Source organism: Spermophilus citellus (assembly GCF_964194105.1).
Source record: "Spermophilus citellus genome assembly, chromosome: 8".
Taxonomy (NCBI): domain Eukaryota; kingdom Metazoa; phylum Chordata; class Mammalia; order Rodentia; family Sciuridae; genus Spermophilus; species Spermophilus citellus.
Genome location: NC_138189.1, coordinates 54,316,363 through 54,460,541, shown reverse-complemented (window position 1 = coordinate 54,460,541; position 144,179 = coordinate 54,316,363). Strand labels below are relative to the sequence as shown.

At 35.9% G+C, this 144,179-nt stretch overlaps 3 protein-coding genes across 4 annotated transcripts in view; all 3 read left to right on the top strand.

Annotated features, from left to right (window-relative positions):
• Positions 1-41,582: 41,582 nt before the first annotated feature.
• On the top strand, positions 41,583-58,513 carry LOC308654670 (UDP-glucuronosyltransferase 2B4-like; the record flags this gene model as incomplete). The annotated part of the gene is made up of 6 exons (XM_081304351.1): positions 41,583-41,812; positions 42,005-42,102; positions 44,726-44,874; positions 52,376-52,435; positions 57,334-57,421; positions 58,449-58,513. The coding sequence occupies 6 exons, from the start codon at positions 41,583-41,585 to the stop codon at positions 58,511-58,513; spliced, it is 690 nt and encodes a 229-aa protein (XP_081160477.1).
• A 4,360-nt stretch (positions 58,514-62,873) lies between these two features.
• LOC308654101 (UDP-glucuronosyltransferase 2B31-like) lies at positions 62,874-84,014 on the top strand (the record flags this gene model as incomplete). 2 transcript variants are annotated; one of them, XM_081303073.1, is made up of 6 exons in its annotated part: positions 62,874-63,612; positions 64,925-65,073; positions 75,585-75,716; positions 77,560-77,647; positions 78,546-78,765; positions 83,735-84,014. In XM_081303073.1, the coding sequence occupies exons 1-6, from the start codon at positions 62,889-62,891 to the stop codon at positions 84,012-84,014; spliced, it is 1,593 nt and encodes a 530-aa protein (XP_081159199.1). In that variant the 5' UTR covers positions 62,874-62,888. The 2 variants fall into 2 exon arrangements, with proteins under 2 accessions (XP_081159199.1, XP_081159200.1); XM_081303074.1 differs by having other exon boundaries at positions 63,285-63,360.
• A 55,271-nt stretch (positions 84,015-139,285) lies between these two features.
• Positions 139,286-144,179, top strand: part of LOC308654668 (UDP-glucuronosyltransferase 2B4-like) — a gene marked incomplete at both ends in the record, with an annotated part of 24,013 nt that continues 19,119 nt past the window's right edge. The window contains 2 exons of the mRNA XM_081304348.1: positions 139,286-139,469; positions 139,700-139,804. Coding sequence (XP_081160474.1) covers positions 139,286-139,469; positions 139,700-139,804 — 289 coding nt within the window. The remainder of the gene's footprint in view (positions 139,470-139,699; positions 139,805-144,179) is intronic.

Below are 144,179 nucleotides of genomic sequence, written 5' to 3'. Positions count from 1 at the left end.
AAATCTCCATTGCAATGTTTAAAAACTCTATAGTCAAAAAATAGAACTGATCAGCAAAACATTAATCTAGGTCTGTATGAGCTCAAAAAACAAAATAGAACTTCATGATATGGGAAAGGGCAATAATAAAATAGATATTGAAAAAAGCATCTTGGTTATGTTGCAGTTGTAAGAATAGCCAAACTGGAGTTTTGGATATCAGCTGTTATGGATTTGAGCCAAATCATCTTCTTTTTGGTCTGTAGAAATCGCTTTAGCTAATCTCACTGGAACCCAAATCGGCTGCTGTTCTTCCTGTGGAAACACACAAACAGACCCCCGACTCCATACAATTACTGGGTCAGGACCTTTCCATTGTCCTGTTAGAATATCTTTCCAAAGTACCTTGGGCTTATGTACATTTTTTGGACACATATGCCTTTCCGCAGCACTAATACCTGGTGAATCCAAATTTAAAAAGTTTAGAGTAAAAAGGGTTATTTTAAGTTTAACTTTGGGGAATATATACCCCTTCCCAATTCCGTCTTTTTGCTTTAATAAGTACATTTTAATTGTTTGATGAGCTCTTGCAACTATGCTTTGTCCCTGTTGATTGTATGGGATTCCTGTTATATGAGTAATGCCAAATGATGAGCAAAATTGTTTAAAAGAGGTAGAAGAATAACCAGGGGCATTATCTGTTTTTAACTGTTTTGCAATGCCCACAGTGGCAAAATTTTGTAAGCAATGAGCTATAACATCTTTAGTTTTTTCTCTGGCATGAAAGGAGCCCATCAAAAATCCAGACGAAGTATCAACTGTAACATGCAAATATTTTAATTTTCCAAATTCTGGCAAGTGTGTGATGTCCATCTGCCAAATATGGTTAGGTATCAATCCTCTCGGATTGATTCAAAGATTAACTTCTGGTAAAAAGGTCACACAATTTTGACATTGTTTTATTATTTGCCTAACTTGTTCCTTGGTTATTTTAAAATGCTTTTGTAAAGTATTAGCATTCACATGGAACCTTTTATGAAAATTTATAGCTTCTTCTAGTGTAGAGAAAATATGTATGTCATGTGTAGTTTTATCTGCTAAATCATTGCCCAAATTAAGGGCTCCAGGCAATCCTGTATGTGCCCTGATATGTCCTAAAAGAATGTATCTTTTCTGTCCCAGATTAGACTTTGTATAGTGGAAAACAAAGAGAAAACAGTAGAAGAAGGGGAAATCCTACCAGCATCTTCAAGGGATACTATAGCATTAACTATATACTGACTGTCGGAAAATAAATTAAATACAGAATCTTTAAACATCACAAAAGCTTGTAATACTGCATTAAGCTCTACCTTCTGAGCTGATTGTTTGGGTACTAAAAATGTAAAAGTTTGATCAGGTGTAACTATTGCTGCTGTACCATTATTTGACCCATCAGTGAATATATTTGGAGCATTCATGATAGGTGTTTTTCTTGTCATTTTTGGAAAAATTACAGGATGCGATGACCAAAAAGACAATAAAGGATTAGATGGTAAGTGGTTATCAAATGAAGCATTAGATTTGCACATGATTATTGCCCAAGTATTTAACTCATTATCTAACTCATCAATTTGATTCATAGTATATGGAGTAATAATTTTATTGGGAGAAATTCCAAACACTCCCTTTGTTGCTTTTATTCCTTTGAGTATTAATTGTCCTACAGCCTCAGGATACCTAGTAAGAATAGTGTTAGGAGAATAAGATAAATGTATCCATAATAATGGACCTTCTTGCCAAAATACCCCTGTAGGAATATTTTTTGTTGGTATTACAATAAATAATAAAGGCAAACTTATATCAATTCTAGCAAATGCATATTTTCCATATATGTTTCAATGATTTTTAATGCCTTTCTTGTTTCAGGCGTTAACATTCGGAGTGAATTTGGATCTGATGGGCCTTTTAAGATATCAAATAAAGGTCCCAACTCTCCTGTTGGTATACCTAGATAAGGCCTTATCCAATTTATGTCTCCTAATAACTTTTGAAAGTCGTTAAGTGATTTGAGTTGATCTACTCGTATTTGAATTTTTGGTTGGATGGACCATGGTTGAGGATAATAGAACTCCTAAATAATTAATTGGAAAATTTAATTGTACTTTATCTATTGCTATCTCTAGATTATAATTTTTTAATAAGTGTGTAAGTGTGGCATAACATTCTAGCAATGTGTTTTTAGCCTTGTGTGCTAATAACACATCATCCATATAGTGAAACCTTTGTAGTTCAGGATTTTGATTTCTAAGTGGCTGGATTACTTTGTTAACATAAATTTGACACATAGTTGGGCTGTTAGCCATCCCTTGAGGGAATACTTTCCATTCATATCTCTGATCAGGACCTTCATGATTCAGTGCAGGGATAGTAAATGCAAAACGTGGACTATCCTCAGGATGAATTGGAATTGAAAAAAAAAAACAATCTTTAATATCTATAACTAAAACATACCAAGTTTTTGGCAAAGCAGACAATTGAGGAATCCCTGATTGAGCAGGTCCCATAATAACCATCTCATTATTAATGGCTCTTAAATCTTGCAATAATCTCCATTTACCAGATTTCTTTTTGATGACAAAAATGGGAGTATTATGGGGAGATACAGAAGGTTGTATATGTCCTTCCACTAATTGTTGTTTGACCAGATCATGGGCTGCTTGTGTCTTTTCTTATTCAGGGGCCACTGAGGAACCCACACTGGTCTTTCTTATTTCCAAGTAATTTTTATTGTCTCAGTGGCCCTTTCTGAAAATCCAACCCATGTCTGTCTGTTCCTTGATCTATTTGTATTGGTGCTGCTATACCTTGTTCTTGTTTTTCTAATCTTTTTCCTTTCCTAAAACCTTGTCTAGCCATAATAGTGGGTGCATTTTGATTGATGTTATTTGTTAATGTCAAACCTAATTGATCTAGGACATCTCGTCCCCATATATTTACAGGAAGATGATCCTATACATACGGTTGTATAGTTCCTTCACATCCTTCAGGATCCTTCCAATCTAATACCATTGCACTTCTATGGGTATTAGTTGCCACTCCTAGGCCTCGAAGCATTTGAGTGGCTTGTTGTAACAGCCAATGTTTTAGTCATTCTTGACGAGAGATGATGCTAAGGTCTGCACCTGTATCCAGTAGCCCATTAAATTCATGTCCTTGAATATTTAGTTTTAACATGGGGTGAGAGTCTAAATTTAAAGAAAGCATAGCCCAATCTGTACCTGTGGAGCCTAATCCCTTGGACCTCTTTCTACAGCACAACTGGAAAATTTTTCATGTAGGATTAGTACTATTAGTAACTGTGCTATTCTATCTCCTGGTGAAATTACTGATATACCCTTTGGAGAACTGGCTATAATTTTTATTTCACCTTCATAATCGGGATCAATTACCCCAGGACTTATCATAAGTCCATTTAGAGTAGAAGAGCTGCATCCCAATAATAAGCCTACTGTTCCTTTGGGAAGAGGTCCTTTTACCCCTGTGGGAATGATTTGAACTCCCATCTCTGGAGTTAGTACTGATCTGGCAGAGGCGCAGATGTCCAACCCTGTGCTCCCTCTGGTTTGTCTGATGAGGTATCTGATGGACAATGTTTCCTGGGCACTACCCTGATGGGGTTGCTGGGTTCCTCCAGTGCTCTGTATATTTGTGGTTTTGGGCCCCGGAGCATTGGGCCCCCCTGTCCATTTTTTGGCAATGGAGCCCGATGCCTTTCTCCATGATATTGTGGATAAACACCTGGTCCTTGTTCATTTTTTGATAATGGATTACCCTCTATGGTGGTTTGAGAACAGCATTCATTAGCCCAATGTCTCCCTCTACGGCATCGTGGGCAAATACCCGGTATTCTACTCCTTTGATACCTAGTTTTGTTAAACCCTCCTCCTATGGGGCAATTCCTTTTAAAATGTTCTGTTTGTTCACAATTGTAGCATGTTCTTGGCCTGGCATCTAAAGCCTGTTTTACTGCAGCTGCCACAATTTGCCCTTGTTCATTATTGTCTCTGGCATCTAAAGCCTGTTTTACTGCAGCTACCACTACTTGCTCTTGTTCATTAATGTCTCTACATAATTTAATATATGTGTTTAAATCTTCATGTTTCCATGGTCTAATGATATCTCTGCACCAACGATTCGCTTGGTCATAAGCCAGTTTTTTTATTAATGGCATTGCTTGTTCTGTATTCCCCAAAACACTGGTAGCTGTTTGAATAAGCCTATCTACAAATTCAGCATAAGTTTCATTAGCTCCTTGTATTACCTTAGATAATTGACCTTGTAAACCTCTATGTCCTTGTAAAGTCTCCCATGCCCTAATCACTTCTACAGCAATTTGTGAGTATATGCCAGGATCATATGCAATTTGTTGCTGCTGATCCTCATAAGGTCCCTTTCCTAAAAACATATCTAGATTTCTCTGAGGATAACCAGCTGCTGCATTTTGCCTAGCCATCTCCTTGCAAAATTCCTCATTGGCAACCTTCCATAACAGGTATTGACCTCCATTTAGCACAGCTTTACACATATTAGCCCTATCTGCTGGCATCATGTTCAAGTTGTTAATGGATTTGACCAAGCTTACAGTGAAGGGTGCTTGAGGACCATAGGTTGTTACAGCCTCTTTTAGCTGCTTCACTGTTTTGAAATTTAAAGCATGGTAAATTCACTGCCCTCCTACCTCAAATACAGGGCATGTTAATACTTGAGATCCTGTCTCAGGATCCCAACTATCAACTGCGGGGGTTGGGAGCCTCCCAGCATATGGAGGTGGTGCTGTTGATTGGACACTTATGCCCTCTGGTGATAGAATGGTGTTAGTAGCAGTCTCCTGTAGAGGTGGGGCTGTTGGTTGGACACTTACACCCTCTGATAGAAAGGTGTTAGTAGCAGTCTCCTGTTGTAACTTTTCCCCTGATGGCTTTTTCTGCTGTAAACTTCCTTCCTCTGTCTAACTAGCTCAAAAGACCTTCTCTTTACTTGAATATTTTCCTCTTTCTGACTAACTTGAGAGACCTTCTCTTTTACTTGAATCAATATGTCTCCTCCTTCCTCTACCTTTGTCTGAATTGAAGGCTTTGGACTAAGCAAACCAGATACGAACGTCCACAATGGCAATGTGCCAACTGGCAGAGTCCCTGGGTGGTTCTTTTCTATTCTTTTTAAATCTTCACCATGATGGTTCCATTTTGATATATTTAACAACTCCTCCTTAAAAAGCCAGGTGCTATATTTTTGTATTGTATCAACATATGCCCTGACTGTTCTTGATTTTACTGAGGTTCCTCCTTCCTATAATAATTTACTTAACAGTCTTTTGGTTTGTTTTTTACTAATTTATGATCCCACATTTCTACTATAATACAACCCAACAAGATGACGCCAAACAAAACTGAGACAGAATGAGATAAAAATGGAACAACACAAAATCATTATATTCTTTCTATCCTCCTGACATGTGCATCTGTCCTTTCTCCCTATCTGTTCCTCAGACGTAAATAGTTTTTCCTCAGATGTGAGCAGTTTTTCTTCCATCTCACTCATCTCCAGGGACAGGCAAATTAAAACAAAAATGAAGCAAAACAAAAGAGGAATCTTAGAATGGCTACCCATCCTCTCACCCTGCCCTCAGGGGTGAGCAGTTTACTTACCCTCAGTCGCTCCCCGTGGGAGCCACCAAATGCCGCAGTCTAGCTGGGCACAATTCAGGAGCCACTTGTCAAAAGAAATGAACTTTATTTTTAGAACCACACAGGCCAAACAAAACAGCTCCTCAGGAAAAACCCTCAGAGCCCAACTGCCACCACTGGCTTCCCACAAGCCTCTCACACAAACACACAAGCCTCTCACACTCCCACAATCCTCCGGCTCTTGAGGCCAATTGGCTGGGTCATGTGGGCAGAGCCAAAGAAGTCCCCGAATGAGCAGCTCCATGGTCTGAAAGGGCAAGGAAACAGCCCAATGAGTATCACCACAGAGGAGCCAATCAGCTAGATGCTGGAGCCGCTGTGAGCCAATCATCAGCTGGCAGTCTGAAAGGGTGGGGAAACAGCTCAATGAGCATCTCCAATGAGCATCACCACAGAGGAGCCAATCAGCTAGATGTTGCTGGGGCAGCTGTGAGCCAATCATCAGCCGGCAGGTGGAAGTTTGCTAGCAGCTGGAAGTTTGCTGGGGCCCCTTCAGCTGTGGCTCTCTACAGGTACTTCTTGCTCTGAGATTTAAAGGCAAGAGCAGAGGCTAAGCTTTCACCCCACAGAATGTCATGCTTGCTACAAGTAAGTCTTGAGTATAGCAGAAAATCTTCTAGAACTCTGGAAACCCATTCTGGAACACAGACCAACATGAATCATCTCAGAGGACGCAGAGCAGACTTGTCAGGTGCAGGCACAGGAAGAGCCCATAACATGACTGGGGTACAGTGTTAGAGTCTGTAAACAAGTCAGGATGGCACCTGGCATTTTGCAAGGGGGAGTGGTTTGTGAGGTGGTAACAGCAAGCCATTAAGTGTGGAGATTCCTTATTGGTTGACTGCTGTTTCTAGTTTATGTTAATTAAGATAAGCTGTGTGGAATATATATATATATATATATATATATATATATATATATATCACTCCTGTCCTACAATAAACAGCTCCCACTCCTGCTGTATCAATGTACACAAGTTGTTCGTCACCCCCCCCCCCCCAGTTATTTTGCTGCAGCTGGACTGCGGCAGATGGTGGCCCATACCGGGAGCCCCGGGACACTCGGGGGTAAATGACAAAAAAAAAAAAAGCTGCCCGTCCCTAGATAGGATGGGAGCAAATCTGCTTGACCCTAGACAGATAGGGCGAGAGGAAAAATGGCCATTTTGAGAAAATGGAGAAGATTGATACAGTATGTTTGTGTCTTGTTTTGTCTAAGTGTATTATATTGTCTTTGTGACAAAAATATGGAAGGGGTGAGAAGTAAATTGATAAGGGAAAGAGGCACCCCAGTGGAATCAAGAATACTTAGGACATGTGTTGATAAGAGCCCAGGAACTCTAGTCAGAAAGAAGAAGATAGTTCAGAGGAGGAAGGATTATCAGGAAAAAAGTTGCAGCAAAAGGCTATTACTGAATACTTTTCCTTACCAGAGGGTGTGTGAATTGGCGCAGCGGCTGCCAAGTGTGCGAACCAGTCATGGTGCAGCAAGGATTTTCCAAGCGGCGGCAGCTGGCTCTTCCCTGCCCCCTGCCCAGGGAGTGGGATGCCACTGCGGAGAGCCCAAATCCAAACCTGACCTGGAGGGAAAGTCTCGCAGGCTCTTGCTCCCGGTGCCCGGTGGCAGTTTGAGTCCAGAACACTCCCCAGACTCTCCCCAGGGCCATCTGGGGCTGCCCGGGATGCTGCAGGTGGAAGATGGCCCGTGTCCCTGAAGTTTGATCATTTCCAAGGCCAGTAACTACAATGGTTCTCCCACACCTGGAAGATAATGAGTAATGAGCACCATTAAGGCTTATTTCAAATGTAAAAAACCTTGAGATAATGTACTAAATTGTTCAGAAGGTTGTTTTCTTAGTGCCTGAAATACTACAGGATTTTCTTTAGCCATCCGGAGTACCTACCTTCATCCCAGTGCCGATGAAGATGAAGGTGGAAGAATTTCTAGTGTTGCTGAAAACCGGATGAGACTTCAGATCAAGCTAGCTGCCTGCAGAACTTACCTGGACTGTGATTTAAGCTAGCTGCCTGCAGACCTTACCTGGACTGTGATTTACCTGGACTGTGAGTTAATCTATTGAGACACTGCTTTACCTGGACTGAGACAACAAACTGTAATCTACAACAAATTGTAAATTCGGTATCTTTCAAACGGTGTCATTGCTGGTATAATTTTTCCAAGGGCTTCTTGCATGGAGCCATCAATTGGCTTGGTAGTGTGGCATTTTGTATCCTCCCCTTCTGCTTGTAGCAGATTATTTATGGTGTATGTGTAAAAGCCAATATGGTTGCTATTTAAATTAAACAAAAGGGGGAAATGTTAGAGTCTGTAAACAAGTCAGGATGGTGCCTGACATTTTGCCAGGGGGAGTGGTTTGTGAGGTGGTGCCAGTGAGCCATTAAGTGTGGAGATTCCTTATTGGTTGACTGCTGTATCTAGTTTATGTTAATTAAGATAAGCTGTGTGGAATGTATATATACCACTCCTGTCCTACAATAAATGGCTCCCACCCCTGCTGTATCAATGTACACAAGTTGTTCGTCACCCCCCCCCCCCCCCGTTATTTTGCTGCAGCCAGACTGTGGCAGTACAGGTACCAGAGACAGACCATGTGGCCTTTTCCAGCTGTGTACAACTGCTCTAGTTACTTCTCTGCACCTCATGTTCTTTATTTCTAAAGTCAAGTCACCATAGTATCAATCTTTTATGGTCATTGTGGAGTTCAAAGAATAAATTCTGTTTAAATATTCTAAAAAAAATAAAAATAAAAGCAATTTTAGTGCAGTTTTCATGGTTATAACACTCTGCTATCTCAAAATAATTATTTTTCCATGGTTTATGTTCTCATCTTATTTCTGACTTATAATTGATAGTTTGCCTTAATTTATTCTAATCCTAGGTCATCCCAAAACCAAAGTTTTATAACTCATGGTGGAACTAATGACATCTCTGAGGCGATCTATCAAGGGATCCCTATGGTTGGTATTCCATTGTTTGGGGATCAAACTGATCATATTTCTCATATGAAGATCAAAGCAGCAGCTGTTACATTGGATTTTCACACAATAACAAGTACTGATTTGTTTAAAGCATTAAATACAGTCATCAAAGACCATCGTGATTATACCAAATTTTTTCATTTAGGTGTATCGTATAGATAGACTCCCTTGATAGTGAAAATATTTTTTTCTTATTTTCAGTCCATTTTTCAATAATTAAAATAATTTAGACAATGTGATATGTGCTTTTGCTAAATCAGTTCTTTTAAATTTGAAAATCAAACTGATAACATTGAATGTAAGACTAGTTATCATAAAATCCATGTGATGCTAAAAAATATTTCCTGTGTAGCTAAATGTAAACAATTTTTTTTCAGTAACACAACAAATACATAGAAAAGCTAAATAAATTTAAGGGAATTTTAAATAATATTTCAAAACCTCGATTTTTGAAATTAATAATCTTTTATATATTGTATACACTATTATGAAGTATGAAATGATTTGATAATATATGTAATAGCCAATCCAGTTAATTTTTATTTCTATCCTTTAAATAGTAACACTTTCTATTTCAATGAAACTTTAAACTCCTCTTTTCTACTTCTTTGTAAGATATATATGAAGAGTTGTACCCTATACTCACCTGACTGAGCACTTCCAGAACTTATTCCTTCTATCTAACTGCGATTTGATACCTGTTGTCCATCATCACTAAATGCTGTCTGTTTTGTTGCCATAAGTTTTCTAAAACAGGAAAGAAGAAAAAAGGGGAGAAGTTTATTAGATCTGACCTGGGAGTCCTGAATATGGGCTTCTTCCAGTTTACTCTGGCAATAAGTGGATACAATAGTAGATTCCATGTTGTCTATGAGAAAGGAAATTTTTGAAAAATAATTGAATATTAAACTTTATTTTCCACAGGTTTAATTCCTGAAAAAGGGGTATAAACATTTTAGGTTAAAGAAAAAATCAAACATTGTTGAAGATTAAACTATGAGTCTATGTAGAATTTTAACATATTGATTTATTAATCATACCAAAAAAAACTTGATTAGATTAATTTTGATTATGCATTGAGATAAAATCAGTCATGATATCAATATGGTTTCTCAAATTCTCAGCCTTCTTAAACTTCATTTTGGTGCATAATTTTGTACATTTAACTTTCTTGAAGAAAGCACTCAATAATTACAATTGTGTAAAAAGTCTACTCTTCCCTTTGGGCTTGACAGACTAGTATTGTTGGTGTCTTTTATTATAATCCAGTCTCACCATCAATTCTCTCCTGAAGTATGTGGAAAGTCATTTCCATTCTTCCACTTAAATCACTTCCCCAAAATTAAAAACATAATGATTCCTATCTGCTTTCCACAGTACAATTGAGCTATTGAAGAAAATATTTGGTTTCATGAGCTCATTATTTTTTAACCTTAGTCCTTCAAATAAAATGTCCTGGTTGCCCACTCTCATAATCATACTTTGGAAATAAATGCTAGTTTTCAATTTTAGGTTTGGTAATATGGAACAGAAACAGAAAGAAACTTGCTGAATTTGGCTCTCTCCTCAAATAGGACACAATGTTATCTATATTTGTTTCAGTTATGTAGTAAACTGTAATGAATTTTTGTAGATAGTTTCCAATTGTGTTTACTGTTCTATAATTTGTAATTATGAAGAGCTTGTATAATTTTTCTCTTTCCTCAGTAATTTATTGTCTCATCCCACCCATACACTAGAAGAGACCTAAATCATTTGAAATGGCTTAAAGTAAAATCATCGTATTTTTCCTTCAAAACTCAGCATGTTGTCTATTATAACAAACAGTAACAGTGAAGGCAATACAAATTATATAAATTGTGTGGAAAATAGGTAAATCAAATTATAATTACTACAAAGCTTGTCCTTAAAGAAAACATCAAAGAAATTTTTCATGCTCAATGTGGCCCAAATTGAGAAATAGTTTATGTTTTAGTCTGCTTTTTGGCTGCTGTGATTAAAGACCCACCAGAACAATTGTGGAAGGTGAAAAGTTTATTTGAGGGTCTAGAGCTTCAGAAACTTTAGTCAATAGAAGGCCTGCTCATTTCCTTGGGTGTCCAGGTGAGATAGAACATTATGGTGGGAGAGTGTGGTGGAGAGAAGCAGCTCATATGATGATCAGAAAGCAGAGAGAGAGACTCCACTTGCCAGATACAAAATATATCCCCCAAAGCCATGCTCCCAATTACCTGCCTTCTCCAGCCACACCCTACCTCCCTCCAATTACTACTCAATTTATTATATCAGGTCATTAATTCACTGATTGGTTTTGGGTTCCCATAATCTTATCATTTCCCCTCTAAACCACCTCACATTGTTCCACATGTGAGCTTTTCAAGGACACCTCACATCCAAACTCTAACAGTTAATTAACAGTTTTTATTATCCAAGCCTGACAAGAGACATTATTCAACTCAACGTATCACTTCAAAATAAATATTATTTTTTTTTCATATTTTTCCACTTCTTTATTGGTGTATTATAGTCATACAAACTGATTGGATTTGGTGTGTTATATTTGTACATGTGCACAAACATACAATGTAACAATATAATTTGGCCAATATCACTCACCAGCACTTTCCCTCTCCCTCCCAACCTCCCATCCTTTGGTCCCTTTCCTATCCTAATCTCCCACTGATTTTCATAATATTCACACTCATCTTTCCTTTTCCTCATATGGGAGACAGCATAAAACCCTTGGTCTTCTGAGATTGAAATATTTTGTTTAACGTGATTATCCCAGTTCCATCCCGTTTCATGCAAATGACAAAATTTTATTTTTCTTTATGGCTGAATAAAACATTGTATGTAATGTTTTATTTTTTATATATATTTTTGTTGGACATTTGTATCTTTTCTTTTGAGAAGAATCTGTTTAATTCATTTGCTTATTTAATAATTTGGCTTGTTATTTGATATAAGGTTTTTTAATTCTTTATATACTCTAGATATTAATCCTTTTTGAGAAGATAGCTAGCAAAGATTTTCTTCTATTCCATATATATATATATATATATATATATATATATATAAAATATATATATAATCATATATTTTCTATTCCATATTATATATAATATAATCATATATCTTCTATTCCATATTTTATATATATATATATATATATATATAATCATATATAGTTTATCCATTGATCCATTGGTAGACATCAAAGCCGCTTCCATATTTTCGGCTATTTCGAATTTTGCTGCTATTAACATGAGAACGCAGTTATCATTGTAATAAGATGACTTTAATTCTTCATGGTAAACACTGAGAAGTGGTATATCTGGGTCATTTGATGTTTCCATTCCTAGAATTTTGAGGAACATCCATACTGATATCCATCATGGTTATACTAATTGACAACACCACCAACAGTGTAAGATTTTTCATTTTTCTCCACATTATCTTCTGCATTTATTATTCTTTTTATTCTTGGTGACTACCATTCTGACTAGTATGAGATAAAATCTCACTGTAATTTTGATTTGCATTTCCATGAAGGTTAAAGATGTGCACTTTTTTCCCATATTTTTGTTGGCCATTTGTATGTCTTTTTTGAGAATTAGCTGCTTAATTCATTTGATTATTTAATAATTTGATTGGTTGGTTGGTTGGTTGGTTGGTATAAAGTGTTTTTTTAATTCTTTATGTATCCTAGATATTAATCCTCTTTCAGAAGATAGCCAGCAAAGATTTTCTCCTATTCCACAGGTTCTTTCTTTATAATTCTAATTGTTAACTTTGTATGCAAAAGCTATTTAATTTGATGCCTTCCAATTTTTGTTTTACTCTTGGGATTATTTCCTAACCTTTAGGGGTTCTGTTGAGAAAGTCTTTGCCTGTGCCAATATGTAGGATTGTTGACCCTTTCTTTTCTTCTAGGAGTTGCATGCTTCTTGTTTAATTCCTAGGTGTTTGATCTACTTTGGGTGGATTTTTTTTTTTTTTGGTAGGGTGAGAGATAGGGGTCTAGTTTTATTCTTCTACACATGGATAACCAGTTTTCCCAGAACCATTTCCTAAAATCAATCTTTCTTCAATGTATATTTTTGGCACCTTTGTTAAGGATCAGGTGACTATAGATATGTGGGATTTTCTCTGTATCTTCTATTCCATACCAATAGTGTATGTGTCTATTTTACACCAGTGCCATGCAGTTTTTGTTGCTATAGTTCTATAGTATAATTTGAAGTACAATTAGAAGGAGCATACCTCAACACAATTAAAGCCATGTAAGTGAGACTCACAGGTAACATGATATTGAATAGGGAAAAGTTGTAATATTTTCTTTAAGTTTGGGATCCAAAGAAGGATGTTCACTTTTAACATTCTTATTCAATATAATATTGAAGGTCCAATCCAGAAAAATTAACCAAAGAAAGAAAGAAAGTTCATCAGATTTGGAAAGGAAGAAGTCAAACTGTGTTTTGATTCCACATCATTTTATATACAGAAAACCCTACTTACTTCACCAGAGAGCTTTTGCATGAAAAATAACAGATGCAGCATTCTTGCTAATGATTCTAGATACAAGATCAATTAACAAAAATGACTAGTCCATCTAAACAGCAATAAGAAAGTACCTGAAAAATACAGACTCAATCCAACTTACAATAGTTATAAAACATAGTAAGCTAGGAATAAATTAAACATGAAAGGTAAAATAATTATAAATTACAAATTTTGAAACACTGATGAAATAATTTGAAGGACACACACAAACAAACAAATCAAAAGAGAGCAAGAGCCATGAAAGACACAAGGAGAGAGTACTTCTGAACAAAAACAACACAGTGAGAGATATTATAATATTTTTTCTCTATACTTAGAGAGTATTATATCTCTCACTGTGTTGTTTTTGTTATAAAACTGAAACAGAAAAGGATTAGCGTAACATCTGAAACATGGACCAATGTAACAAAATAAACCAAAAAATCAATCCTCCAATTTAAACTCAACTGAATTTCAATTAGGACTGTAGGCATTCTATGTTTGGGATTGGGTTCTTGATAGCTTCATGACTATGGCATGATTGGTGACTAGGAAGTTTCTGTGCAAAGACACAGAATGCCTGGATGCTGGGAAAACTTGTATCAGCCTTGACCTTGATCTCAGGCACACAGCTCCTGGTAATAAAGGAACTCTCTTGTTAGAAAACCACAATGTTTCACTGAGCCTAACCCTGTCCACATAACAGTAACTATACAATGAAATTTCTTGAAAGCTATACAAAGCTCCTAACATTGAACATTGCAACTAAGCATGTAACTGAGGAATAAACTGCATTATGTTGTTAAGTGTATATCCTGCCTAGTAATACAATGAACAATATGTACTTATACTGCCTATGATCTAAAGTAACCTATTGATATAAATAAAGCTAGCAGCTTAGATGAGCAGCTTTTGCTTTTGTCTCTGCACTGTGTTTTTGTCTCCATTTATTTTATTTTTTACAGGGGATCAAGAAGATATGTTAAAGAATGAAGAGTTTCTTCAATAAAGAGTGATAGGAAGATTGAATTTCCCTATGTTGAAGAGTAAAACTCTACCTCTTCCATTCTACAAATAGTTAATCAATTCAAAAATAGAATAAAAATATAAATGTAAGCAACCAAAGAATAAAACTATTGGAAGAAAAGTCTCAGAACTTTGGTTTGGGCAAATGGTTATTGACTCTAACCCAAAACTGAAAGAGAAAATTGAAAATTGGATTGTTGGGACCTCTGCTGACCACGGAAGTGCAATCACTGGGGAAAGAGGAAGAAAAATCACTGTTGGGAAATCCCGTCTTGTGATTCTGGCCTTGTGATTCTCCATGTATGTGACAGTTAGAGCTTGATAAATGGCTTCCATATACGTGCCTGAACGGCCCCAAGATATGGCTTCTGCAAACACAAAGAATAACTCCCCAGTAACAGGGGCACACATATCTAATGGGGTATTGTTGCTGTAACTGGGGTAACGGGGCTCTGTTTGTGTAACTGAGGTGCCTAGGCTACCCCAACCTGGGGGATTCTGATTGGCCCCTGCTTTTGCCCCCCCCTTCTCCTCTCTCTATATAAGTCCTCTCCCTCCACAATAAACTGAGTTGCTGCACCATCTCAGCTGACTCAACTCCCGACTAGGTGTGATTTTTTCCAGGCTGGGTGGTGGGCCGGGTCATGACACTTAGCCTCTCGCTCAGCCTGGAGACACTCACTAGCTGGTCTAGTGATTCTCCTCAACCTCTGTTGGAGGGCAGGCCCTACACCTGGTGCCCCATGTGAGGAAGGGAACTTTGCTGACGAGCAGTCAGGCAACGGGTGAGTGTACCCCCACAAAAATGGGGCAGGCTTCTTCAAAAAAAGATCCCTCCCTTCATTCCCTCGGAGTCCTCCTTAAGAGTAGAGGTCTCGAAATTTCTGACACTCAGGCATGCAAGACCTGGGAGACTCTAATTAAACTGCTCCCTGGTTACCAGAGAGTAATTTATTTGACTAGGAGACCTGGGACAGAATTGAACAACTGATCCAAAAAGCCCAGGTTAATCAGGGTGAAATTCCTCCTCTTGGAGTTTATCCCACCCTGTCTGCTCTCAAGGGTTGTTTCCCTCCACGGCCCATTAGGGCACGTCCGGAACTGGAGGCAAAGAGCCCCATACAAGGGGAGGAACCAGGAACAACATCTCCTCCCCTTGAGGGACCTAACTGTACACTTTCAGCTGGAGCCAGTCCGGAAAGCAAAAAGGAAAATAAGGAGCCCAAAGGGAGCCAAAGCACAGGGCCCCTAAACCCCTTTGATGCCGCTCCATGGCCCCTAGACAGAAAAATCCTCTTTAGCCTCTATTGCCTAGTTCTGAGTTTTCTCAGAATCCCTTCAAGTCATCCACCTGTACCCCTGGTGATTTACATTCCACTTTTCCTCCCCCGTACACTGACTCCAGGAGGGTGGTGCCTAATACACCACCTGGCCTACAGCCATGTCAGTTATTTCCTGGTAATATTAACCTGGGAGGCAATCGCCCTGCAGCTTGGTACCCATGGGAACCAGGGGATCTTAAGGAGTTAAAAAAGGCTGTCCTTGAGGATGGCCCCAATGCCCCATGGACAGAGACCATATTACAAGGCCTTGCACATCACCCGTGCATTGCCGCTGACTGGAGGGCCATGGCCTGAGCAGTTCTTCCAGGACCTCTTTACATTAAATGGTGTGCTTATTATAAAGAGCAATGTCAACAGCAGGCTGAAAGAAACCAACATGCCAACCCTGCTATACCCATTACTATGGGGATGCTTGCTGGGACCCAGAACAATACGTGTCTGGGCTCCAGCAAGCTGCCATTCCCCCTTCTTATCAGGATCAGATCCGAGCCCTTGGCCTGGCAGCCTGAAGGAAGCATGAGGATGGTCCTTCTGAATCCCCTCTTGCTGGGGTTAATCAAAAGCCTAGCAAGGACCTCTCATCCTTCATTAGTAGGGTTGAGGAAAATATTTTTAAAAAATTCCCACCAGGGGAAATTAGAGATCACTTTATTAAAATGATGGTATGGGAAGGAATGAACCAGGAACATAAACTAGCTTGTGCAGGGTTGAAGGATCGGTCTATGGAAAGGTGGGTCATAGCCACCCAGGATATAGGGACCCATTCTCACCAAACCAAAACTATGGCAGCTATACTACAGGCCTCCCGTAAGGAAGACACAGAGGTTCTAGTCTGCGCCCTACAAGAAGCATTTCCTGGAAAAGGCCGCACCTGTTTTGGGTGTGGTCAAGAGCGACATTTTAAGCGAGAATGCCCAAACAAGACCAGGAGACCTGCGCGATTTGACAGGCCTCCGCCTTTCTCTACCCCCACCACTCCTTGCCCTAAATGCCGCAAGGGCCTTCACTGGGCTAAAGATTGTAAATCTAGAACAGACAACCAGGGTAGACCTTTAAACTCCAAATGGGGCATCCCCCAGCCCCATTAAACAAGGGGAAACACCCCGCAGAAGCTCACTGGACTGTCCCTCTTGTCCTCGGGGTGCGACCAAAAATGACACTCACTATTGGGGAAAAGCCTTTAAATGCCTTATTGACACTGGAGCGGATGGAACGGTCCTTAGGAAAGAGGAAGTTCCCCCACAATGGAAACTTGTGCCTGGCCCGCCTTTACTGGACGTTGGAGGGAACTACCCACTCCCAACAAACTGCTGGCTGGGTACCATGGGTGGACCCTAACGGAAATACGGGTGAGGTACGCCCCCTTGTGGCTCCAGGGTTAACTGCCAATCTTTTGGGCCAAGATGTCCTAGGAGAAGCAGAAGCCTATATTACTACTGATCATAGGGCTTTTTATGATGATGTGTTGCAGGAAGAGGAATACCAGCAACAGTTCCAACAAGGTCAAAATTGCCGTCCTAATTATAGGGATGACCTAACTTTTGAGAGGATTAGACAGGGTCTACCAAATGTTCGGCCCTACCCCCAATCCTAAAGGCCACTGCTCATCCTTGGGCCCTTAAAATAAATTGGATTCAGGGGCCCCCTGTATGGGTTGAGCAGTGGCCACTTCCTTCCCTAAAACTCCAACAGTTACATCATCTAGTTGAACAGCAACTTCAATTAGGACATCTCCAGCAGTGGGTGAGCCCATAGAACTCTCCTGTATTTGTGATAAAAAAGGCTAATGGTAAATGGAGGTTTCTTCACGATCTCAGGATAATCAAAAAGAGAATGCTACCCTTTAGGACCCCTCAACGGGGAATGCCCTGGGTGCCTGCTATCCCGAATAAATACCACTTGATGATCATAGATACTAAAGATTGTTTCTTTTCTATACCCTTACATCCTGAGGACACTGAAAAATTTGCCTTTTCCATTCCCTCCCTTAATTATAAGGGACCTGACTTACGCTATGAATGGACTGTATTGCCTCAAGGTATGGCCAATAGCCCCCCCCATTTGTCAAGACTACATGTCCAAAATTCTGTCCCCCCATATAAAAGCAGTTGATTCATATATATACATACATACATACACATACATACATACATATGACATTACACTTGGGAGTACTAATACCCAACGACTGGAGCACTTTTATCAAAAGTGCATACATCTCTTAAAGGACCACAAATTTCAAATTGCCCCTGATAAGGTACAAAAGGTAGCCCCTTTTAAAAATTTAGACACATGCCTGACCCTTGATGTTGCCTCTCCTACAAAACCACAACTATACATCCAAGATACCTATTCCCTTCCCTAACTACAAAAATTACTTGTAGAGATCAGCTGGATGAGACCTTGGATCCCTATTACTACCGCCACACTTTCAACCCTCTTTGACCTATTAAAAGGCCTTGATATGTCCACAGTGGTGACCTTGACCTCTAAACATAAGGAAGTTCTTGCCAAAATCCAACTAGCTATTGATGAGGCTATTTTAAAAAGATATGACCCCTCCCTACCCCTGGTCCTCTATATTCTTGCAGGAGAACCACTTCTCACTGCTTTTTTAGCCCAGAAGGGAGACTCTATTCATTGGATCCATCTTTCAGTGGGAGGGGCACCTCGAGTGTATTCTATTGTATACCAAATGGCCGATTGTGTCATCAAGGGGCGAGATCTCTCTGTCTGGCTCTTTGGATGTGAACCCCATTCTCTCATTGTTCCCTTTAGAATTAATGACTTCTTTTGGCTACAAAGAAACAATGCTAGGTTGGCATTAGCCATGGAAGGTTTCCCCAGGACGATAGACTGTCACTATGGCCCCCACAAATGGATGAGTTCCTTCTGCCAAATAGTGTGGCAACCGCCAAAGATTTTTCTTTCTGAGGCTGATCCTACCTTTCCTTCAGTTTTCACTGATGGAGGCAACAAAGGCGCCTCCATGGTTCTGTTCCCCCCAGGAAATTGTGAAGCTCCTTCCACCCTTGCCCTCACACATGAGATACAGGGGTCCGCCCAATTTAAGGAGCTCTACACTGTTGTTTGACTCTATCTGAGGTCCAGGGTCCTTTCAATTTGTTTTCCCGTAGCCTCTATGTAGTTAATCTACTACCTAACCTTATAGATGCCATATTAAGCTCAATAGTAATCCCATTACCCCCCTCCCCCCAATGATTCAGGCCAGAAACTTTCTAAAACAAAGAACAAAACCTATTTTTGTCCAACACTTAAGGGAACATCAGTGTCTACCTGGCTTTTTAACTAGGGGAAATGCCCTTGCTGATTCATTGGCTTCCACCTCCAACTGTTATTCTTTCCAGGAAGCCACTTCTTTTTATCAGCTTACTTACCTTAACTGGAGGGGATTACATCATCGGTTCCCTCAAATTCCCATCAAAAATTTAAAGAAAATTATTAGGACCTGCAAATCATGTCATCCCTTCTTGTAGGTCCCCCCACTCCAGACCAGCGGGGTAAGTCCCCGAGGTCAAAGACCCAATTATCTCTGGAAAACTGATGTCACACATTTTCCCTCTTTTGAAAAACTAAAGTATATCTTCTTAACAGTGGACACTTTCTCTCATGCATGTTGGGCCACTGCCCATGCAGGAGAAAAAGCTAAACATGCCATAAGTCATTTCTTACAATGTTTTGCAACTCTTGGCCTTCCTAATCAAGTAAAAACTGATAATGCTCCATGCTTCATTAACAAAAGCTTCAAGAAGTTCCTTCAACAATGGCACATTGCCCACATCACTGGAATCCCTCATAATCCTCAGGGACAAGCAATTGTGGAAAGACATAATCATCTTCTAAAGTCTCAACTAATAAAACAAAAAGGGGGAACACTCCCACCACATGATCAGCTGAAGATGGCCCTGTTTACTCTCAATATTTTAAATTTGGCCAAAAGTGAACATTTCTTACCTTTCCAAAAACATTGGACAACAACTGTCCCATATCGAATGATCCAAGTCCGATGGAGGGATCCCCTTACAAGGGAATGGAGGGGCCCAGATCCCCTTATTACAGCTGGATGAGGTTTCTGCTGTGTTTTTCCCACTACTGAACAAAAGCCTATTTGGGTCTCTGCAAGGGACCTCAAATATTGTCCCCCCGTAGCAGGGGACCCCAATGAGACTAATGAAAACCCAGAAAGCCCTTTGCTTTCTGAGGATATTCTTCTCTCTTCTCTTTTTCAGGACCCAAGATGAATTTTACAATATTAATTTTGCTGCTCCTGAGAAGTGTTCTGCTGATCCACGCTGGATTCCGTGATCCACATCAAGCTAAAGCCCTTTTACAAAGCATCCAGGGCGACCCCTGTACAGCTTGTGCTATCCTACCATCTGTTCCCCCCTCTAATTGCTACTCTACTCTTAAGACATGTTCAAATGGAAGAATAGCAGTTACCCTCATACAGGAAAAACAGGCAGGATGTCCCCTAGAGGCCTTATCCAATGTTTGCTGGCAGGCCCCAAAGGTTACCTCTGTTACTCCAGCTACAAAGGATCCCCCAAATTGCCCACCAGATTGCTCACCCTCAGGGGTCTTCAAGGCCTATAGCTATGTCTCTGCCTCTTGCTATGATCAGGCAAGCTTATGCCAATGAAACTCACCCAGATACTGGTCAGGCTGGCCAAACTCCAACACAAGAGCCATTCCATGTCCCTGGCTAACAGACTCCCCTTCCAAGACCTATTGCTGGACTTTCCAAACGCACATAGGAATGTCAGATGGCAGTGGGGTACAAGACCTAGCCCGAGATTACGTGGTGAAGAAAACTATGGAAAAAATAATTAAAATCCAGGGTCCCCCTGTTTACCACCCTCTAGTTCTCCCAGCAATTCAGGGAGAGTTACTTCTTGACCCTGAAACACAATCTATCTTACAAGCCACCCTCTCGCTGCTTAACTCAACAAATCCCAATTTAGCAGAGGACTGCTGGCTTTGCTTAAAACCAGGTCCATTACAGGCCAATGCTATTCTTATTAACTCCTCACAGACTGGGACCTACTGCCTATTCCTGTCCTCCAGGTCTGGAGTCTATTTATCTCCTTTTTCTCCTCCGGTCACATGTTTTAGATCTGATCCTTTTCCTGATAATTCCAGTAACATAGATGTTGGCCAGATACATTACTCCTTCTGCCAACACAATAATACCATCAATGGTACCCAACTCTGCCCTCCTAATGGTACCGTTTTCATGTGTGGTGAAGAAGCTCTAAGCTTTCTCCGGCAAAGTTGGACTGGCCTCTGCGCTCCCGCCATCGTGTTGCCTGGCATTACAATTGTTCCTAATAAGCAGAGCCTTCCTGTACCTACATTAGAACACATTGGGGGAAAAACTAAGAGAGCTACCCAAGCTTTTCCACTGATCTTGAGCCTCGGAGTAGTAACTGGGGCTGGAACTGGCATAGCAGGGTTAGGGACCTCTTTCCACTTTTATAAGATTTTATCCCAACAACTGATTGATGACTTACAAGCTGTAGCAAGTACTATCTTGGACCTCCAAGCACAATTAGACTCCCTAGCTTCAGTGTTTTTACAAAATTGCAGGGGACTTGACCTCTTCACTGCCAAATAGGGAGGATTATGTCTTTTCTTACAGGAAGAATGCTGCTTTTATGCCAACCTATTGGGAATAGTCCAAGATAAAGTAAAACGGATACAAGAAGACCTCGAGAAGTGGAAAAAAGAATTACAAGCCAACTTCCTCTGGAAGGGGCTACATGGGTGGTTGCCCTACCTCTTACTTTTTCTTGGGCCCATTCTCTTGCTGCTTCTACTCTTTACCTTTGGGCCCTGCATTGCTAATAAGGCCATTCAAAGTAGGATAGAATCAATTCAACTCATGACTGTTCAGGTACAATACCAGAAACTCAGACAAACAAAAGACCCATAGCCTTCTAGGGGTCCAGCAAGTCCCTCCCCTCAATCATCTCCTGAGGCCAATGACGGGTAAGATCCAATTGCAACGGTACCAACCTAAGATAGGAGGCTGACGCCTTGAGGTCAGCTTATCCGATGACGGGTAAGAACCACATGCGGTATTGGACAACCTAACAGGCCAAAGGAAAAGTTTTTCTAGTCGCCAGGTGAGCTGTAAGGTACTCAATGATGGGTAAGATCTAATTGCAGTGGAACCAACCTAAGATAGGAGGTTGCCATCTGAAGGGCAGCTCATCCTATGATGGGTAAGGACCATGTGCAGTATCAGACAACCTAAGACAGGGGCCTTACCCACTGGTGCTTTAAAACAAATAAAAAAGGGGGAATTGTTGGGACCTCTTCTGACCACGGAAGTGCAATCACTGGGGAAAGTGGAAGAAAAATCACTGTTTGGAAATCCCGTCTTGTGATTCTGGCCTTGTGATTCTCCATGTATGTGACAGTTAGAGCTTGATAAATGGCTTCCATATACGTGCCTGAACGGCCCCAAGATATGGCTTCCGCAAACACAAAGAATAACTCCCCAGCAACAGGGGCACACATATCTAATGGGGTATTGTTTCTGTAACTGGGGTAACAGGACTCTGTTTCTGTAACTGGGATGCCTAGGCTACCCCAACCTGGGGGATTCTGATTGGCCCCTGCCTTTGCCCCCCCCTCCTTCTCCTCTCTCTATATAAGTCCTCTCCCTCCACAATAAACTGAGTTGCTGCACCATCTCAGCTGACTCAACTCCTGACTAGGTGTGATTTTTTCCAGGCTGGGTGGTGGGCCGGGTCATGACACTTAGCCTCTCGCTCAGCCTGGAGACACTCACTAGCTGGTCTAGTGATTCTCCTCAACCTCTGTCAGAGGATGGGTCTGACATTGGATCAGCAAATGAAAGAATCTGGAGAGTTAAGAGAAAAATGTATGGAATGAGAGAAAATATTTGCAACCATTTATCCAAAATATATACATATATATGTGTGTGTGTATATATGTGTGTGTATAATATATATATATTTGAATATATTTATACCATATATAAATATATATTATATATTATATTATTATAACATATATATAATATATTATTATATACACACACACACTATATATATATATTAACCTTAGTTCTTCATATGCTGATTCCATAGCTTTGCTATTGTGCTTAGTACTATACTACCAACAGTTATTTGGGAATCTCTTTTATGTAATGACTTCAAATTCTTTTGATGCATTCCTAGAAGGGGAATACCTGAAGAATATGATAGTTTTATTTTTAGTTTTTGGATGAAACTCCATCCAGTTTTCCATAGAGGCTGTTGAATGTTTAATTCCACCAAAAGCCCTTGAGGGTTTTTTCTTCTTCACACACTTTTAGGCTTTTGTTATTTTGTTGTTCTTGTTGTCTTGATAGCTGCCATTCTGACAGGGAGATGTAGAGTCTCAATGTAGTATTTATTTGCATGTTCTTTTGACAAAATTTGTTTAGACCATTTGTTGTTGATTTGAACTTCTTTTTAGAAGCATCTGTTCAGATCTTTTGCACATTTGTTGTTTCTATGACCTGTTCTTTTGTTGAACATTTTTTGACTTGTTTATATATTCTGTATATTAATTTCTCATCAGATGAATAGCTAAAACAGATTTTGTACTATTTAAAGGTGGCTCTTTTACTGTCAATTGTTTCAGTCGTTGTGCAGAAGCTTTCAAATTTGATGTAATCCAATTTGCCATTTCTTACATTTACTTCCGAAGCTTTGTAGTTCTATTCAGAAAATTGTTGCATGTATTCCTATATTATGAAATGTTTCCACAATGTTTTCCTCTAAGCTCCAAATTTTCATGTCAAACATTAAATCACTTGATCAAATTTTTGATCATGTTCTACAAAGTGAGAGAAGGAAATCTATAATTAATTGTCTACAAGTAGATATTCAGTTTTCCCAGTTTCCCAATTTTTGAATCTGTCTTTTCTCCAATGTGTATTTTTGGAACCTTTGCCAGGAATCTGTTGATTTTAGATGTGAAAGTTCATTTCTGCATTTTCAATTATATTCCATTGCCTACAGTCTGTTCTATACCAATATTATGCTATTTTGTTAATATGGCTCTCTAGTACATTTTTTATAAATTCAGCTTGCCTTATCTACTTCTGTGAAGAATATGCCTTTTCTACTTCTGTGAAGAATATCATTGGCATGTTGATGGAAATTTCATTGAATCTTTGGGTGTCTTTTGGTTACATGGCCATTTTACCAATATTAGTTCTCCCAGTTAAGGAACATGGGCAGTCTTTCCAATCTCTGCCAACTTCTTCAATTTCTCTGTTTCTTTGTTTTACAACTTTATTTCAGAGGCCTTTCACAGATTTTGTTAGGTTAATTCCCAGATTCATTTTATTTTGAAGATCTTCTGAATATGACTGCTCTGATTTCTTTCTCAATGAGTTCAACGCAGGTTTATTTAAAAAGCTACTCATTTTGTATGTTCATTTTATATCCACATACACTTCTAAGTTTATTATTTCTAAGAGTCTTATTGAAGTGAGAAGTGTCTTCTAAGTATAGAATCAAATGATGTTAAGGAGAAATAGTTGCACTTGTACCTTTCCCATTTGTATACCCTCTCCTATTCCCAATAGCCTGAGTGACATGCCTCAATATTAAAGTACTCTTCTGAATAAGAATCTTGACAGTGGACAGCCATAGTGTGTTCCTAATTTATAGAAAATACTTTCAGTTTTTCCTGATTCAGTATCTTGCTGGCTGTGGATTAAAAACACCTAGCTTGTATTATGTTGAGATATAAGAATTCTATACCAACTTCCTACATGATTGTTTTAGGAAGAGATATCAAACTATGAAGGTTTTTTTTTTGTATGAAGATGATCATTTGATTTTTGTCCTTGGTTGGACTCATGTGCTGTGTTACTTTTTTTGACTTGCATTTACTGAAGCATTCTTTTCTTCCTTGATATGAAATGAAGCCAACTTGATCATGATGCATGATATTTTACTATGTTATTAGAGAACTGGATCAGTGAGCATTTTATTGAGGATCTTACATCTATATTCAGGGAAGATTTTGGTTTATAAATTTCTCTGTATCATTGTCAATTTTTATAGCAGCAAACTACAGAACTTGCAGAGTGAGTTTGGAAGGATTCCTTCCCTATTTATTATGTGGAATGACCTTTTCAAATCTGGAAAAATTAGTAACAAATCTGTTCATTTTTAGGGATTTCTTTGTTGGCAAACATTGAGGCCACTTTAGTCTCACTGCTCACTGTTGACTGCACAGGATTTGTAAGGTTTTTTCTCAAGAATGCTTGGTCATATGTGTCTCAGTATGTCCATTTATCTTACAATTTCCAATTGATTGGGATATAGTTTTTCAAATTATTCCCTAATGATCATCTGATTTTCAGTGGTTTGGGGTACAATATCCACCCTTTTGCATCTGATTTTACTCATGTAGCTCTTTCTCTTTCTTTGATCTCTTTATCAAATAATTCAGCTCTCATCTTTTTGATTCATTTTTTCCACTTGTATAGTGTTTGGCTTGTTTTCATATTTCTAAGATCTTAAAATGTATCTAATTAGGTTTTTTTTTCAGAACTAATTTTTTTAACCTAGGCTCTCATAGCTCAAATAGAATAGTTTTCCTCTTTTTTCACATTTTCTGTTACATTGTGTTTCTCTTTGATTTAAATTGATATATTTTTAAATACACCCTTGATTCCTTAATGATCCACAGTTGTACAATACTGTGTTGTGCAATCTCCATGCATTTTCTCTCTCTCTCTCTCTCTCTCTCTCTCTCTCTCTCTCTCTCTCTCTTTCATTTTTCTCTTGCTCTTGATGTTTCCTTTGATTCCATTAAGGTCTGATAAATTAGAAAAAAGTTTCAAATTATTGAACAATTCATTCAATAATATGCATTCTTTATGACATAAATTCAACCAGTTTAGGAAAACATTTGACTATATGTTACAAAGAATGTGTATTCTACAGCTAGTGGATGAAATACTCTATATCTATCTGTGAAGTTCAATTGGTCAATAGTGTGAATTAATTCTGAAGATTTTTATTTGCTTTTTTGTGGGGTTATTGAAGAAAGAGAGGCTATGAAGGTGCCCACTACCCGTGTATTGGAGCCTCTTTCTCCCTTTATGTCCTTCGAAGTTGCTATAGTGGTAAATGTCCACAGTGTAATGTTGAGCCCTCCTTAATCTCCGGTTCTTGGACTGGGTCATGAACTAGAGGCTTTTTATCTCCCCTGTTCCATAAGTGGAATTACCTGTCAGTATTACAGCAGGACTAGGATATGACTGGAATAAATTTTTCTTGATATGGCTGTGCACAATTTCACAGCAAGGTCTAAATCCAATGCCCTCATTTTGCTGGGAATGAACCCAAGCTCCAGCCAGAAAGAAGAAAACAAACCAGAGTAACAATCACAAAACAAAACAAAACAAAAAACAAACAAACAGAAAACAGATTTATAAATACATTATTAATGCAGTGAGAATGAAAACATGTCACAATGCAAATAAGGGAAAGGGCAGAAATATTGTAGAAAAAGCTAAATTTTAAAAATTAAAAAAAACAAAAGTAGATAAAAAGACTGAGAAATGAAAGAGTAAAATATATGTCTGCTGTGGAGTTTGGTTCATTTCCAAAATGAAAACCCAGAACTACCATTAGTCCTAATGAATTTCAGCAGGCTGTGCTGGGCAGACACTCAAGCAATGCAACTGGGGCTATTGCAAATTACCAAACTGTGGCATAGACCTGCATTGTGGGCAAAACTAGGAGACCACTGAGTTCTTCACTCAAGGACAAAACATCTCTGGGAACCTAGTGATATGCCAATACTGGTCAGAGTCCTTTACGACCTGGTCCTCTCATATGAGTTTTTCATTGCTTAACAATGCTTTACACAGACCATGTTCCCCATTCATTAAATTCTCAGGACATTTGTAAAAGATCCTCCCCTTTACCAAGACCGTCTCTTGTAACTGCCTCCCATCCTGTCATACAGCAGGTGTCCCCAGGGACCCAGTATTAGTAATGCTTCTTGTTTTCTGATCCAAGGAGTAGTTAGTTCAGAACAATTGTGCCCTTTTAAACATGGCTCCTCGTTATAACAGTCTAAGAGATGATAAGATGTATATCAAATACTTCTCTATAGCTAGTTTTTATGCAGAAAAAAAGCATTTTCAAATCTAACTCTTGCATGGGATATAAAAATTTTAAGAACTCTAGGTTTCCTCTGCAATTAGGATTACTAGTTTGTGGCTATTATCTGTTTGCTTTCTCTCTCCCAGTTTAACTGGTACTTGCATATCAGTTTTCCCTGCTCCTTCCTGGGAGCTGAAATTGTGGTTCCTGATTGTTTTATACTTTTTCTGAAATGCCTGCAGCTCCTAAGTGGTTGCTGTTTTCCCATCACAACTTCCTAGATTCCTGCTTATCTCCTCAGTATAGTCTCTCCTTTGTTTATGTGAGTTTCTTAACTGATTGTCTTTCAAGTATATTACATCTTACCTTACGAGGGAATCTGTGATATTATAAAAACTAAGTATTGTGTTTATTGTCTGGATAATTCTTGCAATTAACTCATATCCTTAAAGATTAACATTTCAAAATGGAAGTTATGTCTTTCCTGGCCTCCTCAGTGGAAAAACGTCTTATCTTTTGTACCTCTTAATCTAAAATTACTGGTTTATATCATAATGATGATATTCATAGATATGTTTCAGATGCTACTACATTTCTTTTGTATAAATCTCATTCCAGTACCCACGTCTTCTTGTTTCTGTCATAGAAGCACGCACCTCCTACTGATTTTACAACCTACTCTTTTTTTCTTTTCTTTTTCTTCCTTCCTCCTCCTCCTTCTTCTCCTTCTCCTCCTCCTCTTCCTCCTCTTCCTCCTCCTCCTTCTCCTTATTTTTTGGGTGCCAGGGATTGAACTCAAGGGCACTCAACCATTGAACCACATCTCTAGCCCTATTTTGTATTTTATTAGAGACAGGGTCTCACTGACTTGCTTAGCGCCTTGCTAACTTGCTGAGACTGGCTTTGAACTCAAAAACCTCCTGCCTCTGCCTCTGTGATTCACTGGGATTACAGAAGTGTACCACCACCCTGGCTAACAACCTGTTCTTTCTGAATTAGACTTTTACAGGAACCCAGCAACCTCCCTGAATCATTCCTAAAAGGGAAAACTGAACTGCTTGCCCCATGGTTCTTGTTTTCTGATCCACAGAGTAGTTAGTTCATAACAATGGGGCCCTTTTAAAAATGGCTCCTGGTTATAACACCCTAAGAGATGATAAGACACCATCCTAAGATGAGGCTAACAACCTATTCTTTCTAAATTAGACTTTTACAGTAACCCAGCAACCTCCCTGAATCATTCCTAAAAGGGAAAACTGAACTGCTTGCCCCATGGTTCTTGTTTTCTGATCCACAGAGTAGTTAGTTCATAACAATGGGGCCCTTTTAAAAATGGCTCCTGGTTATAACACCCTAAGAGATGATAAGACACCATCCTAAGATGAGGCTAACAACCTATTCTTTCTAAATTAGACTTTTACAGTAACCCAGCAACCTCCCTGAATCATTCCTAAAAGGGAAAACTGAACTGCTTGCCCCATGGTTCTTGTTTTCTGATCCACAGAGTAGTTAGTTCATAACAATGGGGCCCTTTTAAAAATGGCTCCTGGTTATAACACCCTAAGAGATGATAAGACACCATCCTAAGATGAGGCTAACAACCTATTCTTTCTAAATTAGACTTTTACAGCAACCCAGCAACCTCCCTGAATCATTCCTAAAAGGGAAACCTGAACTGCTTGCCCCATGTTGCCTCTGAAAAGCCTGAAGCAGCCAGGGCAGTCATTGTCAATTTCCTGTTAAACCAGTAAGGGTTTCATTAATCAGAGTGGGGGGAATGAAACAAGGATAATGGGTAGATAGTGTAGATAAAGTATGATTAGGTCAGGGCAGATGAGGTTTAATTCAAAAGTAACATAATGATGACATCTCCAAAACACTTCCTTCTCTTTGCAACCTGTTCTCAAGAATACCTCCTCTTAGAAGAATTGTTCCTCCCAGCAAGGAATAGTTAATGAATATCCCTGCCTCTGGTCATTTCCACCTTTTGATCAACATATGGGAAGGTTAAGAGGAAAGGGGGCATGGGAAGACAGGAAACCTCAAATCTATAAATGGGCAGAACACCCTCACTCCATCTGGCACCAGTTCTGTCAGAACCCCCTCCTAAAGGATCTCTCTCTTTCTCTCTCTCTCTCTCTCTCTCTCTCTCTCTCTCTCTCTCTCCCTCCCTCCCTCCCTCCCTCCCTTCCTCTTCTATTCTTTAAAGAAAACTTCTCCTTTCCTCACCATTTCTCAGGTTTTTGATCTTTAACATGGGGGAACAAGAATGTGATCTTGATTTTTCAAGATTGCTTTCAAAAGCTTGCAGTAAAAGGAAGCCATATTTTAAAGAAAAATGAAATCCCCCTTTAGCAGAAAACATAATCCTACATATAAAAATGCTTTAGAAAATTTTGGAGAAAAATCTTGTTGAAAGAAGAAAAACAGCCAGTTTCCAGAATACAGGATTACAACACAAAGACGAGTTATATTTTACCCTATTTGTAATGAAGAGTTTCAAATGCACTTAAGGCAACCATCCCATGGTTTGTATGTGTGCTAGCCCCCAAAAGCTTACATGTGAGACAATATAAAAAGTTTCAGAGGAGAAATGATTGGGTTATAAGAGTCATAAACCAATCAATAAATTTGACCCCTGGTAGGGATTAATTTAGTAGTAACTGAAGTTGCATGGCGTGGCTGGAGGAGGTGGGAGTAGAGGCATGGTTTTAGGTATGTATTTGTTTCTGTAAAGTAGAGATTCCCTGCTTTCTCTTTATGATGTGAGCTTCTTCCTTTCACCAAGCTCTGGCACCAGAATGTTTAGCCTCACCTCAAGCCCCAAGGAATGGAGCCAGCCTTTTATGGACTAAGAATTCTGAAAGTGTGAGCACTTAAAGTTTCCTCCTTTACAAATGTTCTGGTCAGACTTTTGAACTGTAAAACTACACAAATTAAGGGAGTATAATGTAAAAATAGAGGTACAGAATGCATGTACAATAAGTATGGATGTACAATAGGTTATAGAACCTGGAAACCACACAGATTTTGATTAAATGATTTTTAATTTGTTCTAATTAGTTATACATGACAGTAGAATGCATTTTGACACATCATACATAAATGGTTTATAATTTCTCATTCTTCTGGTTGTACAATTTGTAGAATCATACTGCTTTTGTAATCATATGTGTACCCATGGTAATAATATTGAATTCATTATGCTATCTTTCTTATCCCCATGCCCCCTCCCACTCCTTCATTCCCTTCTGCCTATTCCAAAGTATCTCTATTTTTTCAAAGCCCCCCTTATTGTGAATTAGCAGACACATATCAAAGAAAACATTGTACCTTTATTTGTTTGGTATTGGCTTCTTGAAATTAGCATGATGTTCATCAGCTACATCCATTTACCTGCAAATTTCATAATTTCATTCTTCAATTAGTTTGAGTAATATTCCATTGTGCATGCATACCACATTTGCTTTAGCCATTCACTTGTTGAAGGACATCTAGGTGGGTTCCATATTTGGGCTATTGTGAATTGAGGTGCCAAAAACATTGATGTGGTGACATCTCTGTATTATGCTGATTTGAGTTCCTTTGGGTTAATTTATAACAAGAAGTGGGATAGTTGAGTCAAGTGGTGGTTCCATTTCAAGTTTTCTGAGTAAATCCCATACTGATTCCCATAATGGTTGCATCAATGTGCAGTCCCAACAGCAATATGTTAGTGTATGCTTTCCCAATATCCTTGCCAAAATTTATTGTTGCTTGTATTCTATTTTTTCTGCCAATGCTCTTTTTATTTATATATTTATTTTTAAAAATTTGTTCAAATTACTTATACATGACAATAGAAAATGCTTTGATACATCACACATAAATTGAGTATAACTTTTCATTCTTCTGGTTGTGCATGCTGTGGAATCATACCAGTCATGTAGTCATATATGCATATAAGTTACTAATGTTTGATTCATTCTGCTCTCCTTGCTACTTCTTTTTTTTTAAAGAAAGAGAGAGGGAGAGAGTGGGAGAGAGAGAGAATTTTAATATTTATTTTTTAGTATTTGGCGGACACAACGTCTTAGTTTGTATGTGGTGCTGAGGATCGAACCCGGGCCGCACGCAAGCTAGGCGAGCACGCTACCGCTTGAGCCACATCCCCAGCCCCTCCTTTCTACTTCTATATTCCTTTCCCTCCCTTCACTCTTTCTGCCTAATATAAAAGGACCCTATAATATAAATAGAAAAATTAATAATATTTGCAAATAATACATTTGATAATGGATTTGCATCCAGAATGTATAAAGTTAGCAACTCAAAAATAAGAATAGCACTAAAGGAAAAAAATGACCAAATTATCTGAATAGACATAATTCCAAGAAAAATATTCAAATGGCCAATGGACACCTGAAAATAACATTGCAAGCATTAGAAGGAAATTCAGAACAGAAGCATAATGAAGTATCTCCCTACACCACCAATAAAATGGTTATAATAAAAATAATAATAAAATGTTGGCAGTGATGTTAGATATTAAAATACTCATGCAATGCTGGTTAGAATAGAAATTGGTTCAGTCACTAGATTACAGTCAGCCACACTCTCAAAGGTTAAGCATAAGATTTTCATAAGACCCCAAAATTTTACTTTGACCAATATACCAAATAAAAATGAAAACATATCCAAATAAAACTATTACATACATATTAATAGATACAATTATTTATTTATAATAGCCAAAGGCTGTGAAAAAACTAGTGAGCAAAAATTTAGGAATGAACAAACAAATGCAATATATTTTATTCCATGAATTGTGTTTTGGCTTTGATAAAAAACACACAAATGTTAACAATAGGCACATGAGGTTAAGGTAATAATTCTATGGAATAAGGCAATGGGCTGATTCCCACATGCTTTATTTAAAAAATAAATAAATAAATAATTACAACACTGCCTGGTTTAAATCAATGCAGTATGTTACATTCCTCAGCAAAGATGCTCTTGTCTGCCAGAGAAATGCAAGCCAAAATGCCAATAATTGTACCAATTACTCTATGGGGAGTGACAATGTTCTTTTATTTACCCTTAGAAAGACCTGATTACAAAACATACAGAGATAAGGGATAGTTACCTATAACCTGAAAATCTGTTTAGGAACAGGGTGTATTTAGAACAGGTCAACATGGTCCAAAGTGACCTAGAATTGCCTGGGAAGTTAAAGTGCACAGTGAGAATTTAAAAGTCTGATATCATCCTGCTGTCTTTCAAAAGTCTAAGGTAGACTCGGCAGACATGGCTGGAAAATTCCCTGGATGTCCAAAAAACTGGAGGGCAGGAAGGGCATGCTATGTTTCTCTTGAAAGGACCACTCCCTCCCTTGAGTGTGTCCTCTTTTCTCTTTTCCAGTCCATTCAATTAAATTCTGCCTGCTACCTGAGCAACATGTCTAAAACATCCTGGCATTACCACAACAATAGGATGAGAAAGGACTTCTATGGCTACCTCAGCTCAGTGGCATAGCTCATGCCCTGTCACAGAATAAAAAGGAATGAATTCTTAACACATGCCACAACGTGGATGAATCTTTAAGACATAATTACAAGTATTGACATCAATCACCAAAACACATAACAATTATTTAAATGTGTTGAAATAAATCATAAAAACCAATATATTATATAACAACTAATTTAAATGTCCCCAGCATAATCCTATCTTTAGAGAGAGGAAATTGATTAGAGATTAACTAGGAACGAGGGCTGTGGAATGGTTACAGGTATAGGGAGAATTTGAATTGCTAAAATGCTTCAGCATGGAATATTAACTGAACATTACAATTCTGAGATTCTCCTCTGAGATTATACAATTGAAAGGTATACTCAAAATGGTGAGTACTTTCCTATGTGAATTATATGTAAACAAAAATTTTACTGAAAAAAAAATCTGTTAAACCATGATACCTAAGAAATGTAGATTCAACAATAATTTTACTTTAGTTCCAGTCAAGGACTCTATAGGCACAAATCACCTCACTTGCCATTGTTCCACACTCTAAAACGCTTAACATGAATACACGTGCAGAACTATCAATTCCTAACTTCAGGAAAGCATTTATGATTATGAAAGAATCATTACACATAGGCAAAAATAAAGTCACCTAATCTTTGATTTTTCTACTTGTCATCCAGATATCTGAACTGTTGACTTATGTGTTTAATTTAATGTGTATAATTTACATTTTAGCTAAGTAATGATTTCTTCTTGGACATCAGCAGAAACAGAGAGAATTCAATGTGAAAGGAAGACTTGCATTTTGCTAGGATGTCCTCAAAAATGACTGTAGTTCTTCTGCTGCTACAGCTGAGTACTCACTTTGGTTCTTGAAGTTGTGCTGGTGTGGGAAATGGAATACAACCATTGAATCAACTTAAAGAGAATACTGGAGGAGTTCACACAGAGGAGGTATGTGATAACTGTTTTGAAATCTTCAAAGTTCATTTTTGTGGATGGTATAACTCATTTACCATTAAATCTGAGAGCTATTCATTATTGTCAAGAAAAGATGTAGAGAATCTTTACACTCAATTGTTTGATGTAGTGGTTTATAAATTGCCCCCCACACAAACTTTGAAAATATTACTCAATATTACAAGAATCTGCAAGTCAACTTTCTGATTTTGTAGAGAATACATACAGAGATGTAGTTTTAACAAGAAACTTATGAGAAAACTAAAAGAATCAAGGTTTGGTATTGTTCTTACAGATGACATTTGTCCCTGTGGTGAGCTGCTGGCTGCAATTCTTCAGAAACTATTTGTGTACACTCTCCACTTCTCTCCTGGTTACACATTAAAAAGTATAGTTGGAGACTTCTCTTTTCTCTTTCCTATGTGCCTGTCTTATTTTCAGAATTAAGTGATCAAATGTAATTCATTGAGAGGGTAAAAAATATATTTTATGTGTTTTGTTTTGATTTTTGGCTTGAATTGTTTAATACAAAAAATAGAATCAGTTTTACAGTGAGATCCTGGGTGAGTTATTTGTAGTATATAATCCTAACTTTCCTGAGCCTTTTTGAAGGTGATCTTACAAGAATATAAAGTCAGAGGAATTTCTTTTAATTATGTCATGTAATAAAAAAAAATCATCGCTCAAACTCAGAGTACTATAGAAAAATGTACATTGAATTGTCAGAAACCTATGGCCATCACTTGTATAAGACATACCAGGAACGCATATACTCTACACATAGAGCTCTAAGGACTTCTCTAGACAACTGCATACAGATTTTACCATTGCACTATTCATTTTATTTATATTTGAAAAATAAATTTAAACTTCACTAAATGTCTTGATGAACATAGAGAGACTGAGGACTTACATGTGTATTTCTAGTACATGTATACATGTAACATTAAGAAAATTGTTTCCCTTTAGTTCAATTAGATTTCTCACTTAGAAATCATCATGTCATTTTGCCTAATGAATTCCTTCTCAGTTGTGTGACAGTGTTTCCTTTACATATCAGGAGGCTCTTAATTGTGATTTCTAGCATGTCCACAGTCCTTTTGCTACAGGTTTGCAATTCATTCCCTGGAATGCAAATTATTAGTCTCGTGTTTAAAACTATCCATCAATTTATAAAAATGATTGAAAAATAATTCAATTTCATATTTCAAACTACTTCCAGTTTTTCTTTGAAATTATTTATTTTTTTTTACTTATTGATTTTTTAAAAAAATAAATGACAGTGGAATGCATTACAATTCTTATTACACTTATACAGCACAATTTTTCTTATCTGTAGTTGTATATAAAGTAAACACTAATTTGTGTCTTCATACATGTACTTTGGATAATGATCTCTATCAAATTCCACCATCCTTGCTAATCCCCTGCCCCCTCCCTTTCTCTCCCACCCCTCTACCCTATTTAGAACTCATCTATTCCTTCCATGCTCCCCTTCCTTATCCCACTATGAGTCAGCCTCCTTATATCAGAGAAAACTTTTGGCATTAGTCTTTTGGGGATTGACTAACTTCACTTAGGATTACTTTCTCCAACACCATGCATTTACCTGCAAATGCCATGATTTCATTCTCTTTTATTGCTGAGTAAATTTCCATTGTGTATATATGCCACACTATTTTTATCCATTCATCCATTGAAGGGCATCTAGGTTGGATCCACAGTTTAGCTATTGTGAATTGTGCTGCTATAAAAATTGATGTGCCTGTGTCCCTGTAGTATGTAGTATAAAAAATTTAATGTTTTTAAATTCTTTGGGTATAGTCCGAGGAAAGGGATAGTTGGGTCAAATAGTGGTTCCCTTCCCAGATTTCCAAGGAATCTCCATACTGCTTTCCATACTGGCTGTACCATTTTATAGTCCCACCAGCAATGTATGAGTGTACCATTTTCCCCACATCCATGCCAATACTTATTGTTGGTTGTCTTCATAATAGCTGCCATTCTGACTGGAGTGAGATGATATCTTAGAGTAGTTCTGATTTCTCTGATTGCTAGAGATGATGAGCATTTTTTCATATATTTGTTGATTGATTGTAAATCCTCTTCTGAGAAGTGACTTTTCATGTTCTTGGCCCATTTGTTGATTGAGTTGTTCAATTTTTAGGTGGTTAACTTTTTGAATTCTTTATATATCCTAGAGATTAGTGCTTTATCTGATATATGAGGTGTAAAGATTTTCTCCCAAAATGTCTATTCACCTTACAGATTATTTCTTTTGATGAGAAGAAATTCTTAGTTTGATTCCATCCCATTTATTGATTCTTGGTTTTAATTCTTGTGCTATAGGGGTCTCATTAAGGAAGATGGGGCCTAATTCTACATGATAAACATTAGGGCCTGCTTTTTCTTCTATTAGATGCAGGGTCTGTGTTGTAATTTCTAGGTCCTTGATCCATTTTGAGTTGAGTTTTGTTAATGGTGAGAGATAGGATTTTAATTTCAGTTTGTTTAATATGAATTTCTATTTGTTGAAGAGGTTATCTTTTCTCCATGCATGTTTTTGGCACTTTTTTTGAATATAAGATAATTGTAATTTTATGGGTTGGTCTTTGTGTCCTCTATTCTGTAACATTGGTCTACCAGTCTGTTTGGTGGAAATCCCATGCTCTTTTTGTTACTATTACTCTGTAGGACAGTCTAAGATCTGGTATAGTGATGCCACCTGCTTCACTCTTCTTGCTAAGAACGGTTTTAGCTATTCTGAGTCTCTTATTTTTCCAGATAAACTTCATGATTGCTTTTTCTATTTCTATGAGGAATGCTATGGGTTTTTTGATCAGAATTGCATTGAATCTGTTTAATTATTTTGGCAGTATGGTCATTTTTATAATATTAGTTATGCCTATCCAAGAGCAAGGTAGATCTTTTTAACTTCTAAGGTCTTATTTGATTTTTCTCTTGAGGATTCTGTAGTTTTTCTTGTATAGAACTTTCACCTCTTTTGTTAAGTTGATTCCCCAGTATCTTTTTTTTTAGGTTATTGTGAATGGGGTAGTTTTCCTCATTTCCTTCTCAGAGGTTTTGTCACTGATATATAGAAATGCCCTTGACTTATGGGTATTGATTTTATATCCTGTCACTTTTCTGAATTAATTTACTAATTCTAGAAATTTTCTGGTTGAGCTTTTTGGGTCTTCTATGTCTAGAATTATATCATCAGCAAATAGTTCTAATTTAAGTTCTTCTTTTCCTATACATATCCATCTAATTTCTTTTGTCTGTCCAATTGCTCTGGCCAGTGTTTCAAAAACTTGAATAGAAGTGGTGAAAGAGGGCATCCCTGTCTTGTTCCAGTTTTTAGAGAGAATGCCTTTAATTTTTCTCCATTTAGAATGATGCTGGCCTGAGGCTTAGCATAGGTAGAGTTTATGATTTTGAGATATGTTCCTGTTATCATTAGTTTTTCTAGTGTTTTGAACATGAAAGGGTGCTGTATATTTCAAATGCTTTTTCTGCATCTATTGAGATGACCATATGATTCTTAAATCTTTGAGTCTATTGATGTGATTAATTATATATATATATATATATATATATATATATATATATATATATATATATATTGATTTCTGTATGTTGAATCAACCTTGCATCCCTGGGATGAATCCCACTTGATCCTGGTGCATAATCTTCTGATATGTTTTTGTATTTGATTTGTGAGATTTTTATTGATAATTTTTGCATCTATGTTTATTAGATATATTAGTCTGAAGGTTTCTCTCTTTGATTTGTCTTTGCCTGGTTTGGGGATTAGGGTGATATTGGCAATAATAGAATGAGTTTGGAAGGATTACAGGACCCTAAATGTATAAAATTATAACAGACCCACAACAAGGTGCATTACAATGAAAATGCCTAGCATACAGAATAAGGATTACACTTTAAAGGACACAAGAGAAAAGGATCAGATTACATAAAGGGGGAAAACAATTCAGATCTTAGATGATTTCTCAACCCACACTCTCAAAACTGGAAGGTACTCAGTCAACATATATCAAGCTCTGAAGGAAAATGGATGTCAACTAAGAATTTTATATCCAGCAAAACTAAACTTTAGATTTGAAGATAAAATAAAAACCTTCTAATATAAGCAATAATTAAAAGAATTCACAACTAGAAAGCCTGAACTACATTCTCAATAAAATGGGAAAGATATTTAAAAAGTGAAAACCAGCAAATGTAGGAACTACACCAAAAGAAAGCCTATCAAAATTGAACCAAAGCTAGATTGAAACTAGAAATAATCCAAAATAAGTAAGAGTATACATCATATCTCAATTATAACACTGAATGTTAATGGATTAGTTGATTTTTATAAGTTTGACAAAACAAAGGGAAAGAATAGTCTTGTTATGGAATAAATGTGGGTGCAAAAACTGATTATCCACATGTAAATAAAATGCAAATGATTGGGATGTGGCTATAGCTAAGTGGTGTAGCACTTGCCTCCTACATGTGAGGTATGGGGTTCAATCCTCAGCACTATATAAAAATAAATACAAAAATATTGTTTCCAGGGCTGGGATTGAGGCTCAGTGGTAGCTTACTCATCTGGCATGTGTGAGGCACTGGGTTTCAGCCTCAGCACCAAATCAAGATAAATTTTACAAAAAGGTATTGTGTCCATCTACATTTAAAAAATGTTTTTTAAAAGATATTGTTTCCAATACAACTAAAAAATATTTTAAAATATATTTCCTTCTTCAACCTATGCCATGTAAAAATATTAAATAAGGTAGTTCAGAAATTTACATGAGAGGTTTTAGCATATAAGTGAATAACAAAAATGTATAAATATTTATGACCTTGAGGATGGTAACAGATTCTTAGTTAGGGTACAAATGCATGGAAAAATTATAATGGAATAATTGGACTTCATCAAACTTAAACATATCCTACATGAAAGAACACTATCAGTAAAATCAAGAGAAAAATTACTAAAATTTGCAAATCACATATAAATGTTAATGGAATTATAGAAGGACTATATAAAAAAAGATAGGAACTAACTAATAAGAATAACACCAAATCAACAAAAGATCTTAAAAGACATAAAAGATCTTAATAGACATAATTCCAAGAAAAATATGCAAATGGCCAATGGACAACTGAAAAAATAATTTTACAAATACGGAAAGGAAATTCAGAACAAAACCATATTGAGGTATCTCACTATATCACCAATGATGTTGTTACAATAAAAATAATAATACAGTGCTAGCAATGATTGAGAGGTTAAAATACTCAATCAATGCTTATTAGATTAGAAAATTGGTTCAGTAAATAGAGTTAAGAGTTATCCTGGTCCTCAATGTTAAATAGAGTTTTTGTAAGACCAAGAAATTTTATTTTAACTTATATGCCAAATAGAAATAAAAATATCCAAATAAAACTAGTACATAAACATTAATAATTAAGATTATTCATAGTAGCCAAAGTTGGGAAAAACTAGTGCGCAAAAAACTTAGGGATGAATTAAAAAATGTGACCAATTTTATACCATGAATTGTGATCTGCCTTTGATAGGGAACACACAAATGTTAACAATGGGCACAAGAGGTTAAGGTAATAATCTTATAAATTAGAACCACTTGTTATGGTACAGGCTATATGGACAATGACCAAATAGACTGCATTTTACCCTGAGACTCCATATCAAGTAAGAAATGCTTCTCCCATGGTAAAGTCCTACTTCAGTACCTATTAATAGTTACCTAACATAATATACTTGGTAACACAAAATAGCAATATATAGTAAATACACAATGTAAAATTCTTCTCTTTGGTTTTCATTTTTCTTGGCAATGTACCTTGTCAGAGGTTGATTGCCTACACATTAGTAACAATTCTCTAACTTGTACTGAACTAGGGTCATTTTGATCCACTTCCCTTCTGCTTTCTTACTGCTATGCCAACCTGAAAAGTCTCATGGGAAATACTAATGTACCCATTGCACTGTCTCACTAACTGCTCAATTCAGCTTCTGTACATACTTGCTTGCAGGTATATCAACCCAGGTATGTTTTTTTTGTGGTTTTTGTCTTTAAATATCCTAAAATTCTCAGGCTTGGCGCTGTTCCTTGCAGAGACAATTATGGGTCTTGTGGGAAGCAGTCACTAGCTAGATAGCTGAATAAAGACTCTTCAATTTGAACAAAACTGGGACTTGCTGTGTTTTTTGAGTGACCTGTAACCTGCCAAAAAACACACTGAGCTGACTTACACATGATTTATTTTTTATATAAAAAAATATTACTGAAGCCCTGCCTGATTTAAATCAAAAGATTTTGTTACATTTCTTAGCAAAGAAGCTGTTATCTGCCATAGAAATGCAGACCCAAAATGCCAATAAAAATACAAGTTACCCTGAGGAGAAGGAGAGGTGGAATTTTATGACCCTTACAAAGACCTCTTACAAAACAGGGAGATAAGGATAAATAACCTTTCACCTTAAAATCTATTTACCAATTAGAACAGGTCAGCATGGTACAAAGTGACTAGAATTTCCCTGGAAGTTACAATGCACAGTGGGAATTTAAAGATTGGATGGTAGCCTGCTGTTTTTCAAAAGTCAAAGGAATACCTGTGAAGACTCTCTGGAAAACTCCCTGGGTCCCCCCAAAAAAAACTGGAGAGAAGGAAGGGCATGTCCTTCTCCTGAGAGAACCACTCATACTCTCCGGTCCCTTCAATAAATTTATGCCTGTTGCTCTTAGCAATGTGTCTGAAATACCTAATCAGAGGAGAAACCACGTCATGTTAAATACCAAAAGGGAATCCAAACCATGTCTTAATAATAACCCTGAATGTTAATGACCTAAAATCACCAATCAAAAGGCATGGACTAGCATATTAGATCAAAAAAGAGACCTAACTATATGTTGCCTCCAAGAGACTCTCTTATAATAAAAGACATCCACAGGCTGAAGGTGAAGGGTTGGGAAAAGTCATACCACTCACATGGACTTTGGAAGCAAGCAGGGGTTTTCATCCTCTTATCAAATAAATAAGACTCCAAGGTCAAGTTAATATAACAATTATAAATATATATGCCCCAAACAGTGGAACATCTACGTTCATCAAACAAATTCCTCTCAAGTTCAAGAGTCAAATAGACCACAACACAATAATTTTGGGTAACTTTAACATACCTCTTTCACCACTGGATAGAGCTCCCCCCCCCCCCCAAAAAAAAAAGCTGAACAAATAAACTCTATAATACAATCAATAACAGACTTAACTGACACATATAGAATATTTCATCCTTCAACAAGTGAGTACACTTTGTTTTCAGCAGCACATGGGGCCTTCTCTAAAATTGGCCATATATTATGCCACAAAGCAACTCTTAGAAAATATAAAAAAAAATAGAGATACTACCCTGCATTCTATAAGATCAAAAATCAGGATGAGAAAGGATTTCCATGGCTGCCTTAGATCACTGACATAACTAATGCCCTGTCATAGCATGAAAAGGAATGAAGGCCTGACACATACTACAACATTGATGAACCTTCAAGACATAATTGTAAGTATTGATATCAATCACAAAACCCGTAACAATTATTTAAAAGTGTTGAAATCAATCATTCAATTCCACATATTATATAACAATTACTTGAAGTGTCTCCATAATAAACATATCTATAGAGAGATGAAATTGATTAGATATTACCTAGCAATGAGGCATATAGGATGATTAGAGGTACTAGGAGGGTTTGGATTTAAAACCTTTCCACAATGAATATTAACTGAGGTTTCCAATTCTGAGATTCTTTTCTGAGATTGAACAACTGATATATACATTTAAAATGGTGGTTTGTATAGTATATGAATTATATGCAAACAAGTACTTTACTGCAAAAATATTTTAAATGATACCTAAGAAATGTTGTTTCAACTGTATATTTAGTTTAGTTGCAGTCAAGAAATCTATAAGCAAAAGTCAACTCACTTGCCATTGTTCCTTCCATATTCTAAAAATCTGAACATAAGAGAGGTGATCACACATGCAGGATCATAAATTCCTAACTCTAGGAAAGCATCTATAATCATGAAAGAGTCATTAAAATACACAAGCATTAAAATACACCTAACCTTTGATTTTTCAACTTGGAATCCAGATATTCTAAATGTTCACTTGTGTATTTACTTTGATGGGTACAAGTTACCTTTTAACCAAATAATGATTTTTTTTTCTCAGATAGCAACAAGAATAGAGGGAATTCAATGTGAAAGGAAGCCTTGCATTTCACCAGGATGTCTATGAAAATGACTGCAGTTCTGCTCCTGTTACTGCTGAGTAGTCACTTTGGTTCTGGAAGTTGTGGAAAGGTGCTGGTGTGGGCAATGGAATACAATCATTGGATCAATATAAAGACAATACTGGAGGAGCTTACACAGAGGGGGCATGAGGTGGCTGTTTTGAAACCTTTGGTTTCCATTTTTGTGGATGGTGACAAATCATCTGCAATGAAATTTGAGGGCTATCCTTCATCATTGTAAAGAGAAGATATGGAGACTTTTTCTTCTCAATCACTAAGAGCATTGATTTATGAGATGCAATAAAAAACATTTTGGAAATATTATTTAATATTTCATGAAATTTTGAGTCAATTTTCTGATTATGTGTAGAACATATGTAGAGATGCAGTTTTGAACAAGAAACTCTAGGCAAAATTACAAGAGTCAAGGTTTGATGTCACTCTTTCAAATGCCATTTGTCCCTGTGGTGAGCTGCTGGCTGAAATTCTTCAAAAACTATTTGTGTATACTCTCTGCTTCTCTCCTGGTTACATAGTGGAAAAGTGTATTGGGGGATTTCTCTTTTGTTCTTCCTATGTGCCTGTAATATTTTCAGGATTAAGTGATGAAATGACATTCAATGAAATGAAAAATACGCTATATGCATTATTTTGATTTTTGATTTGAATCATTTAATTTGAAGAGATGGAATCAGTTTTACAGTGAAATACTAGGTAAGTGACTTGTACTATAAGGTCCTAACTTTTCTGGACCTTTATAAAGGTGAATGTATAACAATAGAAAATCATAAAATTTTTTAGTTGTTTCATGTAATAAAATAAAATCATCTATCAAACTCAGAGTTCTTCAGAAAAATATACATTGAAGTGTCAGAAACTTCTGGCCATCATTTGTATAAAACACACTAGAAAATCATATACCCACCATATAGAGCCCAGAGGACTTCTCTAGACAACTGCATACAGTATATCATTGCACTACTCATTTTATTTATCTTTGAATACTAATTTTAAACTTTACTGTCTTGATGAACCTAGACACAGAGATTGAGGACTTACACTCATATTTCTATTACAAGGATCCATGTAGCACTAAGAAAATTTTTCCCTTTAGTTCAATTAGATTCTTCATTTAGAAACTCTTTTGTCAGTTTGCCTAATAAATTCCTTCTCCATTGTGTGACATTGTTTCCATCCCATACCAGGAGGCTCTTAATTGTGTTTTTTTAGCACTTCTAAATTCCTTCACTAAGTGTTTGCAATTCATTCTCTTTAAGGTCTATAATGTTCAAGCACAAAAATGTAAATTATTAGTCTTGTGTTTTAAACTATATGTCAAAGAAAAAAAAGATGAAAATTAAAGCTAAACAAAAAAATTCTATTTTATACTGTTAGAATTTCCAGCACTTCTTTCAAAATAATTTTTCTATAATAAATATTTGCAAGCTCCTAACATGAACCCAAAGGAGGTAGTAGGCACAAAGAACAGAATCATATTTAAACTCCTTTCAGTTCACTTGCAGAACAAGGGTTAGAGTTTTCTCTAAATTATACAAACTAGATGAAAGAATGCTGAAATGTTCTTTTATTAGCATGGTACGAATAATGGGTTGTATAAGTCTAATGTTTGCTTACATTTCTGTTAGTTACTTTTTTCACTTTAGGTAAAAAACTAAATATTTGCATCTATACTGGCTAGCTTATTTTGGTGCAATTAACCTTGTAAATATTAAGAGGTTACAGATAATGCTGACTCCAAAAGCTCATATATATGCAATATATATGAAATATATATATATATATATATAATTATAAGCATCATATATATAATAAATATAGACTATGTATGCATATTTTCCATGCACATAGTAGCTTTATTAAACTACACATATCTTTTGAAAAACAAATTGTTCTAATGAGTTATACATGACAGTAGAATGCCTTTGGATGTATTGTACACAAATGGAGCACAATTTCTTCCTCTAGCCAAATATGATTCAGAGTCACACCAATACTATAATAATACATGTACACAGGGTAATAATATCTGTCTCATTCCATCAACTTTCCCATCCCCATAGCTGCTGCTCTCCCTCATACCTCTCTGCAAAGTACAAAGTTCCTTCATTCTTCCCTTCCTACCATTGAGGATTAGCATTTGCTTATCAGAGAAAACATTTGGCATTTGGTTTTTTGAGTTTGACTTATTTCCCTTAGCATCCACAATTTACTTGCAAATGCCATAATTTTATTCTTCCTTAAGACTGATTAATAGGGCTGGGGATGTGGCTCAAGTGGTAGCGCGCTCGCCTGGCATGCGTGCGGCCCGGGTTCGATCCTCAGCACCACATACCAACAAAGATGTTGTGTCCGCCGAGAACTAAAAAATAAATATTAAAAAATTCTCTCTCTCTCTCTCTCTCTCTCTCTCCTCTCTCACTCTCTCTTTAAAAAAAAAAAGACTGATTAATATTCCATGTATATATGTACATTATTTTCTTTATTCATTTATCTGGTGAAGGGCAGCTAGGTTGGTTCCATAGTTTAGCTATTGTGAGTTGAGCGGCTATGAACATTGATGTGTCTGCATCATCGTAGTATGCTGATTATAAGACTTTGCGGTATAAACCAAGGAGTGGGATAACTGAGTCAAATGGTGGTTCCATCCCAAAATTTCCGAGGAATCTTCATATTGCTTTCATAAAGTTTGCACCAATTTGTAGTTTCACCAGCAATAAATGGGTGTACATTTTCCCCCACATTCTCAACAACATTTATTGTTGCTTGTATTCTTGATAATCACCATTCTGACTGGGTTGAGATGAAATGTTAGAGTAGTCTTGATTTGGATCTCTAATTGCTAAAGATGATGAACATTTTTTCATATGTTTGTTGATCAATTGTATTTCTTCTTCTGTGAAGTGTCTGTTCAGTTCCTTAGCACATTTATTGATTGGGTTATTTGGGTTTTTTTGGTTTTCAGGTTTTTGAGTTCTTTATATATCCTGGAGATTAGTGCTTCATCTGAGGCACAAACTTTTAAACATATATTTCTTCATTATTGAAAGTTCTTTCCAACAGGAGGCATGTTCCTGTCTGCACAACAACTTCCCAATGTTCTATAGGTTTAATCTTCTATTTCCTGTTCAGGACGACCCACTATATTGGCAGAGACAATGGCCAAAGCAGATATCTGGCTTATTCACACCTACTGGGATTTGGAATTTTCTAACCCAACCCTACCAAATGTAGATATTTTTGCAGGACTCCATTGCAGACCTCCCAAACCTCTGCTTAAGGTAAACTTGTTTCCATTTAGTTGGTTCTGTCATCCTTTCATTTTCACCAGGAATTATTCTCTCTTCCTCATTCAGAATGCTTAATCACATTTACAGAATTACAGAAAATGGAGCAAAGAGACCTATATATTGAAATCTTTCACATCTATATCATCACAAATATGTGAATTTTATCTTTGTTTCACAAGAAGATCTTTCAAGGATAGGGTGAGTTAAATGTAAAAATTCATTATTCAACACATAAAAAAAAATACCAGTCATTCTCTGAAAGAATATTGAGAAGGGACTAGCATGTACCACAGGAAAGTGCTGAATATGCTAAGAAACAAAGTAGCACAGTCTCTGTCACAAACACCTTCCATTCCGCATTGAAGTGTAGACTGTGCACAAGGAAGAGAAATTGTGTGGGGAATGTTATGATAAGGAAAGACCAGAAGCGTTTCTTGTCTACCCCAAGTCTATAGGGGGCCTCAAGAATACTCCCTGAGAGATCATGGGTCTCCATAGCATAACTGCTAAACAACAAGAATAGAAAATATATATATTGCCCATGTAACATGGAGTGCAAATTGTGGATTTTTAATGAATACTTATTAGTTTGTAAGACTTGAATTTGTAGGCTGCCCTGAGTTTATAATTATGAACAGATCTATAAGTTTATAGAATTATATATCTTAAAATGAAGCAAAAAATTAATGTATTTTAATGAATATCACACCTTAATAACACAGTTGGAAATTGAGCATTTTTTACTGCTTCATTATGTGATCATTTAAGAGACTTTTGGCTAGATCTTTAGTAGCAGTATAAAATCTGATCTTATTCAAAGTTTAAAATCCAATATGATCACCCCTCATTCCACAAGCAGTGAAACAAACAGTCTGAGCTGCCAAACACTTGGTTAAAATATTTCTCCATTTAGATAGAGGGATAATGACAGCATCAATAGAAAAGTTAAGATAACAGATAAAAGAGGACGAGAAAGAGGACGATTAGCAGACTAATCATAATATTTAAGAAAGGCTGTTGTGGTAATGAAGTTTCATAAATAAGATTCAAATCCACATCAGTGATTGTCAGACCTATATGAATTTTTATAGCTCCAATGTGCGTTCTGACCATACACCATTAGATTCTCAGAAATTTCTATATATTTGGAAGAATAATATATTTGGAAAATATAGCAAAAATCAGAAAAAAAATGCACATTTCTAAAGTTTTGTATGGTTTAAATAGAAAGGGTTTGAAATGTTCCCAGCAGAAAAAAATGATAAATGTTTAGTGGCACAGGTGCTAATTACTTTGATTTGATCATTTAGCTTTATATACATGTGTTGAATTATCACACAAATCTCCAAAACCTGTATGACTATTATGGGAAAGTAAAAATTTTACAAAGTATCACACAAAAATAAAAATACCTAGCTCTATTTGCTTCACCACTTTGGAAATTATACAGACAAAAATGTAATGCTGTAATCATATTTATAGCATTCATTTATAAAAACATTGGAAATCATTTAGATATACAACATGGAGGAATGATGTAAAATATATACTTTTTTCATGTTATACAATTACAATCATTTTATCCAAGAATACTCACCTTCATTTTCAGCCATTATGCAAATATATTTGGAAAATGAGGGATATATATTAAATAAGATTGATATTTTCTCGGAGGATGAATAGGCATATATAATATGTGCCTAAATATCTATAAATATGTGCCATATGTATGCACTTAGTTGTAAGAATAGAAAACAAAACACAACAAAAACATGAAAATGTATATGTATTTGTTATCTAAGTATGGAACCCAGGTCCTCTTAATTACTAAGCCAATGCTGGAACACTGAATTCTATCTCTAGCCCTTAAAACACATAAAAGTTAAATAAATTTCAATTTGAAACAACAAGTAGTTTATTGGTAAGAAAATTTCTGTTCATTATATTATTCCAATTTTTATGATAAAATTTTAAAATTGAATTTTAAAGGCTGCTGTAGAATGAGAAGAACCAGTCTTCTCAGTGGTTAGTCTGTAATCTGAGGATATTTCAGTTAATCATATAAGAATGCACAAAATTAAAAAAATGAATGCATAAATAAATAAATCAAAGACAATAGGCATATTTCTCATAATAAGGATGAAGAAGTATTTAAGCAGAGCATCAGTGAGAATAAATAGCAAATAAAATTGGCTACATTACTAAAAGTCATCTGAACACAGGAACTATCTGGATGTATGCGTGAGTCACAGGAGTAATGCATTCATCACGAAGAAGACATAATCAAGTTAAAATTATAATTTTAAACAATGCTGAAGACAATATGGGACCTGTAACAAATATGAAGTTATTTCATGTTGTTGCTTAAGATGTTTTTTTTTTTCAAACAAAGCCTAACCAGTAATTAGAAAATGAAATATACTATGTGGTTTTTGAGAATGTGAATATCATTTCACAGATGAAAACAGAAAACAGTGACTTGAAAACAGAAACAATAAGGAAATTGTGGGAATTGACAAGATTTCAAAAAACTTTTGGATCTCTATTTCATTTTTGAATGAGGGACTTTATAGAACAGGGTACAATTATTCTTGTATAGAATATATAAGGCAAAGGATCAGAAACCACCTGTTAGGATAATTCCAGGACAATTTCAGGAAGCATGTTTTTTTTTTTCAGAAATTTCAAAACACTGAAATGAGTTATTCAATAGTGTGATCAAATCTCTACTGGAGAGAGGCCTGGTGGAATTCTCCCACTTGTGTGAATTTCCTGCCAAACCCAGGAGGTGATATCAAAAATCAGTCACAGTCAGGTATACACAGGCTATTCTACAGGGACCTCAAGTTTACAATATGATTTCATGTCACAATATGTACAGAAATATGTTCATCAAACATGTAGCTAAATATATAAACTATTAGGGAATAAACATGACTCTTAACAATAAAGAATGATTTAGAGGTACAATTTGCAATATTCTGATGCAATTGATCTAATAAGTGATTTGAGAGCAAAGAAAAAGATATGTAAGGATTTTCTTCAATTTATCCTAATTTTTCTTTATATGTGTAGAGAAATAAAGGAGCAATGAACACACCATACTTCACCATACAATCATCACCACTATATTGTGGTATATCAAAAGTATTCTGTGAATCAGAATCTTGTACCAGTTTGGTAATAAATGATTTTAAGTAGCATCAGGACAGTTTAACTAAAAAGTTTTACATAAAGTTTACACTTCACTTTTAACAAAAAATTCTCTCCCTTGGCCTGGGAAGGAATTTCTGACCCTCAGAGGTGTGGGCTGGCTGGACATAAAAAGCTAGAAAAGTAATATCAAGAAATAAATACAAAAGGTGCAGGAAAAATATTTTTCAAAGTTGAGGCATTGACAACTGAAAGAGACTTCATGGGTCTGATCCTAACAAAGGGAAAAGCCCGCAAATGTTTTATTTTTAGTGAAACATACCAAACCAGTTTATTTCTTCAGAGGCTTCTTCAAGGTAAAACAAGAAGCAAGAAGTTGTTCAAGCTGGCTAAGACATGCCCACGGTTCATTTGCAGAATATTTGGCACATGATCTGCAATGATTATGCAGTGAAATTTGTCATTCACAATTTTGAGTCCTTGGTGATGGCATAGACATCAACATCACAACCACAGAAATAGAAGCATTCAGCTTCAGAAGGTGGGGATACTTTAGAGAGCCAAGAGCCAGATAAGTATCTGGGAAGTCAGGATATTGTTCTCTATGGACCAATTCAGGAGGACGGACGGGGGCAAATATGGTAGTTTTTTCTGGTGAGTTGTAGCCACATAATGAAGGAAACCAGAATTAAAAATTCATCGAGGATGGACACATGAACCAATCCAATTTACAGGTTAGAGTAATACAAAAAGATGTACTATAACATTCTATTATAACAAAATCTACCTACAATCTCTTAATCTTATTAAGAAATTAAGTGAGTAAGGTTATTCTTGACAAAATGTGTCTCAACTGCTTTGAATTTATAGAATTGTTTTCATCAGTACAAATGGAATGGGAATTGACTGCATAGTGCTTTGTGAATTTGCCTTCTGAATCTTTTTGCTAGGAGTATCAAAGAAGAATTCTAATCTCCACTTAAGGCTGGGAAGTCACATCAGGCATCAGACTTTACCTTTAATACTCTTAGATTTTGATAAATTCCTCTTTACCTGTAGTCCCTAGGATAATTTAAGGTTCCTGGACCTGATAAAAAATACCTTGTTTTACAATGCAGATAGGAGGGAATCCTAGAATTCATGACTATTTTGTCACCAAAGTATATCTTGTGTTTATTAACAAAACCAAATACATATGTTAGAACCCCATGTCAAAATTACAAAAATGCATGGTTCCATTCTTTAATTAGTGTTTCAGTGGTTAATTTTAGTTTGAAATGGGCTAGTATGTAATTAATATATACCACATAAAGTATATATATCAAATTATCAAGACAAATATTTTCAAACACTCTTTTTGGGAAGATACAATGACACCAGCAAAATCAGGTATCATCTCAAGGTATTTCCTTGTTAACCCTATGTGACTGTTTAATACATACAGAAAGAAAATATAAGCTAATAAAATACTTAATGCTGGTTGTTCAGAAACACAGTTTTTTCATTAAACCAATGTCAATGCAATCTTTTTACCAAAGATTTATTCAAGTCATGTGCACATGAAGCCTGTTTGGGTTTCTTTATTTCTCTGTATTCTAAATGTTTGGTTAGATCTAGTTTCTACACATGTTGATTTAACTCTAAGTCAATGTGAATAGAAATCTGTACAGGGATTTTAGAAATTTAATAATGAATACCATCTTGTACTTAAGAAATATCATACAAACATATCACATACTTACATAAATAAACAAACTGAATAACAATTCTTTACAGACCCTATGAACTGCATTATAAAATTGTGGCCATAAATCAGGTAACATTCTAATACAAAACTCAATGATTCAACTGTTTTTGATAAAAATACAACAATTTGAAATGACCTGCACAATACAAAGTTTTTTTAACTAATGCTTATGAAGAAGGATTTTAACATTTTCTTTTCTTCTCACATACAGAGTCTCTCTTATGGAGGCTGAATAGGCTGAGGAGACAGATATCTTGTGGTGCTCAGAATGTCTTCTAAGCATATCTGAGTGGACAATATAGTAATTTTAATTCTTTCTTCTATTTTAAGTTTTTCTCATTAGTTAAATAAAAATAAAATTATTAAATGCATTTTGACACATCATACATAAAAGGATTGTAGCTGCTTATTATCACCTATCACGTAATCATACATGTACACAGGGTAATAATATTTGATTCATTCTATTATTCTTCCTACCCACCTACTGCCTCCTTTCCCTTTAATTCTCTATTCCTAATCCAAAGAAACTCTATTTTTCTCTACAATCCACCCTGTAATGTGAATTAGCATCCACATATCAGAGAAAACTGCTAAGACCCACAGCCAAGTAATATGATGCATGGCATTTTTGGTTGAAAGGTGATGCCAGTTAGCCATTGAGATGATATGATTATGTTAAGATTTACATTCATATGGATTTTGGACTCCTGCTGTTCACCTCAGCCTGCTGCGGGACACCTGGAGAGTTCCCATTGGTTGGGGAAGTGCAGTAGGAGGGAATTCCCGGGGGGAGGAACTTGCTCCCGGGTTCCTGGAGGAGGTGGGGAGAACACCGTGTGGGTGGATCAGCAATCTTCCCAGGTGCAGACGGAGCATTGGCGGCAGTTTCAAAAAATAAAGTTGTTCCTGCTTGAGTGGCTCGTGACTTTGGGCCCAGCCAGACTGTGGCAGAAAACATCCACCTTTGGTTTTTTAGATTGGTTTATTTCACTTATCATGATATTCTCTAGCTCCATATGTATATGTGCAAATTCCATAATTTCATTTTTATTTAGTGTTGAGTAACATTCCAGTGTGTATATATACTATATTTTCTTTGTCTATTCATCTATTGAAGGGCATCTAGGTTAGTTCCATAGTTTGGCTATTGTGAATTGAGCTGCACTGATATGGCTTTATCACAGTAGTATGCTGATTTTAAGTTCTTTGGGTATATGCCAAGGAAAAGCATAGCTGGGTTAAATTGCAATTGCATTCTAATTATTGTGAGGAATCTCCATATTGCTTTCCATAATAGTTGCACCAATTTGCAGTCCCACCAGCAATGTACCTGTTACCCCACGTCTTTGCCAATATTTATTGTTGTTATTCTTGATAGTTTTCATTTTTATTAAACCAAGATTAAATTATTTTATTTCCAATAATATTTATTTTCTGTTAAATCTCCAGTAATTGCCTTAGGGGATCCTGAGTTTCTTGAGAGCTCTCAGTTGGGTCAGAAGAACAAGTGACTAGAGGAACAGTGAGGCTGAAGCATGAACTGAAAAGTGTGGCTTAGGGCACAGAGTGAGAGAACTACTAGGATCTTGAAAGGAAGCACATCAAAGGGAGTGAAGACACTAGGGGAACTATGAAGGTGTTAAAAACAATAAGAGGAGGGAGGGAGTGGTGATGAAAAGAAAGAGAAAGGTCTTATGGAAGCCAATTTGAGTGATTATAAGTTTTGAAGAGGAACTTGCACACACATAACCACAGCAGCACTATTGCCAAAAGTAAAGTCTTGGAAGCAAATTAAGTGTCTAAGAAGGATACACAGATAGGCTATTTGTAATATATGTATATCTCATATAACTTACATTCCTGGGACATTACTTACCCTATAATACATAGGAAATAGTGGAACTGTGCCACAACCCAGATGAAACTTACTTACACTACACTGTAAAAAAAAAATCCAGTAAAGGGGAGCTGAGGCTATAGCTCAGCAGTAGAGTGAAGCCCTGGGGTTTGATCATCAGCACCACATACAAATGAAACAGTAGAATAAAGATATATATTTTTTTAAATCCAATAAATGGGCTAGGGTTGTGGCTCAGTGGTGGAGCTCTTTCCTTGCACATGTGATTCACTGGGTTCAATCCTCAGCACCATATGTAAATAAATAAAGGTATTGTGTTCATCTACAACTAAAAACAACAACAACAATATATTTAAGAAACAACAACAGGAAAAACCTTCCATATATATTAAGTACCTAGACTACACAAATTCAGAGAAACAGAAAGGAGAAGTATTGGTAGTAAAAGATCAGAGTGAGAAAAAATAATTGTGTCCAATTTATATAATTTCTTGGTTTAGCAAAGTAATAGTGTTCTACAAATGTTGGCATTAGGACATGTGTATGTGTAGCATTATTGAACTATGTACCTCAAAAAAGGTTAAAATTATATATTTGTTATGTATATATGAACTTAATTTTTTAAAAAACCACTAATTTAGTATCTCCTGAAAATATTTTTTCTCTCCTTATTTGAATAAATCTTTGCTTTGTTGTTAGATTTGGGATAGAGCAAATTCTTTCCTTCACAGGAAATGGAAGACTTTGTGCAGAGCTCAGGAGAGAATGGTGTTGCGATTTTTTTCATTTGGGTCTGTAAGGGTCCGGCGAAACGTCGGAGAAGGAGAGACCACACGAGACTAGCTCCATGCAATGGCAAGGGGGATTTATTAGGGACCCGTTCCAGCGCGCTGGGGCTCCATGCTCACTCAAGAAGGGAGAGCAGCCCAGAGCCCAGAGCAGAGGTCAAGCAGAGCTTAAGTACACTTTTTGGAGAGGGTGGGGGGCTTTGCATACATCAGAACAAATCATCATGAGGCGCGGGAAAATTGAACAACAACTCTGATACATGATTAGTCCATTCATTGGCGGGAACAGGCTGGGCAGGGGTGATTGGTCACTTCTAAACTGGGTACACATTCAAACTGATTGGTTCAGGCCCTGTGACAAACTGTACAGGGCCCTAGGCTGAATGGCCAGTAGGGCGTTGTCTTAACTATCTCAGGAATCTGGGTGTAACAGAGGAACTTAATAATACCTAATCTTTTACATTTTAATTCAAGCTTTCCAGCTTAGAAACTTTACCCTTTCAGGTGAATGATTGGAAACCTGATGAAAGAAAGGGCCAAAATGATTGCATTAACTCTTGCCCAGATTCCTGAAAAGGTTAGATAATGGTATAGAACCATGGAAAGAGTCTGTTTAACTCTGTAAAGGGTCTTATAAATGATTTTCCTTGCAAAAGATGCTCACTTGTGGTATGTATAATTTGTCTCAGTATTCATTTTTAAAACCAAATATATATAGCAACTGTTAAAATAGTGCAGAGATTATTTCTGATTTTAAAAAGTCAGCATTAACATTATGCCAAAGCACAAATATATTCATAGGTTCAGTGTATAATATAATATTATATTAGTATGACAGATATACCAAAATACCAAATTCTGCCTTTCCTTGTCCTCTTTTTCCGTGCAGGACCCCTGAGAACAATGTAGATACCAAAGAAGTTAAGTTTGAATGAGCACCAACACAATGACAATAAGTAGGTCTTAAAAAGTCAAAATGCATCACAGATTGCCATCTTCCTACATAATCTTGGCCTCCATTCTTCTCCTAAATGATAAAAAGGCCTATTCCTGGAGCTGTCCTTCGTTCTGTTCAGAGAAGGAAAGCCAGGATAACTACCAAACCAACCAGACTTAGAGAGAAAGGAAAATCAACCTGCCCTAGTGACTTGCTCTGCTCCTTTCTCAAGATTGAAGATGTCTCCGACAGGAGACAGGAAGGAAACAGGAAGCTGCCCTCACCATGGACTCTCTGCCTTAGAGAAACATGATCACACAAGAGCAAACACTACCACAAAAATTTATTCTCGGGAAATATGTTTGAGTAAATTTTCTCACACACCACTCAAAAGGAAAAAAAGTGGAGCTACACACACCAGCCTCTGTGGGGCCCAGGTCCACAACGGGCTAGGTCCACCCCTTTTGATACAGGGAAGACACTCACCAAAGCCTAGCCTTTGGTGCAAGGCTGGCCCCTCTGACCAGCAGACTACCACAGGAGCCAGATGCAGCCCAGACCACACACATCAGCCCAGGGGGATCCAGGATCTCAGTAGGCACAGTTCACCACTTCCCCAGGGGGCAGACACTGCCAGAGCCTAGGCTTTGGGGCAAGAACACCCCTTCCAACCAGCAGATTAGTAGGAGGTCAAGCACAAAGGCTCAGATCCACCCACAGCTGCCTTTGCAGGGCCCAGGCTTACAGCAAGCCTGGTCCAGCCCCTTCCCAGCAGGGCAGACCTTGCCAGAGCCTAGACTGTGGTTCAGGACTGCCCCTTCTGACCAGCAGACTACCATGAGAGGTCAACCTCAGTGGCCCAGATCTACACACTTCAACTTATACAGTTCCCAGATCCAGGATGCAGTAGCACCCATTGAGGGACACCAGCAGGGTCTGGAAGCCCAACATCAAGGTGAGATACAGACAATCTGCATGGGTACTACAAGAATTATTTCTCAATTAAATTCTGGCAAATTGAATACAAAAATATATCTCAATTAAATTATGGCAAATTTAATACAAAAATAATCAAGTAGGTTTCATCCCAGGGATGCAAGGTTGGTTCACCATATGGAAATCAAAAATGTAATTCATCACATCAATAGACTTAAAGATAAGAATCATATGATCATCTCAATAGATGCAGAAAAAGCATTTTAAAAAATACAACACTCCTTTATGTTCAAAACACTAGAAAAATTAGGGATAACAGGAACATGTCTCAACATCATAAAGGCTTTCTATGCTAAGTCTCAGGCCAACATCATTCTAAATGGAGAAAAATTAAAGGCATTCCCTCTAAAAACTGGAACAAGACAGGAGTGCCCTCTTTCACCACTTCTATTTAATGTTGTTCTTGAAACATTGGTGAGAGAAACTAGACAAATGAGAGAAATTAAATGGATACATATAGGAAAAGAAGAATGCAAATTGGCACTATTTGCTGATGTTATGATTCTGTACCTGGAAGACCCTAAAAGTTCCACAAGAAAACTTCTAGAAATAGTAAATGAATTTGGAAAAGTGGCAGGATATAAAATCAATACCAATAAATCAAAGGCATTTTTGTATATCAGTGACAAATCCTCAGAAAGGGAAATGAGAAAAACTATCCCATTCTCAATAGCCTCAAAAAAAAATGAAATACTTGGGAATCAACTTAATGAAAGAGGTGAAAGATCTATATAATGAAGATTACAGAATTCTAAAGAAAAAAAATCAAAAAAGACCTTAGAAGATGGTAAGATCTACCTTGCTATTGGATAGGCAGAATTAATATTATCAAAATGACCATACTTCCAAAAGCACGATACAGATTTAATGCAATTGCAATTAAAATTCCAAAGATGTTCCTCATAGAAATAAAAACAGCAATCTGAAATTCATCTGGAAAAAATAAGAGACCCAGAATAGCTAAAGCAGTCCTTAGCAGAAAGAGTGAAGCTAGTGGCATCACTATAGCAGAGCTTAAACTATACTACAGAGAAATAGTAACAAAAACAGCATGGTATCGGCACCAAAACAGACTGATAGACCAATGGTACAGAATAGAGGACACAGAGACTAACCCACAAAACTACAATTATCTTATATTAGACAAAGTTGCCAAGAACATGCATTGGAGAAAAGATAGCCTCTTCAACAAATGGTGCTGGGAAAACTGAAAATTCATATGCAACAAAATGAAATTAAACCCATATCTCTCACCATGCACAAAACTCAACTCAAAATAGATCAAGGACTTAGGAATACAACCAGAGACCCTGTGTCTAATAGAAGAAAAAGGAGGCCCCAATCTCCATCATGTGGGATTAGGCCCCAACTTCCTTAATAAGATTCCCTGGGCATAAGAATTAAAATCAAGAATCAATAAATGGGATGGACTCAAACTAAAAGGTTTCTTCTCAGCAAAATAAACAATCTGTGAAGTGAATAGAGAGCCTACATCTTGGTGGCAAATCTTTACCCCTCACACATCATATAGAGCACTAGTCATTAGGGTATATAAAGAACTCAAAAAGCTAGACACCAAACAAACAAACAAACAAACAAACAACAACAAAAAAACCCCAAATAACCCAATCAATAAATGGGCCAAGGACCTGAAGACACACTTCTCAGAAGATGATGTACTATCAATAGACATACATAGGAAAAAAATGTTCAGCATCACTAGCAATTAGAGAAATGCAAATCAAAACCACTCTAAGATTTCATCTCACTCCAGTCAGAATAGCAGCTATTATGAAGACAAACAACAATAAGTGTTGGCAAGGATGTGGGGAAAAAGGTACACTCATACACTGCTTGTGGGACTGCAAATTGGTGCAGCCAATATGAAAAGCAGTATGAAGATTTCTTGGAAAATTGGAAATGGAACCACCATTTGATTCAGCTATCCCTCTCCTCTTTCTATACCCAAAGGACTTAAAAACAGCATACTACAGGGACACAGCCACATCAATGTTTATAGCAACAGAATTCACAATAGCTAAATTGTGGAACCAAGCTAGATGCCCTTCAATAGATAAATGGTTAAAAAAATGTGGGATATATGCACAATGGAGTATTACTCAGCAATAAAAGAGAATAAAATCATGGCATTTGCAGGTAAATGGATGGAGTTAGAGAAGATAAGGCTAAGTGAAGTTAGCCAATCCCCAAAATCCAAATGCCAAATGTTTTCTTTTAGATAAGAAATCTGATTCATAGTAGAATATGGAGAGGGAACATGGGAGGAATAGATGAACTCTATTTAGGGCAGAGGGGTGGGAGGGAAAGGAAGTAACTAATGATGGTTCAATGTGATGATCATTATTATCCAAAGTACATGTATGAAGAAACCAGTTGGTGTCAGTATACTATGTATACAACAAGAAATATGAAAAATTGAACTTTATATATGTAATAAGAATTGTAATGCATTCCACTGTTATATATAAATATAAATGTAAATTAAAAAATAAGTTTTAAAAATAATAATAATAATAAGAAAAAAACAAAAGAAAAAAGTGTAACATTAAATTTAAAAGTTGATAAGCACTATAAATATAGATTAATAAATGGGGGAGCCCATTAGAAATTTTTAATGATTTTTGTCCTATAATAGAATTATTATAACTATCAATATTTAAATACATGTATATCACATTGATAGAACCATTTAGCTTGTCAAATATTTATTAACCTGGAGGTTGTATAGCAGCAAACATTGTTAAATATAAAAAATATGTACATAAAAATGTCCTTCATTTAAATCACCATTTAAGTTGTTAACATTATCATATCTTTTTTCTATTTTTCATTTCATTATCTTTTGTATCAGATATATTAGGCTATGAAATTTCATAATCTCTTCCATATTTTAACCTGCTATTTTGAAATTGTCTCAGTGAATAAAAGGTCTGCTCTACCTTAACAGATTTTATGGAGATTTGATGGTAAGAAACCAGATACATTAAGACTCAACATTGGACTGTATAAGTGGATTCCCGAAGGTGACCTCCTTGGTAAGATTTGGGAAATGAATCATGAAAATATATTTTAAAAAAACTTAATCATAAAGATAATAGTTGAGTCATTCATAATTGTATTAGAAATATTAATGAAAAAGTCATTAATGACCTAAGTTCTTTATATTTACACTCTTTTCAGGGAAAATGGAGATTGATCAACTCTTCACATCTTATTATACATGGCATAATAAATTATCTATATTTCAGTTGTAATTACCTCTCTCAGTGAATTTTTTAATCAATTTCTGCATTGTATCTTTTTCTTCTATTTCTGCAATTTTACACCTATACTTTGACATACAACCGAGCTATTTGAAATGCCATAAAAAAAAAGATCCCTCTCCTTTCTCACAATGTTCTCTGCATTTTCCATTATAAAAAAAAATCTTTGATTATAATTGTGAACTGTACTTCAATTCATGATGAATTGTATTCAGTCCTACTTCTGATTCCAGCACCAAAACTACCCTACTGTCTGCTGCCTTGGACAATGCATAGCTGACTCAAAGGTGTCACAGTTTCTTTAATTGTACGCATTCTCATACTTCCACTTTTAAACTACACATGATATTGCACTACCTAGAGTGTTCTCTTTCTTTTTATTTACATGGCAACCTTGCTTCCACTTTCAAGTCTCAATTCACATACTTCCATGTAGCTTTCATAATTTCAGTGCAGTTTCATGGTTATAATAATCTGCTATCTAGAAAATAATTCTAATAATGTGTTAATTTTACACATGAAGGAGACACACAGTATTTTCTCTTATGGTCTAGTTTATATTATTTTACATGATGTTCACCAGTTCCTTTCTAACTCCTGCAAACATAGGATTTCATTCCATTTTTATGGCTGAATAATAATTCACTGCATATATATTTCACTTTTGTTATCTAAAAATGAATATGTTACTTGATTTCATATCCTGGCTAATGTTGGGAGAGCTGCAATAACATGGGGGTACAGGTATCATTTTGATATAGTACTGATGTCTTTTTCTTTAATTCTTTTTATTCCTTAGTGGAAAAGTTGAGCTCCAGGGGAGATGTATTTTTAGTTTCTCAAGAAACTTCTTTTCCAGGGTAGTTGTTCTAATTTACATTCTGGTAGTGGTCTGCAAGAGTGCCTCTTACTCTGCACCCTTGACAACATCTTTCTTTTTCTTTTTTTTTTTTTTTGACTATAGCCCTTGTTATGTATATTTGATTATTTCTTGTGGTTGTTTCATTTGCATTTTCTTCAGGATTAGTGATGGGCAGGATCTTTGCATATACTTGTTGCCCATTTCTCTTTTGTGAAAAATGGAAATTCAGATTATTTATTCATTTTAAGCATTTTTTCCTCTAGAGATTATAGAATTCCTCATAATATCAATATGATTTCTCAATATCTCAGACTTCTTTAACTTTAGTTTGGAGAATTGTGTACATTTAACTTTCTTGGAGAAAGGATTCAATAATTACAATTGTGTAAAAAGTCTAACAGTTCCCCTTGGTTCTGAGAGGCCATATTGCTGCTGTCTTTTAGTAGAAATCCAACCTCAGCATCACTTCTCTCCTGAGCATCTGGAAAGATGTTTGCCTTCTACCAGCTAAGTCACTTTGCAGTAGAATGTCTCTGGCATTAGAAACATAATGATTCCTATCTGCTTTCTACAGTTAAGCTATGGAAGAAAATATGTGGTGTCATTAGTTCATTATTATTTCCTCTTAATCCTTCAAATGAATTCACCAGGTGGCCCACTCTTATAATCATACTTTAGAAGTGAATACTAGGTCTCAATTTTATGTTGCGGTAATATAGAACAGGAACAGGAAAGAAATGCTGAATTTTGCTCTCTCCTCAAACAGAACACAATGTTATCTATATTTGTTACAGTTATGTTATGAAATGTAATGAGTTTTTGTAGACAGTTTGCAATTATGTTACTGTTCTATAACCTGTAATTATGAAGAGTTTGTCTAATTTTTCTCTTTGTTCAGTAGCTGATTGTCTCCTCATACCCATAACACTAGTATGGGATCTAAATCATTTGGAATGACTGAAAAAAAAAATTATCACACTTTTCCTGCAGAACTCAGCACATTGTCTATTATAATAACCTTTAACACTGAAAGCAATACAAAAATTATATAAATTGTTGAAAAATGGGTAAATCAACCCTCAAGTAATTCAACATCACAGAAAAATTTCATGATTGAAATCATTCAAATTGAGGAATAGTTAGTATTTAGTAAGCTTTTTCACCATTGTGAATAAAAGATCAAACAGAATATTGTAGAACTTGAGAACCTCCTGGCATGGGCCAATGAGAACTGCTTCTCGTTCTATAGTTCTATTGTTGGAGGATTTTGTTGTTCACTTTAAGAGAAAGTGGCAGTGGCTGTTTGTGTGTATGGAGGGGGCAGAAGTGTGGTTAGAGAATAGGAAGAAAATGAAGATAAGGAATAAGATCAAGAATAATGCAATATCAATAATTAGTATTACCAGCTATTGTTATTAATTCATGGATACATTTAAATTGGCATCAATAGTTGTGAGCTTTTCTTCTAAATTTTGTAAAAAAAAAAATATTCCCCCAAATATCTTGTTTTTCTGTTAGATTCTTAGATAAATTCAGAATATATTAAAGCAGAGACATTTGTCAAAATTCATCAAGAATCTTAAAAATAAATATAGTCATTGGTTTAATAAGATATTCATAATAATATAGTAAAAATGATCACGGTGTACAGAATACTATCTTTGGCAGTTATCTATAAAATGAACACTGGATATAATGTGATCATCTTACTTTGCTGAATTACTTAAAACCTTATCTGCTTAAAGAATTATTACAAAATATTTTATTCAAGAAGTTATAATTTGCCTAAGTCAGCCTCACTATGAGTCTAGCTGGAAACTGAGGAAAAAGAAGAAATATAATAGATTAGATGAAATAGTAGAAAGTCAATCTTATTTCATTTTTTATACTTTTCCACAATTTTCTGAATTTTCTCAAATTGAGCTTGTACTATTTTCATAAGAGTATCATAGAATGAGAACAAATCCATGTTTGCAATTAGTTCACCAACTGAGGTTGTATTACTCTACCTTTTTTGTGTAATATCATCTACTGCATGGATAGCTTTGGACCACAAACCTGTGAGACAAAGATTGAACATAAGTTAATGCTGCTATATTTTACTGGAATCACACAGAGTACCTTGATGCCCCATTCAAGTCAAAAAAATAACACACAATGGTCTCCCTACAGAAAATAATTATACTTTTGAAAAATGCTCTGGACAATGTACAGTCTGCATGGTCAATATTTAGAAAAATTTTAGCTTGTTTATCTCTTCTCTAAAAATTGTTTTAAATATAAGCTTTCTATATTAGAAAATATACATTTTATGTTCAAAAGTTGCTCATTATTATACAGTGAGAAAAGAACAAATCATGCATATAAAATGCAATGAAGAAAAGAAAAGCAAGTATATGGTTTTAAAAATACAAGTAGTGAAATATTGTCTCCTCCACCTCTTCTTCCTTTTGTGGGGAGAAGAGTTTATAGTTTGAATATTAAATATGTCCCAAAGGATTGTTCCCTGGCTCAAGGCACCACTGGGAGGTGATAGAATTTTTAGATTGTCAGGCCCAGTGGAAGAAAGTTAGGTCATTTGGCATATGCCCTTGAAAGGAATACTGGGATCCAAGACCCTTCTCTTCCTCTCTCTATGTCTCTTTTTTAATTCCTAGCCAGATTCTATGCCATACTCTCCTACCCTGATGTACCCCCTCAAAATCAGCCCAAAGCAATGGTGCCAACAGACTGTGAAATGACCCAAACTGTGAGACAAAATAATATTTACTTGTTTATCAGTTCATTATCTCAGGAATTTTATTAGAGTAACAATGCAAAGTTGACTAATACACAACAGAGATTAAATTAAATGATATGGGACTGCTGTTATTTTAGATACTAATTTAGCAGTTGGTATGTATTGATGATCTGAAATAAGAATAATTTTCAAAGAATCCCAAGAAAACATGTCTTTACCAGGAGCTTTCTAAAAGGTGAGGTGATTTGATCAAAAGGTTGACCAGATCTACACAGGAGAATGGCCGGCTGAACCTCTTTGATTGTGGTATAAGTGCTCCCTGTGGGACACAGAAAGGTGAGAAGAAAGACTACTCACACCCAGTTACATATGGCACATTCTACCAAAGTATCAACTGGATATCAGGGCAAAAGTTGCCACATAGAAATAATAACCTAAGAAATAAGATAATTTAAATGTGTAGTTATACATGTATACTCCTAGATTCTAAACAGGACTCTTAGAACAGTTTCATTGAAATTCTAAAGCATATCACCATGATCATAAAAATCTTAACCTTATTGAAGGAGTGATTTAAGGGGTGATGATTGGAAAAGTTCAACAAATTTTAAGATAAGCTATATAGGAATACAGAGATGGGAGAAATTCAATAAAGTTTCATCTGTAACTTCCTTTTAGTACTCCTAAATTCAAAAACATAATAACTAAAATAAAATGATTCTTCAGATAACTTGAATGCAACACAAAGTAAAACAATAATGATAAATATCTAAAGATGAGTTAAGTTCCTAGGTATTTTATTTTTTTAATTTTTTAGTTGTATATGGACAGGATGACTTCATTTTATTTATTTTTATGTGGTGCTGAAGATTGAACCCAGTGCTTCACACATGTCAGGGAAGTGCTCTATAACTAAGCCACAAATCCTGCCCCAGTTCCTATGTATTGTCTGCTTCCAAGAACAAGAAATAAACACAGTAACATTAGATTAGACTAGAATGTTTTACACTACTGTTAAAAAAATATTAACAATAACTCTTAAAAACAGTAAGGTAGACTCATTCAAGTGTCTGCATCACTGAAATCATATTTTCAGTAGGGGAGTCCTGTGATTTGAACATAGCTTGTCACCACCCATGTTTGTGTTGAGGTTTGTACAATATTGAGAGGTGTGATTATTTCAGTCAACTTTTTCATCACTGTGACCAAAATTCCTAAGAACAACTTAGAGGAGAAAAAGTTTATTTGGGGCTTAATGTTTCAGAGGTCTCAGTCCATTGATGGCTAACTCCATTGCTCTGGGCCTAAGGTGAAGTAGCACATCCTGAGGGAAGTCCCAGCAAAGAAAAACCACTCAGCTCATGTCAGCATCTGGAAGGAGAGAGGGAGAGAGAGAAACAAAGAGAGAGAGGCACCACAGGACAGATGAACCCTTCTAGGGCATACAAACTTTTATAACCTTGAGGTACTCTACCTTGTGTTTGTTCTCCTAAGTTCAACATGATCAGCCGGTACAATCGTACTTTGAAGTGCAGGAGTTATACTTTAACTTTGGATTGATTTGTCCTGAGATATAAGCCTGAGAAATTGAAGAAAAGAAGAGCTGCTAATGTAAAGAAGCATTACATTGCACCAATATGTCTGTTAAATGGAACTCGGTTCTTCTGCTGATACAACTGATGTGTTACTTTAGCTCTGGAAGCTGTGGAAAAGTGCTGGTGTGGCCCACAGAATACAGCCATTGGATCAACATAAAGACAATCCTGGATGAACTTCTCCAGAGAGGTCATGAGGTGACTGTTCTCACATCAACAGCTTCCATTCTTATTAATCCCAACACAACATCTGCTATTAATTTTGAAGTTTACCCTGCACCATCAAGTGAACAACATTTGGAAGAACGTTTCTCCAAATGGATCCATGAATGGATTTATGATACTCCAAAAGATGATTTCTGGCAATATTTTTCAATAGTGCAAAAATGTTTGAAGGAATATTCTGATACAATTGAAGAACTCTGCAGAAATGTAGTTTTAAACAAGAAACTTATGATGAAACTACATGAATCAAAATTTGATGTGGTTCTTGCAGATGCTATTGGTCCCTGTGGTGAACTGCTGGCTGAGCTACTTAAAGTACCATTTGTATACACTCTCCGCTTTACTCCTGGCTATACATATGAAAAGTACAGTGGGGGACTTACATTCCCTCCTTCCTATGTGCCCATTATTATGTCTGAATTAAGTGCTCAAATGACATTCATGGATCGGATTAAAAACATAATGTATATGCTTTATTTTGATTTTTGGTTCCAAACATTTGATGTGAAGAAGTGGAATCAGTTTTACAGTGAAGTTCTAGGTAAGCTGTTTCTTTGATTAGTACTGTGAAACCTGAATTTCCTGTGACATTGAACCTGAGCTTGCATGAATATATAATCAGAAGAACTTACTTTTCTGTAATTAAAAGAATGGAATGAGAATATAAGATGAACAAATAGTTTCACCAATAAAAAAGGGCAGTTATATTATAGGGCCTATTAGAAACCAGTAGCAATTGCTTATTCAAAATGTTTCAGGAAATAATAACCTGCAAATTGAATCATGGAAGATTTCTCTGAGCAATTACATATGCATTTTACTATTCTTTTCATCTTTAAGGACACTCATTATTAATCTCACTAAATGTTTTAATGATGATAGGCATGTAAATCAATAACATACACATGTATTACTAGCACAACCATATATATGTACCATGGAGGAAATTGTTTACTTTTGAATAGCTTTGTTTCCTCAGTTAGAAATTTTTAAAAAATATATTTATTTGCATTGCTGTGAAGATTATTTCACAGTTAACAGTGTCTCTATCTCTGGCACAGAAAGTTATACATTGTGATACCTTATATTTCATATTCCTTGATAAAAACAAACTAATCATGTGTTAAGCCCTAAAACCTTGGTGTAGAGTAAAACCACACCTTATTAGTCTATATTTTTTAAACTGCATTTACCATTTAAGACAATATGAACTAAATTAAGCATGAGAACCAATCTCTATTTTAATATTTGTGTAAACTTTCTGGCTGTTACTTTCAAAAATGTATATTTTTTACAAAGTTAATACTATTAATCTCTTAATATGAGGCAAATCTCTTAATATGAGGAATTCAGGCATACTCAATAAATCATTTTACAGTTCACTTGAAGAATCAAGGACCAACGGAATGGTTTGCTCAATTGTAAAAACTGACTGACTACTCCTAGAAAAGATATGTCTACAGTTATGGGAGCCCTGATTGTTAATGGATCTCACAAAAATTCTAAAAAATTAAGTTTTTTTGTAGTTTTAGAGAAAAAATAAAATGCATTTTTACTTCTAATGAGGCTTAGGTTAAAAATCTAATTGTGATTGTAAATTTACTAATGAAATACTAGAAAGTACCCACACAACTAGTTTATGTACATATTAACATATATAAAGTGCTTCAAATATAGTATGCAAAAATGTGCTCTAAAAAACATACGCATTGTAGTATGCAAACACAGGAACACACACATACACAAGTGCATTTGAACATCTTGCCTACACAAATCCAACTCATTTCAAGGCAATATATCAAGCATTCAAGGTACATGTCTCTCATTTTCTTTTCTTCTCTTTCTTCATTCAGGGAGACCTACTACAATATATGAGACAATGGGGAAAGCTGATTTTTGGCTCATTCGAACCTATTGGGATTTAGAATTTCCTCGTCCATTCTTACCAAATTTTGACTTTGTTGGAGGACTCCACTGTAAACCTGCCAAACCCCTCCCTAAGGTAAATCTTCTCCTGTTTGCTTTGTTCTGTTGATTAACATTTTTGGTAGAAATGACTCTGCATTTTTAATTCAGAGTGTTTAACTCAGAGATATGAAAAGCAAGATAAAGAGTTCTGCCAATTATAGACACAGGCATTTCTATGCCATCACATGTAATGCCGTTTCATTATTGTCACAGAAGAAAGTAGGATATTGGGTATCCTTTGAGAATAATCAGTAAAAAATGTCATTCATTATGTAATAAATAATAAAGAATCAATAATTTATTCTAATAAATACAAAGAATATTTATTAAGTGGCTGTCATGTACCAGAGATAAGTGCTGGATATAGAGAGTTATAAAGTTGACACAGTTTCTGCATCAACCAGATCTTATATTCCGTCTGGGTACAAAGACTGTAACAAATAATAAATTTGTGTGTGTTATCATAAGGAAATTATACAATACTAATGAAACCTCCAGCAAAGATCATTAAAAACATCCTAAAAGCCTCGATAACGAAGGTGAATACTAAAGAATCCACAGGATAGGAAAAGGGGTTGAGGGAGAGAGGGAGACACAAAAGGAAAAGCACATACAATAGTAAGGGAAACTCCCAAGAACTTCAAGAGTGGTTTAGCAGGAGAAGGGTCTGCAAAGTGCAGATTTGCTAGAGAGGTAAGTGAAAGCCAGATAATTAGTAGGAGTTTAAAATATCTGTGAAGTACCTTGGGTAGCCAATGAAAAGAGTTAAGCATAAGAGAAATGTGAATAAAGTTTCCTTTTTGAAAAATTTCAAAATGCAGTCACCAAGCAGGATTTTAGAGGGAAAGACAATGCAGAGGAACCACTCAGAAAGTTGTTGCAAGATGCAGATAACAAATGATGTAAACATGGATGAGGTTGTTCTTACATGTGACTGTGCTTATTTATCTATTAATAGTCAAACTTCATATTGTGTTACCTGGAAAAAGTAGATAATATTGATACACAATGTCCTTGGTACAAACATAGGATCCATAGCAATATTCGCTGTAGTAATTATTCCTTTTTTGTTTCTATAAAACTATTTTTCCTTCTGAAAAACTGAACATTGTTATCTACTTTTGAAGACCCTAACTATACCAAAAAGTTTGGATTAACCCTTAGAAATATTAATATTTCGGTAATTTTACATTTAATTCATTTTAGCCTCCCCTAAACACTATTGTGTACATGATTTGGATTATATTCAAATTGAGAGATAGAAACTCACAATATGGCTGAAACAAACTACCATAGATTTTCTCTTGTAACTGTAGACCGCCCAGGTATAGTATGATAGCTCTATTACCAATAATATTAATTAGGTAATATGTGCCAGGCACAGTGGATAAAATTTCATATATAACAGAAACTAGAAACTAGATAAATCAACACTGTATTTTCAGCCAAAGACCTAGAGAATAGATATTCCATCAATTTGCTTAAAGGTAAATGCGTGAGCTTTGGCAATCAAATGAGTAAGTGGAATTGCTGAAATTATACTGTAAGTGTTCAAGCTCTTCACAACTTTTTAGCTTTAAAGTAATTGCTTTTCTCAGTGATATGAATGTTTGGCCTCTACTTGTCTTCACTCCAGCATTTGAACAAACTCACCTGAGAACTCAGACTACTACAGCGTAGACCATGATAGGGATGTGACCTTGAGAGAGCTTTCTGCCATGTGCCAACCTTAGAGAACACCTCAGGAAAACTCCCTTGGAAAAGTTAAGTCTCAGCCTCACAGCACAGCTCCCCGACAGAATGAACATGGGAAATATATACTGCAAACATAATGATGACCTAAGCTTTCTTGTCATTTGTTTTTGACCACAGCCCTTTAGTTTACAATTACAAAATCATTCTGTCAGCAAATAGGATAATATTTCATAGGAGGAAACAGAAGAGTCTAAAACATTTTAAATAAATAGCATGCTTAGAAGAAAACATTACTTGCCATACTGTTATGTGATCTCTTAAGCATTTCTTTTTCCCTACCTTCTTAAAGGCACCAGCATATTGAGATCTTAACTCAAGCTTCGTATTCAATAGAAATATTTTGTTATTTGTGATAAGTTCCAAACAATACAAACAGAAAACCAAAGTTAGTGAAAGTTCTGACTAAAAACTGAGACAGAGTTATTGTAAGTTTTAAGCCATTAACCTCTGATCTTGAGAGATTTCCCCATTCACAGGAGGAGAAAGAGACCTTGTCAATAAAAGGGGAAAGACAGCAGAAGAGGAGGAGGAGGATGAGAAGGTAGATAGCAGTGTGATCATGATAAGGAATAATAGTAGCTGGTGTTATTTAATAGAATAAACAAGATTAGAATACAGGCCAGTATTAGAAACACTGTCTTCTTGATCTTTATTATATAAAGTAATGCTCCCCCAAATTACTTACTTTTCCATTAATAATTATATTCTCAGACAATTTCAGTATTGTTTAAACACAGAAATTTGTCAAAATGACAAAGATCCAAATGTATCAATACTCTTAGCAATGCAAATAGCCTTGGGTTTCACAGTATACCAATTGTAATTATACAAAAAAAATCAAATGAATGTAATCTGTGTTCATGGAAGTTACTTATAGAATACATATTGGAAAAAATGTCTTACATTAATTAATTAACACATTAAGTGATGTCATTCTTTAAGTAATGATTTTAAAACTTATCCTGGTACATACCACACCATCAGAATCACTTTATTTACTTACATGTTTATTTTTAATCTCTCTTTTTGTACTATGGATTGAACTCATGTGCACTCAACTACTGAGACATATCCCCAGCCCTATTTTACATTTTATTGAGAGACAGGATCTCATTGAGTTGATTAGTGCTTCTCTGTTGCTGAGGCTGGCTTTGAACTGGAGATCCTCCTGTCTTAACCTCCTGACCTGCTGGGATTACCAGTGTGTACCAACTTGCCCAGTACAATTACTTTAAAAATAAATGCTTAACTACATTAAGTCATAACACAAGTTTAGTTGGAGACTAAAAGGCAAAATACTGATTATAATAATATCATTATTTTTGTGAAAAGAAAAGATTCCGAAAAGAATTTTAATCTTCCATTTACATTACATATGTGCATGTATCTACTCATGTACTTACATGAACAGAAAAAAAAGACCACAATAAAAAATTCAAATTTTGTACCAACAGTATCTAAATGAACCAAAAATAATTTTGGCAAATTTTCTTAAACCATTACATACTTTTTTCATGCTCTTCCAAATTTTTGCATGATTAATGGTTTTTTCCTTTAAAAATAATGTTGCAGTAAGACTGGGACCTGTCTATGTCAGGGATTAATTGGTTTTAAAAAAGGGTATATTTATAAAACAGTAATAGTGAGAAAATGTTTGTACAATACGAGATGAAGAACATTTTGAGCAGGGAGAAAATATATTAGATATATTCCTACACGTTGCTCTAGGTTACTGGAATCACAAAATAACTGGATGTGTCACAAGTTCCTAGGAGTAGTGCAATGTTCACTATATGTGAATGAGCTACTCAACAAGTTGGCCTGTTCTATTAAATGGCCAGAGGAAGTCCCACTGTGGTGCAAGAGCTCCATGGTTCATAATAGGTGAAAAATAAGGGTTCTTTACAGCCACTGATACACACTTCATTCTCATACAACTTCAATATCATTACAAATTTCAGGGAAAAAGAGGAGACATATAAATAACCCAAAGATATGATTACTCAAGTATATGTATCAGTCCAATGCAGGGAAAATGCTGATTTGGGATTAGTATAGTTCTGGACATGTATAGGATTATTAGGATTCTTAGAATTATGTAAAAGAAATTCCAAACCATAATATTAATCTTCTGAATGCTAGTGTTTGTTAATCTCCAGTTTTTATGAGCTATTATAGAGGAAAACTTGGGAAACTCTCACAAATTATAAAGTAAGGAATGAAATACTATAGAGATAGGAAACATAAAATTGTACAAAAATCCTATGCACAGGTAACTTTACTTCTGGGCTCACAAGGACGGAAATAAGTACTATTAATTCCAAACTAAAAAATCATCCAGATTAAAATCCTGGAATAAAATCAAGTGAAGTACTATAACAATAAGAATTATAACCAAGTACTAGCTATAGCGTTTAACAAAAAAATTAACATTAGTAATGAATAAAATTATATATTGAGTCAACATATAATAATTTCTAACATCATCTCTTGAATTACTATTTAATAGCTCTATGTCATTTCTTACATACACACACACACACACACACACACTCACACACACACTTATTTCTACAAGTAAGCTTAATTGTGCCTTCTATGTCATAACACACATCTCTTTCCAAAAAAAGTGAGTGACTGGATCAATTTAAAAATATCCATAACTCCCAAATTCTAATAATACATGCTTTTCTCTTCTTAGTTTACAAACCAATAATTTCTCTGCTTTTCCTACATTTTTATTGGTTCATTTCATTGTACATAATGATGAGATCTGATGTTACATATTTATACATGTACACAATATAACAGTATAATTTGACCAATAAAACTTCCCAGGAATGTCCCTTCCCTTCCCACCTCTTTCCCATTGGTCCCTTTCTCCACTGATTTCCCTTTGATTTCCATGAGATCAACCCTCATTTTTTCCATTTTTCCTCTCTAGCTTACAAAAATGAGAGAAAGTATACAACCCATGACTTTCTGAGTTTGATTTATTCAATGTAATAGACTCTGATTCCATTCATTTTTTTGTAAAATGACATAATTTTATTTGTTATTTTGGCTGAATAAAACTTCATTGTGTATATATATTACATTTTCTTTATTCAGTCATATATTGGCAGATACCTAGGCTTTTTCCATGTGTATTATGAGTTGTTTTGCTATAAAATGAGTATGCATGTATCACTGTTATGACTTTATTTCTTTAGGATAAATACTGAGAAATGGTATACCTGGGTGATATGATATTTACATGCTTACTCTTTTGAAAACTATCCATACTGATTTCCATAGTGGTTGTACTCATTTACAATTCCTCCAATGGTGTAAAAAATTTTTTTCTCCATATCCTCTCCATCATTTATTATTCTTTTTATTCTCGATGACTACTATTCTGACTGGTGAAAGATAAAATCTCAGTGTAGTTTTCATTTCCCTTGTCTCTAATGATGTTGAACATTTTTTGTGCTTATATTTTTGTTGCCTATTTATATTTATTCTTCTGAGAAGCATCTTTTTAATTCATTTTCTCTTTGATTATTTGGGTTGTTTGATTTTTTTGGTGTAAAGTTTTTGGAAATCTTTATGTATTCTAAATATTAATATTTTGCCAGAAGGTGTTTTGCAAAGATTTTCTTCCATTTCATAAGTTCTCTTCTTCACAATTCTAAATCTTTTCTTTGCTGTTCAGAAGCTTTTTAATTTGATGCCTTCCAATTTATCTACTCTTGGAATTATTTCTTGACCTTCAGGGGTTCTATTTGAGAAAATCATTGCCTGTACCTATATGCTGGAGTGTTAACCCTACATTTTCTCCTAGGAGTTGTATAGTATTGGTTCTAATTTCTAGGTTTTTGACCCATTTTGAGTTGATTTTTGTGCAGGGTAAGAGACAAGAGTATAGTTTCATTTTTCTGCAGTTTTCCCAGCATGATTTATTTAAAAGCCAATCTTTTCTCCAATGTGTTTTTGGCATGTGTGTGGTTTTCTCTGTGTTTTCCATTCTATACTACTGGTCAATATGTCTGTTTTCATGTCAGTACCATGCAGTTTTTGTTACTATAGCTCTGTAGTATAATTTGACATCAGATATTTTGATGCCTCCAGCATTAATTTTTGGGTTTAGAATTGCTTTGACTATTAAGGGTCTTTTTTTCTTCCAGATGAATTTTAGGATTATCTTTTCTAGTTCTGTGAAGAATGTCATTGATATTTTCATTAGGATTACATTGAACCTGTATATTGCTTTGGATAGTTGATGATTTTAATAACATTAATTCTACCTATCCATGAACATGGAGGGTCTTTTCATCTTATTTTATGTCTTCTATAATTTCAATCTTCAATTTTAGAGGTCTTTTAACTCTTTTGTTAGATTTATTCCTAGGTATTTGTTGTTGTTGTTGTTGTTGTTGTTGTTCTTGTTTGTTGTTTGTTTTGAGGCTATTGTGAATGAAATAATTCTCGTGATTTTTTTTCTACAGATTCATTGTTGGTATATAGAAACCTATTGATTTTTGTATGTTGATTTTGTACTCAGCTACTTTGTCAAAATTTTTTTTTTAGCAATATCAGTCTTTTGGTGGAGTCATTTGGCTCTTCTCTATATAGGATCATATCATCTACAAACTAATAATTTGAATTATTTGTTTCCTGTTTTCTCACTTATATTTATTTATCTTTCCTTGTTGCTATTCTACTGGTTTTGGAATTGGTGTGTTCTTCTTTTTCAAGAGCCTTGAAATGAAAAATTAGGTTTTTATGTGGGTTCTTTATGATTTTATTATACAGGAACTCATAGCTATAAACTTTTCTCTTAGAAATTCCTTCATTCTGCCCCAGAGGTTGTATTACTATTCTCATTTGAGTTTAAGAATTTTTAAATTTCTCCCTTAATTTTTTCTATAATCCATTTTTATACGATAGAGATTGTCCAATCTCCATATGTTCATATAGATTTTGTATGGTTCTGTCATGTTGATTTCTAATTTCATCCAATTATGTTCTGGTAGAATATAATAAGTAATACCACTTGTTTTTTATTTGATGAGAGTTGTTTTGTGGCCTTAAATATTGTCTATTTTGGAGAAGGTTTTCTTGAGATGCTGAGAAGAAAGTGTATTCAGATGCTGTTGAATGAAATGTTCTATAGATATCCATAAGTTCATTTGACTTATAATATTTTTCAGGTCCAAAGATGTCTTATTGATTCTATATCTGGATGACCTAACAAAAGATGAGAGAATTGTGTTGAAATTACCAAGAATTATTTTATTCGGGTCTATCTGACATTTCAATTTGACTAGTGTCTCTTATGTAATTATTTGGATCCATGTTTATGACTTAAATATTTATAATTGTTATATCTTCTTGTAGGATTATTTATTTTACCAGTATGAAGGGACCACCTTTGTCTCTTCTGATTAATTTTGGTTCGAAGTCTGTTTTTCAGATATAAAAGTAGATAATCTTGCTTATTTTCTGATTCCATTTGTATTATGTATCAATTTTTATCTTGTTGCATTCAGCTATGGCTGTCTTTACTTGTAAGGTGTGTCTTTTATGAGCAACATATCATGGGGTCTTGTTTTATGATCCATTCTCCCAGATTATATATGTATATATTAATTAAAGAATTGAGATGATTTATATTCAATGGCATTACAAAGAGATGTTTATTAATTCCTGTCATTTTGATTCATTTATGTTTAATGTGGTCCTTTTTCTCATTTGCCTAGCTACTCTTCCAATAAGATTTGTTCATTTTTGAACTTCAGGGGGTTTTTTATTTCTTCTATATGGACTCTTTCGTTAAATAATTATTACCATTATGGTTGCTTATTTTATTTACGTTAGTACTGTCTAAATATTCAAAGCTGGCCACTTTTTCTTTTATATTTGATGTTCTGTTTTCAGTATTGTCTACTGTACTATAAAGATTTTAAAATGACCTTTTATTTGATTTATTTTATCTTTGACTTTCAAGATTTATGTTTGGTTCTTTTTAAATATTTATATCTTGTTTAATTTTTCATTTATATTCTGTAATGATTTTTTTAATTCATTCAATTGTTTTTCTATGTTCTCTTGGAATTCATTGATCATTTTTATAATTCATTGATCATTTTAAAATATGATAATTTCATTGATTATATTTTATAATAATTTACTTTTTGAATTGTTTACCTGATTTTTAAAAAAAAATCAATATCTTTGGCATCAGTTTTGGAAAATTAGGAACTATTAAGTGATTCCATGGTACCTTATTTTTATATAATTCTTATACTCTTTGTTGGATTTTATGCATATGTTAGGAGGGATTTCTCTTCCATGCTTTTAAAAAAATTAGTTTCAGATGGACACAATAACTTTATTTTATTTAGTTTTTTTTATTGGTAGTATGAATTAAACCCAGTGCCTCATGTGTGCTAGGCAAGCATTCTATCACTGAGTCACAAAACCAGCCCTCTTCTACTTTTTAAAGGCATAGTATTTACTTTCCAAAGTGTCCTGGAGTGATCTGGATTAAGACTCCTTATAAGTATGGTATTCACAGCCTTTGAATTAATTCCATAATTCCAGTGCAGTGGATTTCCATAGGTGGAAACCATGAACTCATCCTCAGCTGTTTCTATTTGAGGCCTAATCATTAGTTTGAGGTTTATCTCTACTATTCTCTATTAAAGTATAGTTAGTGATTGAATGTCATTAATTTTCATGTGGAGCAAGATAAACTATATTTTGGTTGAATTTATTTCAGCAGTGGACTTCTCTACCATGTGAACCTGTAGTGTCACTGTAGATTTCCAGATACTCACAGAATAAGGGGAAATAAAGAACAACAACATCGGATATAAATAATATACAGCATTAGAATAAATATCTGGATTCTATTATGACTGCTAAAATGTAAATTGCTACAAAAAACAGAAAAAGTTGGTCAGCAATTGCCAACAATGAAGCAGTGCATAAATATAAACTAAATCTGACATTAAAACAAGAAACAGGTGTCAACTATGTCATCCACAGAAGTAATAATTGCAACAACATTAATGGTGGGATCAAGAGTTATATAAACCAATTAGTTTAAAGATGGCAAAAATACAGTGAGTAAGAGAAAATAATGTGAGATAAGAAGATAGGGAAAAAAGTTTGAAATTTTAAACAGTGAAGAGAGAGAATGCAGAAGAGAGAGCAGGTGATAGTTGTAAGGATGGAGGAGAAAATAGGAGAAACAAATAAATGGAGAGAAAAATAGAGAATAGACTTTTGCTATAACCAGGAGAATAAAAGAGAGATACAGAAGCAAACAATTAAAACAATACAAAACAAAACAAATATATACAGACCAAAAAACTCTAACTTTCAAAAGACAATGCAAGGAAAAATAGCTTCATTTAAAAAAATGCTAAAGCTGAAAAAAAGAAAGAAATGTATATGAATATATGTCCAAAAACTGATCAGTAATGGAAGAATACACAAACACACAGAAAGAATAAGAAAAACTAAAAATATTTTTAATGATAAATGAAGGAATCATTTCTACTTAGGTGGCCAAAATTGTCAGAATGGATGGTTACTGACTATACTCAACTGTTTTTCATTCCATTTCTTTTTTACCTATATACTGAGAATAAAAGCAAAGGTTGGATTTTGTTATCCCCTTCCTCTTTTTGTGTTTCTCCCTGAGCTACTACTTGGAATGGCCTAAGTCTGAAGGTGTTTGAAATAATTCTCAGCTTCCCTTCTTACTGGTATGATGTAGGTTCGAATGGGAAGAAGTGTCAGTTGGAGCTTTGTGTGCACAAACCAGATCTATGCACTCCTGGGGTGGGGTTGCTGCAGTGTTCTATGAGATGAGTTCTGATGGAGGAAACCTAGGTCTAATCAGACCTCAGGGGTTTTATTTGGTATATACTCTGAAGAAATTGGATGAACACACCCCTAGGGCCTGGCAGTTGCTTATCTCTGTAGGGAGTCTGAATCTCAGCAGCCTCCTAAGAATTCTACTCATTTCACAGAGGAACTGATTTCCACAAGCTCTGCTGTTCACCTTCACATCTTTCCTAGGCTCAGTCCCTTAGTATTTTGCTAAGTACCTGTTCAGATTCTCACCCACTGCAGCTGGTCACAAGAGCCACCAGCTCAAAAGAAAAACAAGTTGTGCTGCCCCTTTGCTTTTCTGACTTGAATCCTATGGAGTAAAATCTTATCTATGCCTGTTTCACTCCCATTTAGCTAGGTACACTCTAGGCCACACAGTAGGCATTCCAGCAGTGTTTGCTCAGATCTCCCAGTTCTGGTAACAGACACTGGAGCAAGGCCACCTCAAGATGAATCCACCTTGTCTCTCCCCAGGCAGTAAATAAAGAGCACTTTTCAATCACAAGTGCTCAGTGGAGCCTCTGGATCAGCTAAGTTCATGTTGCTTCTCTGATCTCAGGTTTTTTCATACCAAATATGTCTGCAGTGATTCTCTCTTCATTTTTCCTTTCTCTGTGGTAGACAGCACCATTACTACTGCTGTAGCTGCTCGAACAAATAGTTTGGTATCGATGTAGTCTTCTTTGTTTAATGAACCCAAACTTCTGAGTTTCTGAGACACTCTCACTGTCCAGTATTGAATTTTAGTGAAATCCTTCTTTCACCCACCTCACTAAGAAGCAGTATTCTCACTGCTTGTATTTGGATCCTTGGAGCAACTAGGAAGGCAGCCTTCCTCTAATCTGACATCTTGTATCCTCTCCCTCTTCATCTTTTTTGATGGAGCAAATGTTTTATTCACAGGAAATGGAAGAATTTGTACAGAGTTCTGGAGAAAATGGTATTGTGGTGTTTTCTCTGGGGTCGATGGTTTCTAACATGCCAGAAGAGAAAGCCAATATAATTGCATTTGCCCTTGCACAGATTCCACAAAAGGTAAGCAAAAGTGCCCTCTTAGTGGCCAAATATGTAAAAAGTCTGTTAATCTTTATAAAGGGTTTGCTTAATGAAGCATCCTTTGTGAAACATAACCTATTGTGATCTCTCTAGTTCATCTCAGAAATCATGTTTTAAACAGAAATATGTGTGATTATTCTAAACAGTGGAGAGTTTTTAATATTAATATGTTAATATTAACATTGTGATAATAAAAAAATATATTTTACAGGTCCATTGTGATATTTTAATTGTAAGGGTATCACAGACATTTACACAGGTACCGCATTCTTCTCTGTTACTTCTTCCTTTTCCTTGAAGGATCCCTGAGGGCACTGTATACACAGCAAATGTTATCAGAAAGCTATAAAAAGTTAACTCATAACTGGACCACCACAATAATGCTAAGCAGGTATTGAAGAAGGCTGAATTTTATCATGATTTTAGTTATCCCATGCAATCCCTTATTCCTTGGTTACCCTCACTTAAGAATAGCATTCTTGCCATAATATTCTACTTCATCTTTGGCCAAGAAAAATGGACTCTGCTAAATATGGACTAAATTTCTGAAACTGTAAGCCCAAAATACGTCCCCTCCCCATTAAAAAAAGTATAAATTTACTTAAGAAACTGTTCCTGGAGTTTTTAGGAGAAAGGTTACCCAAACTATTGGGCCAAATTCCCACTCAGTCACATGTATTTATAGATAAAGAAAAAAACAGCTTGCACTAGTGGACAAGATCCTGACAATGTCTGACAATTAGAGAAAGTGTAGAGATTAGTTCTGCCTTTGAAGTGGACCCAGTGCATTATAAAATGTACCCCAAAGGACTTTGCTTCTAAAAAATCAGACTAATACCTTTTAAGAAGAAAGAAGAGAGTATAAGGAAGAGTCAAGCAGAAGCAAGCCTGGCATGGGCTGAAATTCAAAAGTTCCCACCTCCATAAAATGCTTTAATATTACAATTTCTAACATAACCACTCTTGTGGTCTTTGAGTGTTTTGCATCTGCTCTGTAATTTCCTATCTGATATAGGCTTCTCCTAATCACCCAATTATTTTTTCTTCTGTAGACCTAAATTTACTTTGCTGCTCCCATTGCATTTAGAAGATATGAAATTATACTTAGAATTTATACTCCAGTTCATGAAGATTGCTTTTAATTTCCAGAGTCAGCTCCTTATTTTGTTCCTAGACATAAAAATATCTTGGATATATATAAGACTACTACCAAGATTTGCACTGCATCATTGAATGATAACACACAGTTTAAAAACATTTAGCAACCTCAATATTTTGAACTTTATTTCAGTATCCATGTAATTATTTGTAAGTTGCAAATGGTTTCTTCCTTTTAATACTTAAAGAATTTCCAAATTCACCAATATTGATAGAAGTGTGGGTTAAGGTCCATAAGTACCAATAAAAGGTTTCTTATAGGTAGTGTTTAATAAATTGAAGTCTAAAACAAGGTACATGTAATTCTTAGTTAGTATTCATTTATTTCTAATAGTAGCTGACTGCATTGGTTTGCTTTTGTGTATAAAAAACAATGCAAACTGAAATAAGCATCTTAAACTATATATGTCCTCTCTAACCTATGTCACTCACAAGAAATAAACATAATGATAGTAAGTTGGAAAATGAAATCTAGGATAAAATGCGTAAAACAAATAATTATGGATTTTTAGTTTGTATTTTCGTAATTCTCATTACTTAAAATTGTACTTATTTCCTTATGTGTTAAATGGTGAACTAGATGATCTCTTAAATTTTTAGAATGCAAACATGCTATAACATTAAAATTTAAATCATAGAATAAGGCATATTCTTTACCAAACAGGTCATCTGGAGATATCAAGGCAAGAAGCCAGATAAATTAGGACCCAACACTCGAATATATAACTGGATCCCCCAGAATGACCTTCTTGGTAAGACTCTGAGATAAGTCCTAAAAGCATGAGTACCATCAATCTGGATGCTAAAAATTCAACAGGAAACATTTTATTCAATACTTGTTACTTAAAAAAAAAATCAAACACCATGTTCAACTTCTTTTTAATTATTTTCCAGGCCCAGGGATGGTTTGACAAAAAAAAAAAAACAAAGCAAAAATCTGCAATTTTAATATACACCATCATTATATACAGAATCCAAGTTATCTTTATTTCTTGTGCATTTACCTCTGCAAGAATTTATCACTCAGTTCCTGATTGTCTCTCTGTGCTGTTGTATGTCTTTCACTTACTGTTTCTTCTCCTGCAGGTGTGTTTCAAATACCTTTCAAGATGGCAGCCAGGATTTTTTTTTTATGAACAGTGACTCTTTATTTTCCCTGGAAATTAATGCACAATCTTCATTATGAAGTGCAAACACATTTTGTAATGAAGTGTAGTCTCTCTTTTCTCTGAATTCAGTACCATCACCATCCTATTCCCTGCTGCTTTTGACATGCTACATAGCAAACTTAGTGACTTCAGTTTTTTAATGAGATAATATGCTAACATGTCCTTCATGACCTTATTTTTCATAAGTGCATGTTGATTCTTTCACTAAAAAATATTCTATTTTTCTACCTATTAATGTTGTATTCAATATTCAAGTCTCAAGTTATGTACCCTCTCTTTCATGTAGTTTTCGGTTAGCACTCTAGTGGACTTAGGTGCTTGTTCCTCTGTGATATGAAAAAAATAATTAATGCAGGGTCATTTTTACAATAATTTGTCACCTAAAATACACTCTGATCCCTTTAATGCCTTATAATACACATTTCTCCTTTTCTTTCTAATATTTAAATTAATAATTTTTCTGACATTAAATCAATCCTAGGTCATCCAAAAACAAAAGCTTTTATAACTCACGGTGGAGCCAATGGTGTTTATGAGGGGATTTACCATGGGATCCCTATCGTGGGCATTCCTTTGTTTGCGGATCAACCTGATAACATTGCTTATGTGAAGTCCAAGGGAGCAGCTATTCAATTGGAATACAGAACACTGACAAGTGCAGATCTTCTCAAGGCCTTGAGGATGGTCATTAATGACCCTATGTGAGTACAACAACTTTGACATTGGGTACTATTCATAGAAGAATTGTCTTCTCATCAATGAGTATAAATTGCAGCCCATTTTCAGGAGGGTAATTTTTTAATTAATTAATTTACTTATATATGACAGCGGAATTCATTACAATTCTTATTACACATATAGATCACAACTTTTTATATCTCTGGTTGTATACATAGTGTATTCACACCAATTCATGTCTTCATACCTGTACTTTGGATAATAATTATCATCACATTCCACCATCATGAATAACCCCATGCCCCATCCCTTCCCCTCCAACCATTGCCCTATCTAGAGTTCATCTATTCTGCCCATGCTCTTGCTCCCTATCCCACAATAAATCAGCCCTCTTATATCAAAGAAAACATTCAGCATTTGGTTTTTTGATTGTCAAACTTCCCTTAGCATTATCTTCTCTAACTCCATCCATTTAACTGCAAATGTCATGATGTTATTCTCTTTTATTGCTGAGTAATATTCCATTGTGTATATATGACACACTTTTTATCCTTTCATATATAGAAGGGCATCTAGGTTGGTTCCACAGTAGCTATTGGGAAATGTGCTGATATAAACATTGATGTGGCTGTGGAGGAGGGTAATTTTGAAAGAATCTAAAGATTCAACCCATATTAAATCTATTTTCAATCACTTTAACCTTACTGTTTCATAGTTGTATACAACTTCAAATATCATAAGAATTTCAAAATTGCATTGATATTGTAGATTACATAGGAAAATGATTACTGCACCATTTCTATACATACATAAAATATTTGCCATATATAGCCATTTGCAATTAGTATTTAATTTTTAAATATGACAGGAACTACACAAGAAAAGAATGATAAACTTATAGAGATATGACAGTATCTTAAATCCATATCTAAAATTTCTGCAACCATAAATTATATTACTCAAAAATTATTTCATCAGTACTAATATTTTCACAGATTTTAATGGTGTATAACACACAATATACCATTTATATCTGAATTAAAAAGTGTGAATTCAAATTCAAATACATTTGATGTTTCAATAGATATAAAACTCTTAAATATTATAATTTTTGGAAATTTTATCCATCAAAAGAAATGTTACAATGCATTTAAGTCATTTCTTATTACCTCCTAGACTAGGAAAAATCCATTTTTTTTTATAGATTATCGTATTCTAAATATTTCACATAAAAAGATAATAAAAATTATTGTCTTTTTCAATGGTTGCTTTCACTAGTGCTGTTAGTTTCATCATGCTTTGCCAAGGGTCAGCCTTTATTGTTTTTTATTGTTGAATAACATTGTGTGGTTGGAAATATTCAAAGTAATTTATCAATTCATCAGTTCATAAAGGTTTCTGTTTCCAATTTTAATTATTATGAACAACGTGCATAATTTGTATGAACATAAGTATTCATGTCTTCTGGTAGTTTCTAGTTATAGAACTGTTAGGTCATATAACCATTTTATATGTATTCAGATCGGCCAAACTATTTTCCAAGGTAGTTGCAAAAATTTTTATAGCATACAAGCAATATAAGAGAGTTCCAATTTCTCCATATCATTGTTAGCATTTATTATCACCTTTTCTTTTATTGTAGTCATCCTAATGAATAGGATTGTAGCTCACTGTGGTCTTGACTTGCATTCCATGATTGCTAAAGAGCATCATTTTATGTGCTTTTTGGTCATTCACTTACCTTCATGAGAGAAATGTCAGTTCCAATCCTTTGCTCATTTTTAACCAGGTTATTTATGTTTTAATTATTGATTTTAATATTTCTCCATGTTTTATGGACATGTCTCATCAGATATTTGATTTGCAAATATCTTTCTAACATTTCATAAGGTTGATTTTGTTTTACCTTTGTGATAATCTTAGAAGCACAATAAAATTTTCTTCATGATATTTGATAAAACAAAACTTCAATAATTAACCTTTTCCATACTGCACAAGGAAATTATATGGAGTATATAGTTTCTAGGTAGAATGACTATCTTCAATTCAACTCTCATTTCTCTTAATGATAGTATTATTGCTTAAGGAAGGTATCACTTAAAGGAAAAGTTCAAAACTACATTTCCAAGAAAAAATAGTAGCACAATAAATAATAAAAATACTCTGAGAGAATAAAGAATGGAAAAAAGAGACATAAAATAATATATAAATGGAAAAAAATACAGATTAAAACATCAGACTTAAATATGAATATATCAGTTTTACATTATGTCCTAAAAGACTTTTCATTACCCTAACAATCTCTCTTCCTTCTCCCCTGATCCCTTTCTTCTTGTATAGTAGTCTTCCCATTATTTTTATATCACCTACCCTGCCAGATTACACATGTGAGGGGAAACATGCAATATGTTGTATTTCTGATTTTTTACTTATTTAACTTAGTACTGAAATGTGTAATTCCATTTTGTGTTCATTCTTGTACAGGGTCAGACTTAGGGATCAAGCTGCAATCTTCTACATATGGCTATCCAGTTTTACCAGCACCATATTTAGAAAAGGCTCTCTTTTCTCCAATGTGCATTTTTGGCAACTTTCTCAAAAATCAGATGGCTACAACTATACAGGTTTATTTCTTGGGCCTTTATTATATTTCATTGGTGTGTGTCTCTTATTATCCCACACTATGTTATTTGTGTTACTATGGCCCTGTAGTCTATTTTAAAATCGGAATTGTGTTAATTCCAGCATTTCTCCTTTTGTTCAGTGTTGCTTTGGATATTTGAGATCTTTTGGGCTTCCATATGAACTTTATAATTTTTATTTTATTTCTGTGAAGAATTTCATTGGTATTTTGATACAGATTTTATTAAATCTGTAGATTGGTTTCAGCCAGATGGCTATTTCAACAGTGTTCTTTCTGCTGGTTCATGACTTTCCATCTTCCAGTATCTTCTTTCTTCAATATTCTATAAATTTTATTGTAGAAAACTTACACTTCCCTTATTACCTTGATTTCTAGTGATTTGTCTTTCAAGGTATTGTTAAAAAATATTCTTCTGGTTTCTTTCTCATTGAGTTTGCTATTGATATATTTAAAAAGCTATTTTGTTTTGTGTGGCGATTTGTATATTGTTACTTTTCTGAGTTTGTATTTCATTATCAGATTTAAGTCTTCTAATGGATTCTTAAGGATCTTCTAAGTGGCAGAACATATGACCTGCAAATCCTGTATCATGATCCAATTAGTGGGCACATTGGTGTCCTTACTTCACCATCCCTGCAAGTTAATTGTGATATTTCCTGGTGATCACTTAGGATATGGTGTGTTTTTCTTGTACTTTGGGGCTTATTATAAAAATGTAATGTATTTTATATTAATAGGAAATACATTTAAAACACCATAAAATAATAGAAGAAATCCCTAGGGCTACTATGCTAATAAGACCAAGAAAAGTAACTCTGAGGAGTGACTTGATGGCCAAGACCTTAGCCATGAGATATAAGCAAGACTTATGTGTTGCATGAAAGGATACTCAAGAAAAAGCCAGACGAGATTAAAAGTATGAAGGTGCCAAGGGGAGAACACATTTGGTGACACTGTAGAACAGGGAGAACACACATGTGCTCAAAACCACTAAAAACTAGGAATGGACCCACAATATGATTTACTTATCCCACTTCTCAGTATATATTCAAAAGATCTAAAATCAGTATACTACAGGAATTCAACTACATTGATGTTTATAGAAGCACAGTTCACTGTAGCCAAGCTATGAAAACAGTGTAGGTGCCCTTCAACAGAGGAATGAATAAAGAAATTGTAGTGTATACACATAATGGATTATTGGTCCTAAAAGATGAAATTATGTCACTTTCCAGTAGATACATAGAACTGGAGATTATCATGCCAAGTGAAATACGACAGGCTCAAAAAGTCAAACGTCAAAAGTTTTCTCTTATATGTGCAAAATAATCAAAAATAATGGGGTGCAAGAAAGGATAAAAAGAGAGAATTTTATAAAAATGGAGGAAAGATCAATAGAGTGAACAAAGAAGATTGAGGAAAAATAAGCAGGAACAAGAAAAGGGAAGAAGAGTAAAAAAAAATCTGGCTAAAGTTCATGTGTACATTTTTGGATATATCACAGTGAATCCCAATATTATTTATACGCAAAAAACACTAATTAAAAAAAGTATATATAAACTGCAGAAAGATCAGTAGAGTAGAGAGAGTGAAGCAAGGGGAGGGAGGGTATGGGAAGAGAGGAGTGCTAGGGGCTAAGTTAGAGCAAATTATATTCCTTGCTTTTGTGATTATGTTAAAATGTGTCCTAATGTTACATATAACTAAAAAAAAGTCAATAAAAATAAAATTAAAAAAACACATATGTCTAGACAGAATGAGTGAGGAAAAATAATATCAGGAATCATGGCCAGTGTCTAACCCATCAGAATCTACGAGTACAAGAAGAGATTTGGATTTTATTCTACTTATGATGAGAAGTGACATGAAGATTTTGAGCAGGATAACTTCAAATTAAATGTGTATGTTTTAATAATACCAACTTGGCTACTGAGTGGAAAATACAGTACAGGGTAGAAAAGAAGAGGAAAAACAGAGAGAATAGTTAGGAAGCACTGCACACCATGATATGATTCCTCTTTAAAAGCTTCAAGGTGATCTCTTGCAAATTATATGCCTTCTCTCTCACTTATTGGATTCAGAATAGTTCATATCTATTTCCTTTGATGAAAAGAATTTGACTCACCTTCTTGAAATTCCATGGGCACTTTTGAAATATTTTACATCAGAACATAAGTTAAAATCAGACATTATATAGTGACAAAAGAAAGAACAAATCATATGCAGGGCAAGTCTCTGATAATTATTTGAAATCATCCATATAGCACTTGTGAAAAACTTTCATTGACTTCATGTGCTTAGACAGATTAACTTATTTCAATGTTGATCCTTTTCTGTTTCACCTTTAGATATAAAGAGAATGCTATGAAGTTATCAAGCATTCAGCATGATCAGCCAATGAAGCCTCTGGACCGAGCTGTCTTCTGGATTGAGTTTGTCATGCGCCACAAAGGAGCTAAACACCTCCGGGTGGCTGCCCATGACCTCTCCTGGTTCCAGTACTACTCTTTGGATGTGATTGGGTTCCTGCTGGCCTGTGGGGCAACTGGGATGTTCATCATCACTAAATGCTGTCTGTTTTGTTGCCAGATGTTTTCTAAAACTGGAAAGAAGAAAAAAAGGGAGTAAATTTATCTAGGCGTGGCTCCTCCCGTTGCTCCCATCAGAGGAGGCTATATGGCCAGGTTCCTACCTATCCTAACAACTTTTCACAAATCACTTTGTCAAGTCAAATTTTGTCTTCATGAAATTTACTCCCTATGTAAGAGACAGAAATATTTCAGTTCAAGGAAATGTTATTTGAGAAAATAAAATTAAACCATATGTGTTTATATTGCCATTTAATTCTGTTTTATAGCTTTCACCTCTTTGAAGACAGAATTCACCAATTAGAGTGTTGTGATTTTCCTTTCCATTGGTTTCCAGGAAACTGGAAGTGAAATATTCAGTTTCATGAGCTCATTCCCTTTTGCTCTTTGCCCTTTAAAAATGTTCACCTAGATGTCCTCATTTTTATTCCTTCTTTGGGTGGATATATAAAATATCAGGTTTTTTTTGATTTTTGATTGAACAGAGCAGAAGGGTCTGACTCTAACAAAGAAATAGCCTGCGTTTGCTTTAGTTATAGCAGTACAGACCAAAGGGGTTCAGTAGGTGTAAGATTTCAGTGTAGCAGAGGATCCTCTGGTAAACAGGTTGTTTTATGCTTAGCAGGTCAAGGCCATCTCTGCCCACCTCTGGGGAGCTGTTGTTTGATTAAGACTCTGAGTTAAGGCAGAGAACCAGCATGATCAGGGGTTTGGGAATTTCACACAGGAGTTCCCAGAAAAGCAGCTTCCCAGCCTTATGTTGGCTCAAACAAACCCAATTCATATACGGCTTCCAAAATCTTACAAAATTATGAAGTCATAGTGTTAACAGAGCTGGGAACTTCTGAGACACTGAGGCAATGCGAAGATCCCCTTCAAACCCTGAGTCTTGTGATCAGTTCAAAATAATTCCAGACATGTCACTCAGAGTAACAGGAATGAGTTTACTGAAGGGATATAGCAAAAGGGAAAGGGGACACTCTCAAAGGAGAGAATTGTTCCTCTCAGAGAGGAGAAGGGAAATGAGCCTTTCATGCACTTGGGTTTCATTGGGGATCCCAGAGAAGTTTCCAGTAAGTTTCGCCCAGGTCCACCTTTGGATGTTGACTGAGAGAAGGGTGACATCAGACTTTGAAGTACTGACTGTCATGGCAACTCTAGGTCACCTTGGCCCACGCTGACTAGTTCCAATTGGATTTTGTTGTTGTTTTAGAACCTGGGACTGAACTCAGTGCACTTGACCACTGAGCCCATATCCCTAGTTCCCCACATTTTCTCACACTGTGTCATATATAAATATGACATATATATTATATATCTTTCTATATAGACACAATTTACAGATATGTAAATATAAGCAACATATATGTAATAAACAGACTTATATACATATTTTCCATTTACACATAGTAGGTTTATTAAACTACATGAACTTTTAAACATTTTTGCCTTCATTATTGAAAGTCCTTTCAGACACCAGGCATATGTGTATTTACATGACAACTTCCCAATAGCTGTAGGATTACAGCTTTAGTCTTCCTTTTCCTGTTCAGTATGACCCACTACATTATCAGAGACAGTGGCCAAAGCAGATATCTGGCTCATTCACACCTACTGGGATTCAGCATTTTCTTTCCCAACCCTACCAAATGATCATTTTTTTGGAGGACTCCACTGCAGACCAGCCAAACCTCTGCCCAAAATAAACCTGTTCCCATTTAGTTGTTTCTATCTTTCTTACATATTCATCACATATGATTCTCTCTTTCTTGCTCAAAATGACTCACTCACAGTGACAGAATTACCAGAAATGGAGCAAAACTACCTGTAAGTTGGAATTCTTGCATGTCTATACCACTACAAGTAAGTGAATTTCATTTTTGTTACAGAAGAATAGGGGCTTTTGATGGGACTTTTGAGGATAGGGTTAATTAAATGAAGATCTTCTTTACTCAACATGTAAGAAAATACGAAAGAATATTGAGAAGGGACTAATATGTACCACAGGAAAATGCTGAATATGCAGAAAAACAATGTAGCACAGTCTCTGCCCCAAACACCCTTTCATTCTGCATTGAAAGTTAGACTGTGAGCAAGAAAGAGAAATTGTATGAAAATTGTTATAACAAGGAAAGACCAGAAGTGTTTCTTGTCAACCCCAATGGTATAGGTGTTCTCAGGAAAATTCCCTGAGAGGACAGACTCTCCATACCACAGCTGCCTGAAAGAAAGAACAGAAAAAAAAATGTATGTTGCACACATAGCAAGGAATACAAATTGCACATTTTTAATGAGTACCTATTAATTTGTACCACTTGTGTTAGTAGGCTGTCCTGAGTTTATAATTATAAACGCATCTATAAGCATATTCTTTAAAAGAATGAAAGAATTGATGTATATTTATATTTAATGAATATCACATCTTCATGACATAATTTGAAAGCAAGCATTTTCTACTACATCATTACTTGATCTTCCAAAGGATACTTTTGCCCAAAGTAAACCTGTCTTAGTAAACAGAAAATCTGATTTTATTCAAAGTTTAGAACCAAATATGATCATTCTCCATTCCACAAGCAGAGAAATGAATATTCTGCAAAGTCCAATCCTTGGCTAAATGATTTCTCCATTCACAATAAGGGATAATGACAGTGACAATAGAAAAGTTGAGAGAATAGGTAAAAGAAGAAAAGAAAAAGGATGATTAGCAGACTAATCATGACTAACAAGAAAGGCTATTATGGTAGTGAGGTTTTGGAAACAACATTCACATGCACATTGGTGATTGTTGGATCTATGTGAATTCTAATTGCTCTGAAGAGCTTCCTTGCCATTTGCCATTAGATTCCCAGAAATTTCTGTAATTTACAAGAATCAGATTTTTGGAAAATATAGCAAAAATCTGAAAAATACACATTATCTTATTTATGGTATATTTTAAAATAGCTAGATGTAAGGTTTTGGAAAGTTCCCAACATGAAGAATTCATAAATGCCTGAGGTGATACAGGCATTTACATTACACATTATACACATGTATTGTACTATCACATAAATCTCCCCAAATTATATAACTGTTATGAGAAAATCAAAATTTTACAAATTGAAGTAAAGGAGAAAAATAACAGTGCATTTTTGCCATTTACCTTACAAATAAATTGATAAATTATGTAGAGGCAAATAATTAAGGTGTATATAATATTTATAGTCTTTATTGATAAGTGTAGTTATAGTAGTTATTGATAAGACAAACACTGAAAGATAATTACATACATAATATGGAAGAGTGATGTTAAAGCTTATACTTCTTTCATGTTATTATAATCATTTTATCAAAGAATACTGAGCTCTACTGTCGGCCATTATGCAAATATATTTGGAAAATGAGGGAAAATGGTAAGTAATATTATTATTGTCTAGGAGGATGAAAAAGTCTATATAATAGAATTAGAGTTCTCTAAATATGTGCCTTATATATGCACCTAGTTGTAAGAATAGAAAACAAAACAGAACAAAAACACTCATATTTATGTGTATTTGTTATCTAGGATGGAACCTAGGTCCTCCTGCATATTAAGCAAATGTTGAGACACTGAGCTGTATCTCCAGCCCTTAAAAATTAATTAAATAAATTTAAATTTTGAAAAATAAGGAGATTATTAGTAACTAATTTCCTTTTTCATAATATTTCAATATTTATAATAAACTTTTAAATTTTACAACAGTGTTACAGAATGAGGATGTCTTGTCATTATCAGTGGTTAATAAATAATAGAAATATTTGTTACTTAATCATGTAAGTAATACACAAATTAAATAAATTAATTAATTAAATAACAAGAAAATATTTTCCACAACCTGGATATAGGAGGACTTAAGCACAGCATCAGTGAGATTAAATGGTGAATAAAATTGCCTACAGTATTAAAGGTCTTCTGAATCACATAGAATATCTGATGTACTGTATGAGTCACAGGAATACTGCATTCATCAAGAGCAGATGCCATCAAGCTAAAATTATAATTTTGGGCAATGCTCTACAGATAATATAGGGCCTATAAGTCAAATAGTAAATTATTTCAAACTTTTCCTTTAAATCTTTTTTTTCAAACAAAGTTTAACCAATACTTAGTAAGCAAAATATATTACTTGGTTTGAGAGTATGTAGACATTATTTCACAGATAAAAACAGAAAACAATAAATTGAAAACAAAAACAATAAGAAGCATAAGAAAATAATTTTGACAATTTTCCAATAATTTTTGGATCCCCATTTTATTTTGGAGGGAGACTCTATTGAACAATCAGAATTATTCTTATATATATAAATATATATATATATATATATATATATATATATATATATATATATATATATATATATATATATTATAGAATATAAATATAACAAGAATCAGAACCAACTGTTAGGATAATTCTAAGACAATTCCAGGAAGCATGTTCTTTTTCTTCAGGACTTTTCTAAAGATTAAAGTGAGTTAATGAACTGTGTGCCTAGATCTCTACTGGAGAAAACACTTGTGGAGCTCCCACCAGTGTGCAAGTTTTCCTGGCAGACACAGTAAGGTGATAACAAGCATCTGTCATGGACAGTTCTATGCAGCACAATCTACTGAAATCTCAGTTTTACAATGTGAATTCAAGGCAAACATGCCATAACTAAACAAGTAAAGAAATATGTTCATCAAACATGTAGCCACAAATTTGTATGGAGAATCAATAGACCTATAACTATTTCTTAGAAATTCTAAATTGTAATGCCAGAATCCTAAACTCCAGTGATTCTTAAACTCTCAAGTATAGCAAGGATGGAATTTATTATATTATTATTAAATTTAAATTATAGAGAATTTTAGAGAACAGAGAAAGGTAAGTAAAAATTCATTTGAATTGTACCTAACTTTACTTATACAGAAAGAAAGGACCAAGAAATGACCATATTGCATCATATAATCCTCACCATCATATTATTGTGTACAACAGAACCTTGCACAAAAACAGGTTAGTAATAAATGGTTTTTTTAGTAAAACCAGCACAATTTTTAAAAATTCTTCACATAATGGCCCTTTTTTGAAAAAAAAAATATCCAAAAACCAAAAACACAAAAATACAAAAAACAAACCATAAGATGCAAAGAGTATTCAGTGAAATTTGGCTTTTTAAAAATTTCCAGATAATTTCCTTGAAATAAACACAAGTGATTTAGCAAAAGTATAAGCAAGTACAAATAAAGATGGAATAAGATCCTATAGCATATGATAATACAAGAATATATATTAATAATTTATGACAGATGAGTAGAAACTATCATAACATTTCTTGGCAATATCACCTACATACAAGGTATCCTAAATATCCACCTCACTACACTTACATAAAAAGTTTTCATGACAATCTTATCAAGTTTAAAGGCAGTAAGGAAGAAAAATTTCAGGATCATTTCAGTAGTTCTAAGAATCACTGTGATGGGGTTTTGCAAGAGAGGAGAGGCATTGTGCTTGTCTCTGAAAACAACAACAGAAAGGATTTATAATCAATATGCATGGTGGAGACCCATTGAAAAAATATTAGTAAGAACATACATTGGAGGTCAAGGAGATTCTTGGGAAAACAAAGTAACTATGTTCTGCTTTTTAAATGTTTTTATTTATTCTTTTTAGTTATACATGACAGTAGAATCTATTTTGACATATCATGAATACATGGAGCATAATTTTCCATTCTTGTGGTTGAACATGGAGCACATAGGAAAGATATGTCTGATTCATTGTACTATTTTCCCATTTCCCTCCCCACTCTTTTTCCCCAAGATCACCCTGTCCAATCCAATAAACCCCACCTCTTCACCCCCCATCTGTAACCCCACCAACTGTGAGTTGCAACTGCATATCACAGAGAATATTATGCCTTTGCTTTTGAGGGATTGGGTTATTTCACTTAGCATAATAGTCTCCAGTTGCATCCATTTACAGAAAATGACATAATTCCATTCTTCTTTATGACTGTGTAATATTCCATTGTGCATATGTACCACATTTTCTTTATCCATTCATCTGTTGAAGGGCACATAGGTTTGGTTTCATAATTAGCTATTGTGAATTGAGGTATTATAAACATTGATGTGGCTTCATAAATATAGCATGCTGATTTTAGTTCCTTTGAGTATATGCTGAAAAGTGGAAAAACTAGGTCAAGTGGTGATTCCATTCCAAGTTTTCTGAGCTCCATACTGCTTTCCATATTGGTTGTACCAATTTGCAATTCCACCAGCAATGTATGAGTGCACTTTTCTCCCCACATCCTTGCCAACATTTCTTATTACTTGCATTCTTGATAATTGCCATTCTGACTGGAGTGAGATGAAATCTCACTCTAGTTTTAATTTGCAATTATCTAATTGCTAGTGATGTTGAATATTTTTTCATATATTTGTTGACTGATCATCTCTTTTTTGAATGTACTTTCTGTTCAGTTCCTTTGCCAATTTATTGATTGGGTTAGTTGTGTTTTTAGTGTTCCATTTTTTGAGTTCTTTCTATGTCCTGGAGATTAATACTCTATCTCAGGTACAAGTGGCAAAGATTTTTCCTCTTTCCATAGGCTCTCTGTTCATGTTTTTGTTTCCTTTGCAGTGAAGACACTTTTTAGTTTTATATTGTCCCATTTGCTGATTCTTGATTTTATTTCTTATGTTTTAAAGTCTCATAACAAGTTTCCACTGAACACAGTACACTGCTCAGACGAATGGTAGAAGGTAAGGAAAATGATTCCATATCCACAGTTACCAGAGAGAAAAGGTTTAGAATTCTTGTTAGACTGATTTTGCAGGATTCTAGCTAAAAGTGGACATTCCTAAAAATACCCAAGATTTAAATAGTCAGGATCTAGAAGAGAAAAGTGATCTAAAGATTCTGACCAGACTTTTTCAAGGACAGAATCTACATCAATCCTCCTTGTAGTCAATGAGCGAAAAATCATTTCTTTCTCTGAACAATCTAAATTGATTTACTCATCTCATCACTCTCTGTTGATTTCTCAACCAGCTCTGTCCTAGGTTGAGACTGGTAGCATAGAATATTTGCTGAATGATGTTAACAGTGAGATATTTAATGAAAAAAATTCCATTAAAACAAAACAAAAAGTTTAATCATTGGTTGTTTGGTGTCTCATTTGTGAGGGAAATCAATTGAGATCTCTAGTCTTCAGTCTGAATCACCATTAATTGATGGAGTGAGGATGGGAATGGCCATCTGACAAATTTTCTGGTGTACAATTTGAGTTTTGGGTGATGGTTTAGATATCAATGTCACAGTCACAGTCACAGTTATTTCTAAGAGCAAAACATGAAACCATTCAACTTAAGTAGTTGTGATATCTTTAGAGAGCCCAATAAGTATCTGCAAAGTCAGGATATAGTTCTCTATGGACAAAGTCAATAGGCCTGGAGCAAATATGAACAGTTTTATTTGGCAGTTATAGTCACATATGGAAAGGAACTAGAATTTAAAATTCATTGAGGGTGGACACAGGAAACTGTTAAATTTACATGTAAAAGCATCACAAAGTGATGTGCTATAACATTCCATTTTAATGAAATGTACCTACAATCCTTAAGCTCATTTAAAATCAGTGATAATCTAAATAATGTTATTCTTGACAAAATGTGTCTCACTTCTTTGGATTTATAGGATTATTTGCATCAGTACATAAAGAATGGGAATTGACTACATAGGACTTTGTAAGTTTGCCTTGTTGATTCTTTTTGCTAGGAGTATAAGATGAAAATTCTAATCTCCTCTTAAGGGTGGGAAATCAAGTCAGTTGTCAGTATTCACCTTTAATCATTTTAGATTTGGGTAAATTTCTCTTTTTTTGCTATCCCCAAGATATTTTTAGGTTCATGGACCTTGTGAGAAATACCTTGTGTATAAATGCAGATAGCAGAGAATCCTCATGGCTCTCTTGTCATAAAATAATATCTTGGTTTATTAACAAAACCAAATACATTAAGTTAAACTCATGTCAAAATTGCATAAATGCATAGTTACCTTCTTTAGTGTTTCAGTGGTTAATTTTAGTTTAAATGGCTAGATATGTAATTATCATATAGAAGGTAATGGTACATATCATGTTATCAAGTTGAGATGAAGATTTTTAAAAACTGTTTTGAGGAAGAAATACTATGAATCAGCAAAACTAATTATCATCTCAAGATTCATCTTGTTAACCCTATGTAGCCAGTTAATACATACAGAACAAAAATTTAACCTTGTAACATACTTAATACTGATTGTTAAGAAACACAACTTTGTTTATTAAACCAATGTCAAACTGATCTTTTTTACCAAATATTTTATTCAAATCATGTGACTATGAAGTATGTTTGGATTTCTTTTTTTCCTCTTTATTTTTAGATGTTTGGTTAAATCTAATATCTACATATGCTGATTTAACTCTAAGTTAATGTGAATAGAAATCTCATGAATTTCATAAATTTCATAAGAAGGGCACTTTAGGTTAGGAAATATCACTATACATAATACATGCTATTATGTATTATGTATAAATAAATACACTGCATAAATAAATACACTACATAAACATGAACAGACACCTTCACAGATCCTATGGCCTTCATTCTAAAATTTCAGCCAGGGATTAGAAAACAGTATAGTACAAAACTTCATGCTTTACTCCTGTAATGGTTAGTTTGAATTGTCAACTTGATTGGATTAAGAGACACTGAGGATTAAGAGGCTAATTAAGTGTCTAGGAATGATTGGCATGTGGGATAGCCAATGGAAATGGAGACCCTTCCTAAGTATGGGCAGCACCATCTAATAGGATGATGGGTTGGATAGAATCAAAGTTAGAAGAACCAGGAAGCAGCAGCAGATGCAAGCTTGATTCTTCTTGAATGGGTTCTTGATTGCTCCTGCAATCATCTGAGGATATCAGACTCTCACTTCTTCACTCTTCCAAAGCAGTATCTGCCAGTGGTTCTCCAGAAGCCTTCAGTCCTGGACTAGGGTAACACCACTGATCTCTTTTGTTCTGGGGCTTCAGGTTTTTGGCCTGCACAGCTTCTCCAGCCTGCAAATTGTAATTCTGTACTATTCACCTTCTGGTCATGTAAGCTAACCTAATATGTCCCCTTCATATAATTATACTTCCTGTTGATTTTGCTTCTCTAAAGAACCTGGACTAATACGATCATCATATAATATTTCATCAAAACTGTGTTTTTGATAAAAATGTAACAAGATGAAATGACCTATTCAATATGCAGTAAGATTTTGAACTAATATTTGTGAAGAAGGCTTTTAATGTTTTATTTTCTGTTTACATAAAGCGCCTATCTTATGGAGGCTGAATGTTAGGCTGAGGAGACAGATCTTTGGCCCTCTAGTGGATAACATATTTGTTTTATTTCTAATTAGCCTTTTTTTCCATTCAAACTCAAGTAGTTGCCTCTAGGGAATCCTCAGTCTCTTAAATGCTCTCAGTTGAGTCAAAGGAATAGTGACTGGAAGAACCTGGAAGCTGAAGAGGGAAGTATAAAGGGTGGCCAGGGGCACAGAGTGAAAGAACTAGGCAACATATCAAAGGGTGTGAAGGAGCTGAAGGGAACTAGGAAGGTAGAAAAAGAGCAAGGAGAGGAAGTAGTGATGGAAAGGAAGAGGTTTTAGGGAAGCCAGTGTGGGTAATCATAGGTTTTGAAGAAAAACTTGCACACATATGACCTTAGTCTCAGTACTAAAGTGTTAGATAAAAACTAAGTCTCTAATATGGATTTATAGATAGGCTGTTTTTCATATACGTATATCTTCTATAACTTATGTTCCTGGGACTTTGCTTACCTATGAATCTTAGGAAATAGTAGCATGGTTCCTAAACGGAGATGAAATTTAAATATTTTACACTGTTAAAAAATCCATTCAAAAGACAAAACATTCCATGTATATTCAGGATCTAGATGACCAAAACTTAGAAAAACAGAAAGTAGAAATATGATAGTCAAGACAGAGCCTGGAGAAAAGAGAATTGTGTCCAATTTATATAATTTCTTGGTTTTGCAAAGTAGTAGTATTCTGGAATTGTTGGTGTTAGGATGTAAATATATGTAACATTACTGAACTATGTACCTCACAAAATTTAAAATTATATATTTATATTATGTGATTTTACTTTAATTTACAAAAGAATCACTATTCAAGTATGTCCTGAAAATATTTATTTTTTCTTTCCTTAAGTGTTTAAACCAGTCATTAGTCTTTGCTCTGCTCTTGGATTTGTGATGGTGCAAATTCTCTCCTTCATAGGAAATAGAAGACTCTGTCTAGGGCTAGGAGAAATTGAGCTGTGGTGTTTTCACTGGGTCCAATGGTTGGAAACATGACCAAAGAAAAAGCCAACGTGATTGCATGAGACTTTGCCTAGATTCCACAAAGGTTAGATAAGATGACCTAATGGTACAGAACTATGGAAAGAGTCTATTGAACTGTCTATAGGGTAAGATAACAGAAATTTCCTGGCAAAAGGAAAATTCTTGTGATATCTTTAATTTGTCTCAGAATTCACTTTCACTACCAGATAAACATGAATGCTGCTAAAATAATGCAGAATTTATTTGTGATTTAAAAAATTGGCATTAACACTGTGCTAAGAAAGAAATATATTTAACAGGTTCAGTGTGAAATTGATATTGTATTGGTATGCCATATACACAGGAAATTCCCAAATTATGCCCTGCTATGTCCTCTTGTACCATGCAGGACACCTAAGAACAGTGTACATATGAATGAAGTTACATTTTAATAAGCACTAGCATAGTGATGACAAGTAAGTATTAAACAGAGAAATCTCATCCCACATATTGTTATGGCTGTTTACCAATGAGGAGTCCTTGCTTCCAGGAATGCTGAAGTATAACACCATAGAAGCAGACCCAGGCAAGGTTAGAGTCCATAGTAGAAGCTTTATTAAAGGACAATAGAAAAGACTTCTCCCTGGAGGAAGAAGGGGACCCTAGAGGTGTAATAAGTGGAAGGGGAAGGTCTTCCTTCTTTTATAGCTAAGGTCTTCTTTCAGCTTTCCCACATTCCTGTCACATTCCTGTCCTTTGTTCTCAGTTATCTTGCAGTGATGGAATGTAGGTGGGAAGGAGCAAAGGGGGTGACAGGTGGGCTGAAGGAGTAATCTGGGCAGGAAGGGCTTTTGGATTAGCATCACCATGGCTCTGGGCCTTGGGGACATTTTCAATTCCCCCAACTGCTACCCTGGTTTCCTGGATTCCATTCTCAATAATGGCCTCCATTTTATTCATATATTTACCTAACTACACTAACTACCTATTCCATTCATCTCCTAAATGATGAAAGAGAGCTATTCCTGGTGTTGTCTATTTGCCATTCAAAGATGGAAAGGCTGGGTAACTACCAAACCAACTAGACTTGGAGAAAAAGAAGAATTAACCTGCCTTGGTGACTGGCCATGCTAGTTTCTCAAGATTGAAGATGATTGAGTTAGGTTGGAGATAGAAAGCTGCCATTACCATGGACTCTGTGGCTTAGAAAAAATGTGATTCCACAGAGAAAAACAATATAATAATTTATTTTAAGAAAGGAAGTCTGAGTAACATTCTCAAATATCACTCAAAAGGAAGAAAGTGAAATATTCAGTTAAAAATTATACTACTGTAAAATATAATAACAAATGTAGGAGGTCATTAGAAATGTTTATGTAGCTTATTGTCCTAAAATTATAGTAACTATCAATATTTAAATATATATATTTAAATATTGATAAAACAATTAAACATAGCATACCAAACATTGATAAATATAAATATTCTTACATAAAACATTCTTCTCTATTTAATTACTATTTCAGTTGTTCACATTATTATTCTTTATTATTTATTGGTTTTATATCTCATTTCATTATCTGTCATATGAGTAGCATTCAGCTATAGAACTTCTTAATCTCTTCCAAACATTAATATGCTATATTTGAAATTGTCTCAAGGAATGAGAGGTCTGCTTTACTCTAACAGGTTTTATAGGGATTTAATGGCAAGAAAATAGATATATTTGGACCCAATACTCAACTGTATAAGTGGATTCCTCAAGGTGACCTTCTTGGTAAGAGTGAGAAAATGAATCATGAAAATATGAAGAAAAGTCAATCTGAAACATAATAGTTAAGTGTATTTTTTAATCCCTAAGTTTTATGTATTTACTCTCTTGTCAAAGAAAAACAGATACTGAACAACTATTTGCATTTTATTATATGTAGCATAATAAATTATCTCTATTTCAGTTGTAATTCCCTTTCATAGTTTTTTAGTAAATTCTTGCATTTTAGTAAATTCTCTGTCTCCAATTTCTCCAATTTTAGACTTATCCTTTGAACTACCACAGGACTATTTGAAATGCCATAAAAATAAGCTACTGTTCCTTTACTAAATGTTCTCTGCATTTGTACATTCTTAATCATGAACTGTATTTTATTTAATGATGAAGTGTACTCAGACCTATCTCTGATTCCAGCACCACAACCACTTTGCTCCCTGCTGCTTGGACAATGCATAACAGACTCAAATTGTCATTATTCCTTTAATAGGACACATTCACATCCCTCAGTGTCAATGACTACACTTGGAATTATTACGATCAGAATGTGCTCTTTCTTTTTCTCCACATGGCAGCCTTTCTTCATCTTTTAAGTCTCAAGTCACACACTTCCATGTAGACTTCACTTATCTCATCAATGGACTTAGATACTGCCGCAGTCTGGTTGGGCACAATTCAGGAGCCACTTGTCAAAAGAAATGAACTTTATTTTTAGAACCACACAGGCTAAACAAAACAGCTCCTCAGGAAAAACCCTCAGAGCCCAACTGCCACCACCGACTTCCCACAAGCCTCTCACACAAACACACAAGCCTCTCACACTCCCACAATCCTCCTGCTTTTGAGGCCAATTGGCTGAGTCACGTGGGCGGAGCCAAAGGAGTCCCCCGATGAGCAGCTCTGTGGTCTGAAAGGGCAGGGAAACAGCCCAATGAGCATCACCGCAGAGGAGCCAATCAGCTAGATGTTGCTGGGGCCGCTGTGAGCCAATCATCAGCTGGCAGTCTGAAAGGGTGGGGAAACAGCTCAATGAGCATCTCCAATGAGCATCACCACAGAGGAGCCAATCAGCTAGATGTTGCTGGGGCAGCTGTGAGCCAATCATCAGCCGGCAGCTGGAAGTTTGCTGGCAGCTGGAAGTTTGCTGGGGCCCCTCGGCTGTGGCTCTCAACATCTCCCCCTCTCTGTTTAAACAACAAGCATGTGGCTTAGGGACCATGCCTGCCTTAGGTTGTCCAATAGTACATATGGTCCTTACCCGTTATCGGATGAGCTGACCTCAAGGCGTCAGCCTCCTGTCTTAGGTTGGTACCATTATAATTGGATCTTACCCGTCAGTGACTACTGGTCCAGTATACAGCCACACCTGTGGAGAGGTACCAGCGGGGGGGTGAGGTTCTTTGCCTCACCTCTGTTGGCCCCCAAATTTTAGCTGAACGATCATGACGAGCAGAAGGGAGGAAGATACACCAAGCCAATTGATGGCTCCTTTTGGAAAATTTGTACCACCGATGACATCATCAGCAAAAATACCCCAACACTACCACAAGTCGCTGCACCAACAGATAGTTCACAATGCATACAAGTGAGTTCACAATGCATACAAGTGACACATAGTCTAGGCAAGTTCTGCAAGCAGTTCAGTGACGGCTATTGCAGAAGCTGTAGATTGGTTTTATCTTTGTCTTCACCGGCACTGTGATGAAGATAGAAATTCTGGCAATAATGGCTAAAGAAAAAATTATGTAACATTCTAGAAGGCACTAAAAGGAAACAATTTTCTTAACAATTTACATTATCTTGAAGAGAATTATTAAATATAATGAAAGGGAAAGGTGAAAGTAAACAAACAAATCTGTTAACCTCCTTTTTTGTTCATATATTAAAACAATCTTCAACAGTTGTTTACCCAATTTAAATTAAACCATTTAAATCACGTGAATAATTTTAAAAAATATTTGGATCCATTTTTTCATGAGCACTCATCATATATGATATATGGACATACGTACATTCAAACATATAACACAAAACACAAGTGTGCACACATAATATAATACATACAACACATAACATAATAGTAACGGCCTTATAACTTTTTACAGGTGAAATCTCCATTGCAATGTTTAAAAACTCTATAGTCAAAAAATAGAACTGATCAGCAAAACATTAATCTAGGTCTGTATGAGCTCAAAAAACAAAATAGAACTTCATGATATGGGAAAGGGCAATAATAAAATAGATATTGAAAAAAGCATCCTGGTTATGTTGCAGATGTAAGAATAGCCAAACTGGAGTTTTGGATATCAGCTGTTATGGATTTGAGCCAAATCATCTTCTTTTTGGTCCCTAGAAATCGCTTTAGCTAATCTCACTGGAATCCAAATCGGCTGCTGTTCTTCCTGTGGAAACACACAAACAGACCCCCGACTCCATACAATTACTGGGTCAGGACCTTTCCATTGTCCTGTTAGAATATCTTTCCAAAGTACCTTGGGCTTATGTACATTTTTTGGACACATATGCCTTTCCGCAGCACTAATACCTGATGAATCCAAATTTAAAAAGTTTAGAGTAAAAAGGGTTATTTTAAGTTTAACTTTGGGGAATATATACCCCTTCCCAATTCCGTCTTTTTTGCTTTAATGAGTACATTTTAATTGTTTGATGAGCTCTTTCAACTATGCTTTGTCCCTGTTGATTGTATGGGATTCCTGTTATATGAGTAATGCCAAATGATGAGCAAAATTGTTTAAAAGAGGTAGAAGAATAACCAGGGGCATTATCTGTTTTTAACTGTTTTGCAATGCCCACAGTGGCAAAATTTTGTAAGCAATGAGCTATAACATCTTTAGTTTTTTCTCTGGCATGAAGGGAGCCCATCAAAAATCCGGACGAAGTATCAACTGTAACATGCAAATATTTTAATTTTCCAAATTCTGGCAAGTGTGTGATGTCCATCTGCCAAATATGGTTAGGTATCAATCCTCTAGGATTGATTCAAAGATTAACTTCTGTTAAAAAGGTCACACAATTTTGACATTGTTTTATTATTTGCCTAACTTGTTCCTTGGTTATTTTAAAATGCTTTTGTAAAGTATTAGCATTCACATGGAACCTTTTTTGAAAATTTATAGCTTCTTCTAGTGTAGAGAAAATATGTATGTCATGTGTAGTTTTATCTGCTAAATCATTGCCCAAATTAAGGGCTCCAGGCAATCCTGTATGTGCCCTGATATGTCCTAAAAGAATGGATCTTTTCTGTCCCAGATTAGACTTTGTATAGTGGAAAACAAAGAGAAAACAGTAGAAGAAGGGGAAATCCTACCAGCATCTTCAAGGGATACTATAGCATTAACTATATACTGACTGTCGGAAAATAAATTAAATACAGAATCTTTAAGCATCACAAAAGCTTGTAATACTGCATTAAGCTCTACCTTTTGAGCTTATTGTTTGGGTACTAAAAATGTAAAAGTTTGATCAGGTGTAACTATTGCTGCTGTACCATTATTTGACCCATCAGTGAATATATTTGGAGCATTCATGATAGGTGTTTTTCTTGTCATTTTTGGAAAAATTACAGGATGCGATGACCAAAAAGACAATAAAGGATTAGATGGTAAGTGGTTATCAAATGAAGCATTAGATTTGCACATGATTATTGCCCAAGTATTTAACTCATTATCTAACTCATCAATTTGATTCATAGTATATGGAGTAATAATTTTATTGGGAGAAATTCCAAACACTCCCTTTGTTGCTTTTATTCCTTTGAGTATTAATTGTCCTACAGCCTCAGTATACCTAGTAAGAATAGTGTTAGGAGAATAAGATAAATGTATCCATAATAATGGACCTTCTTGCCAAAATACCCCTGTAGGAATATTTTTTGTTGGTATTACAATAAATAATAAAGGCAAACTTATATCAATTCTATCCAAATGCATATTTTCCATATATGTTTCAATGATTTTTAATGCCTTTCTTGTTTCAGGCGTTAACATTCGGGGTGAATTTGGATCTGATGGACCTTTTAGGATATCAAATAAAGGTCCCAACTCTCCTGTTGGTATACCTAGATAAGGCCTTATCCAATTTATGTCTCCTAATAACTTTTGAAAGTCGTTAAGTGATTTGAGTTGATCTACTCATATTTGAATTTTTGGTTGGATGGACCATGGTTGAGGATAATAGAACTCCTAAATAATTAATTGGAAAATTTAATTGTACTTTATCTATTGCTATCTCTAGATTATAATTTTTTAATAAGTGTGTAAGTGTGGCATAACATTCTAGCAATGTGTTTTTAGCCTTGTGTGCTAATAACACATCATCCATATAGTGAAACATTTGTAGTTCAGTATTTTGATTTCTAAGTGGCTGGATTACTTTGTTAACATAAATTTGACACATAGGTGGGCTGTTATCCATCCCATGAGGGAATACTTTCCATTCATATCTCTGATCAGGTCCTTCATGATTCAGTGCAGGGATAGTAAATGCAAAACGTGGACTATCCTCAGGATGAATTGGAATTGAAAAAAAAAACAAACTTTTATATCTATAACTAAAACATTCCAAGTTTTTGGCAAAGCAGACAATTGAGGAATCCCTGATTGAGCAGGTCCCATAATAACCATCTCATTATTAATGGCTCTTAAATCTTGCAATAATCTCCATTTACCAGATTTCTTTTTGATGACAAAAATGGGAGTATTATAGGGAGATACAGAAGGTTGTATATGTCCTTCCACTAATTGTTGTTTGACCAGATCATGGGCTGCTTGTATCTTTTCTTTAGTCAGGGGTCACTGAGGAACCCATACTGGTGTTTCTGATTTCCAAGTAATTTTTATTGTCTCAGTGGCCCTTTCTGAAAATCCAACCCATGTCTGTCTGCTCCTTGATCTATTTGTATTGGTGCTGCTATACCTTGTTCTTGTTTTTCTAATCTTTTTCCTTTCCTAAAACCTTGTCTAGCCATAATAGTGGGTGCATTTTAATTGATGTTATTTGTTAATGTCAAACCTAATTGATCTAGGACATCTCGTTCCCATATATTTACGGGAAGATGATCCAACACATACGGCTGTATAGTTCCTTCACATCCTTCAGGATCCTTCCAATCTAATACCATTGCACTTCTATGGGGATTAGTTACCACTCCTAGGTCTCGAAGTGTTTGAGTGGCTTGTTGTAACAGCCAATGTTTTGGCCATTCTTGACGAGAGATGATGCTAAGGTCTGCACCGGTATCCAGTAGCCCATTAAATTCATGTCCTTGAATATTTAGTTTTAACATGGGGTGAGAGTCTAAATTTAAAGAAAGCATAGCCCAATCTGTACCTGTGGAGCCTAATCCCTTGGAACCTCTTTCTACAGCACAACTGGAAAATTTTTCATGTAGGCTTAGTATTATTAGTAGCTGTGCTATTCTATCTCCTGGTGAAATTACTGATATACCATTTGGAGAACTGGCTATAATTTTTATTTCACCTTCATAATCGGGATCAATTACCCCAGGACTTATCATAAGTCCATTTAGAGTAGAACAGCTGCATCCCAATAATAAGCCTACTGTTCCTTTGGGAAGAGGTCCTTTTACCCATGTGGGAATGATTTGAACTCCCATCTCTGGAGTTAGTACTGATCTGGCAGAGGCGCAGATATCCAACCCTGCACTCCCTCTGGTTTGTCTGATGAGGTATCTGATGGACAATGTTTCCTGGGCACTACCCTGATGGGATTGCTGGATTCCTCCAGTGCTCTGTATATTTGTGGTTTTGGGCCCCGGAGCATTGGGCCTCCCTGTCCATTTTTTGGCAATGGAGCCCGATGCCTTTCTCCATGATTTTGTGGATAAACACCTGGTCCTTGTTCGTTTTTTGATAATGGAGTACCCTCTATGGTGGTTTGAGAACTGCATTCATTAGCCCAATGTCTCCCTCTACGGCATCGTGGGCAAATACCCGGTATTCTACTCCTTTGATACCTAGTTTTGTTAAACCCTCCTCCTATGGGGCAATTCCTTTTAAAATGTTCTGTTTGTTCACAATTGTAGCATGTTCTTGGCCTGGCATCTAAAGCCTGTTTTACTGCAGCTGCCACAATTTGCCCTTGTTCATTATTGTTTCTGGCATCTAAAGCCTGTTTTACTTCAGCTACCACTACTTGCTCTTGTTCATTAATGTCTCTACATAATTTAATATATGTGTTTAAATCTTCATGTTTCCATGGTCTAATGATATCTCTGCACCAACGATTCGCTTGGTCATAAGCCAGTTGTTTTATTAATGGCATTGCTTGTTCTGTATTCCCCAAAACACTGGTAGCTGTTTGAATAAGCCTATCTACAAATTCAGCGTAAGTTTCATTAGCTCCTTGTATTACCTTAGATAATTGACCTTGTAAACCTCTATGTCCTTGTAAAGTCTCCCATGCCCTAATCACTTCTACAGCAATTTGTGAGTATATGCCAGGATCATATGCAATTTGTTGCTGCTGATCCTCATAAGGTCCCTTTCCTAACAACATATCTAGATTTCTCTGAGGATAACCAGCTGCTGCATTTTGCCTAGCCATCTCCTTGCAAAATTCCTCATTGGCAACCTTCCATAACAGGTATTGACCTCCATTTAGCACAGCTTTACACATATTAGCCCAATCTGCTGGCATCATGTTCAAGTTGTTAATGGATTCGACCAAGCTTACAGTGAAGGGTGCTTGAGGACCATAGGTTGTTACAGCCTAAAGAGCTGCTTCACTGTTTTGAAATTTAAAGCATGGTAAATTCACTGCCCTCCTACCTCAAATACAGGGCATGTTAATACTTGAGATCCTGTCTCAGGATCCCAACTATCAACTGCGGGGGTTGGGAGCCTCCCAGCATATGGAGATGGTGCTGTTGATTGGACACTTATGCCCTCTGGTGATAGAATGGTGTTAGTAGCAGTCTCCTGTAGAGGTGGTGCTGTTGGTTGGACACTTACACCCTCTGATAGAAAGGTGTTAGTAGCAGTCTCCTGTTGTAACTTTTCCCCTGATGGCTTTTTCTGCTCTAAACTTCCTTCCTCTGTCTAACTAGTTCAAAAGACCTTCTCTTTACTTGAATATTTTCCTCTTTCTGACTAACTTGAGAGACCTTCTCTTTTACTTGAATCAATATGTCTCCTCCTTCCTCTACCTTTGTCTGAATTGAAGGCTTTGGACTAAGCAAACCAGATACGAACGTCCACAATGGCAATGTACCAACTGGCAGAGTCCCTGGGTGGTTCTTTTCTATTCTTTTTAAATCTTCACCATGATGGTTCCATTTTGATATATTTAACAACTCCTCCTTAAAAAGCCATGTGCTATATTTTTGTATTGTATCAACGTATGCCCTGACTGTTCTTGATTTTACTGAGGTGCCTCCTTCCTCTAACAATTTACTTAACAGTCTTTCTGTTTGTTTTTTACTAATTTATGATCCCGTATTTCTACTATAATACAACCCAACAAGATGACGCCAAACAAAACTGAGACAGAATGAGATAAAAATGGAACAACACAAAATCATTATATTCTTTCTATCCTCCTGACATGTGCATCCGTCCTTTCTCCCTATCTGTTCCTCAGACGTAAATAGTTTTTCCTCAGATGTGAGCAGTTTTTCTTCCGTCTCACTCATCTCCAGGGACAGGCAAATTAAAACAAAAATGAAGCAAAACAAAAGAGGAATCTTAGAATGGCTACCCATCCTCTCACCCTGCCCTCAGGGGTGAGCAGTTTACTTACCCTCAGTCTCTCCCCGTGTGAGCCACCAAATGCCGAAGTCTAGCTAGGCACAATTCAGGAGCCACTTGTCAAAAGAAATGAACTTTATTTTTAGAACCACACAGGCCAAACAAAACAGCTCCTCAGGAAAAACCCTCAGAGCCCAACTGCCACCACTGGCTTCCCACAAGCCTCTCACACAAACACACAAGCCTCTCACACTCCCACAATCCTCCTGCTCTTGAGGCCAATTGGCTGGGTCATGTGGGTGGAGCCAAAGAAGTCCCCCAATGAGCAGCTGCATGGTCTGAAAGGGCAAGGAAACAGCCCAATGAGTATCACCGCAGAGGAGCCAATCAGCTAGATGCTGGAGCCGCTGTGATCCAATCATCAGCTGGCAGTCTGAAAGGGCGGGGAAACAGCTCAATGAGCATCTCCAATGAGCATCACCACAGAGGAGCCAATCAGCTAGATGTTGCTGGGGCAGCTGTGAGCCAATCATCAGCCGGCAGCTGGAAGTTTGCTGGCAGCTGGAAGTTTGCTGGGGCCCCTTCAGCTGTGGCTCTCTACAGGCACTTCTTGCTCTGAGATTTAAAGGCAAGAGCAGAGGCTAAGCTTTCACCCCACAGAATGTCATGCTTGCTACAAGTAAGTCTTGAGTATAGCAGAAAATCTTCTAGAACTCTGGAAACCCATTCTGGAACACAGACCAACATGAATCATCTCAGAGGACGCAGAGCAGACTTGTAAGGTGCAGGCACAGGAAGAGCCCATGACATGACTGGGTTACAGTGTTAGAGTCTGTAAACAAGTCAGGATGGCACCTGGCATTTTGCAAGGGGGAGTGGTTTGTGAGGTGGTAACAGCAAGCCATTAAGTGTGGAGATTCCTTATTGGTTGACTGCTGTATCTAGTTTATGTTAATTAAGATAAGCTGTGTGGAATGTATATATATATATATATATATATATATATATATATATATATATATATATATATCACTCCTGTCCTACAATAAACAGCTCCCACTCCTGCTGTATCAGTGTACACAAGTTGTTCGTCACACCCCCCCCCCCCAGGTTATTTTGCTGCAGCTGGACTGCGGCAGATGGTGGCCCATACCGGGAGCCCCGGGACACTCGGGGGTAAGTGACAAAAAAAAAAAAAGCTGCCCGTCCCTAGATAGGACGGGAGCAAATCTGCTCGACCCTAGGCAGATAGGGCGAGAGGAAAAATGGCCATTTTGAGAAAATGGAGAAGATTGATACAGTATGTTTGTGTCTTGTTTTGTCTAAGTGTATTATATTGTCTTTGTGACAAAAATATGGAAGGGGTGAGAAGTAAATTGATAAGGGAAAGAGGCACCTCAGTGGAACCAAGAATACTTAGGGCATGTGTTGATAATAGCCCAGGAACTCTAGTCAGAAAGAAGAAGAAAGTTCAGAGTAGGAAGGATTATCAGGAAAAAAAGTTGCAGCGAAAGGCTATTACTGAATACTTTTCCTTACCAGAGGGTGTGTGAATTGGTGCAGCGGCTGCCAAGTGTGCGAACCAGTCATGGTGCAGCAAGGATTTTCCAAGTGGTGGCAGCTGGCTCTTCCCTGCCCCCTGCCCAGGGAGTGGGATGCCACTGCGGAGAGCCCAAATCCAAACCTGACCTGGAGGCACAGTCTCGCAGGCTCTTGCTCCCTGTGCCCGGTGGCAGTTTGAGTCCAGAACACTCCCCAGACTCTCCCCAGGGCCATCTGGGGCTGCCCGGGATGCTGCAGGCGGAAGATGGCCCGTGTCCCTGAAGTTTGATCATTTCCAAGGCCAGTAACTACAATGGTTCTCCCACACCTGGAAGATAATGAGTAATGAGCACCATTAAGGCTTATTTCAAATGTAAAAAACCTTGAGATAATGTACTAAATTGTTCAGAAGGTTGTTTTCTTAGTGCCTGGAATACTACAGGATTTTCTTTAGCCATCCGGAGTACCTACCTTCATCCCAGTGCCCATGAAGATGAAGGTGGAAGAATTTCTAGTGTTGCTGAAAACCGGATGAGACTTCGGATCAAGCTAGCTGCCTGCAGAACTTACCTGGACTGTGATTTAAGCTAGCTGCCTGCAGACCTTACCTGGACTGTAATTTACCTGGACTGTGAGTTAATCTATTGAGACACTGCTTTACCTGGACTGAGACAACAAACTGTAATCTACAACAAATTGTAAATTCGGTATCTTTGCAAACGGTGTCATTGCTGGTATAATTCTTCCAAGGGCTTCTTGCATGGATCCATCAATTGGCTTGGTAGTGTGGCATTTTGTATCCTCCCCTTCTGCTTGTAGCAGATTATTTATGGTGTATGTGTAAAAGCCAATATGGTCGCTATTTAAATTAAACAAAAGGGGGAAATGTTAGAGTCTGTAAACAAGTCAGGATGGTGCCTGACATTTTGCCAGGGGGAGTGGTTTGTGAGGTGGTGCCAGTGAGCCATTAAGTGTGGAGATTCCTTATTGGTTGACTGCTGTATCTAGTTTATGTTAATTAAGATAAGCTGTGTGGAATGTATATATACCACTCCTGTCCTACAATAAACGGCTCCCACCCCTGCTGTATCAATGTACACAAGTTGTTCGTCACCCCCCCCTCCAGTTATTTTGCTGCAGCCAGACTGCGGCAGTACAGGTACCAGAGACAGACCATGTGGCCTTTCCCAGCTGTGTACAACTGCTCTAGTTACTTAACTTCTCTGCACCTCATGTTCTTTATTTCTAAAGTCAAGTCACCATAGTATCAATCTTTTATGGTCATTGTGGAGTTCAAAGAATAAATTCTGTTTAAATATTCTAAAAAAAATAAAAATAAAAGCAATTTTAGTGCAGTTTTCATGGTTATAATACTCTGCTATCTAAAAATAATTAATTTTCCATGGTTTATGTTCTCATCTTATTTCTGACTTATAATTGATAGTTTGCCTTAATTTATTCTAATCCTAGGTCATCCCAAAACCAAAGTTTTATAACTCATGGTGGAACTAATGACATCTCTGAGGCGATCTATCAAGGGATCCCTATGGTTGGTATTCCATTGTTTGGGGATCAAACTGATCATATTTCTCATATGAAGATCAAAGCAGCAGCTGTTACATTGGATTTTCACACAATAACAAGTACTGATTTGTTTAAAGCATTAAATACAGTCATCAAAGACCATCGTGATTATACCAAATTTTTTCATTTAGGTGTATCGTATAGATAGACTCCCTTGATAGTGAAAATATTTTTTTTCTTATTTTCAGTCCATTTATCAATAATTAAAATAATTTAGACAATGTGATATGTGCTTTTGCTAAATCAGTTCTTTTAAATTTGAAAATCAAACTGATAACATTGAATGTAAGACTAGTTATCAGAAAATCCATGTGATGCTAAAAAATATTTCCTGTGTAGCTAAATGTAAACAATTTTTTTTTCAGTAACACAACAAATACATAGAAAAGCTAAATAAATTTAAGGGAATTTTAAATAATATTTCAAAACCTCGATTTTTGAAATTAATAATCTTTTATATCCTGTATACACTAATATGAAGTATGAAATGATTTGATAATATATATAATAGCCAATCCAGTTAATTTTTATTTCTATCCTTTAAATAGTAACACTTTCTATTTCAATGAAACTTTAAACTCCTCTTTTCTACTTCTTTGTAAGATATATATGAAGAGTTGTACCCTATACTCACCTGACTGAGCACTTCCAGAACTTATTCCTTCTATCTAACTGCGATTTGATACCTGTTGTCCATCATTACTAAATGCTGTCTGTTTTGTTGCCATAAGTTTTCTAAAACAGGAAAGAAGAAAAAAGGGGAGAAGTTTATTAGATCTGACCTGGGAGTCCTGAATATGGGCTTCTTCCAGTTTACTCTGGCAATAAGTGGATACAATAGTAGATTCCATGTTGTCTGTGAGAAAGGAAATTTTTGAAAAATAATTGAATATTAAACTTTATTTTCCACAGGTTTAATTCCTGAAAAAGGGGTATAAACATTTTAGGTTAAAGAAAAAATCAAACATTGTTGAAGATTAAACTATATGAGTCTATGTAGAATTTTAACATATTGATTTATTAATCATACCAAAAAAAACTTGATTAGCTTAATTTTGATTATGCATTGAGATAAAATCAGTCATGATATCAATATGGTTTCTCAAATTCTCAGCCTTCTTAAACTTCATTTTGGTGCATAATTTTGTACATTTAACTTTCTTGAAGAAAGCACTCAATAATTACAATTGTGTAAAAAGTCTACTCTTCCCTTTGGGCTTGACAGACTAGTACTGTTGGTGTCTTTTATTATAATCCAGTCTCACCATCAATTCTCTCCTGAAGTATGTGGAAAGTCATTTCCATTCTTCCACTTAAATCACTTCCCCAAAATTAAAAACATAATGATTCCTATCTGCTTTCCACAGTACAATTGAGCTATTGAAGAAAATATTTGGTTTCATGAGCTCATTATTATTTAATCTTAGTCCTTCAAATAAAATGTCCTGGTTGCCCACTCTCATAATCATACTTTGGAAATAAATGCTAGTTTTCAATTTTAGGTTTGGTAATATGGAACAGAAACAGAAAGAAACTTGCTGAATTTGGCTCTCTCCTCAAATAGGACACAATGTCATCTATATTTGTTTCAGTTATGTAGTAAACTGTAATGAATTTTTGTAGATAGTTTCCAATTGTGTTTACTGTTCTATAATTTGTAACTATGAAGAGCTTGTATAATTTTTCTCTTTCCTCAGTAATTTATTGTCTCATCCCACCCATACACTAGAAGAGACCTAAATCATTTGGAATGGCTTAAAGTAAAATCATCGTATTTTTCCTTCAAAACTCAGCATGTTGTCTATTATAACAAACAGTAACAGTGAAGGCAATACAAATTATATAAATTGTGTGGAAAATAGGTAAATCAAATTATAATTACTACAAAGCTTGTCCTTAAAGAAAACATCAAAGAAATTTTTCATGCTCAATGTGGCCCAAATTGAGAAATAGTTTATGTTTTAGTCTGCTTTTTGGCTGCTGTGATTAAAGACCCACCAGAACAATTGTGGAAGGTGAAAAGTTTATTTGAGGGTCTAGAGCTTCAGAAACTTTAGTCAATAGAAGGCCTGCTCATTTCCTTGGGTGTCCAGGTGAGATAGAACATTATGGTGGGAGAGTGTGGTGGAGAGAAGCAGCTCATATGATGATCAGAAAGCAGAGAGAGAGACTCCACTTGCCAGATACAAAATATATCCCCCAAAGCCATGCTCCCAATTACCTGCCTTCTCCAGCCACACCCTACCTCCCTCCAATTACTACTCAATTTATTATATCAGGTCATTAATTCACTGATTGGTTTTGGGTTCCCATAATCTTATCATTTCCCCTCTAAACCACCTCACATTGTTCCACATGTGAGCTTTTCAAGGACACCTCACATCCAAACTCTAACAGTTAATTAACAGTTTTTATTATCCAAGCCTGACAAGAGACATTATTCAACTCAACGTATCACTTCAAAATAAATATTATTTTTTTCATATTTTTTCCACTTCTTTATTAGTGTATTATACTCATACAAACTGATTGGATTTGGTGTGTTATATTTGTAAATGTGCACAAACATACAATGTAACAATATAATTTGGCCAATGTCACTCACCAGCACTTTCCCTCTCCCTCCCAACCTCCCATCCTTTGGTCCCTTTCCTATCCTAGTCTCCCACTGATTTTCATAATATTCACACTCATCTATCCTTTTCCTCATATGGGAGACAGCATAAAACCCTTGGTCTTCTGAGATTGAAATATTTTGTTTAACATAATTATCCCAGTTCCATCCTGTTTCATGCAAATGACAAAATTTTATTTTTCTTTATGGCTGAATAAAATATTGTATGTAATGTTTTATTTTTTATATATATTTTTGTTGGACATTTGTATCTCTTCTTTTGAGAAGAATCTGTTTAATTCATTTGCTTATTTAATAATTTGGCTTGTTATTTGGTATAAGGTTTTTAAATTCTTTATATACTCTAGATATTAATCCTTTTAGAGAAGATAGCTAGCAAAGAATTTCTTCTATTCCATATATATATATATATATATATATATATATATATATATATATATATCTGTGTGTATATAAAAAATATATATATAATCATATATTTTCTATTCCATATTATATATAATATAATCATATATCTTCTATTCCATTATATATATATATAAAATCATATATTGTTTATCCATTGATCCATTGGTAGACATCAAAGCTGCTTCCATATTTTCGGCTATTTCGAATTTTGCTGCTATTAACATGAGAATGCAGTTATCATTGTAATAAGATGACTTTAATTCTTCATGGTAAACACTGAGAAGTGGTATATCTGGGTCATTTGATGTTTCCATTCCTAGAATTTTGAGAAACATCCATACTGATATCCATCATGGTTGTACTAATTGACAACACCACCAACAGTGTAAGAGTTTTCATTTTTCTCCACATTATCTTCTGCATTTATTATTCTTTTTATTCTTGGTGACTACCATTCTGACTAGTATGAGATAAAATCTCACTGTAATTTTGATTTGCATTTCCATGAAGGTTAAAGATGTGCACTTTTTTTCCATATCTTTGTTGGCCATTTGTATGTCTTTTTTGAGAATTATCTGCTTAATTCATTTGATTATTTAATAATTTGGTTGGTTGGTTGGTTGGTTTGGTATAAAGTGTTTTTTTAATTCTTTATATATCCTAGATATTAATCCTCTTTCAGAAGATAGCCAGCAAAGATTTTCTCCTATTCCACAGGTTCTTTCTTTATCATTCTAATTGTTAACTTTGTATGCAAAAGCTATTTAATTTGATGCCTTCCAATTTTTGTTTTACTCTTGGGATTATTTCCTAACCTTTAGGGATTCTGTTGAGAAAGTCTTTGCCTGTGCCAATATGCAGGATTGTTGACCCTTTCTTTTCTTCTAGGAGTTGCATGCTACTTGTGTAATTCCTAGGTGTTTGATCTACTTTGGGTGGATTTTTTTTTTTTTGTAGGGTGAGAGATAGGGGTCTAGTTTTATTCTTCTACACATGGATAACCAGTTTTCCCAGAACCATTTCCTAAAATCAATCTTTCTTCAATGTATATTTTTGGCACCTTTGTTAAGGATCAGGTGACTATAGATATGTGGGATTTTCTCTGTATCTTCTATTCCATACCAATAGTGTATGTGTCTATTTTACACCAGTGCCATGCAGTTTTTGTTGCTATAGTTCTATAGTATAATTTGAAGTACAATTAGAAGGAGCATACCTCAACACAATTAAAGCCATGTAAGTGAGACTCACAGGTAACATGATATTGAATAGGGAAACGTTGTAATATTTTCTTTAAGTTTGGGATCCAAAGAAGGATGTTCACTTTTAACATTCTTATTCAATATAATATTGAAGGTCCAATCCAGAAAAATTAACCAAAGAAAGAAAGAAAGTTCATCAGATTTGGAAAGGAAGAAGTCAAACTGTGTTTTGATTCCACATCATTTTATATACAGAAAACCCTAGTTACTTCACCAGAGAGCTTTTGCATGAAAAATAACAGATGCAGCATTTTTGCTAATGATTCTAGATACAAGATCAATTAACAAAAATGACTAGTCCATCTAAACAGCAATAAGAAAGTACCTGAAAAATAAAGACTCAATCCAACTTACAATAGTTATAAAACATAGTAAGCTAGGAATAAATTAAACATGAAAGGTAAAATAATTATAAATTACAGATTTTGAAACACTGATGAAATAATTTGAAGGACACACACAAACAAACAAATCAAAAGAGAGCAAGAGCCATGAAAGACACAAGGAGAGAGTACTTCTGAACAAAAACAACACAGTGAGAGATATTATAATATTTTTTCTCTATACTTAGAGAGTATTATATCTCTCACTGTGTTGTTTTTGTTATAAAACTGAAACAGAAAAGGATTAGCGTAACATCTGAAACATGGAACAATGTTACAAAATAAACCAAAAAATCAATCCTCCAATTTAAACTCAACTGAATTTCAATTAGGACTGTAGGCATTCTATGTTTGGGATTGGGTTCTTGATAGCTTCATGACTATGGCATGATTGGTGACTAGGAAGTTTCTGTGCAAAGACACAGAATGCCTGGATGCTGGGAAAACTTGTATCAGCCTTGACCTTGACCTCAGGCACACAGCTCCTGGTAATAAAGGAACTCTCTTGTTAGAAAACCACAATGTTTCACTGAGCCTAACCCTGTCCACATAACAGTAACTATACAATGAAATTTCTTGAAAGCTATACAAAGCTCCTAACATTGAACATTGCAACTAAGCATGTAACTGAGGAATAAACTGCATTATGTTGTTAAGTGTATAACCTGCCTAGTAATACAATGAACAATATGTACTTATACTGCCTATGATCTAAAGTAACCTATTGATATAAATAAAGCTAGCAGCTTAGATGAGCAGCTTTTGCTTTTGTCTCTGCACTGTGTTTTTGTCTCCATTTATTTTATTTTTTACAGGGGATCAAGAAGATATGTTAAAGAATGAAGAGTTTCTTCAATAAAGAGTGATAGGAAGATTGAATTTCCCTATGTTGAAGAGTAAAACTCTACCTCTTCCATTCTACAAATAGTTAATCAATTCAAAAATAGAATAAAAATATAAATGTAAGCAACCAAAGAATAAAACTATTGGAAGAAAAGTTTCAGAACTTTGGTTTGGGCAAATGGTTATTGACTCTAACCCAAAACTGAAAGAGAAAATTGAAAATTGGATTGTTGGGACCTCTGCTGACCACGGAAGTGCAATCACTGGGGAAAGAGGAAGAAAAATCACTGTTGGGAAATCCCATCTTGTGATTCTGGCCTTGTGATTCTCCATGTAGGTGACAGTTAGAGCTTGATAAATGGCTTCCATATACATGCCTGAAGGGCCCCAAGATATGGCTTCCGCAAACACAAAGAATAACTCCCCAGCAACAGGGGCACACATATCTAATGGGGTATTGTAGCTGTAACTGGGGTAACGGGGCTCTGTTTCTGTAACTGAGGTGTCTAGGCTACCCCAACCTGGGGGATTCTGATTGGCCCCTGCCTTTGCCCCCCCTTCTCCTCTCTCTATATAAGTCCTCTCCCTCCACAATAAACTGAGTTGCTGCACCATCTCAGCTGACTCAACTCCCGACTAGGTGTGATTTTTGCCAGGCTGGGTGGTGGGCCAGGGTTGCGACACTTACCCTCTGGCTCAGCCAGGAGACACTCACTAGCTGGTCTAGTGATTCTCCTCAACCTCTGTTGGAGGGCAGGCCCTACACCTGGTGCCCCATGTGAGGAAGGGAACTTTGCTGACGAGCAATCAGGCAACGGGTGAGTGTACCCCCACAAAAATGGGGCAGGCTTCTTCAAAAAAAGATCCCTCCCTTCATTCCCTCGGAGTCCTCCTTAAGAGTAGAGGTCTCGAAATTTCTGACACTCAGGCATGCAAGACCTGGGAGACTCTAATTAAACTGCTCCCTGGTTGCCAGAGAGTAATTTATTTGACTAGGAGACCTGGGACAGAGTTGAACAACTGATCCGAAAAGCCCAGGTTAATCAGGGTGAAATTCCTCCTCTTGGAGTTTATCCCACCCTGTCTGCTCTCAAGGGTTGTTTCCCTCCACGGCCCATTAGGGCACGTCCGCAACTGGAGGCAAAGAGCCCCAAACTAGGGGAGGAACCAGGAACAACATCTCCTCCCCTTGAGGGACCTAACTGTACACTTTCAGCTGGAGCCAGTCCGGAAAGCAAAAAGGAAAATAAGGAGCCCAAAGGGAGCCAAAGCACAGGGCCCCTAAACCCCTTTGATGCCGCTCCATGGCCCCTAGACAGAAAAATCCTCTTTAGCCTCTATTGCCTAGTTCTGAGTTTTCTCAGAATCCCTTCAAGTCATCCACCTGTACCCCTGGTGATTTACATTCCACTCTTCCTCCCCCGTACCCTGACTCCAGGAGGGTGGTGCCTAATACACCACCTGGCCTACAGCCATGTCAGTTATTTCCTGGTAATATTAACCCGGGAGGCAATCGCCCTGCAGCTTGGTACCCATGGGAACCAGGGGATCTTAAGGAGTTAAAAAAGGCTGTCCTTGAGGATGGCCCCAATGCCCCATGGACAGAGACCATATTACAAGGCCTTGCACACCACCCGTGCACTGCCGCTGACTGGAGGGCCATGGCCTGAGCAGTTCTTCCAGGACCTCTTTACATTAAATGGTGTGCTTATTATAAAGAGCAATGTCAACAGCAGGCTGAAAGAAACCAACATGCCAACCCTGCTATACCCATTACTATGGGGATGCTTGCTGGGACCCAGAACAATACGTGTCTGGGCTCCAGCAAGCTGCCATTCCCCCTTCTTATCAGGATCAGATCCGAGCCCTTGGCTTGGCAGCCTGGAGGAAGCATGAGGATGGTCCTTATGAATCCCCTCTCGCTGGGGTTAATCAAAAGCCTAGCGAGGACCTCTCATCCTTCATTAGTAGGGTTTAGGAAAATATTTTAAAAAATTCCCACCAGGGGAAATTAGAGATCACTTTATTAAAATGATGGTATGGGAAGGAATGAACCAGGAACATAAACTAGCTTGTGCAGGGTTGAAGGATCGGTCTATGGAAAGGTGGGTCATAGCCACCCAGGATATAGGGACCCATTCTCACCAAACCAAAACTATGGCAGCTATGCTACAGGCCTCCCGTAAGGAAGACACAGAGGTTCTAGTCTGCGCCCTACAAGAAGCATTTCCTGGAAAAGGCCGCACCTGTTTTGGGTGTGGTCAAGAGCGACATTTTAAGCGAGAATGCCCAAACAAGACCAGGAGACCTGCGCGATTTGACAGGCCTCCACCTTTCTCTACCCCCACCACTCCTTGCCCTAAATGCCGCAAGGGCCTTCACTGGGCTAAAGATTGTAAATCTAGAACAGACAACCAGGGTAGACCTTTAAACTCCAAATGGGGCGTCCCCCAGCCCCATTAAACCAGGGGAAACACCCCACACAAGCTCACTGGACTGTCCCTCTTGTCCTCGGGGTGCGACCAAAAATGACACTCACTATTGGGGAAAAGCCTTTAAATGCCTTATTGACACTGGAGCGGATAGAACGGTCCTTAGGAAAGAGGAAGTTCCCCCACAATGGAAACTTGTGGCTGGCCCGCCATTCTGAACGTTGGCGGAACTACCCACTCCCAACAAACTGCTGGCTGGGTACCATGGGTGGACCCTAACGGAAATACAGGTGAGGTCCGCCCCCTTGTGGCTCCAGGGTTAACTGCCAATCTTTTGGGCCAAGATGTCCTAGGAGAAGCAGAAGCCTATATTACTACTGATCATAAGGCTTTTTATGATGATGTGTTGCAGGAAGAGGAATACCAGCAACAGTTCCAACAAGGTCAAAATTGCCATCCTAATTATAGGGATGACCTAACTTTTGAGAGGATTAGACAGGGTCTACCAAATGTTCGGCCCTACCCCCAATCCTAAAGGCCTCTGCTTATCCTTGGGCCCTTAAAATAAATTGGATTCAGGGGCCCCCTGTATGGGTTGAGCAGTGGCCACTTCCTTCCCTAAAACTCCAACAGTTACATCATCTAGTTGAGCAGCAACTTCAATTAGGACATCTCCAGCAGTCGGTGAGCCCATGGAACTCTCCTGTATTTGTGATAAAAAAGGCTAATGGTAAATGGAGGTTTCTTCACGATCTCAGGATAATCAAAAAGAGAATGCTACCCTTTGGGACCCCTCAACAGGGAATGCCCTGGGTGCCTGCTATCCCAAATAACTACCACTTGATGATCATAGATACTAAAGATTGTTTCTTTTCTATACCCTTACATCCTGAGGACACTGAAAAATTCGCCTTTTCCATTCCCTCCCTTAATTATAAGGGACCTGACTTACGCTATGAATGGACTGTATTGCCTCAAGGTATGGCCAGTAGCCCCCCCCCATTTGTCAAGACTACATGTCCAAAATTCTGTCACCCCTTACAAAAGAAGTTGATTCATGTATATATATATATATATATATATATATATATATATATATATATATACATATACATACATACATACATATGACATTACACTTGGGAGCACTAATACCCAACGACTGGAGCACTTTTATCAAAAGTGCATACATCTCTTAAAGGACCACAACTTTCAAATTGCCCCTGATAAGGTACAAAAGGTAGCCCCTTTTAAAATTTTAGACACATGCCTGACCCTTGATGTTGCCTCTCCTACAAAACCACAACTATACATCCAAGATACCTATTCCCTTCCCTAACTACAAAAATTACTTGGAGAGATCAACTGGATGAGACCTTGGATCCCTATTACTACCGCCACACTTTCAAACCTCTTTGACCTATTAAAAGGCCTTGATACGTCCACAGTGGTGACCTTTACCTCTAAACATAAGGAAGTTCTTGCCAAAATCCAACTAGCTATTGATGAGGATATTTTAAAAAGATATTACCCCTCCCTACCCCTGGTCCTCTATATTCTTGCAGGAGAAACACTTCTCACTGCTTTTTTAGCCCAGAAGGGAGACTCTATTCATTGGATCCATCTTTCGGTGGGAGGGGCACCTCGAGTGTATTCTATTGTATACCAAATGGCCGATTGTGTCATCAAGGGGCGAGATCTCTCTGTCTGGCTCTTTGGATGTGAACCCCATTCTCTCATTGTTCCCTTTAGAATTAATGACTTCTTTTGGTTACAAAGAAACAATGCTAGGTTGGCATTAGCCATGGAAGGTTTCCCCGAGACGATAGACTGTCACTATGGCCCCCACAAATGGATGAGTTCCTTCTGCCAAATAGTGTGGCAACCGCCAAAGATTTTTCTTTCTGAGGCTGATCCTACCTTTCCTTCAGTTTTCACTGATGGAGGCAACAAAGGAGCCTCCATGGTTCTGTTCCCCCCAGGAAATTGTGAAGCTCCTTCCACCCTTGCTGTCTCACATGAGATACAGGGGTCTGCCCAATTTAAGGAGCTCTACACTGTTGTTTGGCTCTATCTGAGGTCCAGGGTCCTTTCAATTTGTTTTCCCGTAGCCTCTATGTAGTTAATCTACTACCTAACCTTATAGATGCCACATTAAGCTCGTTAGTAATCCCATTACCCCCCCCCCAATGATTCAGGCCAGAAACTTTCTAAAACAAAGAACAAAACCTATTTTTGTCCAACACTTAAGGGAACATCAGTGTCTACCTGGCTTTTTAACTAGGGGAAATGCCCTCGCTGATTCATTGGCTTCCACCTCCAACTGTTATTCTTTCCAGGAAGCCACTTCTTTTTATCAGCTTACTTACCTTAACTGAAGGGGATTACATCATCGGTTCCCTCAAATTCCCATCAAAAATTTAAAGAAAATTATTAGGACCTGCAAATCATGTCGTCCCTTCTTGTAGGTCCCCCCACTCCAGACCAGCGGGGTAAATCCCCGAGGTCAAAGACCCAATAATCTCTGGAAAACTGATGTCACACATTTTCCCTCTTTTGAAAAACTAAAGTATATCTTTTTAACAGTGGACACTTTCTCTCATGCATGTTGGGCCACTGCCCATGCAGGAGAAAAAGCTAATCATGCCATAAGTCATTTCTTACAATGTTTTGCAACTCTTGGCCTTCCTAATCGAGTAAAAACTGATAATGGTCCATGCTTCATTAACAAAAGCTTCAAGAAGTTCCTTCAACAATGGCACATTGCCCACATCACTGGAATCCCTCATAATCCTCAGGGACAAGCAATTGTGGAAAGACATAATCATCTTCTAAAGTCTCAACTAATAAAACAAAAAGGGGGAACACTCCCACCACATGATCAGCTGAAGATGGCCCTGTTTACTCTCAATATTTTAAATTTGGCCAAAAGTGAACATTTCTCACCTTTCCAAAAACATTGGACAACAACAGTCCCATATCGAATGATCCAAGTCCGATGGAGGGATCCCCTTACAGGGGAATGGAGAGTCCCAGATCCCCTTATTACAGCTGTATGAGGTTTCAGCTGTGTTTTTCCCACTACTGAACAAAAGCCTATTTGGGTCTCTGCAAGGGACCTCAAATATTGTCCCCCCATAGCAGGGGACCCCAATGAGACTAATGAAAACCCAGAAAGCCCTTTGCTTTCTGAGGATATTCTTCTCTCTTCTCTTTTTCAGGACCCAAGATGAATTTTACAATATTAATTTTGCTGCTCCTGAGAAGTGTTCTGATGATCAACGCTGGATTCGGTGATCCACATCAAGCTAACGCCCTTTTACAAAGCATCCAGGGCGACCCCTGTACAGCTTGTGCTATCCTACCATCTGTTCCCCCCTCTAATTGCTACTCTACTCTTAAGACATGTTCAAATGAAAGAATAGCAGTTACCCTCATACAGGAAAAACAGGCAGGATGTCCCCTAGAGGCCTTATCCAATGTTTGCTGGCAGGCCCCAAAGGTTACCTCTGTTACTCCAGCTACAAAGGATCCCCCAAATTGCCCACCAGATTGCTCACCCTCAGGGGTCTTCAAGGCCTATACCTATGTCTCTGCCTCTTGCTATGATCAGGCAAGCTTATGCCAATGAAACTCAACCAGATACTGGTCAGGCTGGCCAAACTCCAACACAAGAGCCATTCCATGTCCCTGGCTAACACACTCCCCTTCCAAGACCTATTGCTAGACTTTCCAAACGCACATAGGAATGTCAGATGGCAGTGGGGTACAAGACCTAGCCCGAGATTACGTGGTGAAGAAAACTATGGAAAAAATAATTAAAATCCAGGTTCCCCCTGTTTACCACCCTTTAGTTCTCCCAGCAATTCCGGGAGAGTTACTTCTTGACCCTGAAACACAATCTATCTTACAAGCCACCCTCTGGCTGCTTAACTCAACAAATCCCAATTTAGCAGAGGGTTGCTGGCTTTGCTTAAAACCAAGTCCATTACAGGCCAATGCTATTCTTATTAACTCCTCACAGACTGAGACCTATTGCCTATTCCTGTCCTCCAGGTCTGGAGTCTATTTATCTTCTTTTTCTCCTCCGGTCACATGTTTTAGATCTGATCCTTTTCCTGATAATTCCAGTAACATAGATGTTGGCCAGATACATTACTCCTTCTGCCAACACAATAATACCATCAATGGTACCCAACTCTGCCCTCCTAATGGTACCGTTTTCATGTGTGGTGGAGAAGCTCTAAGCTTTCTCCCACAAAGTTGGACTGGACTCTGCGCTCCCGCCATCGTGTTGCCTGACATTACAATTGTTCCTAATAATCAGAGCCTTCCTGTACCTACATTAGAACACATTGGGGGAAAAACTAAGAGAGCTATCCAAGCTTTTCCACTGATCTTGAGCCTCGGAGTAGTCACTGGGGCTGGAACTGGCATAGCAGGGTTAGGGACCTCTTTCCACTTTTATAAGATTTTATCCCAACAACTGATTGATGACTTACAAGCTGTAGCAAGTACTATCTTGGACCTCCAAGCACAATTAGACTCCCTAGCTTCAGTGTTTTTACAAAATTGCAGGGGACGTGACCTCTTCACTGCCAAATAGGGAGGATTATGTCTTTTCTTACAGGAAGAATGCTGCTTTTATGCCAAGCTATTGGGAATAGTCCAAGATAAAGTAAAACGGATACAAGAAGACCTCGAGAAGTGGAAAAAAGAATTACAAGCCAACTTCCTCTGGAAGGGGCTACATGGGTGGTTGCCCTACCTCTTACTTTTCCTTGGGCCCATTCTCTTGCTGCTTCTACTCTTTACCTTTGGGCCCTGCATTGCTAATAAGGCCATTCAATTTATTCAAAGTAGGATAGAATCAATTCAACTAATGACTGTTCAGGTACAATACCGAAACTCAGACAAACAAAAGACCCATAGCCTTCTAGGGGTCCAGCAAGTCCCTCCCCTCAATCATCTCCTGAGGCCAATGACGGGTAAGATCCAATTGCAATGGTACCAACCTAAGATAGGAGGCTGACGCCTTGAGGTCAGCTTATAAGATGACAGGTAAGAACCACATGCGGTATTGGACAACCTAACAGGCCAAAGGAAAAGTTTTCTAGTCGCCAGGTGAGCTGTAAGGTACTCAATGACGGGTAAGATCTAATTGCAGTGGTACCAACCTAAGATAGGAGGTTGCCATGTGAAGGGCAGCTCATCCTATGATGGGTAAGGACCATGTGCAGTATCGGACAACCTAAGACAGGGGCCTTACCCACTGGCGCTTTAAAACAAATAAAAAAGGGGGAATTGTTGGGACCTCTTCTGACCACTGAAGTGCAATCACTGGGGAAAGTGGAAGAAAAATCACTGTTTGGAAATCCCGTCTTGTGATTCTGGCCTTGTGATTCTCCATGTAGGTGACAGTTAGAGCTTGATAAATGGCTTCCATATACGTGCCTGAAGGGCCCCAAGATATGGCTACAGCAAACACAAAGAATAACTCCCCAGCAACAGAGGCACACATATCTAATGGGGTATTGTTTCTGTAACTGGGGTAACAGGACTCTGTTTCTGTAACTGGGATGCCTAGGCTACCCCAACCTGGGGGATTCTGATTGGCCCCTGCCTTTGCTCCCCCCCTCCTTCTCCTCTCTCTATATAAGTCCTCTCCCTCCACAATAAACTGAGTTGCTGCACCATCTCAGCTGACTCAACTCCCAACTAGGTGTGATTTTTGCCAGGCTGGGTGGCAGGCCAGGTCATGGCACTTAGCCTCCTGCTCAGCCTGGAGACACTCACTAGCTGGTCTAGTGATTCTCCTCAACCTCTGTCTGAGGATGGGTCTGACATTGGATCAGCAAATGAAAGAATCTGGAGAGTTAAGAGAAAAATGTATGGAATGAGAGAAAATATTTGCAACCATTTATCCAAAATATATACATATATATGTGTGTGTGTATACATGTGTGTGTATAATATATACATTTGAATATATTTATACCATATATAAATATATATCATATATTACATTATTATAACATATATATAATATATTATTATATACACACACACAGTACATATATATATATATATAGATATATATGTATGTATGTATATTAACCTTAGTTCTTCATATGCTGATTCCATAGCTTTGCTATTGTGCTTAGTACTATACTACCAACAGTTATTTGGGAATCTCTTTTATGTAATGACTTCAAATTCTTTTGATGCATTCCTAGAAGGGGAATACCTGAAGAATATGATAGTTTTATTTTTAGTTTTTGGATTAAACTCCATCCAGTTTTCCATAGAGGCTGTTGAATGTTTCATTCCACCAAAAGCCCTTGAGGGTTTTTTCTTCTTCACACACTTTTAGGCTTTTGTTATTTTGTTGTTCTTGTTATCTTGATAGCTGCCATTCTGACAGGGAGATGTAGAATCTCAATGTAGTATTTATTTGCATGTTCTTATGACAAAATTTGTTTAGACCATTTGTTGTTGATTTGAACTTCTTTTTAGAAGCATCTGTTCAGATCTTTTGCACATTTGTTGTTTCTATGACCTGTTCTTTTGTTGAACATTTTTTGATTTGTTTATATATTCTGTATATTAATTTCTCATCAGATGAATAGCTAAAACAGATTTTGTACTATTTAAAGGTGGCTCTTTTACTCTAAATTGTTTCAGTCATTGTGCAGAAGCTTTCAAATTTGATGTAATCCAATTTGCTATTTCTTACATTTACTTCCGAAGCTTTGTAGTTCTATTCAGAAAAATGTTGCATGTATTCCTATATTATGAAATGTTTCCACAATGTTTCCCTCTAAGCTCCAAATTTTCATGTCAAACATTAAATCACTTGATCAATTTTTTGATCATGTTCTACAAAGTGAGAGAAGGAAATCTATAATTAATTGTCTACAAGTAGATATTCAGTTTTCCCAGTTTCCCAATTTTTGAATCTGTCTTTTCTCCAATGTGTATTTTTGGAACCTTTGCCAGGAATCTGTTGATTTTAGATGTGAAAGTTCATTTCTGCATTTTCAATTATATTCCATTGCCTACAGTCTGTTCTATACCAATATTATGCTATTTTGTTAATATGGCTCTCTAGTACATTTTTTATAAATTCAGCTTGCCTTATCTACTTCTGTGAAGAATATGCCTTTTCTACTTCTGTGAAGAATATCATTGGCATGTTGATGGAAATTTCATTGAATCTTTGGGTGTCTTTTGGTTACATGGCCATTTTACCAATATTAGTTCTCCCAGTTAAGGAACATGGGCAGTCTTTCCAATCTCTGCCAACTTCTTCAATTTCTCTGTTTCTTTGTTTTACAACTTTATTTCAGAGGCCTTTCACAGATTTTGTTAGGTTAATTCCCAGATTCATTTTATTTTGAAGATCTTCTGAATATGACTGCTCTGATTTCTTTCTCAATGAGTTCAACACAGGTTTATTTAAAAAGCTACTCATTTTGTATGTTCATTTTATATCCACATACACTTCTAAGTTTATTATTTCTAAGAGTCTTATTGAAGTGAGAAGTGTCTTCTAAGTATAGAATCAAATGATGTTAAGGAGAAATAGTTGCACTTGTACCTTTCCCATTTGTATACCCTCTCCTATTCCCAATAGCCTGAGTGACATGCCTCAATATTAAAGTACTCTTCTGAATAAGAATCTTGACAGTGGACAGCCATAGTGTGTTCCTAATTTATAGAAAATACTTTCAGTTTTTCCTGATTCAGTATCTTGCTGGCTGTGGATTAAAAACACCTAGCTTGTATTATGTTGAGATATAAGAATTCTATACCAACTTCCTACATGATTGTTTTAGGAAGAGATATCAAACTATGGAGGTTTTTTTTTTGTATGAAGATGATCATTTGATTTTTGTCCTTGGTTGGACTCATGTGCTGTGTTACTTTATTTGACTTGCATTTACTGAAGCATTCTTTTCTTCCTTGATATGAAATGAAGCCAACTTGATCATGATGCATGATATTTTACTATGTTATTAGAGACCTGGATCAGTGAGCATTTTATTGAGGATCTTACATCTATATTCAGGGAAGATTTTGGTTTATAAATTTCTCTGTATCATTGTCAATTTTTATAGCAGCAAACTACAGAACTTGCAGAGTGAGTTTGGAAGGATTCCTTCCCTATTTATTATGTAAAATGACCTTTTCAAATCTGGAAAAATTAGTAACAAATCTGTTCATTTTTAGGGATTTCTTTGTTGGCAAACATTGAGGCTACTTTAGTCTCACTGCTCACTGTTGACTGCACAGGATTTGTAAGGTTTTTTCTCAAGAATGCTTGGTCATATGTGTCTCAGTATGTCCATTTATCTTACAATTTCCAATTGATTGGGATATAGTTTTTCAAATTATTCCCTAATGATCATCTGATTTTCAGTGGTTTGGGGTACAATATCCACCCTTTTGCATCTGATTTTACTCATGTAGCTCTTTCTCTTTCTTTGATCTCTTTATCAAATAATTCAGCTCTCATCTTTTTGATTCATTTTTTCCACTTGTATAGTGTTTGGCTTGTTTTCATATTTCTAAGATCTTAAAATGTATCTAATTAGGTTTTTTTTTCAGAACTAATTTTTTTAACCTAGGCTCTCATAGCTCAAATAGAATAGTTTTCCTCTTTTTTCACATTTTCTGTTACATTGTGTTTCTCTTTGATTTAAATTGATATATTTTTAAATACACCCTTGATTCCTTAATGATCCACAGTTGTACAATACTGTGTTGTGCAATCTCCATGCATTTTCTCTCTCTCTCTCTCTCTCTCTCTCTCTCTCTCTCTCTCTCTCTCTTTCATTTTTCTCTTGCTCTTGATGTTTCCTTTGATTCCATTAAGGTCTGATAAATTAGAAAAAAGTTTCAAATTATTGAACAATTCATTCAATAATATGCATTCTTTATGACATAAATTCAACCAGTTTAGGAAAACATTTGACTATATGTTACAAAGAATGTGTATTCTACAGCTAGTGGATGAAATACTCTATATCTATCTGTGAAGTTCAATTGGTCAATAGTGTGAATTAATTCTGAAGATTTTTATTTGCTTTTTTGTGGGGTTATTGAAGAAAGAGAGGCTATGAAGGTGCCCACTACCCGTGTATTGGAGCCTCTTTCTCCCTTTATGTCCTTCGAAGTTGCTATAGTGGTAAATGTCCACAGTGTAATGTTGAGCCCTCCTTAATCTCCGGTTCTTGGACTGGGTCATGAACTAGAGGCTTTTTATCTCCCCTGTTCCATAAGTGGAATTACCTGTCAGTATTACAGCAGGACTAGGATATGACTGGAATAAATTTTTCTTGATATGGCTGTGCACAATTTCACAGCAAGGTCTAAATCCAATGCCCTCATTTTGCTGGGAATGAACCCAAGCTCCAGCCAGAAAGAAGAAAACAAACCAGAGTAACAATCACAAAACAAAACAAAACAAAAAACAAACAAACAGAAAACAGATTTATAAATACATTATTAATGCAGTGAGAATGAAAACATGTCACAATGCAAATAAGGGAAAGGGCAGAAATATTGTAGAAAAAGCTAAATTTTAAAAATTAAAAAAAAAACAAAAGTAGATAAAAAGACTGAGAAATGAAAGAGTAAAATATATGTCTGCTGTGGAGTTTGGTTCATTTCCAAAATGAATACCCAGAACTACCATTAGTCCTAATGAATTTCAGCAGGCTGTGCTGGGCAGACACTCAAGCAATGCAACTGGGGCTATTGCAAATTACCAAACTGTGGCATAGACCTGCATTGTGGGCAAAACTAGGAGACCACTGAGTTCTTCACTCAAGGACAAAACATCTCTGGGAACCTAGTGATATGCCAATACTGGTCAGAGTCCTTTAAGACCTGGTCCTCTCATATGAGTTTTTCATTGCTTAACAATGCTTTACACAGACCATGTTCCCCATTCATTAAATTCTCAGGACATTTGTAAAAGATCCTCCCCTTTACCAAGACTATCTCTTGTAACTGCCTCCCATCCTGTCATACAGCAGGTGTCCCCAGGGACCCAGTATTAGTAATGCTTCTTGTTTTCTGATCCAAGGAGTAGTTAGTTCAGAACAATTGAGCCCTTTTAAACATGGCTCCTCGTTATAACAGTCTAAGAGATGATAAGATGTATATCAAATACTTCTCTATAGCTAGTTTTTATGCAGAAAAAAAGCATTTTCAAATCTAACTCTTGCATGGGATATAAAAATTTTAAGAACTCTAGGTTTCCTCTGCAATTAGGATTACTAGTTTGTGGCTATTATCTGTTTGCTTTCTCTCTCCCAGTTTAACTGGTACTTGCATATCAGTTTTCCCTGCTCCTTCCTGGGAGCTGAAATTGTGGTTCCTGATTGTTTTATGCTTTTTCTGAAATGCCTGCAGCTCCTAAGTGGTTGCTGTTTTCCCATCACAACTTCCTAGATTCCTGCTTATCTCCTCAGTATAGTCTCTCCTTTGTTTATGTGAGTTTCTTAACTGATTGTCTTTCAAGTATATTACATCTTACCTTACGAGGGAATCTGTGATATTATAAAAACTAAGTATTGTGTTTATTGTCTGGATAATTCTTGCAATTAACTCATATCCTTAAAGATTAACATTTCAAAATAGAAGTTATGACTTTCCTGCCCTCCTCAGTGGAAAAACATCTTATCTTTTGTACCTCTTAATCTAAAATTACTGGTTTATATCATAATGATGATATTCATAGATATGTTTCAGATGCTACTACATTTCTTTTGTATAAATCTCATTCCAGTACCCACGTCTTCTTGTTTCTGTCATAGAAGCACGCACCTCCTACGTGATTTTACAACCTACTCTTTTTTTCTTTTCTTTTTCTTCCTTCCTCCTCCTCCTTCTTCTCCTTCTCCTCCTCCTCTTCCTCCTCTTCCTCCTCCTCCTTCTCCTTATTTTTTGGGTGCCAGGGATTGAACTCAAGGGCACTCAACCATTGAACCACATCTCTAGCCCTATTTTGTATTTTATTAGAGACAGGGTCTCACTGACTTGCTTAGCGCCTTGCTAACTTGCTGAGACTGGCTTTGAACTCAAAAACCTCCTGCCTCTGCCTCTGTGATTCACTGGGATTACAGAAGTGTACCACCACCCTGGCTAACAACCTGTTCTTTCTGAATTAGACTTTTACAGGAACCCAGCAACCTCCCTGAATCATTCCTAAAAGGGAAAACTGAACTGCTTGCCCCATGGTTCTTGTTTTCTGATCCACAGAGTAGTTAGTTCATAACAATGGGGCCCTTTTAAAAATGGCTCCTGGTTATAACACCCTAAGAGATGATAAGACACCATCCTAAAATGAGGCTAACAACCTATTCTTTCTAAATTAGACTTTTACAGTAACCCAGCAATCTCCCTGAATCATTCCTAAAAGGGAAAACTGAACTGCTTGCCCCATGGTTCTTGTTTTCTGATCCACAGAGTAGTTAGTTCATAACAATGGGGCCCTTTTAAAAATGGCTCCTGGTTATAACACCCTAAGAGATGATAAGACACCATCCTAAGATGAGGCTAACAACCTATTCTTTCTAAATTAGACTTTTACAGCAACCCAGCAACCTCCCTGAATCATTCCTAAAAGGGAAACCTGAACTACTTGCCCCATGTTGCCTCTGAAAAGCCTGAAGCAGCCAGGGCAGTCATTGTCAATTTCCTGTTAAACCAGTAAGGGTTTCATTAATCAGAGTGGGGGGAATGAAACAAGGACAATGGGTAGATAGTGTAGATAATGTATGATTAGGTCAGGGCAGATGAGGTTTAATTCAAAAGTAAACATAATGATGACATCTCCAAAACACTTCCTTCTCTTTGCAACCTGTTCTCAAGAATACCTCCTCTTAGAAGAATTGTTCCTCCCAGCAAGGAATAGTTAATGAATATCCCTGCCTCTGGTCATTTCCACCTTTTGATCAACATATGGGAAAGTTAAGAGGAAAGGGGGCATGGGAAGACAGGAAACCTAAAATCTATAAATGGGCAGAACACCCTCATTCCATCTGGCACCAGTTCTGTCAGAACCCCCTCCTAAAGGATCTCTCTCTCTCTCTCTCTCTCTCTCTCTCTCCCTCCCTCCCTCCCTCCCTTCCTCCCTCCCTCCTTCCCTTCCTCTTCTATTCTTTAAAGGAAACTTCTCCGTTCCTCACCATTTCTCAGGTTTTTGATCTTTAACATGGGGGAACAAGAATGTGATCTTGATTTTTCAAGATTGCTTTCAAAAGCTTGCAGTAAAAGGAAGCCATATTTTAAAGAAAAATGAAATCCCCCATTAGCAGAAAACATAATCCTACATATAAAAATGCTTTAGAAAATTTTGGAGAAAAATCTTGTTGAAAGAAGAAAAACAGCCAGTTTCCAGAATACAGGATTACAACACAAAGACGAGTTATATTTTACCCTATTTGTAATGAAGAGTTTCAAATGCACTTAAGGCAACCATCCCATGGTTTGTATGTGTGCTAGCCCCCAAAAGCTTACATGTGAGACAATATAAAAAGTTTCAGAGGAGAAATGATTGGGTTATAAGAGTCATAAACCAATCAATAAATTTGACCCCTGGTAGGGATTAATTTAGTAGTAACTGAAGTTGCATGGCGTGGCTGGAGGAGGTGGGAGTAGAGGCATGGTTTTAGGTATGTATTTGTTTCTGTAAGGTAGAGATTCCCTGCTTTCTCTTTATGATGTGAGCTTCTTCCTTTCACCAAGCTCTGGCACCAGAATGTTTAGCCTCACCTCAAGCCCGAAGGAATGGAGCCAGCCTATTATGGACTAAGAATTCTGAAAGTGTGAGCACTTAAAGTTTCCTCCTTTACAAATGTTCTGGTCAGACTTTTGAACTGTAAAACTACACAAATTAAGGGAGTATAATGTAAAAATAGAGGTACAGAATGCATGTACAATAAGTATGGATGTACAATAGGTTATAGAACCTGGAAACTACACAGATTTTGATTAAATGATTTTTAATTTGTTCTAATTAGTTATACATGACAGTAGAATGCATTTTGACACATCATACATAAATGGTTTATAATTTCTCATTCTTCTGGTTGTACAATTTGTAGAATCATACTGCTTTTGTAATCATATGTGTACACATGGTAATAGTATTGTATTCATTATGCTATCTTTCTTATCCCCATGCCCCCTCCCACTCCTTCATTCCCTTCTGCCTATTCCAAAGTATCTCTATTTTTTCCAAGCCCCCCTTATTGTGAATTAGCAGCCACATATCAAAGAAAACACTGTACCTTTATTTGTTTGGTATTGGCTTATTGAAATTAGCATGATGTTCATCAGCTACATCCATTTACCTGCAAATGTCATAATTTCATTCTTCAATTAGTTTGAGTAATATTCCATTGTGCATGCATACCACATTTGCTTTAGCCATTCACTTGTTGAAGGACATCTAGGTGGGTTCCATATTTGGGCTATTGTGAATTGAGGTGCCAAAAACATTGATGTGGTGACATCTCTGTATTATGCTGATTTTAGTTCCTTTGGGTTAATTTATAACAAGAAGTGGGATAGTTGAGTCAAGTGGTGGTTCCATTTCAAGTTTTCTGAGTAAATCCCATACTGATTCCCATAATGGTTGCATCAATGTGCAGTCCCAACAGCAATATGTTAGTGTATGCTTTCCCAATATCCTTGCCAAAATTTATTGTTGCTTGTATTCTATTTTTTCTGCCAATGCTCTTTTTATTTATTTATTTATTTTTAAAAATTTGTTCAAATTACTTATACATGACAATAGAAAATGCTTTGATACATCACACATAAATTGAGTATAACTTTTCATTCTTCTGGTTGTGCATGCTGTGGAATCACACCAGTCATGTAGTCATATATGCACATAGGTTACTAATGTTTGATTCACTCTGCTCTCCTTTATACTTCTTTTTTTTTAAAGAAGGAGAGAGGGCGACAGTGGGAGAGAGAGAGAATTTTAATATTTATTTTTTAGTATTTGGCGGACACAACGTCTTAGTTTGTATGTGGTGCTGAGGATCGAACCCGGGCCGCCAGCAAGCTAGGCGAGCGCGCTACCGCTTGAGCCACATCCCCAGCCCCTCCTTTCTACTTCTATATTCCTTTCCCTCCCTTCACTCTTTCTGCCTAATATAAAAGGACCCTTTAATATAAATAGAAAAATTAATAATATTTGCAAATAATACATTTGATAATGGATTTGCATCCAGAATGTATAAAGTTAGCAACTCAAAAATAAGAATAGCACTAAAGGAAAAAAATGACCAAATTATCTGAATAGACATAATTCCAAGAAAAATATTCAAATGGCCAATGGACACCTGAAAATAACATTGCAAGCATTAGAAGGAAATTCAGAACAGAACCATAATGAAGTATCTCCCTACACCACCAATAAAATGTTTATAATAAAAATAATAATAAAATATTGGCAGTGATGTGAGATATTAAAATACTCATGCAATGCTGGTTAGAATAGAAATTGGTTCAGTCACTAGATTACAGTCAGCCACACTGTCAAAGGTTAAGCATAAGATTTTCATAAGACCCAAAAATTTTACTTTGACCTATATACCAAATAAAAATGAAAACATATCCAAATAAAACTATTACATACATATTAATAGATACAATTATTTATTTATAATAGCCAAAGGCTGTGAAAAAACTAGTGAGCAAAAATTTAGGAATGAACAAACAAATGCAATACATTTTATTCCATGAATTGTGTTTTGGCTTTGATAAAAAACACACAAATGTTAACAATAGGCACATGAGGTTAAGGTAATAATTCTATGGAATAATGCAATGGGCTGATTCCCACATGCTTTATTTAAAAAATAAATAAATAAATAATTACAACACTGCCTGGTTTAAATCAATGCAGTATGTTACATTCCTCAGCAAAGATGCTCTTGTCTGCCAGAGAAATGCAAGCCAAAATGCCAATAATTGTACCAATTACTCTATGGGGAGTGACAATGTTCTTTTATTTACCCTTAGAAAGACCTGATTACAAAACATACAGAGATAAGGGATAGTTACCTATAACCTGAAAATCTGTTTAGGAACAGGGTGTATTTAGAACAGGTCAACATGGTCCAAAGTGACCTAGAATTGCCTGAGAAGTTAAATTGCACAGTGAGAATTTAAAAGTCTGATATCATCCTGCTGTCTTTCAAAAGTCAAAGGTTGACCTTTGCAGACACTTCTGGAAAATTCCCTGGATGTCCTAAAAACTGGAGGGCAGGAAGGGCATGCTGTCTTTCTCTTGAAAGGACCACTCCCTCCCTTGAGTGTGTCCTTTTTTCTCTTTTCCAGTCCATTCAATTAAATTCTGCCTGCTACCTGAGCAACACGTCTAAAACATCCTGGCATTACCACAACAATAGGATGAGAAAGGACTTCTATGGCTACCTCAGCTCAGTGGCATAGCTCATGCCCTGTCACAGAATAAAAAAGGAATGAATTCTTAACACATGCCACAACGTGGATGAATCTTTAAGACATAATTACAAGTATTGACATCAATCACCAAAACACATAACAATTATTTAAATGTGTTGAAATAAATCATAAAAACCAATATATTATATAACAACTAATTTAAATGTCCCCAGCATAATCCTATCTTTAGAGAGAGGAAATTGATTAGAGATTAACTAGGAACGAGGGCTGTGGAATGGTTACAGGTATAGGGAGAATTTGAATTGCTAAAATGTTTCAGCATGGAATATTAACTGAAGATTACAATTCTGAGATTCTCCTCTGAGATTATACAATTGAAAGGTATACTTAAAATGGTGAGTACTTTCCTATGTGAATTATATGAAAACAAAAATTTTACTGAAAAAAAATCTGTTAAACCATGATACCTAAGAAATGTAGATTCAACAATAATTTTACTTTAGTTCCAGTCAAGGACTCTATAGGCACAAATCACCTCACTTGCCATTGTTCCACACTCTAAAACGCTTAACATGAATACACGTGCAGAACTATCAATTCCTAACTTCAGGAAAGCATTTATGATTATGAAAGAATCATTACACATAGGCAAAAATAAAGTCACCTAATCTTTGATTTTTCTACTTGTCATCCAGATATCTGAACTGTTGACTTATGTGTTTAATTTAATGTGTATAATTTACATTTTAGCTAAGTAATGATTTCTTCTTGGACATCAGCAGAAACAGAGAGAATTCAATGTGAAAGGAAGACTTGCATTTTTTAGGATGTCCTCAAAAATGACTGTAGTTCTTCTGCTGCTACAGCTGAGTACTCACTTTGGTTCTTGAAGTTGTGCTGGTGTGGGAAATGGAATACAACCATTGAATCAACTTAAAGAGAATACTGGAGGAGTTCACACAGAGGAGGTATGTGATAACTGTTTTGAAATCTTCAAAGTTCGTTTTTGTGGATGGTATAACTCATTTACCATTAAATCTGAGAGCTATTCATTATTGTCAAGAAAAGATGTAGAGAATCTTTACACTCAATTGTTTGATGTAGTGGTTTATAAATTGCCCCCCACACAAACTTTGAAAATATTACTCAATACTACAAGAATCTGCAAGTCAACTTTCTGATTTTGTAGAGAATACATACAGAGATGTAGTTTTAACAAGAAACTTATGAGAAAACTAAAAGAATCAAGGTTTGGTATTGTTCTTACAGATGACATTTGTCCCTGTGGTGAGCTGCTGGCTGCAATTCTTCAGAAACTATTTGTGTACACTCTCCACTTCTCTCCTGGTTACACATTAAAAAGTATAGTTGGAGACTTCTCTTTTCTCTTTCCTATGTGCCTGTCTTATTTTCAGAATTAAGTGATCAAATGTAATTCATTGAGAGGGTAAAAAATATATTTTATGTGTTTTGTTTTGATTTTTGGCTTGAATTGTTTAATACAAAAAATAGAATCAGTTTTACAGTGAGATCCTGGGTGAGTTATTTGTAGTATATAATCCTAACTTTCCTGAGCCTTTTTGAAGGTGATCTTACAAGAATATAAAGTCAGAGGAATTTCTTTTAATTATGTCATGTAATTAAAAAAATCATCGCTCAAACTCAGAGTACTATAGAAAAAATGTACATTGAATTGTCAGAAACCTATGGCCATCACTTGTATAAGACATACTAGGAACACATGTACTCTACACATAGAGCTCTAAGGACTTCTCTAGACAACTGCATACAGATTTTACCATTGCACTATTCATTTTATTTATATTTGAAAAATAAATTTAAACTTCACTAAATGTCTTGATGAACATAGAGAGACTGAGGACTTACATGTGTATTTCTAGTACATGTATACATGTAACACTAAGAAAATTGTTTCCCTTTAGTTCAATTAGATTTCTCACTTAGAAATCATCATGTCATTTTGCCTAATGAATTCCTTCTCAGTTGTGTGACAGTGTTTCCTTTACATATCAGGAGGCTCTTAATTGTGATTTCTAGCACGTCCACAGTCCTTTTGTTACAGGTTTGCAATTCATTCCCTGGAATGCAAATTATTAGTCTCGTGTTTAAAACTATCCATCAATTTATAAAAATGATTGAAAAATAATTCAATTTCATATTTCAAACTACTTCCAGTTTTTCTTTGAAATTATTTATTTTTTTTACTTATTGATTTTTTAAAAAAATAAATGACAGTGGAATGCATTACAATTCTTATTACACTTATACAGCACAATTTTTCTTATCTCTAGTTGTATATAAAGTAAACACTAATTTGTGTCTTCATACATGTACTTTGGATAATGATCTCTATCAAATTCCACCATCCTTACTAATCCCCTGCCCCCTCCCTTTCTCTCCCACCCCTCTACCCTATTTAGAACTCATCTATTCCTTCCATGCTCCCCTTCCTTATCCCACTATGAGTCAGCCTCCTTATATCAGAGAAAACATTTGGCATTAGTCTTTTGGGGATTGACTAACTTCACTTAGGATTACTTTCTCCAACACCATGCATTTACCTGCAAATGCCATGATTTCATTCTCTTTTATTGCTGAGTAAATTTCCATTGTGTATATATGCCACACTATTTTTATCCATTCATCCATTGAAGGGCATCTAGGTTGGATCCACAATTTAGCTATTGTGAATTGTGCTGCTATAAAAATTGATGTGCCTGTGTCCCTGTAGTATGTAGTATAAAAAATTTAATGTTTTTAAATTCTTTGGGTATAGTCCGAGGAGAGGGATAGTTGGGTCAAATAGTGGTTCCCTTCCCAGATTTCCAAGGAATCTCCATACTGCTTTCCATACTGGCTGTACCATTTTATAGTCCCACCAGCAATGTATGAGTGTACCATTTTCCCCACATCCATGCCAATACTTATTGTTGGTTGTCTTCATAATAGCTGCCATTCTGACTGGAGTGAGACGATATCTTAGAGTAGTTCTGATTTCTCTGATTGCTAGAGATGATGAGCATTTTTTCATATATTTGTTGATTGATTGTAAATCCTCTTCTGAGAAGTGACTTTTCATGTTCTTGGCCCATTTGTTGATTGAGTTGTTCATTTTTTAGGTGGTTAACGTTTTGAATTCTTTATATATCCTAGAGATTAGTGCTTTATCTGATATGTGAGGTGTAAAGATTTTCTCCCAAAATGTCTATTTACCTTACAGATTATTTCTTTTGATGAGAAGAAATTCTTAGTTTGATTCCATCCCATTTATTGATTCTTGGTTTTAATTCTTGTGCTATAGGGGTCTCATTAAGGAAGATGGGGCCTAATTCTACATGATAAACATTAGGGCCTGCTTTTTCTTCTATTAGATGCTTTTTCTATTTCCATGAGGAATGCTATGGGTTTTTTGATCAGAATTGCATTGAATCTGTTTAATTATTTTGGCAGTATGGTCATTTTTATAATATTAGTTATGCCTATCCAAGAGCAAGGTAGATCTTTTTAACTTCTAAGGTCTTATTTGATTTTTCTCTTGAGGATTCTGTAGTTTTTCTTGTATAGAACTTTCACCTCTTTTGTTAAGTTGATTCCCCAGTATCTTTTTTTTAGGTTATTGTGAATGGGGTAGTTTTCCTCATTTCCTTCTCAGAGGTTTTGTCACTGATATATAGAAATGCCCTTGACTTATGGGTATTGATTTTATATCCTGTCACTTTTCTGAATTCATTTATTGTTCTAGAAATTTTCTGGTTGAGCTTTTTGGGTCTTCTATGTCTAGAATTATATCATCAGCAAATAGTTCTAATTTAAGTTCTTCTTTTCCTATACATATCCATCTAATTTCTTTTGTCTGTCCAATTGCTCTGACCAGTGTTTCAAAAACTTGAATAGAAGTGGTGAAAGAGGGCATCCCTGTCTTGTTCCAGTTTTTAGAGAGAATGCCTTTAATTTTTCTCCATTTAGAATGATGCTGGCCTGAGGCTTAGCATAGGTAGAGTTTATGATTTTGAGATATGTTCCTGTTATCATTAGTTTTTCTAGTGTTTTGAACATGAAAGGGTGCTGTATATTTCAAATGCTTTTTTCTGCATCTATTGAGATGACCATATGATTCTTATCTTTGAGTCTATTGGTGTGATTAATTATATATATATATTGATTTCTGTATGTTGAATCAACCTTGCATCCCTGGGATGAATCCCACTTGATCCTGGTGCATAATCTTCTGATATGTTTTTGTATTTGATTTGTGAGATTTTTATTGATAATTTTTGCATCTATGTTTATTAGATATATTAGTCTGAAGGTTTCTTTCTTTGATGTGTCTTTGCCTGGTTTGGGGATTAGGGTGATATTGGCAATAATAGAATGAGTTTGGAAGTATTACAGGACCCTAAATGTATAAAATTATAACAGACCCACAACAAGGTGCATTACAATGAAAATGCCTAGCATACAGAATAAGGATTACACTTTAAAGGACACAAGAGAAAAGGATCAGATTACATAAAGGGGGAAACCAATTCAGATCTTAGATGATTTCTCAACCCACACTCTCAAAACTGGAAGGTACTCAGTCAACATATATCAAGCTCTGAAGGAAAATGGATGTCAACTAAGAATTTTATATCCAGCAAAACTAAACTTTAGATTTGAAGATAAAATAAAAACCTTCTAAGATAAGCAATAATTAAAAGAATTCACAACTAGAAAGCCTGAACTACATTCTCAATAAAATGGGAAAGATATTTAAAAAGTGAAAACCAGCAAAAGTAGGAACTACACCAAAAGAAAGCCAATCAAAATTGAACCAAAGCTAGATTGAAACTAGAAATAATCCAAAATAAGTAAGAGTATACATCATATCTCAATTATAACACCGAATGTTAATGGATTAGTTGATTTTTATAAGTTTGACAAAACAAAGGGAAAGAATAGTCTTATTATGGAATAAATGTGGGTGCAAAAACTGATTATCCACATGTAAATAAAATGCAAATGATTGGGATGTGGCTATAGCTAAGTGGTGTAGCACTTGCCTCCTACATGTGAGGTATGGGGTTCAATCCTCAGCACTATATAAAAATAAATACAAAAATATTGTTTCCAGGGCTGGGATTGAGGTTCAGTGGTAGCTTACTCATCTGGCATGTATGAGGCACTGAGTTTGAGCCTCAGCACCAAATCAAGATAAATTTTACAAAAAGGTATTGTGTCCATCTACATTTAAAAAATGTTTTATAAAAGATATTGTTTCCAATACAACTAAAAAATATTTTAAAATATATTTCCTTCTTCAACCTATGCCATGTAAAAATATTAAATAAGGTAGTTCAGAAATTTACATGAGAGGTTTTAGCATATAAGTGAGTAACAAAAATGTATAAATATTTATGACCTTGAGGATGGTAACAGATTCTTAGTTAGGGTACAAATGCATGGAAAAATTATAAAGGAATAATTGGACTTCATCAAACTTAAACATATCCTACATGAAAGAACACTATCAGTAAAATCAAGAGAAAAATTACTAATATTTGCAAATCACATATAAATGTTAATGGAATTATAGAAGGACTATATAAAAAAAGATAGGAACTAACTAATAAGAATAACACCAAATCAACAAAAGATTGTAAAAGACATAAAAGATCTTAATAGACATAATTCCAAGAAAAATATGCAAATGGCCAATGGACAACTGAAAAAATAATTTTACAAATACGGAAAGGAAATTCAGAACAAAACCATATTGAGGTATCTCAATATATCACCAATGATGTTGTTATAATAAAAGTAATAATACAGTGCTAGCAATGATTGAGATATTAAAATACTCAATCAATGCTTATTAGATTAGAAAATTGGTTCAGTAAATAGAGTTAAGAGTTATCCCGGTCCTCAATGTTAAATAGAGTTTTTGTAAGACCTAGAAATTTTATTTTAACTTATATGCCAAATAGAAATACAAATATCCAAATAAAACTAGTACATAAACATTAATAATTAAGATTATTCATAGTAGCCAAAGTTGGGAAAAACTAGTGTGCAAAAAACTTAGGAGTGAATTGAAAAATGTGACCAATTTTATAGCATGAATTGTGATCTGCCTTTGATAGGGAACACACAAATGTTAACAATGGGCACAAGAGGTTAAGGTAATAATCTTATAAAGTAGAACCACTTGTTATGGTACAGGCTATAGGGACAATGACCAAATAGACTGCATTTTACCCTGAGACTCCATATCAAGTAAGAAATGCTTCTCCCATGGTAAAGTCTTACTTCTGTACCTATTAATAGTTACCTAACATAATATACTTGGTAACACAAAATAGCAATATATAGTAGATACACAATGTAAAATTCTTCTCTTTGGTTTTCATTTTTCTTGGCAATGTACCTTGTCAGAGGTTGATTGCCTACACATTAGTAACAATTCTCTAACTTGTACTGAACTAGGGTCATTTTGATCCACTTCCCTTCTGCTTTCTTACTGCTATGCCAACCTGAAAAGTCTCATGGGAAATACTAATGTACCCATTGCACTGTCTCACTAACTGCTCAATTCAGCTTCTGTACATACTTGCTTGCAGGTATATCAACCCAGGTATGTTTTTTTTGTGGTTTTTGTCTTTAAATATCCTAAAATTCTCAGGCTCAGCGCTGTTTCTTGCAGAGACAATTATGGGTTTTGTGGGAAGCAGTCACTAGAAAGATAGCTGAATAAAGACTCTTCAATTTGAACACAACTGGGACTTGCTGTGTTTTTTGAGTGACCTGTAACCTGCCAAACAACACACTGAGCTGACTTACACATGATTTATTTTTTATATAAAAATATTACTGCAGCCCTGCCTGATTTAAATCAAAAGATTATGTTACATTTCTTAGCAAAGAAGCTGTTATCTGCCATAGAAATGCAGACCCAAAATGCCAATAAAAATACAAGTTACCCTGAGGAGAAGAAGAAGTGGAATTTTATGACCCTTACAAAGACCTCTTACAAAACAGGGAGATAAGGATAAATAACCTTTCACCTTAAAATCTGTTTACCAATTAGAACAGGTCAGCATGGTACAAAGTGACTAGAATTTCCCTGGAAGTTACAATGCACAGTGGGAATTTAAAGATTGGATGGTAGCCTGCTGTTTTTCAAAAGTCAAAGGAATACCTGTGAAGACTCTCTGGAAAACTCCCTGGGTACCCCCCAAAAAAACTGGAGAGAAGGAAGGGCATGTCGTTCTCCTGAGAGAACCACTCATACTCTCCGGTCCCTTCAATAAACTTATGCCTGTTACTCTTAGCAATGTGTCTGAAATACCTAATCAGAGGAGAAACCAAGTCATGTTAAATACCAAAAGGGAATCCAAACCATGTCTTAATAATAACCCTGAATGTTAATGACCTAAAATCACCAATCAAAAGACACGGACTAGCATATTAGATCAAAAAAGAGACCTAACAATATGTTGCCTCCAAGAGACTCTCTTAAAATAAAAGACATCCAGAGGCTGAAGGTGATGGGTTGGGAAAAGTCATACCACTCACATGGACTTTGGAAGCAAGCAGGGGTTTTCATCCTCTTATCAAATAAATAAGACTCCAAGGTCAAGTTAATATAACAATTATAAATATATATGCCCCAAACAGTGGAACATCTACGTTCATCAAACAAATTCCTCTCAAGTTCAAGAGTCAAATAGACCACAACACAATAATTTTGGGTAACTTTAACATACCTCTTTCACCACTGGATAGAGCTTCCCCCCCCCAAAAAAAAAAGCTGAACAAATAAACTCTATAATACAATCAATAACAGACTTAACTGACATATATAGAATATTTCATCCTTCAACAAGTGAGTACACTTTGTTTTCAGCAGCACATGGGGCCTTCTCTAAAATTGGCCATATATTATGCCACAAAGCAACTCTTAGAAAATATAAAAAAAAAATAGAGATACTACCCTGCATTCTATAAGATCAAAAAGCAGGATGAGAAAGGATTTCCATGGCTGCCTTAGATCACTGACATAACTAATGCCCTGTCACAGCATGAAAAGGAATGAAGGCCTGACACATACTACAACATTGATGAACCTTCATGACATAATTGTAAGTATTGATATCAATCACAAAACCCGTAACAATTATTTAAAAGTGTTGAAATCAATCATTAAATCCCATATATTATATAACAATTACTTGAAGTGTCTCCATAATAAACATATCTATAGAGAGATGAAATTGATTAGATATTACCTAGCAATGAAGCATATAGGATGATTAGAGGTACTAGGAGGGTTTGGATTTAAAACCTTTCCACAATGAATATTAACTGAGGTTTCCAATTCTGAGATTCTTTTCTGAGATTGAACAACTGATATATACATTTAAAATGGTGGTTTGTATACTATATGAATTATATGCAAACAAGTACTTTACTGCAAAAATATTTTAAATGATACCTAAGAAATGTTGTTTCAACTGTATATTTAGTTTAGTTGCAGTCAAGAAATCTATAAGCAAAAGTCAACTCACTTGCCATTGTTCCTTCCATATTCTAAAAATCTGAACATAAGAGAGGTGATCACACATGCAGGATCATAAATTCCTAACTCTAGGAAAGCATCTATAATCATGAAAGAGTCATTAAAATACACAAGCATTAAAATACACCTAACCTTTGATTTTTCAACTTGGAATCCAGATAATTCTAAATGTTCACTTGTGTATTTACTTTGATGGGTACAAGTTACCTTTTAACCAAATAATGATTTTTTTTCTCAGATAGCAACAAGAATAGAGGGAATTCAATGTGAAAGGAAGCCTTGCATTTCACCAGGATGTCTATGAAAATGACTGCAGTTATGCTCCTGTTACTGCTGAGTAGTCACTTTGGTTCTGGAAGTTGTGGAAAGGTGCTGGTGTGGGCAATGGAATACAATCATTGGATCAATATAAAGACAATACTGGAGGAGCTTACACAGAGGGGGCATGAGGTGGCTGTTTTGAAACCTTCGGTTTCCATTTTTGTGGATGGTGACAAATCATCTGCAATTAAATTTGAGAGCTATCCTTCATCATTGTAAAGAGAAGATATGGAGACTTTTTCTTCTCAATCACTAAGAGCATTGATTTATGAGATGCAATAAAAACATTTTGGAAATATTATTCAATATTTCATGAAATTTTGAATCAATTTTCTGATTATGTAGAGAACGTATGTAGAGATGCAGTTTTGAACAAGAAACTCTAGGCAAAATTACAAGAGTCAAGGTTTGATGTCACTCTTTCAAATGCCATTTGTCCCTGTGGTGAGCTGCTGGCTGAAATTCTTCAAAAACTATTTGTGTATACTCTCTGCTTCTCTCCTGGTTACATAGTGAAAAAGTGTATTGGGGGATTTCTCTTTTGTTCTTCCTATGTGCCTGTAATATTTTCAGGATTAAGTGATGAAATGACATTCAATGAAATGAAAAAAAAGCTATATGCATTATTTTGATTTTTGATTTGAATCATTTAATTTGAAGAGATGGAATCAGTTTTACAGTGAAATACTAGGTAAGTGACTTGTACTATAAGGTACTAACTTTTCTGGACCTTTATAAAGGTGAATGTATAACAATAGAAAATCATAAAATTTTTTAGTTGTTACATGTAATAAAATAAAATCATCTATCAAACTCAGAGTTCTTCAGAAAAATATACATTGAAGTGTCAGAAACTTCTGGCCATCATTTGTATAAAACACACTAGAAAATCATATACCTACCATATAGAGCCCAGAGGACTTCTCTAGACAACTGCATACAGTATATCATTGCACTACTCATTTTATTTATCTTTGAATACTAATTTTAAACTTTACTGTCTTGATGAACCTAGACACAGAGATTGAGGACTTACACTCATATTTCTATTACAAGAATCCATGTAGCACTAAGAAAATTTTTCCCTTTAGTTCAATTAGATTCTTCATTTAGAAACTCTTTTGTCAGTTTGCCTAATAAATTCCTTCTCCATTGTGTGACATTGTTTCCATCCCATACCAGGAGGCTCTTAATTGTGTTTTTTAGCACTTCTAAATTCCTTCACTAAGTGTTTGCAATTCATTCTCTTTAAGGCCTATAATGTTCAAGCTCAAAAATGTAAATTATTAGTCTTGTGTTTTAAACTATATGTCAAAGAAAAAAAAGATGAAAATTAAAGCTAAAGAAAAAAATTCTATTTTATACTGTTAGAATTTCCAGCACTTCTTTCAAAATAATTTTTGTATAATAAATATTTGCAAGCTCCTAACATGAACCCAAAGGAGGTAGTAGGCACAAAGAACAGAATCATATTTAAACTCCTTTCAGTTCACTTGCAGAACAAGGGTTAGAGTTTTCTCTAAATTATACAAACTATATGAAAGAATGCTGAAATGTTCTTTTATTAGCATGGTACGAATAATGGGTTGTATAAGTCTAATGTTTGCTTACATTTCTGTTAGTTACTTTTTTCACTTTAGGTAAAAAACTAAATATTTGCATCTATACAGGCTAGCTTATTTTGGTGCAATTAACCTTGTAAATATTAAGAGGTTACAGATAATGCTGACTCCAAAAGCTCATATATATGCAATATATATGAAATATATATATATAATTATAAGCATCATATATATAATAAATTGCCGCAGTCTTGGCTGGGCACAGAATCACGAGCCACTCAAGCAGGAACAAAACTTTATTTTGAAAAAGCCGCCAAGACTCTGTAGGCGCCGGCAAGCCAAACCCGGTCCTCCCACGCGGGCGTCTACCGGAACCTCCCGTCTCCCGGAACCGGGGGTCCCCCGGACCTCCCCTGGAATTTCCTCCTACTATCCTTCCCCAACCAATGGGAACTCTCTATGAGTCCCGTAACATGAGTCCTGTAGCAGGCCAGGGTGAACAGCGGGAGTCCAATTTCCATATGAATGTAAATCTTAACATAATCATATCAGTGGCTAGCTGGCGTCACTTTACAACCAAAGGTGCCATACATCGTATATTTGCTTGTGGCTCCTAGCATCTGCCCCCTTCTGTTTAATTAAGCAACAAGCAATGTGGCTAGGGACCGTGCCTGGTAGGTTGTCCAATTTAACATATGGTTCTTACCCGTCATGGGAGAACTGACATTTAGGCGTCAGCTTCCTGTCTTAGGTTGAATCCACTGTAATCAGATCAACCCGTCACTGACTACCGGTCCAGCATTCAGCCATGCTTGTGGATAGGCCTATGCACCAGTGGGGGGGTGAGGTTCTTGCCTCACCTCTGTTGGCCCCCAAATTTTAGATCATCACTAGTAGAAGGGAGGAGGATACAGAAATGCCACGACACCAAGCCAATTGATGGCTCCTTTGGAAAAATTGCGTCACTGGTGACACCATCAGCAAAGATATGCCAGCAGTACCACAATTTGGTGCAACAGATGATATTTCACAATGTATGCAACTGATATATAGTCCAGGCAAGTTCTGCAAGCAGTTCAAATTGGAGGAGTCTATCAATATGTCCATTTCCTCCCAAAGTAAATCAAGTCCTTGATTGAGCATTACTTGTTGAGTTATATTCATTGATGCATCAGTTTATACAGTTTACTGTGATAGCTATCATAGAAGCTGTAGTTTGGTTTTATCTCAGTCTTCACCGGAATTGGGATGGAGATGGAAATTCTGGCAATGATGCTAAAGAGACATTATCCTGAACAGAATTATTAAATATAATGAAAAGGAAAGGTGAAAGTAAACAAACAGATCTGTTAAACTCCTTTAAAAACAATCCTTAACAGCTGTTTACCTAATTTAAATTAGTAAACAAACAGATCTGTTAACCATCTCTAAAAACAATCATTAACAGCTGTTCACCTAATTTAAATTAAACCATATAAATCACATGAATAAAGAAAAAATTCGGATCCATTTTTTCATGAGCGCTCCTCATATAAGAAATATGGACATACACACATACAGACATACAACACAAAACAGAAGTGTGCACACAACATACAACACATAAGACAATAGTAAATAAAGGCCTTGTAACTATACCTAGGTGAAATCTCCATTGCAATGTTTAAAAACTCCACAGTCAAAAAAATAAAACACAGTCAAAAAATAAAACTGATCAGAAAAACATTAACCTAGGTTTGTATGAGCTCAAAATTAAAATAGAACTTTATGATGTGGGAAAAATGCAATAATAAAATAGATATTGAAAAAAAAAACCTTGGTTAATCACTGTCGCAGATGTAAGAATAGCCAAGCTGGAGCTCTGGATGTCAGCTGTTATGGATTTGAGTCAAATCATCTTCTTTTTCTGTAGAAATTGTTTTAGTTAATCTCTCTGGAATCCAAATTGGTTGCTGTTCATCCTGTGGGAAAACACAGACAGCGCCCCAATTCCAGACTATCACTGGATCCGGGCCTTTCCATTGTCCTGTTCGAATATCTTTCCAAAGTACCTTAGGCTTATGTACATTTTTTGGGTACAAATGTCTTTCCGCAGCACTAAGTCCCGATGAATCCAAATTTAAAAAGGTTAGAGTAAAAAGGGTTATTTTAAGTTTATCTTTGGGGGATATATACCCCTTTCCAATTCCCTCCTTTTGTTTTAATAAGTACATTTTAATAGTTTGATGAGCTCTTTCAACTATGCCTTGTCCTTGTGGATTGTATGGAATTCCTGTTATGTGAGTAATGCCAAATGATGAGAAAAATTGTTTAAAAGAGGTGGAAGTATAACCAGGACCATTGTCCATTTTTAACTGTTTTGGAATGCCCACAGTGGCAAAATTTTGTAAGCAATGAGCTATAACATCTTTAGTTTTTTCTCTGGCATGAAAGGAGCCCATCAAAAATCCGGAAGAGGTATCAACTGTAACATGTAAATATTTTAATTTTCCAAATTCTGGCAAGTGTGTGACGTCCATCTGCAAAATATGGTTAGGTATCAGTCCTCTAGGATTGACTCCAAGATTAACTTGTGGTAAAAATGTCACACAATTTTGACATTGTTTTATTATATGCCTGGCTTGTTCTTTAGTTATTTTAAAACGTTTTTGTAAAGTATTAGCATTGACATGGAGCCTTTTATGAAAATTTATAGCTTCTTCTATTGTGGAGAAAATATGTATATCATGTGTAGATTTATCTGCTAGTTCATTGCCCATACTAAGGGCTCCAGGCAATCCTGTATGTGCCCTGATATGACCTATAAAGAATGGACCTTTTCGGTCCCAGATTAGACTTTGTATAGCGGAAAACAAAGAGAAAACAGTAGAAGAAGGGGAAATCCTACCAGCATCTTCAAGGGATACTATAGCATTAACTACATATTGACTATCAGAAAATAAATTAAATACAGAATCTTTAAACATCATAAAAGCTTGTAATACTGCATTAAGCTCTACCTTTTGAGCTGATTGCTTGGGTACTAAAAATGTAAAAGTTTGATCAGGAGTAACTACTGCTGCTGTACCATTGTTTGACCCATCAGTGAATATATTTGGAGCATTTATGATAGGGGTTTTTCTTGTCATTTTTGGAAAAACTACAGGATGCTTAGACCAAAAAGACAACAAAGGATTAGATGGTAAGTGATTATCAAATGAAACACTAGTTTTACACATGATTATTGCCCAAGTATTTAACTCATTAGCTAACTCATCAATTTGATCCATAGTATATGGAGTAATAATTTTATTGGGAGAAATCTCAAATACTCCCTT